Below are 144,179 nucleotides of genomic sequence, written 5' to 3'. Positions count from 1 at the left end.
TCAGCATCTTCCTCACAAAGAGTCGAAATGAAACCCTGAACAGCTGTCGCTGCGCTGCTATACTGTATGATTCACCATTATACTTCATACAAAATACTGCATAACTCATCTGAACACTTCAGAAACTGTTTCTGTTGTATGAAATACGGTAATCAATAACAGGAACTCTGAGATTCATCAGAACACCAAACCACATCTCACATCAAAATAAACTCAGAGAGAGAGAGAGAGAGAGAGAGAGAGAGAGAGAGAGAGAGAGAGAGAGAGAGAGGATTAGAAAGAGAGACAAAGGTAGATGGAGAAAAAAATGAAGATATGAGAAAGAGAGACAGAAAGAGCATAATAAAGAGACAGAGTGAGAGAAAGAAAAAGAAAGGAAAAAGAGAGATGAAGAAAAAAGAGAAAAAAGTGAGAGAGAAAAGAAAAGATAGATGGAGAAAAAAGAATGCATATATGAGAGAGACAGGAAGACGGCGATAAAGAGACTGATAGAGAGAGAGAAAGAAAAAAACAAAAAAGAGAAGAAAGAGGAAGTTGAGAGAAATAAAAAATTAACAAAGATGAGAGATAAATAGAAGAGACAGACAGAAAGAGAGAGAGAGAGAGACAGCAAAGAGAAAGAGAAGAGAAATAATATACTCTTTAATTTATGATATATTAAATAAATTAATGAGAGAAGAATTTGCAAGACAAAAAGAGGTAGATGGAGAAAATAAAAATGAAGATGTGAGAAAGAGAAAAAGACAGGAGGAGAGTGATAAAGAGACAGTGAGAGAAAGAGAGAGAGAGAGAGAGAGAGAGAGAAAAGGGAAAGAGAGATAAAAGGAAAAAGAAACAAGAAAGGTGGGAGGGAAACTGACAAAAAGATGAGGCAGAGTTAGAGATTGAGAGAGAGAGAGAGAGAGAGAGAGAGAGAGAGAGAAAGAGAGACAGAGAGAGAGAGAGGAAAGAAGAGAAAAATAATATACTCTCTCATTTATGATATATACAGAAAAAGTAAGAGAGACAAAAAGAGGTGGATGAGGAAGACAGCGATAAAAAGACAGGTTGAGGGAGAAAAAGAAAGAGGAAAAAGGGGGGAAGAAAGCAAAAGATGAGAGAGAAGCAAAAAAAGATGAAAGAGAGAGAGACAGAGAGAGAGAGAGAGAGAGAGAGTGCAGGGAGAAAGAGAGAAAACAGCGAGACACAAACTGAGAGACAAAAAGAGGCAGATAGACAAAAGAAAGATGAAGATTTAAGAAAGAGACAGAATGAAAGCGATAAAAAGACAGAGAGAGAGAGTTAAAAAGAAAGAGAAAAAGAAGAAGAAAGGAAAAGGTGAGAGGGAAACAAAAACTGACGAATAGATCAAGAGAGAGAGAGAGAGAGAGAGAAAAGTGAGAGAGAGACACAAAGTCAGAGACAAAAAAAAGGAAGATGGAAAAAAGAAAAAAATATAAGATATAAGAAAGACAGCATGAGAGCGATAAAGAGAGCGAGAGAGAGTTAAAAAGAAAGAAAAAAGAGAAGAAGAAAGAGGAAAAGGTGAGAGGGAAACAAAAAGATGAGAGAGCTAAAGAGAGAGAGAAAAGAAAAAAGAAGAAAATGACAAAAGAAAAATGAAGATATAAGAAAGAGACAGGATGAGAGCGATAAAGAGAGTGAGAGAGAGAGAGAGAGAGAGAGAAAGAGAGAGAGAGAGAGAGAGAAAGAAAGAAAGAAAGGAAAAAAGAAGAAGAAAGAAGAAAAGGTGAGAGGGAAACAAAAACTGACAAATAGAGAGAGAGAGAGAGAGAGAGAGAGAGAGAGAGAGAGAGAGAGAGAGAGAGAGAAAAGTGAGAGAGAGACACAAAGTCAGAGACAAAAAGAGGTAGACGGAGCAAAGAAAAATTAAGATAGGAGAAAGACAGGACAAGAGCGATAAAGAGAGGGAGGGACAGATAAAAAGAAAGAAAAAAAAGAGGAAAAGGTGGGAGGGAAACAAAAACTGACAAAAAGATGAGGCAGATTTAGAGAGAGAGAGCGAGAGATAGAGAGAGCGAGAGAGAGAGAGAGAGAGAGAGAGAGAGAGAGAGAGTATGTGTGTGTATGTGTTCCAGCTGTGTTTGAGTTTTGGGTTAAAGCCTCTCAGACACATTCCAGCGTCTCCATGGAAACAGGGAGGAATGAGTCATCACTGAAACACAGCTGGACTCTGCATTCCTGTGTGTGAGTGTTGTCTGACAGGTATTAAGGGTGTATTAACATTCCTGCGGTAGTGAACTCTGTTTATAACAGCTGCTTTATAAAGGCGCGTAACCCAGATCTCCTGCACAGCCCTGACTGCAGCACTGGGCTTAACCACACTGCTGTTCTGAGGCACTGAGGAATGCTGAATGCTGAATCTGTGGCAATGTAGGGGTCCAAGCACCTTCAGCCTTCCAGAAAAGGACCACCCAGATTGTTACCAGCATAAAGTTCCAAAGCCAGCATCTGTCATGGTGGGTGGGGGGGTGGGGTGTTGGTGGGTAACTTAAGCATCTGTGAAAGCACCAATAACACAAAGATATTTACATATTGTTTAGAAACATATCGCTGGTTTCGGGACAAAACCTTATTTCTCAATTTTTGTTGTTTTTCAGTTTTTGACATAATTTGAAAATGTCTATTGCCTTATACACTGTGTATATATTTCATGATAAATGGACCAAATGAATTGGTCCAAAATTACTTGGAAAAAAAGTCTGGTTCCATTGACTTACATTAAAAGTAAAGTATGTTTTTTCCTTCTCCTGTAAAGTTATCATTTTGGAAATGTGAGGTTTTGTTCCGACAACAGCGATATGCTGCCTTTTAGACACCGTCTTTTTCAGGGACATCCATGCTTATTTTAACATGACAACACCAATAAACATTCTGCAGGTGTCACAACAGCATGGCTGAAAATATTTAGTGCATTTTGAAGCACAAAATACAACAACGAAGGCTCTGTAGGGGTTGCACATAAAAGAACAATTACATAAAAGAAGAATGGTGAAAAATTCAGTTTCTAAACTGGATCAATTGGTTTGCAGTCCCTACACAACTGTTAAGTGTCAATGTACAACAAAACAATGTATAAACAATTGCTTATAAAGAATGTTTATAAAGTATCAAATTGAGTACTTAAAAGTATTTCTGTACTGTTTTCAATTTAATGCAGGTCAAACAGACTTCATTCTGTTTTTTATTAGTATTTCACACACTGTTCCAACTTTTTTGGAACTGAGGTTTATATAAATTTTGAAGTATGTGAATATTTTATAATATATTTAAATATTAAAAATGTGCTGATTTGAATATATTTAATCCCTAAACAAATATTTGCACATTTATTTTTCTCCCTTATAGGTTGCTGCATTATGATGCCACCATCTGAATTGTGTAAAATCAAAGCACCAGTGCGATGACCCAGGATCAGCTGTGTTTTGGCTGCTGGTTGATAGAAGCTCCTCTGGGTTTCTGTGTCTTTCAGCTGCGGTTCAGCAGCTCCTGCTTCTCCTGCCAAACCCAATCACTGTCAAACAGAGCAGAGTCTGCACGAAAACCACAGGAGAGAATAACACTGAGCCCACAGTGAACCCCCTAAACTCTGGCTTCCACATTTTAATTCCTCGCTCTCATAACATTTCGTTAGTTTCATAGTATAATAATGCAATAATGAATATAAGCAAGTTCTAAAATGAGTACCTAGGGTTTAAAGGATTCATCCACTCAGTGGTCTAGTGCATTGCACAGGAACGCTGCATTGCTTCCACTTACTGGCCACTTTATTAGAAACACCTACCTTGAACTTCCTTTCACTGTCCACTTTATTAGAAACACCTACCTTGTGCTTCCACTCACTGGCCACTTTGTTGGAAACCCCTACCTTGTACATTTACTAACAGACCACTTTATTAGAAACACCCACGTTGTGCTTCCACTCACTGGTCGCTTTATTAGAAACACCTACTTTGAACTTCCTTTCACTGGCCACTTTATTAGAAACACCTACCTTGTGCTTCCACTCACTGGCCACTTTATTGGAAACCCCTAACTTGTGTTTCTGCTCACTGGCCCCTTTTTAAATACAACTACCTTGTGTGTCCGCTTAGTGGCCACTTTATTTTAAGCCCCTACCCTGTGCTTCTGTTCTCTGGCCACTTTATTGTAAACATCTACTTTTTGTTTCCACTTACTGGCCACTTTATTGGAAACCCCTACCTTATGCTTCCACTCACTGGCCACTTTATTAGAAACCCCTACCTTGTACTTCCACTCACTGGCCACTTTATTAGAAACCCCTACCCTGTGCTTCTGCTCTCTGGCCACTTTATTGGAAACACCTACTTTTTGTTTCCGCTTACTTGCCACTTTGTTGGAGACCCCTACCTTATGCTTCCACTCACTGGGCACTTTATTGGAAACACCTACATCTACATTTGGGATACGGCCACAGTTGCGCAAAGCTGATTTTCTTTGAAGTATCACTTTAACAGTGTTGATACAAAGGCTGTGGATGACGGCGGTGGTGGAAAGGTCGTGGTTTAAAGCGTAGGAGCTCGCTGCTGAGAGAAAAGAGCGTGAGTCACTTTAACACAATGCAGCTTCTGTCAGCTGAATGATAACAGTCTATATAACACTCAAACACTCCTGCTCATAGAGAACAAACAGATCTTCATGCACAGACAGAGGAGGAGGAGTGGAGGGCAGTGAAAGGCACCCAGAGTGAAGGAACATGAAAGCTAAGTCAGTTAAAGGGCCCAAAACTTGGAAATCAAGATTTAAATCACACCGTTCACTCCTCAGTCCATACAGTCCATATGTGGAAAATAAAATGCAAAAACAGTCTGATGTAAATTCATTGCTTTTTTGATTTTATTAAGAGGTTAATGTAGCTAACAAGTAATATACCAACATGCGCCACCAATTAGCGTTAATGACTAAATCATTACTGTGTGTTGGTGTTCAGTATCTCTAATAGACTTGACTATGTGGTTTCAGACACTGTCTGACACACTGTTATCTATAAACATGGACTTTAGCTTGTTAGCTACATTAGCTCCAGTGCTAAAACTAAAGAAGCAAACTTGAGACATCAAACATGTCTTGGCTGGTCAATGTTGTATCACTGCTGTCGGCAGAAACCTTGTATTTCAAAATGGTAACTTTACAGGAGAAGGAAAAAACATGTAATTTTGGGCCGTACACTGATCAGGCATAACATTCTGACCACCTCCTTGTTTCTACGCTCATTGTCCATTTTATCAGCTCCACTTACTATATAGGTGCACTTTGTAGTTCTACAGTTACAGACTGTAGTCCATCTGTTTCTCTGCATACTTTGTTAGCCCCCTTTTACCCTGTTCTTCAGTGGTCAGGACCCCCAAGGACTATTTGGGTGGTGGGTCATTCTCAGCACTGCAGTAACACTGACATGGTGGTGGTGTGGGGGTTCCATGGGGGTCCTGACCACTGAAGATGAGCTGATAAAATGGACAATGAGCGTAGAAACAAGGAGGTGGTCATAATGTTATGCCTAATCAGTACATTATATATATATATATATACATATACATATATATATATATATATATATATATATATATATATATATATATATATATATACATATATATATATTGTATTTATACATAAAACAGTTGAGAAGCTTGGAATCACTTGCCATATTATTATTTTTTTGTTACGTTGCTTAAAATATAGAATAATAACTTTTACATGTGTATTTTAATTTTAATTTTAATTTAATTTTAATTTTATCACAACATTATTTTTTTAATGTTCTACAGCTTTCTTAGTCAGTTTAGAATCTTCTACAGCTCTGTTCATCATCACACATCTAACACTTACGCATTTTTATTTACAGCTTCATACTGATTATCTGAAAGCTGTGAAACTGTGGAGCACCAGCATCCTATTGGAATCATTTTATGAATTTATTTCATCTTTTATTATTATGCAGTTGGTTATTTTATTGAAGTGTTTCCAAACCTTTGAACAACAGTGTATAAATATAATTACTGAACGTTACATTAAGTTCTGGCCATCTGCACTTCCATTTTAAAATGAACCTTCTATGGTTCCCACAGTTGGATCCTCAGTCTGGACTGAACAGATCCAGCCATCTGCCCTGTTTCCTTACAGAGCCGCTCCTCCAGCACAAAACAGCAGCGCAGTACACACCCTGCCAGGACCACCATTTACAGCCCCGGTCCAAATTGTGGTTTGACTGAATAAATATGTTCTTCATAGTCTTTTTATCTAAAGGTTTATGCCTAAATGCATAAAGTGTCTGATTTCATTGTTCTGGTGTTCCCACTATTCTAAATTGAGGAAAATAGTAAAAACTATTAAGGCATTGATTAGTCATCATTGCACATTACAGTACAACAGAAAACATACACACTCTGAATAGGTGCCTGTAAAACTAACAGTCTAAATTTAAATTCAATTTAAAAGCATTTAAGGTATTTAGCTCTCACACTATGTCACTGCAAGCACAGCCGCCCATCACCTGCAGAACATGTGTAGATGATCAGCCACCTGTTAACAATCTGCTGCTCTCAGATTCACAGACAGCTGGTGTTTAAAATACTAATTAAATTTAAGTAACTATACTGTTTTTGTGGATCCATAGTCATCCTCATATTAGCATGCTAATATGTGATTAGCTCATTGTCTGTAAGATCAACATCAGACAAGACTAAGCAAGTTTTACCAGAGCCGGTTTATGAGGAGTCTGGCCTCTTCCTATTTCCCCCATTATATCAAAAACAGGACTGCTAAACAGCAGAGGGCGCCCACGAGGGAGTCCTCAATGAATGCGCGTGAAGGAAGCTAACCAGGTAAAAACGCAAAGTTAAAATAGTTTCTAATCACTAAACCAGAATTTTCCTTTAATTTTAGACAGTAGAAGGATGGATTTCACTACAAAAGTGAAGAAATCTCACCTGTATGTTTCCTTTTTTCTACAGCAAACGGGTTTTGGGCAGCAGGACGCTAACCTTACTGCTGCTGAGTGCCGATTGGTTGGCGAGCGGAGCAGCTCATTGGCTGTTCGCGCTCACTGACGTCATGAACGTACATGAGGGGCCGTTTTAAACTCCTATAACTCCAGTTTAAAAGCTCTTAAAAATATAAGAGCAGTGTTAAAATGTTTTATGCTGCTCTGTGTTCAGGAAATTATTGCATTCTTTTATATTAAAAATGTTTAAGCATTTATAAACTATGATTTTGCTCAAAAGCTCCATCTTAACCCATTCATTTTGGACTCGCTCGGGAGCGCCCTCTAGTGTTTGGGAAACCCGGAAGACATTACAGAGCGGGAATTCTCCTCTCTACAAGTTCTCTAGTTTTACTGGACTGCCATTGGTTGCAGGGCATTTGTGTCATACAAGTGTCTACTGTGGAGGCTATACTAGAGTTGGAACATCCTGTATCCTCTAAACAAGCATTTTAGCATCAATTAGCTGTAATACCACCCCACCTCCCCACCCCCCAAGCCTGGCCCTGCCTGCTGAAATCTCAGCAGCAGTTATACACAATCACAGCTGTACTGTGGAGTATGGCTCTGTTCGGGTCTGTAGCCTCCTCGCTAAGCTGACACTACATTAGCCAATCAGCCTAGAGATCAAAACACTACAGAACAGGATTAATGTTGCCTTCAAGTCCTGTGGGAAATATCATATTTACGAGATGGATGCAATGAACGCCACCACAACGTCATATTTACTAGTGGGAAACTCAATGAGTTTCAATCAGCCCTGAGTTTCCGAGTTGGGGGCGTCAACGAAAACAACGATAGCTGCTGATAAACTGGCTGCATTTCAGTTATTAATCAGCCACAATCTTAACCCTGAAGGCTGAAACCATCCACGCATGAAAAGACAGATATAACGTAAATACAGACTCTCTTTAATAACAGAAAAACAAAAGTAAACCAAAAATAAAAACTTCCAACCAAAACCACTTGAACACAAATCAAGCCCTACTAACGACCTCCAAAGTCTTCCAAGGAGGACCTGAAGGCAACATATGGTCGGCATCCTGACCCATCTGCTCTAGCCGCTCCACTTGTATTGCTGCCTCAGTTAGTCAGGATCAATTAGCCAGTCAGCCACTTAACTGGCGACCATGTAAGCAAAATAAAGTTGATTATTACCATTTTTTAAAATAATGCAAGACAAGACGGCACAAAAACAGCGTAAATGCTTTTATGTCACTTACTAGGCTTTTACGCTTCTGGTGGTATGAAACAAGTGGAACCCTGGGATATAAACCTGCTTCACATGCAGAGCACTAATAAAAATAATTATCCAAAGAAGAAGAGGAGGAATAGCCTATTAAAAGGTCAGATGTTTAGTAAAATTTTTCAAGTAAGCTTCAAGTAAATCAAGTTATCTTACATTTGAACAGTAGAATTACAGGGACTCTTATTGTGATAGCTGTAGCATCCAGCCTAATGCTGGTATTAAGGATGGGCCATATGGCAAAAATACAAAATCATGGTAATTGAAGACATTTTTGCGATACACAATATTTACGATGATACTTTTTTTTTTTTGTTTTAACAGACACAAGACACCCGTAATGTTGTGTTCAAATATTGCCAATAAAAATATGAATACAGTGATTTTTACTCACTAAATCGAATTACACAGGCCTCATTATGCTCGTTTTTATGAAATATGCAGTAGGTCTCAGCGTTTTTTAAATTATCCGCACTCTCTAAATGCCGACAATATCCACGATACGCTCAGAAATGTATATTGTAATGTAATTTATCACGATATCATTAAAATATCGTCCAGCCTTAGGTGGCATCCTGTTCCAGCAATGGAAAGCAGATAAATTCTCAGTGGGTCTGTTTGATAATTATATTCATTTTATAATTTTGACACACTGTATCGACTGCTATGTAGGGATGGGTGATAGGGCTAAAATGTAATATAAAGGTACATTATAAGACATTTTAACGATACACAATAAAAACGACGATTTTTATTTTAAGTTTCACTGCTCTGCACTGTACTAAATCCAATTAAACAGGATCAGTGATGCTCTCTTTGTGATGAAACATGCAGTTTAGTGTTTTTATGTATTGACAATATCCACAATAAACTCAGAAAAGCATTTTTTATCATGATAACAATAAAATATTGTCATTTTGCCCACCTCTATTTGGCGGGCCAGCAAAACATGAAAAATGATATCACCAATTTCAGTAAGTGTGCATTTAAATCCCTGACTAGAACTTAATGAAGCTGGGAAATTACCCACAGCGCACTTGAAATCAAACCAAATTTCCACCAGTTTAGCGAAATGAATAGTTGAGTGGTAATATTCCAGTGATGGACTCCCAAAGTGGCTTTAATCTCTTGAATGAAGGTTTGAAAATGAAACAAATCTGATCACACAGTGTAACAAAAACAGCAGAAGTCTCAACCTTTGTGAATAAGATGTATGTTTCGGGTGCAATCCATCCCCACCTGCCGTCAGTACTCAGTATTCAAAGAGCGACAAGCGATCTACAAACCCAGCTCCAAACAAGTTGGGACAGTAGGTAAAATGTAAATAAACACAGAAAGCAGTGATCTGTAAAAACTGCTTTTATACAGGTTTTTAATTGAAAACAGCACAAAGAGACACTTAATACACTAAATCCAAATCCATCTAAATTCAATGCCTGCAACACATTCCAAAGAGGGTGGGACAGGGACAGTGTAAGACTAGGAAGTCTGTGGAATGATCAAAAACACCTGTTTCAGAACTTTCCACAGGTAAACAGGTGACCAGGTAACAGGTGACTGTGGTTTAAGAAGAGCCCACTTTGCCAAAAAAATGCTCAAACAGTCCAACAGTTCAGGTGATGTAACACAGTGGTGAAGACATTCCTGTCCCAACCTTTTGGAATATGTTGCAGGCATCAAAATTAGAAAACACACACACACACACACACACACACACACACACACGCACACGCACACGCACACACACGCGCACGCGCACGCGCACGCGCACGCGCACACGCACACGCACACACACACGCACACGCACACGCACACGCACACGCACACACATATATACACTGATCAGGCATAACATTATGACCACCCCACAGCAGTGCTGCTGGAATTTTTAAACACCTCAGTGTCACTGCTGGACTGAGAATAGTCCACCAACCAAAAATATCCAGCCAAGACAAGGTAGGAGTGTCTAATAGAGTGGACAGTGAGTGGACACAGTGTTTAAAAACTCCAGCAGCACTGCTGTGTCTGATCCACTCGTGTCAGCACAACACACACTAACACACCACCACCACATCAGTGTTACTGCAGTGCTGAGAATGATCCACCACCCAAATAGTACCTGCTCTGTGAGGGTCCATGGGGGTCCTGACCACTGAAGAACACGGTAAAAGGGGGCTAACAAAGTATGCAGAGAAACAGATGGACTACAGTCTGTAACTGTAGAACTACAAAGTGCACCTATATAGTAAGTGGAGCTGATAAAATGGACAATGAGCGTAGAAACAAGGAGGTGGTCAGAATGTTATGCCTGATCAGTGTGTATGTATATATATATATATATATATATATATTCCATGTAATTTTGGGCCGTTTCTTTTGGTACTTTCATAATGAAATTTACACACAATGTAAAGAGCAACAGGTACTTTTAAATTATGTCAAAAACTGAAAAACAACAAGAATGGAGATATAAGGTTTTGCTCTGACAGCAGCAATTTTATATATGTATATATATATATATATATATATATATATGGTTTTACTACGTGAATTTATCTCACAATATTGGCAGATGATTGTTTTTTTTAAGAAATGCGCTTGAAACCAGCCAAATTCTCAAAATAAGAAATATTAGATATATCGACTAGATTTAAACGCATTTCACTTGACAAGATACTAGATACAGTTTATATAAGTTAGTTAGTTGAAACATTAAAGATCTTTCAACTGAATACACGCTGAAAACGATTTGCACATCATTGCAGTCTGTTTTTATTTCCATTTGTCCTGCTGTCCCAACTTTTTTGAAACTGGGTTTATACAAATGTCCTCTTTAGTCATAACTTACAGGGACGCGCAGTACAGTGTGAGGTTATAAGTGCATGTGCAGCTGTTTTTGCTGTGTTTCCAGTAAACAGTATCAGAAAAGAAGACCGAAAGGTGCAATAATAACGTTGTCCACCAAGTGTGAGTGCAAAATACAGCATGAAATCAGACGCCACTGGTGCTCAGGAGGAACTGAATGTGAATTCACATTGTTGCTATTGGCTCTGATACAACAGTTCAGTCACAGAACTCCCTGTTGAGCTCTGTCTCCAGTCATTTACAGCACTGTCTTCTCTGAGCGTTGCTTAATGTAGCTGCTCAGACTCTGGAAGGACAATATTTACTCCAGCTGTGACTCAGACAGCCCTGTATTTTACCACAGTAAACCAACAGTTTTAGACAATCGTCTTCGTTTCTAAAGTGAGGCGAAGGCTCAGATAGAAAAATAAAAGCTCTCGTCTTCTGTTCCAGCACGGACTCGCCTGAATGGATACGGGTTCTTTGCAAGTACCGATATAAAACTATGGTGGTGATGGAAACTGATGCAGTGGGTCAGTGACAACCTGCATCAATACATTTGTGGCAGTTGTTGTCATCACTCGGATGTAGGCGCTATAAAGGGTTCTTTGAGCGATGGCACAGAACCACTTTCGTTTCCCTAAAGAATCAACAACCATGTTTGAAAAAGAACCTTTTAAAGTCCTATACACCCTTCATAAAGGCATACAAGGGTTCTTTAGTAAAGGCAATCATTATTTACAGAACCGTGACAATGCTTTAAAAGTTCTCTGCGTGGTGTAATATGGTTCTTTAAAGAACTATATAAAATGGATCAGTACTAGTTAGGGTTCTGATGTTGTTACAAGTCATAGAAATCATTTTGGTATCCTGCAATTGGTACATTCCTAGCAAAAAGGGCTCCATGTGGTACCAGAAAAGGTTCTATGACTTGTAGCAATAGCAAAACCCTTACTGAGGCTTTACTGAGTAAGTGCTGTGATTCTTCTCTATGACAGAAAACCTTTTGTACATTTTGGTTAGAGAACTGTTCTATATATCGCCAGTAAGGGGTTTGCTATGGTTACAAGTCACAGAACCTAATTCTGGTACCATACAGAACCAATTTAGCTAAGAGTGTACCAATTAAATGATTCTTCCAGGAATCTTTACATTATTTGGAGGATTTTTAAACTACATAACTATACAAAAATTAAAAGGTTCTTTAGGGAACCGAAAGTGTTTATTATATGGCATCACTCACTGAACCTCTTTATTTTTAAGAGAGGTGTAAATAAGCTTAAAACCAATCAGTGAATATCTACATCATTAAGCCATCCCACCTGGATGGTTCTACTGCACCGAGCACGGTTTGTAAATGTTTGGTGCTGAACAATATCCAGGCAGATGTGTCAGTGCCTCATATCCTGTTTGACATGATCCTCGAATTCAACTTCTTGAAGAAGGATCGTATTTTGCAGAGCCTGCACTTTTTCCTCTTGCGGTTCCTCCCCCTCTTGTAATAGACGCCATTCCAGTTGCCCTCCTGCTCCTCGTCGCCCACCCAGGGTACCCAAGCTCCACCGTTCACATCAGGGTTGGCACGAGGGTCGTCTGGCGGGTAGCAGACGGGTATGGCTGTCCGGTTGTAGGACGCCAGGCGTGCCAGCAGTTTCCTGACCACGCCAGGCCTCTGGGCAGCCAGGTCATTCCTCTCACAGGGGTCAGCCGTGATGTTAAAGAGCCACACGGATTTCTTCCCTTCTCCAGTTCCTCGCTCCAGGTTCCACCAGCCACCGGGGAAACTGGTCAAAACCTGGGGAGGAACCCAGTCTCCGTGGCCTGGGTCACCTGTCAGAAGCTTCCAGTCTCCAACTCTGATAGCTGATTGCACAGCCGTGTCCCACAGACCTTGACCTGCTTGTTGGGATCCGAGTCCTCGCCGGTGGAGAGGGTCAATGTTGTGTAAAATCTCCATCCGGGGAGATTCTTTGTTCTCACTAAGCACAGGCCAGATATCGTACCCGTCAAGCCCTTGGTCCTGGGAGGTGTTGCCTCCAGCAAGCCGTACCAAGGTTGGGTACCAGTCAGTGATGTGGAGGAGAGCCTTGCTTACCCTCCGTTTGTGCCGTAATAAGGGGCTGTGGACGAATCCCACTGCCCGAATTCCCCCTTCCCAGTAGGTGCCTTTGCGCCCTCGCAGAGGCCAGTTGCTGCCCCCTGTAAACGGCTGGGCTCCATTATCAGTGGAGAAGATTATGATGCTGTTGCGGTAGTAGCCATACTTACGAAGGGCGTAGGTGATGTTATGCACGGCTTCGTCCACGATGGACACCATAGCGGCGTATTTCCTGCGAGGAACATTGCCCATGGATCTGTAAGGGTAGATGTAGGACTTGGGTGGTTTCAAAGGTGTGTGAACCGCCTGCAGAGATACGAAGATGAAGAGCGGCTGATGGTCCGGATGGTGTGTGGCCAGGATTTTACGCACCCTCTGGGTGTAGAGGTGAGTGGAGTATTTTCCCGCTCTTCCCCATGCTACCGATTCACCATCATGGAGGTCGAAACCACACAGGGACTTGCCATCACAGGAGCCATAGGTGTAGTAATCCACGCTTCCAGTTAAGGAGCCAAAGTAGGTGTGGAAACCTCGGCGCGTGGGTAGGCAGTCTTTCCGGTAGAAGCCCAGATGCCACTTGCCCACCATGTGGGTGGAGTAACCCACCTCCTGTAGCCGCTGTGGCAGAGTCACCAGGTTCCTGGGAAGACAGCTGGGTTGCCGAGGCCTGATGATGGAGTGCTGAAGACCAGTGTGGATCTGATACCTGCACAGACAAAGACAACTTAAATGCATCCAACCATTCAAACACACCTCAGGTCATTAGTGAAAGCCACTTATATCTAACAAATGTTTCATAAACTGGCAAGTTTATATATACCGATCAGGCATAACATTCTGACCACCTCCTTGTTTCTACGCTCATTGTCCATTTTATCAGCTCCACTTACTATATAGGTGCACTTTGTAGTTCTACAGTTACAGACTGTAGTCCATCTGTTTCTCTGATACTTTGTTAGCCCCCTTTTACCCTGTTCTTCAGTGGTCAGGACCCCCACAGGACCACCACAGAGCAGGTACTATTTGGGTGGTGGATCATTCTCAGCACTGCAGTAACACTGACGTGGTGGTGGTGTGTTAGTGTGTGTTGTGCTGGTCTGAGTGGATCAGACACAGCAGTGCTGCTGGAGTTTTTAAACACTGTGTCTACTCACTGTCCACTCTATTAGACACTCCTACCTTGTCAGTCCACCTTGTAGATGTAAAGTCAGAGACGATAGCTCATCTGCTGCTACACAGTTTGTGTTGGCCATCCTCTAGTCCTTCATCAGTGATCACAGGACGCTGCCCACAGGACGCTGTTGGCTGGATATTTTTGGTTGGTGGACTATTCTCAGTCCAGCAGTGACACTGAGGTGTTTAAAAAAAACTCCAGCAGCACTGCTGTGTCTGATCCACTCATACCAGCACAACACACACTAACACACCACCACCACATCAGTGTTACTGCAGTGCTGAGAATGATCCACCACCCAAATAGTACCTGCTCTGTGAGGGTCCATGGGGGTCCTGACCACTGAAGAACAGGGTAAAAGGGGGCTAACACAGTATCAGAGAAACAGATGCACTACAGTCTGTAACTGTAGAACTACAAAGTGCACCTATATAGTAAGTGGAGCTGATAAAATGGACAATGAGTGTAGAAACAAGGAGGTGGTCAGAATGTTATGCCTGATCGGTCTATGAGGCATTCTGGCTGTTAATTTTATTAGGACATTATTCTCAATGTTTTACAGTTTTCTCAGTCAGTTTCTGATACGTCTAACATTTCTGCATTTTTTTACAGCTTCATACTGATTATCATAAACGTCTTATGAATGGCATCATAAATTAACTTTTTTTTAGATATTTACCTGCAATAAGGTTTAGATTATTGGAAACCATGATTTCAAACTTCTGGCATATATTTTTGGTGGTATATAGAGTTTATGATTGTGTAAGTGAATTTCTTCATACTTAGTTTCCAAACTTCATTGCTGTTAAGACAACAAAAAACAACATTAACAGTAATATCAGTGATATTATACCCTCATCTCCACAGTTCCCTGGGCCTCTCTAGTGTTACAACTGAGGAAAGTGCAAGTCATTCAGAGAGGGTTGGTGTGAAATGGTTCAGATGTCTTTACAGTGGTGGTGATAGGAACCAGGTGTCGCCATGACTACAACACAAATATAGACATTTTATTTACTATCCAGAACCACCAGTGAACCTACACGAGTCTTCTGAGTTTATATGGAATGTTGATGATGGAAAATAGTGATAAATCTGTAAAAATAACTGCTTGGGGACTGTTTTACTATCTTATAACGTTCTGCAAGGGAGCTTTCAGAGGTAGACATCTGGTTCCTATCACCACCACTGGTAATAATTCTGCCTCCTGATTCTGATTCCCCTTTAAGATAATGGTAATTCTCATGCTTTGACTCACATCCCTGCTGGAAAAGCCAGCACAGACCAGCATTGCTGATCACCAGCAAAACCAGCATATGTTGTGTTTTAGACGATGGCATGCTGGTCAGCAGAAATGGAAGCTATTATGGTTACCATAACCAAAACCACCATATGTTGATTTTGGATGCTGGTATGGTGGTCAACCAGCATGCCCATGCTGGGTGACCAGCTGACCACCAAAAACAACCATATGTTGATTTTAGATGCTGGTATGGGCATGCTGGTTGACCAGCTTGCCACCAGAAAACCACCATATTTAGATTTTAGATGCTCGTATGGTGGTCAACCAGTATGACCATGCAGGGTGACCAGCTGACCAACACCGAAACCACCATATGTTGATTCTGGATGCTTGTATGGTGGTCAACCAGCATGACCATGCTGAGTGACCAACTGACCACCACTAAATGTTGATTTTGGATGCTTGTATGGTGGTCAACCGGTATGGCCATACTGGGTGACCAACTGACCACAACCAAAACCACCACATGTTGATTTTGGATGCTGGTAAGGTAGTCAACCAGCATGTCCACGCTGGGTGACCAGCTGACCACCAAAAACCACCATATGTTCATTTTGGATGCTGGTAAGGTGGTCAACATATGGTGGTCAGTTGGATGCTGACCAACTGACCACCACCAAAACCACCATATGTTGATTTTGGATGCTGGTAAGGTGGTCAACAGCATGACCATGCTGGGTGACCAACTGACCACCAAAAAACCACCATATGTTGATTCTGAATGCTGGTATGCTGCTCTAGACTAGGCTAGGTGTGGGCAATATGATGACATTTTATCAACATCATGATAAATTACACCACAATACACTTTTCTGAGCATATTATTGATATCGTCAGTACTTAATGAGCACTGACTAACGAGTATAATTACCTCTTTTATTGGATTTAGTGCAGCTGTTAGAAATTTGGCAAGAAGAGTCAGGAGACTGGAGCTTCAGCGTTGACTGGAGTTTATTTCCACATACAGAGTATGGGTACAGCGTGGTCGATCAGCAGTCAATCAGCAGGATCAGGAGTCTAGTCTTATTCACGTGCAGACAATCATGCACGGGCACAGCTTGGTCATCAGTGTGTCACCAGTCTGGTCTGGTCACCAGTCCAGTCTAGTCTGCAGTCCAGTCTAACAAGAATATTTTGGAAGGACCTTATATACTTTGAAAAACTAAAGAGGGGGAAGGGGGAACAAATGGACTTTGAGGAGGGGTAAGGAGGGGTTGTTGACGGGGGTATGAATAGAGATGTAGGGGCAGAGATAAGGGGGGGGGGATGATAGTATCACCTTAAGGTCATGAGACGAAGGGTCATTTAAATACAAACAAAGGAGGGAGGGGGCAAGGTGAGAGTGTGACAGTTATCACTACTTCTGCCATTTGCTCTCTACAGTGAAAATGGTTTAGACCTTAAGAAAATAACATAAGGGAAAATAACATATATTGAGAATATTTTCTCTCACAGCGCAGTTTGTAAGACGTTCAATAAAGATCACTAAAGTTGTAGGTTTATGACTATTATAGTATTTTTTATTTGTGACACTACAGGTTCTATTTTGTCTGTTTCAAATAAAACTACACTTTTAAAAAAGACGGTTCTTCAAGGGTTCTTTAGTAAAGAAAATGGTTCTATATAAAACCATGAACACTCAAAGAACCTTTTGCATGATTCAGTTTGATGGAGAATGTTCTACAGTTGAAAAATGGTTCTATATAGCACCCAAAAGTGTTCTTCTATTATTATGATGTCATGCTTATAACAAGAGAAGAACCATTTCAGGTGCTATATAGAACACTTTTCAAAAAGGTTCTATATAGAACTGTCTATAGCACATTCAATCTGAAGAGCCCTTTCATGATGCAAAGAACTAAAGGTTCTATGCATCATATAAGGGTTCTTCGCATCATGAAAGGGGTCTTCAGATTGATGGAGAATGTGCTGTAGGTGGTACTACATAGAACCTTTTTGTGGTACCATCTACAGAACATTCTCCATCAATACAGTGGTATCATCTACAGCACCAAAAAGGGTTCCTCTATTGTAAGAAGCTTAAAATTATAACAATAGAAGAACCCTTTTTGGTGCTATACAGAACCCTTTTCAAAATCGATATGTACAGCACATTCTCCATCAGTCTGAAGAACCCTTTCATGATGCGAAGAACTATTTAATCATGCAAAAGTTTCCTTGAGTGTTCATGGTTCTATGTTTAAGGATTTATAAATGATTTTGCTCAAATGCTCCATATTAACCCACTCTTTTTTGACTCGCTCAGGAGCGCCCTCTAGTGTTTGAGAAACCCAGAAGACATTACAGAGCGGTAATTCTCCTCTCTACAAGTTCTCTTGTCATTATTCTTGCCCATTTGCAAAAATCATAAGACAGCATGCAGAGTAGGAGGAGAAAGAGGCGGGGTTTGGAAACCAGGAGGTTTACAATTTGCATAAAAAATTAAAAATAAACTAAAAAAAGAAAAACTCTCATGATTCATATCATGTATCGTGAAAATGTCTTGAAATATTGTGATATATTGTTTTTTGCTGTATCGCCCAGCCCTGCACTAGCCCAACATAAACCAGTGTAGACCACCACAGACCACCCTTGCTGGTCTTTTCAGCAGGCATAGCATATTTTGAGAAGCAGTATATAGTAATGTATGTTACCTGCCCGTGATGAGCTGGCTCCTGGAGGGTGTACAGAGGGGCTGGACATAGTAGTTCTCCAGCCGGACCCCCTCTGCGGCCAGCCGGTCCAGTGTGGGGGTCCTGAGGTCAGTGCTGTGGTATCCTATATCATTAAATCCCTGGTCATCAGTGAGGATGAAGATGATGTGGGGGGGCTGTTTGGGCCTTTTGGGCTGACCTTCATCCACCTGGTTGGGCTTCAGCCACGGCCACGAGCCCAGAGTGAAGTCCAGTAGGCTGACCAGGCACAGCCCAGCGAGCACGGACATCCTCACTGACCACCGGTCCGGTTCTACCCAGTTGTGAACAGGCTACGAAGCGCTTCAGCTAAAGCAAAAACGCCCAGAACTTCCGTCGTAAACTTTTAGAGTAAACACTGCAGTGAGGAGTGAGACTCAGTGAAGACGACCGAGAAAAAAAAAACTGACCGGAAATAAAACAGAAAAGTATCAACTTAAACGGGTTTATGGATCTTTCCCTTCACTCTCTCAGCAGGACGATTACTACTGAAAACGTGTGTCTGTCTGTCTGTCTCTCTGTCTGTCTCTCTCTCTCTCTCTCTCTTCTCACGAAGCTTTAGTTGGCTCCCTATTCGCCAGCTCCTTGTTCGAATTTTCCGCTCCACCTTAAATGCTGCACCGTTTAAGGTGGAACGGAAAGGTCCGAAGAGAAGCTTCAGCTTCCTTCTTTTCTCAGCTCACTCCTGGATCTAGATGGTTCATTTGGTTCATTCCTCTAATGCTCCTCCCACTGAGCACAGTTAGCTGGTCATCTATGTGACACATACATTTGCAATGTTGCAGCACGTCCCCTAAAATAATCATTCAAACCATAAAAACAATCTGTGTTGAATGACTGAGTGGTTAAATATGTTTATGTATTGCTCCTGTGACAACGGCATAGAAGCGTCCCTGAACATTAACCCTCATTAATAATGCAGAGAGTTATGAATATGTATGATTATGCAAATTGTAAACCTCCTGGTTTCCAAACCCCGCCTCTTTCTCCTCCTACCCTGCATGCTGTCTTATGATTTTTGCAAATGGGCAAGAATAATGACCAGAGAACTTGTAGAGAGGAGAATTACCGCTCTGTAATGTCTTCTGGGTTTCTCAAACGCTAGAGGGCGCTCCCGAGCGAGTCCAAAATTTAATGCGTTAAGGTGGAGCATTTGAGCAAAATCATAGTTTATAAATCCTTAAACATTTTTAATGTACAAGAATACAATCATTTCCTGAACACAGAGCAGCATAAGACATTTTAACACTGCTGTTACCTTTTTAAGAGCTTTTAAACTCGAGTTATAGGAGTTTAAAACGGCCCCTCATGTACGTTCATGACGTCAGTGAGCGCGAACAGCCAATGAGCTGCTCCGCTCGCCAACCAATCAGCACTCAGCAGCAGTAACGTTAGCGTCCTGCTGTCCAAAACCCGTTTGCTGTAGGAAAAAGGAAACATACAGGTGAGATTTCTTCACTTTTGTAGTGAAATCCATCCTTCTACTGTCTAAAATTAAAGGAAAGTTCTGGGTGATTAGAAACTATTTTAACTTAACGTTTTTAGCCATTTAGCTCCATTTACTCCCATTCATTGAGGACTCGCTCAAGGGCGCCCTCTGCTGTTTAGCAGTCTTGTTTTTGATATAACGGGGGAAATAGGAAGTGGCCAGGCTCCTCATAAACCGGCTCTGTAATGACCACATGAGACAAAGCAAATAAGCTTATTAAACATTTATAATAAAAACAGACTAGAGAGATTCAGTTCATTACCCAAAATATGTTACTCCAAAACCACTCGACTTCGCCCAGATTTGATTCTTCATCCATTTAAACTGGCTCAGTGAGACAAACTTTACCCAGTTTTGTGCTGAGTGAAGCTGTTTTGGAATGGAGCTAAAAGACTAAAAATTAAAAATGAATTGTTCCTAGCGATTTATGAATGACCTCCCTTAAGTAGTATAATTTCATTGTTCTACAGCAATCAGGTTTTGTGCTGATTGGGTAGAATTACTGCTACCGAGTGCTGATTGGTCAGCATTACTGATACTGAGTGCTGATTGGTCGTCATTACTGCTACTGAGTGCTGATTGGTTAGCATTACTGCTACTGAGTGGTGATTGGTTAGAATTACTGCTACTGAGTGCTGATTGGTTAGCATTACTGCTACTGAGTGGTGATTGGTTAGAATTACTGCTACTGAGTGCTGATTGGTTGGCATTACTGCTACTGAGTGCTGATAGGCTAGAATTACTGCTAATGAGTGCTGATAGGCTAGAATTACTGCTACTGAGGGCAGATTGGTTAGCATTACTGCTACTGAGTGCTGATTGGTTAGCATTACTGCTACTGAGTGCTGAATGGTCAGCATTACTGCTAATGAGTGCTGATTGGTCATCATTACTGCTACTGAATGCTGATTGGTTAGCTTTACTGTGACTGAGTGCTGATTGGTTAGCATTACTGCTACTGAGTGCTGATTTGTTGGCATTACTGCTACTGAGTGCTGATTGGTTAGCATTACTGCTAATGAGTGCTGATTGATCAGCATTACTGCTAATGAGTGCTGATTGATCAGCATTACTGCTACTGCGTGCTGATTGGTCAGCATTACTGCTACTGAGTGCTGATGGGTCGGCATTACTGCTACTGAGTGCTGATTGGTTAGCATTACTATTAATGAGTGCTGATTGGTCAGCATTACTGCGACTGAGTGCTGATGGGTTGGCATTACTGCTACTGAGTGCTGATTGGTTAGCATTACTGCTAATGAGTGCTGATTGGTCAGCATTACTGCTACTGAGTGCTAAATGTACATAAGACTTTGCTATAAAGTCATATGTCTTTTTAGCTAGTGTTTAACTGCACAGTCCAAACATTTCAAATAACTAAGCCATGTTAGCTCACACGTTCTTGTTTCCTGTTGCCATGTCGTAATCCTCTCATCACTTTAACATATTTGACCATGACATGCAAAACTAAGCTGCTACACAGCACCAACTGAATTACTGTTTTCGGATAGACCCTTAAAGAGGAGTTAGTCATGTAAAAACCATGTTTTAAACCTTTGGAGGTGCCAATATTTTTTGATGTTTTTGGTAAAAAATAAGCTTTTTGTTCAGTCTCAACATTGTCATTGGTGACGGTAACGACACTTGAGTGTGTTTCGTTAAATTTATATGGTTAAAAAATTAGCTAGCTTTGGAAGGAAAGAGCGTAAATCTTCAGCTGAAGTGTTTAGCTTGTCAGTGAGAGTCAGTGAGAGTCCTGCAGTGAATATAAATGCTTTTTACAGCATCATTCCTGCTCCTCACCTGCCTAAACATGTCTTGTTTTGCTGCAGTAAAACCAAAGTGGTGAATAAATTAAACAGAAAGAGCAGCAGAGTGAACAACACCTACTTTTATTTACCTCAGTTTCTGCTTTCTCTTTAAAGCACTGTACCTGGACATTAGCATTATGCAAATTATATCACGCTAATTGGTGGCTACTATGTGTCCATTCACTGTTAGGCACTCTAGCATGTTTTGTAGAGCTATTCGTTTATCATCATCTTAATGAAAGAACACTGCTGTTACATTTTTAAGAGCTTTTAAACTGGAGTTATAGGAGTTTAAAACGGCCCCTCGTGTACGTTCATGACGTCAGTCAGCGCGAACAGCCAATGAGCTGCTCCGCTCGCCAACCAATCAGCACTCAGCAGCAGTAACGTTAGCGTCCTGCTGCCCAAAACCTGTTTGCTGTAGGAAAAAGGAAACATACAGGTGAGATTTCTTCACTTTTGTAGTGAAATCCATCCTTCTACTTTCTAAAATTAAAGGAAAGTTCTGGTTTAGTGATTAGAAACTATTTTAACTTAACGTTTTTAACTCCATTCACTCCCATTCATTGAGGACTCACTCAAGGGCGCCCTCTGCTGTTTAGCAGTCTTGTTTTTGATATAACGGGGGAAATAGGAAGTGGCCAGGCTCCTCAGACAGACAGATAGATAGATAGACAGACACACAAAGAGACAAACAGACAGACAGATAGATAGATAGAGAGATAGACAGATACACAAATAGACAGACACAGACAGATAGATAGACAGACAGGCAGTGAGACAGACAGATAGACAGAGACAGAAAAACAGACAGACAGATAGACAGATAGATAAACAGACACACAGACAGACAGTTAGATAGACAGATAGAATATCACACGAATAGACAGATACAGACACACAGATAGACACAAATAAATATATATGTCTGTATATGAAATGTTAATTTAGCTCTGAGCTCAAATCTGTAGAAACGTTTCAAATCGATCAGTCATTTGGTTAAAAACTGAGATTTAGTATTTGATCATTACATATTCAGTCTTTTGGTGAAACTATTGATTTTTATCAGAACAACAGAAGATCCTAATTTAATTGTGTATAAAAGTATGAAAAGTGCATTTAATTAAAAAATCTAATATGAACTGTTAGATGTTCATCCAGGAAATAACTATAAAATCTCAGCACTTTAGACCAATCAGCCGACGTTCTGTGGGGTTCTCCCTCCTCACACTGCCTGAGGTGTTGGAGATGAGGGGGTTAACCCTCAGTTCTGCGCAGGGGCTGTTCGTCTCAGTCGAGCGTGTTGCCCTATTTTTCTCCTGATCTGTTCCTTCTGTTTCTGCATCCAAACACAGAGCGAGCCAAATGCCTTCCAGCCTCAGAGCAGCTCCGCAGCTCCAGCCTGACTCCTGAAGAACTTCAGCTTTCGGATTTTGGGCTTTGATAGTCAGAATCTGTTCAGCGCTTGTTTTTATAAACAACTTTCGTCTTTACTTTAATGTCTCTGATTCTGCTGTGGTACAGAAACTTGGCTGAACATGACGTCTTTGAACTTTCCCGAAGAACATTTGTTTTGTTTTTGCAGCACCTTTAAAAAAAATCACTGGAAATGTTTCGAAATAGAAGAAAAAGAAGATGATTTATTTATAAAAAGCCGTCCAATTCACAGATAAACCCACTGAAAGCTGCTCTAAACTTACAGTACAGAGCAGAAAACTAATGATTTAACAGTCTGTCTGAATGTGAGCTGGAAGAGCAGATGTTTCCCTGAGAACCTCTTCATAAAGATCTTTATGACTTTTACAGAACATCCCAGCTAAAGTCTGCTGAGACATACCATCACAACCAGGGTCAGAATCAGAAAGAGGATCAGGACCAGGGTCGGAATCAGAAAGAGGATCAGGACCAGGGTCGGAATTTTCATAGAGTCTTAATAAAAATTGGAATTAGAATCAAAATCTGGATCAGAATCACAATCTTAATGAGAATCCAAATCAGAATCAGATAGACAGACAGACAGATAGACACAAATAGACAGCCAGACACAGACAGACAGATAGATAGATAGATAGATAGATAGATAGACAGACAGACAGATAGATAGATAGACAGATATATAGATAGATAGATAGATAGATAGAAATAGACAGACAGACAGGTCCAAGATAGAATTGGAATTAGAATCAAAATCTGGATCAGAATCACAATCTTAATGAGAATCCAAATCAGAATCAGACAGTCAGACAGCCAGACACACAGACAGATAGACACAAATAGACAGCCAGCCAGCCAGCCAGAGAGAGAGACAGAGACAGACAGACAGATAGATAGACACAAATAGCCAGCCAGCCAGCCAGAGAGACAGACAGACAGATAGACACAAATAGCCAGCCAGCCAGAGAGACAGACAGACAGATATATAGATAGACAGACAGACAGACAGACAGACAGAAAGATAGATAGACAGATAGACAGATAGATAGATAGATAGATAGATAGATAGATAGAGACAGACAGACAGGTCCAAGACGGAATTGGAATTAGAATCAAAATCTGGATCAGAATCACAATCTTAATGAGAATCCAAATCAGAATCAGACAGACAGACAGACAGACACACAGACACAAATAGCCAGCCAGAGAGACAGACACAGACAGACAGATAGATAAATAGACAGACAGAGAGACAGATAGATAGAAAACGTAACAATTTTCATAACGCTGCACTGTGTAAGATGAAGTGAGACGAATGTACTGAGTGAGGCGAATATAGACAGGCTAAAATATGGTGTGTCTGCTGCTGCGAGTCGCCCTGTAAAGCCTGAAATAATCCTTTAACAGTCAGAGGCGTCGAATTTTTCACACCACAACGTACGTCTTTACGTATTAACGTCACACGTACAGCCTCAAAAAGAAGGTCCGGCTCGATGTTTCGGCCTCAAATGATCTCAAAATCAACATTATATTGATAATGATATGATTACAATAGTAGATAATTCACTCACATCCTCAGAAGACGCTCCTTCACCAAGTTTAGACTGAGTTCTCTTTGAATTCTCTGTCAATCAGCAGAATCATCCGCTCAGGAAAGGGGGTCAAGGCACAGTGTGCAATTACACATTTCCACCAGAGAGGTCTCCAAATACCCAAAACTTACATAGTGCAGCTTTAGGGTAAAATCAAATCTGTACACTCTTAAAAAAGGTGGTTCTTCAAGGGTTTCTAGTAAAGAAATGGTTCTATGTAGAACAAGGAACACTCAAAGAACCTCTGCATGATTAAAGGGTTCTCGGTTAAGTCAAGTCAAAGTTTATTTATATCGCGCTTTTTACAACAGGTGTTGTCACAAAGCAGCTTTACAAAAAAATCCAGGTCCGAGCCCCCATGAGCGTCACCAATGGCGACAGTGGCAGGAAAAACTCCATAAGAAACCTTGAGAGGAACCAAGACTCAAAAGAGGAACCCATCCTCCTCTGGTCGACACCGGATAGGAAACAGCGTTAATATAAAATATTAAAATACAAAATGGGGAAAAACAGGCGGAGCAATGATTAATTAGATAGTTTAAGGTTTAGGCAGCAGCAGCAGGAGGGTCAGTTCATGCAGGTGAGGTTTGTCCAGCGTTATAAAGCGAGAAGGGTCAAACTGGTCAAGAAGACAGGCGAGCAGTGGGCACCCGATCAAGGAAGATGAAGCAACAGCATCAGACTCACAGGATGGGCAGCTGTTCAACTCGGCAATCGTGAAAAGGTTCTTCAGATTGATGGAGAATGTGCTGTAGATGGTTCCACTGTTGTTACAAGCCAAAGAACCCTTTTTTGGTACTATATAGAACCATTTTTGCTAAGAGTGTAGACTGAACTTGAAATGAATTAGTTAATTTACTTAGAAAAAGTAATTAAAAGTAGCCTCTCTGTTTGAAGTTTACAGTGCAAACTTCCCCACATAAACACTTCACTATGAACTATGTCGGGAGTTTAAAGCGCCCTCAGTCACTCAGCTGAAAACTCCTCTGGCTCCCGCTCGGCTCCTGCAGAGCTCTGATCTGGTTTCGGATAAAGGAGGTTTACAGCCATCATCTCTCACTGTAAGCTGAGAAGGTCCTGACGCAGCAGCAGAAAGGAGCTCCAGATAAAAAAGAACCCAGCAGAGCTCTTTAGCTCTGATCAGGAGTTCCTGGAACTGTGATTCTCACTGGACTTCTTCAAACTCGCTGCTGCTGCTCGACTGCGTCCAACACGTGGCTTCATTCCTGCATTATAATGGATCCGATGACTTGCAGCTATTAAACTTACACTGAAAGTTCAGCCAAAAACGTCAGTTCCCACTTCAGCCAAGGCATGTTTAGTGTCTGAAGTTTGCTTCTATAGTTTCAGCCAAGCTTACACCACCACCAATTAGCATGGCCCTAAGTATCAGTATCTCCAGTAGATTTGATTGTGTGGTTTCTTGACACTGTATGACTCACTGTTGTCTATAAACATGAACTAAAGGGCTAAATGCGGCCTGCAGACAGAGTTTAATTGGCCCCCGGCTTCTGTTTTACAGTGTATATTATGCGGCCCTCCAGCCAGTATGTTGCAGTTCTTCCTTTCATCTGATGGTGGCAGCTGACCAGATCTGCAGCTTCATTTACTGAACTACATTTAGTCAAGACTACATATACACACCGATCAGGCATAACATTCTGACCACCTCCTTGTTTCTACACTCATTGTCCATTTTATCAGCTCCACTTACTATATAGGTGCACTTTGTAGTTCTACAGTTACAGACTGTAGTCCATCTGTTTCTCTGATACTTTGTTAGCCCCCTTTTACCCTGTTCTTCAGTGGTCAGGACCCCCATGGACCCTCACAGAGCAGGTACTATTTGGGTGGTGGGTCATTCTCAGCACTGCATTAACACTGACGTGGTGGTGGTGTGTTAGTGTGTGTTGTGCTGGTCTGAGTGGATCAGACACAGCAGTGCTGCTGGAGTTTTTAAACACCTCAGTGTCACTGCTGGACTGAGAATAGTCCACCAACCAAAAATATCCAGCCAACAGTGTCCTGTGGGCAGCGTCCTGTGGGCAGCATCCTGTGGGCAGCATCCTGTGACCACTGATGAAGGACTAGAGGATGACCAACACAAACTGTGCAGCAGCAGATGAGCTATCGTCTCTGACTTTACATCTACAAGGTGGACTGACAAGGTAGGAGTGTCTAATAGAGTGGACAGTGAGTGGACACAGTGTTTAAAAACTCCAGCAGCCAAACCACCCAAATAGTACCTGCTCTGTGAGGGTCCATGGGGGTCCTGACCACTGAAGAACAGGGTAAAAGGGGGCTAACAAAGTATCAGAGAAACAGATGGACTACAGTCTGTAACTGTAGAACTACAAAGTGCACCTATATAGTAAGTGGAGCTGATAAAATGGACAATGAGCGTAGAAACAAGGAGGTGGTCAGAATGTTATTCCTGATCGGTGTAAAGCTCAAACTAAACACTGAGAACTGGCGATTTTGGCAAGATGGAAAACTTCTTATCAAAGGAAATTCAACCAGTAAACACAGAAATAGGAATATGTTTAAAACATCAGACGTTGTATTGTTACTCAATTTAATTATTGATTTTAAGCGCTTATTGATCCAAACTGTTCTAAACGAACACTCCAACAATAAAAGAAGCCTCATGCATCTTTTATGCAGTGACAGGAAACACAGCAGCTCACAGAAAGCTCAGTTTCTATGTGCTGATATTTTGAAAACGTAATATTTTAAATCATTTATGAATAATAGTTTGACACTCGGGTATTTCTACACAGTACAATCTGGCCCTCTTTGAAAAAAGTTTGGACACCCCTGGCATAGATATTAACAGTAGCAGCAAAGTTGAAAAATGAATTCTTGAAATTAATACTTTTGTCCATTTTTACAGATAACAGTATTACAGTCTTTCAAACTGTTTACATCCAAATGATCATGTTTCCTTTGTTGGTTTTCAGCATCTGATCATATTAAGGCATAATCAAGTTGATTTAGTGGAAAAAATATCAAACATGTAAAAACCTCTCACACTAAGTGTGCCTTATTTTTCATTATTTTCAGGATTTTGTCAAATAATCTCTATTCTTTTATATTCTACCTTATAATCACCAGCAGAGGGAGCGTTACCTGCAGAGCGAAGTCCCTATAATGACCAGCAGAGGGAGCCCCACCTTCAGAGTATAAAATTAACACCCAAAACAGTGCATATTATTATTTTTCATGGAATAATTTTTTGTCATTTCCAAAAATACTTGGAGAAATGAATAAACCACCTGAGAGCGAGTTTAGTAAGAGTTACTGTATATAACATACTAGGCTGAGAGTGGACTGTTCACCAGCCAAAAGTATCCCAAGAATGCCAAGAGCAGCTCTGTGGTCTGACCACTGATGAAGAGCCAGAGGACGGCCAACACAAACTGTGCATCAACAGATGTTCTAGAGACTCTAACTGCACACCAACAAGATAGGGGTTTCTGATAAAGTGGCCAGGCAGCGTCCAATCTGTTCAGTTGTTTCTGTAAACAAAGTTTGTACGTTATTGTGCAAGCCAGAAAAAAAAACAGAAATAAAAATGCTTCAATCTTCATGATGAGTAAAGTTAAAAATGCATAACCCAAGTTTGTAGTTTGAGGTTATCATTTATTTTAACACATATTTGCATATAATAATTACAATTTTACACAAACAAGAAGCAGGAAACACGTAGAAGAGGCTCATGGCTTTAAGTTGACGACTTTCTCGAGCTCTTTTGCCACCTGCTCTGCATTCATGTTGTCCAGCGCGACACTTCGCTCTTTACCAAACGCTGAAAAAAAGCAGGACAAGTCATCAGTGCATCATTTCTACACCCGTATACACCAAGACCACTGCAGATTCATACTGGATTAAAATCACTCCACAATTATTACTGTCAGACTGTAAAACTACACACACTGCAGATTCATACTGGATTAAAATCGCTCCACAATTATTACAGTCAGACTGTAAAACTACACACACTGCAGATTCATACTGGATTAAAATCGCTCCACAATTATTACTGTCAGACTGTAAAACTACACACACTGCAGATTCATACTGGATTAAAATCACTCCACAATTATTACCGTCAGACTGTAAAACTACACACACTGCAGATTCATACTGGATTAAAATCGCTCCACAATTATTACCGTCAGACTGTAAAACTACACACACTGCAGATTCATAATAATTATGATAATCCCTTAAATTAAAAAAACAAGGCAGTAAAATAAAGCAGCTCCAACAAAAACCTGATCCTTATTATGTTTTGGTCTTACCATATCGGGCCCACAGTTTGGGCTGAACTCCAGAGCACTCTCTGATCAGGATGGGGAATTCAGGGTTCGCCTTCTTCAGCGGCACATAGTACTGTTCAACAAACTGCCTGTTCAAAATCAAATCAAACATCATTTCATATGTTAGAATGAATGATTACGTGTCTCCAGCAGCCACAGCCAGTTTATAATCTACACTGATACTAGTTTTATATGGTCAGACTGTAAAAGATCAAGTCAGTCAGTACGTTGGTAGTTTTAAACAGTATGTATACTTATTGTTTTTCCCTTTATAGCACAAGAAAATATCTCTCATCTATGGAGCCCTGGAGGAGAAAAAGGTAAAAAAAATATAATAATTTGAGTCAATGTTCTGCAGTTCGTGCGCACATTTTCTTTTATTCGAGGTCACGATTTCTTAATTCATTCGCACAATTAAAAATGTTTTCTCTCGTTTTCTTTCAACTGTGAGCACATTTTATTTAACACAGGTACGTTCTTTTAATTTGTGACCACAATTTCTTAACACGTTCTCTCATTTTCTTTTAATTGTGCTCATGTTTTCTTTTTAATTGTGCGCACATTGTTTTTTTTTGTTTTTTTAGGTGTTTTTTTTTGTAATAAATGCCGTAGGTACAGGTCGTGTTATTTGTCCTGTGCAGAAGCAGCCAACAGCTCCCTGAGACTGTCTGATGTGTTTTGATGTGCTAGATTGATGAGATGATGGTCAGAGATGGTCATCTGGTCTGATTCTGATTTGGGGGGGTTTATGAAGACACTGCAGCTCCTCTTCACAACAAACGGCCCACAGATTCATCAGCGCAGCTGCAGTTTGGTGGTGAAATGAAGGAAGACAATGAACTACGACCACAGTCTTCACTAAACTGCACTTTCTTATGATTATATTTAACAGAGATACAGACGCAGCGCATCAAGCTGCGGTGTTAGAGACCATCACACAATTACAGGAAGAAATGAATCGAATGGCGAGAGTTTAATACATTTAAAGGACCATTAAAATCATTATCAAATGAATTACTTCACCGTTCACCACAATAAGTCTTGTAGTATATAGAGAAGAATATTTCTGAGTAGGTTTGACATCATGAGGTCTAACAATGAGAGAATTTAATAGATTCATTCTATTCAATTTTTAATATAAAATAAATGTTAAAAAATGAAATGAAAGAGAGAATAATATATAAATGTGTATTTCAAAGGTAATTTGACACCATGATGTCAAAGTTTAAATGAACATTATTATCTTCATTTAACTACACTTGTTGTAAAGAATAGAGTATTATGTAACTATATATAATAAAAACTGCAAATAAAACCATGAAAATTGGCTAAAATGAACAATGCGAGCTACAGGAATGATTCTGTGTGTTTAATGTTGACGCTGATCATTTCTTCCTGTAATTGTGTGATGGTCTCTAACACTGCAGCTTGATGCGCTGTGTCCGTATCTCTGTTATATATAATCATAAGAAAGTGCAGTTTAGTGAAGACTGTGGTTGTAGTTTATTGTCTTCCTTCATTTCACCACCAAACTGCAGCTGCGCTGATGAATCTGTGGGCCGTTTGCTGTGAAGAGGAGCTACGGTGTCTTCATAACCCCCCCCAAATCAAAATCAGACCTGATGAGCATCTCCATCCATCAGACAGTCTCAGGGAGCTGTTGGCTGCTTCTGCACAGGACAAATAACACGACCTGTATCTACGGCATTTAATTTGTTTGAACAAAAGCACACACAATTAAAAAGAAAACGAGAACGAATTAAGAAATTATGATCACGAATTAAAAGAAGGTACCTATAAATTAAAGAAAATGTACTCACGATTAAAAGAAAACGAGAGAAAGAACAGTTAATCATAGGATTAAAATCACTCCACAATTATTACCGTCAGACTGTAAAACTACACACACTGCAGATTCACAGTGGATTAAAATCGCTCCACAATTATTACCGTCAGACTGTAAAACTACACACACTGCAGATTCATACTGGATTAAAATCGCTCCACAATTATTACCGTCAGACTGTAAAACTACACACTGCAGATTCATACTGGATTAAAATCGCTCCACAATTATTACCGTCAGACTGTAAAACTACACACTGCAGATTCATACTGGATTAAAATCGCTCCACAATTATTACCGTCAGACTGTAAAACTACACACACTGCAGATTCATACTGGATTAAAATCACTCCACAATTATTACCGTCAGACTGTAAAACTACACACACTGCAGATTCATACTGGATTAAAATCGCTCCACAATTATTACCGTCAGACTGTAAAACTACACACACTGCAGATTCATACTGGATTAAAATCACTCCACAATTATTACCGTCAGACTGTAAAATTACACACTGCAGATTCATACTGGATTAAAATCGCTCCACAATTATTACCGTCAGACTGTAAAACTACACACACTGCAGATTCATACTGGATTAAAATCACTCTATAATCATTACTTTCATTGCAATTATTATCACTTGGAACTTTCCGTTCCACCTTAAATGGTGCAGCAGTTACATTCAGGCGCTGGACTAACCGCTGCACCATTTAAGGTGGAACGGAAAATTAGCGCTGAGGTGACAGCAGGTGGGACTAAAACCCGCCTTTCTGGCAGGTTAGGAGCTTTAAAACGGGTTAAGCCCGTGCTGTGTTTGTTGTTTACCTGGCTCCCTGGCTCGCAGGTGAGGTCTGGCAGAAATGGAGGCGGATTTCCCGCAGATTTTTAGCCAAATTAGAACCGATCGCCCTCGCCGCCGCCATCACTCTCACCTTCAGCGCTGCTTCGGCTGCAGCTCCACAGAGAGCGCCGAGCCGCGCTGCTGACACCTAGCGGACATACCGACTAGCTGCACCTACCAAATAACAGCTTTATACGGAGCCGTGCTGGCGACATCCCATATGAATAAAAATAACGCGTGGCCACGCCGTATTGACGCGTGGGAACGAGATCCTAAAGCGTAGCCACGACTTACTACGGCGTAGGAACAAGACAGTTAAGTAGTGGCAACGACTTAGTAAGGTGTGGGAATGAGATCTTACAGATCCCCTCTGGTGACATCCTGTATAAATAAAAATAATGCGTGGCCACTACTTAGTAGGGCGTGGGAACGAGATAATTAAGTTGTGTCCACGACTTAGCAGGACATGGGAAAAAGATCCTAATGCGTGGCCACAACTTAGTAAGGCATGATCTTATTCCCACGCCTTACTAAGTTGTGGCCACACATTATTTTTATTTATACAGGATGTCACCAGCGGGGCTCCGTACATTAGTGAGGTCAGGTACTGATACTAAAGGGCTTGACAAAAGCATTGCTATGTTATCCTATATGGATGCTAAGGTGCTGGTAGGCTGTTGCTATGATATCCCAGGGAGTTGCTAGGCTGTTGCTATGGTATAAAAGGTGGTTGTAAGGTGTTGCTAGGCTGTTATCCCTGGTAGTTGCTAATGTGTCAGATGAAATAAAAGAGCAGAGCCTGAAGAAGGTGGAAAGAGTGAAGGCCACTCACAGACCAAACTGATATCTAAACTCATTGTGCTTTTAGTTTAGCTCATCCCACTCAGTGCCTGCCATCATGTAAATACAACAACTGTCTCATATGCTGTGTAAATATGCAAATAGATATACTTTATTTCTATTCTTATACCTAACTTCTGTCTATTTTTATTTCTATTTTTTTATTTTTCTGCATAGTACATGTAAGTTTATGTGAAATTATATGTCTTGCTACTGAAACACTGCGATTCCCCTTCGGGATCAATAAAGTTCTATCTATCCATCTATCTATTTATCTATCTATCTATCTATCTATCTATCTATATATCTATATACAGATGTAATTAGAGCTGGGCAATGTGACAATATGTAGTGTTATCGTGATAAATCATAAAACATCACAATATTTCAGAGTGTGCTTTTCTGAGTACATCTTGGATAGAGTCAGTATTTAAAAACACTTCACAGCTGCATGTTTGATTATAATCAGAGTGTAATTAGTCCTTTAATTGGACTTCAAATTGGACTGGAGTTCTAACTCATCAGTTAGAACAGATGAAGTAATATAGTTTTTAATATTCGCCCACTTCTTGATGAGTGATTCGTCCTCCAGCGCTGTAGGGGGCAGCAGTACCAGCGGCTCTCTGCAGAAGCTGCGTACTGCATTGCATTGTTTAAAGGGGAACTCCACCAATTTTTTTAAAGTGTCTGCATAATGAAATGGTTAAGATGTAAACAGGGTCGTTCCGAGAGGTTTGGTGTGAAACGCTCTGTTCTAGAGAAACTTACCGAGTCAGAACTGTTTACAGTGGTGGTGATAGGAACCAGACGTCCACCTCTAAAAGCTCCCTCACAGGAAGTTACTACATGAAATGGATCCACCATGAAATGCTTCTATGTAAATGTTTATAATTTAAATCATCTATTACTTTAGAAAAATATTCACATTTTATACTTAATATGAATAAAAATAATGCGTGGCCACGCCTTATTAATGTGTGGGAACGAGATCCTAATGCGTGGCCGCAACTTAGTAAGCCGTGATCTCACGACTTAATCATCTCATTCCCACGCCTTACTCAGTCGTGGCCACGCATTATTTTCATTTATACAGGATGTCACCAGCGGGGCTCCGTACCTCACGTAACATATCACGTATCGTAAAAAACCTCCTAAAGTATCGTGATATTGCATTTTGCCGTATCGCCCACCTCTTGATGAGTGAGTCGTCCTCCAGCGCTGTAGGGGGCAGCAGTACCAGCGGCTCTCTGCAGAAGCTGCGAACGCATTTAGCTAGTCGTGTTGTTTTTGTCTCTCTTTCCGTTGAAAAACTGCGAAATAAGATATAAAATTCGGACTGCAGTGAGATTTCAGCCGCAGCAATGCCTGAACGGGAAAGTAAGTGGTGACAGAATCGCACTTATGTACTTTGAGTCGAGGCGTTTGTTTGCGTTGTTTACCGTAATGCTAAGCTAAAGACGCTAAGCTAACTAGCTAACCTACAGTATGAGGCTGAAGTTGGGCTTCATACTCCTAAAATACAGGATAAACAACCCTCTGAATGGCTGTAACATCGTATTAATGTTTAAAAGTGTCTTTAGTATTTGTGTAATTAGCAGTCTTTTGTTTAAAATCGAGTTATCTGGCTTCTAATGCGAATTTCTCGTTCCATCTTGGCTAAATTGCATTGTTTAAAGGGAAACTCCACCAGTTTTTCAAAATGTCTGCATAATTAAACGGTTCAGATGTAATCAGAGTCGTTCAGAGTGGTTTGGTGTGAAACGCTCCGTTCTAGATAAACTTACCGAGTCAGAACTGTTCACAGTGGTGGTGATAGGAACCAGACGTCCAGCTCTAAAAGCTCCCTCACAGAAAGTTACTACATGAAATGGTTATGAATTCACTGCCTGATGATTGAGACACTGTTTTAGGATAGTTTTGAGAAGATTCTGGCCTTAAAACCAAAATCTTTTGATTGTGGAGGGGCAAATTCAGAGCCTTCTAAGGCGAAATATTCCCAGATAGTTCCAGATTTTCCACAGTTTTTCCATTCCATATAAACTCAGAAGACTCGTGTAGGTTCACTGGTGGTTCTGGATAGTAAATAAAATGTCTGTATTTGTGTTGTAGTCATGGCGACCCCTGGTTCCTATCACCACCACTGTAAAGACATCTGAACCATTTCACACCAAACCACTCTGAATCTCTCTGTTTACCTCTCACACACTGAATTATGCAGAAACTTTGGAAAAAATGGTGGAATTCCCCTTTAAGGTGAAAAATTTGAATAAGCTACTTTAGCTTCAGCAATATGGTTCATGTAATTTATGTAAGAGAGAAGCGAAGAAAAGGAAATAACCAAAATACAGCATTAACGCAGAGCTTTTCCTTACTTATCCTTATTTAATACTCCATATTAACCTATTCATTTCCATCAGCTAAGTTTAGTGTGGTGCCACAGAACTTGCTTTTATTGGTCTAAAGCAGGGGTGTCCAGTCTTGTCCGCATAGGGCCGATGTGGCTGCAGGTTTTCGTTGCAACAAAGCAGGAGCACACAAGATCAGTTTGACTGAGACTGACTGATTAAACGAGTGCAGTGCTCTGCTTGTTTGGAACGAAAATCTGCACCCACACTGGTCCTTTGCGGACAAGAGTGGACACCCCTGGTCTAAAGTAATGACATGTATTGTTACTTATATTGTTATACACTGGAATCTTACATCTTAATCTTAACATCTTACAGTAAAATTAGATTTTATTTTTTGGATTACATTTTGATTTTGATACTTGTATTCACAGTCACTTTTTGATTAAAATTAAAAATATTAAAAGTTAGTCGTTCCATGAAGTTAATGATAAATTAAGCTCACTTTTTAGCCACGTAGTTAAGTCGATATGAAATATTTCTTCAAATTTGTATCATATGGACGCAACATATCGGATATAGGCATTAATAGGTTAGTTAGTGGTAGGTAAATGTTTAGCTGCACAGTGAGAGTTCAGGATTAGCATTATAGTATTTTGTAGTATCTTCAAATCTCTGCTAAAAACCTTCCTTTTTTCTTCTCTTTAGTCTTCTAGATTTTTTTTTTGATACTATGTAAAGCGTCCTTGGGTTTGTGAAAGGCGCTATATAAATTGAACTTCTTCTTCTCATTATTATTACTATTGTTATTATTATTATTTACCATGTAGTGTTGTCCTGCAGCCATTGTGGAGACATCAGTATTAGTTATCTCTCAGAAAGTGTCTGTCAGCATCATTACTGGATTTTCTGGCTGGTTCAGAGAGCAGGATGTCAGTCTGAAATAAAATCCCTTGCTTCTGTCTTTCTTCTCTCCTCCAGCTGAGCTGTACTCCAACCCTCTGGCCCCGGAAGGCCATGAAGTGGAGGATCATCGCTCATCGCTGCAGTGAGTTTAGCATTTACTGTACTGTCTGTATTTGGCATAACACCCAGATAACCCAGTGATCTGATATCTCCAGTGCTGTAGTTGCACTGTACAGGTTCACTGCAGTGATGCAGCTCCAGAATGACTTAATTGGAAATGATGTCACTCAGGTGCAGGTGAAGTGCAGGACACCACCTTAATCTGACGCCCATTTCACACCAGATGCGACGTGGCGTGCCTGTTAATCTGGAGCCGCTCCGCGACGCTTGTTACTTCACACCAGTCTCGACACACACGTCACAAAGCAAGAGCGGTTGCTGTTTGTGTTGCGTTTTCACATAATATAAATGTCTGTATTGTCTGTATATTACTCATATACACCAATCAGGCATGACATTCTGACCACCTCCTTGTTTCTACGCTCATTGTCCATTTTATCAGCTCCACTTACTATATAGGTGCACTTTGTAGTTCTACAGTTACAGACTGTAGTCCATCTGTTTCTCTGATACTTTGTTAGCCCCCTTTTACCCTGTTCTTCAGTGCTCAGGACCCCCATGGACCCTCTATATAGCAGGTACTACTCAGGTGGTGGATCATTCTCAGCACTGCAGTAACACTGACGTGGTGGTGGTGTGTTAGTGTGTGTTGTGCTGGTACGAGTGGATCAGACACAGCAGTGCTGCTGGAGTTTTTAAACACTGTGTCCACTTGCTGTCCACTCTTTTAGACACTCCTACCTTGTCAGTCCACCTTGTAGATGTAAAGTCAGAGACGATAGCTTATCTGCTGCTGCACAGTTTGTGTTGGTCATCCTCTAGTCCTTCATCAGTGGTCACAGGACGCTGCCCACAGGACGCTGTTGGCTGGATATTTTTGGTTGGTGGACTTTTCTCAGTCCAGCAGTGACCCTGAGGTGTTTAAAAACTCCAGCAGCACTGCTGTGTCTGATCCACTCAGACCAGCACAACACACAGTAACACACCACCACCACGTCAGTGTTACTGCAGTGCTGAGAATGATCCACCACCCAAATAGTACCTGCTCTGTGAGGGTCCATGGGGGTCCTGACCACTGAAGAACAGGGAAAGTATGCAGAGAAACAGATGGACTACAGTCTGTAACTGTAGAACTACAAAGTGCACCTATATAGTAAGTGGAGCTGATAAAATGGACAATGAGCGTAGAAACAAGGAGGTGGTCAGAATGTTATGCCTGATCAGTGTATATTGTATATTATGGCATAGACATTGCTTTTCTTTACTGTTTCTGCATAGAAACCGCTGGCATGCCGTGCATGGCCCACATCAGAAATAGACCCAAAGCATATTTTTGCCCTTCACACATGTTACTGCTGCGGTGCCACATGACGCACGCAGCCGGTGTAAAAGGCCACAATGATTAATATAGGAGCGTATTGCGTGTGGCAGTGCGCAGCTCTTTATGTGGTGCGGTTGCCACGTCTGGTGTGAAATGTGCTTTAAACAAACTAGTGGGCTCTGGTGGGCTGTACATTTTCAGGTTTGATAAGAATTTTAGGTCAAGTTTTTGACTTGATTTTTGATAGTTTGTGTTAAAAATGTCTTGATTATGCAGAATTCTAATTAAATTCCTCGCAGGTTGATTTGGCTCAGATAAATACACATTTTCATTTCAAAACGAAGGATTGCAACTTAGCATGTTTTTGTGCCAAATTGTGCAGTTGTGCAATGAACTATACAGGATGCATTCAGATGCCATAAGCCCCACCCCTTATCTACCTTTTTAGCCCCGATAGATGTGGAAATCCGTGCACTATCAACACTAAAGCACAGTCACTGTGGTGTAGCATCGCCACTGAATTCATTCTGTTGTGTTACAGGACTGAATCTTATGATCTGTTTGTCATATTTAGAGCCAAGCTGACCAATGAAGACTTCCGGAAGCTGCTGATGACCCCCCGTGCCGCCCCCTCCTCAGCTCCGCCCTCAAAATCCCGCCATCATGAGTAAGTACTGCACTTCCTGTAGAGTATTACAGTCTGTCAGAGTGACTGTGTGGATCATATGAACATTATAGAGCACTTTTTAAATGAAACAGTAGAAGCCATATCGCCCCCTACACTTCCTGTAGTGTATTACAGTCTGTCAGAGTGACTGTGTGGTTCATATGAACATTATAGAGGCTTTTTAAATGAAACAGTAGAAGCCATATCGCCCCCTACACTTCCTGTAGTGTATTACAGTCTGTCAGAGTGACTGTGTGGATCATATGAACATTATAGAGCACTTTTTAAATGAAACAGTAGAAGCCATATCGCCCCCTACACTTCCTGTAGTGTATTACAGTCTGTCAGAGTGACTGTGTGGATCATATGAACATTATAGAGCTTTTTAAATGAAACAATAGAAGCCGTATCGCCCCCTAGTGGATCATATCAACATTACAGAGTGATTTTGCTTTGAGGCAAATGACATGTTGATTATTTTTATAATTCATAATCATTGACTAATCAGAGTCATTGATTAGTCGTTTCACTCTGATTGATATTTAACCACTTCTGTACTTCCTCCGTTCCCAGAATGCCCCGGGAGTATAATGAAGATGAGGACCCTGCTGCTCGCAGAAGGAAGAAGAAAAGGTGAGTTTAATCCCAATATATGTTCTTTTTAAAGAGAATTATCAAGACTGTCTGGCTTTCCTCATCTGCTCTTTTTGTCTTGTTTAACAGTTACTACGCTAAGCTGCGGCAGCAGGAGCTGGAGAGAGAGCGGGAGTTGGCGGAGAAGTACAGAGACAGAGCTCGAGAGAGAAGAGATGGAGTTAATAAAGATTACGAGGAGACTGAACTCATCAGCACTACGGCAAACTACAGAGCAGTGGGACCAACCGCAGAGGCGTAAGAGACGCGTCACTGTTAGCTACAGTAAAGCAGCGAGTTAAAGAAGAGTGAGTGTGTTAAACTTACGTGCGCTCTCCTGATTTCACAGAGATAAATCAGCAGCAGAGAAAAGGCGTCAGCTGATCCAGGAGTCCAAGTTCTTGGGTGGTGACATGGAGCACACTCACTTGGTGAAGGGTTTGGATTTCGCCCTGCTGCAGAAGGCAAGTTAAAGCTTAACCTTCTTGAGACCACAGATGGTTTCAAAACGCAATTCGTCATAATCTTCATAACTTTCATATTTCATGAGCTACATTCAAAGGGTGGGGGTCATATGAGAGCTGTAACTGTCTTCTTTCCAGTCAAATAGATGGGTGATGTAATTTCAAACCCTTATAATAAAAGAAGCTGAGCTCACAATTTTTTTGTCTACTGAAAGTCGACCCATTTTTCCACAAATCTGAGCTATAAACTATAAACAGATGGCGTCTCTTCAGTGATCTGCTCTGTAAAAATTATTTTTATGAAATAATACAAAGAGCGTCTAAGATTTTTGGCTTTCAGCAGTAAATTGTAAGCATATAGCAATATGTGTGATCATAAAACACATGTTCTGTTAATTTGAGGGGAACTTTAAAAAAAAAAATGAATAAAATAAAAATTTACATTTATTCATGCAGTTACTGAATAATTAGCCTTATGATTTGGTCATGTAAATTCAGATGGAAAAACCAAAATATACCCTGGTCGATAAGACGTTAAAAATCACTTACTAAACACAAGATCAGAGCGGGGACTGCTGACTAGGGCCTAGTCAAACCTTGTTGCTCCAGTGCTAGAAACATCAGACAGTAAACATGTCTTGGTTGGTAAACGACATTTGGGGGAAAAGAGGGGGAAACTGGGGAATTTAGACTTTTCACTAAAATATACGTTTTTTCTGCTCTGTTCTGAAATATACTTTGCTGCTCTGTTCCATGGTGGGTGTCCTTATGCCTTGGCGCCCCACCAATTAAATTAAATTTTAAATTGATGTCTTGTTCCCCAGTTTGTTTCTAGTTGGACTAATAGACAACCATATAAATGTGTATAACTGTTCAGACAGAGTACTTATCACCTTAACTTAGTGTGAGAACATTATATGTATGATAGGCTGCAGCTAAACGTTGATGTTATTGACTTTCTCATAAAGCGTGCAAGTGTGGAAATTAACAAGACCACACTAATTACTTAAGTGTTTTTATTAAAAATGATCTTCTGTTTTTCAGGTGAGAGCTGAAATCACCAGTAAGGAGAGAGAGGAGGAGGACATGATAGAGAAAGTACAGAAAGAAGTGAAGTATGTCTGAAACCATGACAGAATACAGCACAGAGCAGCATTTCATCTTCAGCATTTCAAATCTGATCGTTATTCAGCCCTATTCACTGGCTTCGTGTTTTACAGGAAAGATGAAGATCCTGAGCAAAAGATCGAGTTCAAGACCCGTCTTGGTGAGTCTCTGGATATGAAAACGCACCATCTTTCTTAAATGATTCAAATTAATCAATTTCGGAATATTACAAGCCATTATTAGGGTTAATAATATTACTCAGTTAAGTCTGCATTAATTCATCTAAACTGAAATAAAAGGTCTCTTTTCAAATGTAAAAATAAAGATTTGTTTATATTGCACTACTGTGTAAATAGTTAATTCAGTTACATTTCTGTATTCACAAAGTGAGTTTTAAAAGTAATTAATTTTACCAACATAATTAAATTGTCACAAAATTTAAGATTTCTTGACGCACTGAATCATTTTCTGAAGAATTATAATCAAATCAGATCGTTCTGAGGACAGAGATTTACACGTGTTTAAGTTAACAGAAGGTGTGGCTTGTCTTATTTTAGATGTCCTCAGTGTGTGACGAGGAAAACTGCTAATTCTGTGTCTTTACAGGAAGGAACATTTACCGTATCCTGTTTAAAGGCCGTCAGATGGAGCGTAACGAGCTGTTTCTGCCGGGCCGCATGGCGTACGTGGTGGATCTGGAGGATGAATACGCAGACACAGATATCCCCACCACTGTGATCCGCAGCAAAGCAGACTGCCCAACCATGGAGGTACAAAACCCCACGATCGCTCAGCCTCGGACCCTCCGATCCACTCTAGTCAGGGTTGATGGGTCCTGGCAAAACATATTCAGCCTAAGTACTTCCCGAAAACCGTATAGGATGGTCTGAAAGTAGCTCTGGCAACCAGGAGCTTAGTTAATCTGGCCACAAGGGGGCGCCAGAGGACAAGGTGTCATTACCCTCTCTCCACTAATGGTCCTCCGGCTCCCTCTCGAAGGTCTACCTGCACACGTTGCCCAAAATGTGTTGGAGAGTTACATTATTGTTTAAAGGACCCATATCATGGAAAATTGGATTTTTGCAGTACGAGTTTGATGCCATTTGTAAACACTGTTAAAGTTTCAAAACATACCGTTCACTCCCTGGTGCATAGAGTCTGTGTATCGCTGTTGTCGGAAGAAAACCTCGTATCTCCATTTTTGTTGTTTTTTTTTTGTCCAGTTTTTTTACATAATTTGAAAATACCTCTTGTCCTTTACATTGTATGCAAATTTCATGATGAATGGACGTAAAGAAACAGCCAAAAATTACTTGGAAAAAAGTCTGGTTCCATTGACTTACATTAAAAGTAAAATCTGTTTTTTCCTTCTCCTGTAAAGTTACCATTTTGGAGATACGAGGTTCACAAAACGCTGCGCCTTTTAAAGTTCTTTAAAGATGGAGCCAGAAACTGATTTTAATTTTTTTTTTTCCCATTTATTAGAGCAGGAGATCCTTCACCGCCGGCAAGTAATGAGATTAGGTTTTTTAACATCTGTATATTTAGCTATTCGCCTCAGTTTAAACCCAACACTTACATTTAAAGTGACTCCTCGGCCGCCATTCGCTCCTCTGCTGACGCCGCCATGTTCTCAAATGCTCGTCAGCATGCAGTGAAGCTCGGGATATGTTGGCTAGCAAAGGATCCACCCGTTGGGACCATTGTTGCCATGGAAAAGAAGGACACAGACACAGCTATAGAGTGTCTATTCTGTGATGTCACGAGTGTTTCAGTATGATAACAAAGCTCATTAACATATCAGTCACAGTAACAGAAACATTGTTTAATTCTAATGAATAAAGAGAGATTGGAAAAATTGGAAAGAATGTTAAAATAATTTATGACCTATAAATGAAGAAAAATGTAGCATATGGGCCTTTTAAGTGTCCTAACTAAATTAAAAGGTTTTCAATGGCAAATGAATGTTGTTTTTGGGAGAACAGTATATCACAGTGTACATCACAATCACAGCAATCAAATTACTGACCTCTAGCCTTGCTTTCATTTCCAACATGCTGTCTTATTGAACTTTAGTAACACCATGTTTATGATTAAAAAAATACTGACATGCACAACTGCAGGACCCTTAAAGACCCTGAGTGCATGTGCATCTGCTCTTTACCTGCAATGTAGCCTATGATTGGAAATGGACATATGTTGCAACCGCAGTGTAAGACAAATAAACTTACGACATAGACAAGGTGTAGTACACAAGCTTTTGGGACATATCTTTATCTAAATAGATCTAATGTGTGTTTTCTCTCCCAGGCTCAGACCACACTGACCACCAATGACATCGTCATCAGCAAACTCACCCAGATCCTGTCGTATCTGAGGCAGGGCACTCGCAACAAGAAACTGAAGAAGAAGGACAAAGGTGAGCTGATAACGACCCTTCATATTTTTATCTAAATCACAAGTTGTATATGTAGTTTTTGGGTATTGATTCTGTTTGTTCTGCTTCCAGGAAAACTGGATGAGCGGAAAGCTGCAGAAGCCGACTTAAAGTGAGTACTGCTTATTTAATAATTTGTGTTGAAGAGCCCATCTCATGTAAACCTCAGTTTTTCTTGTTTTTTTTGATGGAAGAGTTCACTGTAGTTTCCAAACGTTGTTAAAGTTTCAAAACATACTGTTCACTTCATACGACACTGGACACTAAACTGCACAAAACGTACTGTTTTGAATCCACTGCTTCTTTCACAAAAACAACATATTTACTTATATTCACCTATTAAGCCTGCAGTGGTTTAGCCCCGCCCATTATTCCTGAAGTTATAAGGAGTGTTTCAGACTCCTTCAGGCTGATGCACAATACAGGTCAGCTGCAGGCAGTGATTTCTGAACAGTTTGTTTTCTGAAGTTTCTCCTATTGTAGGGATTGTAGGGAGTCAATAATGATAAACGATAATTAACATGTTTTTGTGGCAGATACTGATACCAGTATACATTCTTTTTTTCGCTATTTAAATCTGTTTCACACTAAAATCCATATATGAATTACAGCGAGCATACAACTGCTAGAGTTATCTGACTCATATTCTTCAGGGTATAAGGATGATGGATGAATGTTTCAATGATAAATTATGTCGGTGCTAATTATTTAATTAGTGAAATTCTTAAGCCCTATTGGAGCTGGATTAGTTTTCCCGGAGGAGGTCGGGTAATGTAATTTGTCAGTGATTCGGTGGGTCGATTCGTGCGGTGGAAAAAAGGATCTGTGTAATTTCCTCAAACGATCCCAAATAGCGCGGATCGAAACAGCAGCGCAGGGACGTTTACGTCATAATTATGCATCAGGTGTCGCACTTCCAGCAATAACGCTGCATTGTCGAGGACCGTCAATTTGGAACTGCCTACCACCTCATCTAAAACAGCTCTCATCAGTTTAAAAAAAAAAAAAGGGGAAAACACGTCGACTCACTCTGTTAGTATGTGTTTTGTGATTTTTATCTGTTTGTTTTTTATTAATCAAATTTAATCATATTTTTTTCCTTGATGGAAAGTACTTTGTCCAACCCCTTTCTGTTTTACTTTCCCTGCACACACTTTCCCTTTTTTGTTGTTGTTTTTTGTTTGTATTTACTGTACCTTCTGGTGCAAATAATAAATAAAATAAATAAATAAAAAAATTGTGCAGCTAAATGGCACATAGATTAGCATTAGGCTAGTAAAGTGGATTCATTCAACATACTAAATGCCGCCCAAAAGACAGAAAACCACTGTCTTTTTGTAATTCGGCCGTCTCCAAAAATGCTGTAGATTTCGGTAGTGTTGTGATGAACTAGAGGCTTGGGGTACTGGGTCAAATCAAGTTCAATTTTAGCTGTTAGCCTCGTCTTCAGGTCACAGAAAAGAAAAAAAAGGGCGGTGTCGTTTTCTGTTACTTGGTTTTATTACATTATTGTGATGTGGATTCGAGCAGGACTGCTGTTACTGAAGGAGCTCTGAGTTCAGGCAGTTATAGAAGGTAATTAAGTCCAGAATTATTTCTTAGCAGACTATAAAAACTGCAGACGTTGCAGATTCATACTGGATTAAAATCGTGGATCAAATTACAGCACCTCCCCAGATTAAACTAATCCAGCTCCTGTAGGGCCTTAGCCTGTTTTCCACTCACTGTGTCTCAGCTGAGTTTATATTCCCACCTGCAGTCCTGTTGTTTTGCCAAAACCTTAAACAACCTCCATGTTTTCATCATGACTTTTGATTTATGACTTTTGTTTCAATGTAAGGGTTGTTTGTAGCTGTAAATGACCCCCCAGCTGTTTGATCCTCTGTTTTCAGTATCTTTGATGATATCGGAGACTACATCCCATCCACTTCCAAACCTACACGGGAGAAAGAGAAGGAGCGTTACCGAGAGAGGGAGAGAGAGAGGGATCGGGAGAGGGAGAGAGAGAGAGAACGGGAGAGAGAAGAAGAGAAAAGGCAGCACAGTCACAGCTACTTCGAGAAACCTCGAGCTGATGATGAGGTGAGGATGATGATGATGGAAACACTGGAATCTCTGAAATAGTAACTTTATGAGAAAAGAAAAAAACATTCGTAACTGTGATGTAAAGAGATTTTGTTCTAGGTAGTTTGACCACTTATGCTCGTAGGTATATTTCGGTTTTCCCATCAGAATTTACATGCCCAAATCGTAAGGCAAATTATTTAGTAAATGTGTGTAATAAATGTAATTTTTTATTTATTTATTTATTTTTTTGTAAAAGCTCACCTCAAATGAACAGAAAATGTGTTTTATGGTCATGCACGTATTGCTATATGCTTACAATTTACTGCTGAAAGCCAAAAATCTTAGATGCTCTTTTTCTATAAAAGTAATTTTTATATAATTATATATTTTTTTATAAAAGTAATTTATACAGAGCAGATCACTGAAGAGACGCCATCTGTTTATAGTTTATAGCCCAGATTTGTGGAAAAATGGGTCGACTTTCAGTAGAACAAAAAAAGTTCAGCTTATTTTATTATAAGGGTTTTAATGACATCACCCATCTATTTGACTGGAAAGAAGACAGTTACAGCTCTGATACGACCCCCACCTTTAGAATGTAGCTTATAAAATATGAAAGTTATGAAGTAAAGAATATGACTAAGTGCGTTTTGGAACCCCCGGTGGTCCCAAGGAGTTAAAGAGCTTAAGATAATTTCTGTTGTTTTATTAAACATAAAGTGCAAAGAGCAGTGTGTTCAAATGCTGTAAAAGAGGTTTTCATATAACAGTGATTGCTTAAAACAGTTTGATATTGACTTTAGTGATACTGACTTTTAAAATACTGATCAGTCAGAATGCTGTGATTGTCCTGATCAATAACAGCTCCAGATAAGTATTATCACATATTCGGGCGAAAAATTCAACAGAATGTGGCTTGTGCAAAAGCTGTGGCACATTTTATATTTTGTTTTACTTTCTTACGCAGTATGTTGGGATTCAGCAAATAAAAAGAAAAGAGAATAATAAACTAAAACATGCAGACAAATGTCATTGAACAGTGAGTGCTCTACTTCGTATGAGCTCATCGTTTCTTCTTCTTTTCTACAGGTTGTTGACATTGATAAAGGTAAGTGTCTAAATAGTTCTTCTTTTAAGAGACTACATGTATGTTTAGTCATGTTTTCCTGATCAGTTTTTTGCTGCCAGTTTTTTTGTGATATTTAGTATTTTGAGTACATTTTGTTCTCTTTTTTTTATAGTATTTATTTCAAATTGTGCAAACATGCACAAGTTAGCAGCTCTTTTATATCTGCTGTTACTCCTGAGTAATAGCTGTGTAATAATAATTTGCTGGTGCTTGATTGGCCTTTCCTGTAGTCTAAATTGATAATCCAGCAATACAGATTTACTCATTTCCCCCCCCTTAAATGTAGTTGACCTGACCTGTTTGGTGTCTGAAGTTTGCTTCTTTAGTGTTAGCACTGGTAATACGAGGCTAATGTAGCTAACAAGTAATGAACCATTACAACCCTCTAGTTAGCATAGTGCTAACTGCATGGCTAAATCATCACATGCTTTCTTCAAACATATTAGTGAAATTAGCTTTCTGTTCACCAACTTCGTTTATTCATTTAACAGTTTATTGATGCCTTCTTATTATTAAGTTTTACTTTTATGATTTGTATTATTTAATTATTGCATTTGATTTATTTTTTTTAATGTACAACTTCTCAATCTCTGATTCCTGTATTACTCGGTAACATTGTAAATGAGGGTCTCCCTCAATGTATTCTGAGTTTAAATAAAGGTTGATTGGTTCTTATTCAGATTTTCTGTTCCGCCCTAAATGGTGCAGCAGTTTCAAGCTGGCGAATTGGAAGCCATCTTTGGCTATGTTCACATTATAAGCCTCGTTGCTCAAATTAGATTTTTTGCTCAAATCTGATCTATATGTGAAGATAATTAACTCTGATCAGCTCTCAGCTTCATTATTAGAGCGAGACGAAGGAGAAAAAGGTGAGATGAGCTGCTTTTCCACCATTTACAGGCTTTAACTTCTGTTCGGCGCTGCTGCCATGGTAACGCTGAATGATGGTCACGCGCAGTGGAAAAAAAGCACATGTAATGTGAACATAGTTTTAGAAATTCATCAAAAACATGGAATTTAGCTACGTTCACATTACAAGCCTCGTTGCTCAAATGCGATTTTTTTTTGCTCAAATCCGATCTCTCTGACACGATGGTTCACACTCGTTTAGGTAAGTGATTTAAATCGGTCATTGATGTGAACGAACCGGCGTCCTGAAATGACCCTCATGCTCACAACCTACTCAGTAACGTCACATTAATGAATCACGTTCATCATCAGCACAAACTAACGAGCAGAACGAGCTTCGCTGAGAAGATCATTAACTCTGATCAGCTCTCAGCTTCATTATTAGAGCGAGACGAAGGAGAAAAAGGTGAGATGAGCTGCTTTTCCACCGTTTACAGGCTTTAACTTCTGTTCGGCGCTGCTGCCATGGTAACGCTGAATGATGGCGCAGTGCAGCGGAAAAAAGCACATGAATTCTGATCTGAGCGCCACATTAAGGTCGCAAGGCCACGAATCAGATACTTATCCGATCTAGGACTACATATGAAAGTGGCACAGGTCGGTTTGAAAAGATCAGATTTGTGTCCACACAGCTCTGAAAACATCAGATCTGAGTCACATTAGGGCAGAAAATCGGATTTGTGCCACTTCAACCCGGTAATGTGAACGTAGCCTAAAGCTTCGTGCCTCAAAATGTGTGGAGTGTTGAGCACTGTACTAATAATCCTCATAATAAAGTCTGTTATGGAATGTGGAGCAACTCCACAGGGTTTGAGGCAGATTATGATGTAGACATGTATGTCTGATTTGGTTCTTCTGGGTTCTGTTGCCACTTTCTCTCCTCACTCCTTGCTGTCTGCACAGGTCCAGGATCAGTGAAGGATCAGATTAAACTCATCAATGAGAAGTTTGCAGGAGCTGCAGCGACACACTGGCAGGAAACATATCCTTTCCTTTTCTGTAAGCATGCAGCTTAATGTGAGTGGAGCGGAGAACAAAACGTTCTGTAATTACTCGGCTCCCACTCCGCTCAGGGTTTTAGATTTCCTGCTCATCTTGGCTTGAGCACCTCTTTCGCAGGAAATCCTGCTGCACATCCACTCTGTTCTAACTGATATTTATTTCATTTATTTTTTTGGCTGCCTAGAGGAGACGCTTACCACTTTTCTTCATAAATTATATATAACTTTCGGCCCATATTATGAAACAAAGTCTCACTTTTTTGAAATAAGAGTTTGATGTATGTGAACGTTTGTTAACAAGCCCATACTGTTTTAGAAACATACTGTTTACTCCTCAATTCATATGTGAGAAGATAACGGCAAAAACAGTGCTTTCTTAAAAGGGCAACAGATATCCACCCGTTCACCCTACAGCGGTTTAGCTCCGTCCATTCACTCTAAAGATAAAAGGAGTGTTTTAGTCTGGACTGTTTTTTTATTTATTTATTTATTTATTTATTTTTTTAATGAGCACAGCCAATTAGAATAAAGTTTACTGATGTATATTACAGCAATAAGCCACGAGAGGCTCTGGGTTACTGAGATTTTTTCACTGTGGAGGGTGTTTTTCGGCACGACGCGAAGCAGAGTAAAACTCCCTTCCCCGTGATAAAATCGCAGTAACTCACAGCCTCAAGTGGCTTATTACTTTTATAAAATGGTGGCCAACATAAAATATATTCAAATACAGGGTGTTTTGAATAATTATTTAAGTTATTATCAATAATAATCGAAATAAACAAGTATTCCGCCAAGAAATATAGTTTCTTTAGAGTACGGTGTCTTTGCTAAGCAGCCATTGACCGCTGAATGAGAAGAACATTCGGTCGCCCATCCTCTGTACTTTACTGCAGACATTTCATGATTTTCATGATTAACTTTTTTCGTGTAACAGTGAACATAGAATAACACAGCACTGTTTAAGGCAAATACTTTGTTTATAAGGACTTTTTGGTCACCAATTTACCACCGCGAGTCTTCTGTCAGACTGACGACGCCACTTTTCTCACACTGGGGCTGAATCTCAAACAGCTCCCTGCTCCCTACATAGTGCACTACGTAGAAATTTAAATACGGACTCCTGCAGCCCAACAGAGAAAAATATCGCTAAAAATGTCAATTGGGGTTCATCCACATTCATACTCGACAGGCGGTCACTATTTGACAGCAGAAGCTAGAATTTCTAAACTTAATGTTACACAGCTCACTATTTAGCTAGGGAGTACGGAGCCGTTTGGGTTCTCAGCCTGGGTTTGACACGATGTCTGACTGAAACGCGAACATTTGAAGCGTGTCAGACATTCAGGTGACATTCTTTAGACTTCTGTACTGCCGTTTTTCAGTGAATCTCATTGTGAGTACTTTAATTCAAGATGCAAAATGCTTGACCCGAGACTGACTGTGCTTAATGTCTGCAGACCTGAGTGACTGTCGGTGAGATTTTAAGGTTTCGTAGTACGGGCCCTCATTTTGCTTTGCGTCCCCAGACTTTTGGTGGACGGTGTAATCTGGACCCAGACAGTCTCTGTCTGCTCTGATAGGTCTGTAGTCTGCGTTTTCTGTTTGGTTTGTGTTTGTACATCTTTAACTGCTGAACACAGCTGGGACGAGGCGCGAGGAGAAGAAGCACTTGGGAGATTTCTTCGGCATGTCCAACAGCTACGCTGAGTGCTACCCTGCCACGTGAGTCAACCAGCAGCAAACCACAAGCTGCAAAAATAAAAGTTGCCTGTTTATTTTCTTTATCAAGAGAACACTTATTTTCCTTTGCTTTATGAGTGAAATAGGAGTTTGAGTTACTAAATACAGCCCATATATTTAAACCAGGCTGCCTAAACCCTTTTTAATTCATTATGCCTGTGATATCACAACCATGTACATAGTTACATATATCATATTTACAATTGGCCTTCTGCAGTTTAGCCCCGCCCATTTGCCCTCTTCAAAAGGAAGAGCATTCTTGCAGCATACAGTTTATAGCAGTTATTTGAACTTTTGAACAAACAATACAGGGAAGCCAATTTAGAACAGAGCTTGTTTACAGATAGTAATCTTAACAACACAGAGTTTGAATAATTATCATGGAAAAATGAATTATGACTGGTTTTGGTATATAAAACCACACAAACATTATACGTAGACCTCAGTGAGAAAAATTAAATGACGTAGAACATGGACCCTTTATAGTCACCATACTGTACCAGTTTTGCATTAGGATTTAAATGGTGCGTTATAAGATTGGTGAACTGTTTAGCTGATCATATAATGTACTTTAAAAAAGTACAGTATGCATATATTTATAGCAGAGATGATGAACCTGTTCAGTGTGATTTGTTGCTTGCAACTGTCAAAACAGAAGAACAGTTCAGCGATTTTTGAAGTGGAAACTGTACTGAGGAGGCGAGAGAATATTTTAAAAACGTCTTAAAATGTGTGTTTTATATGTAGAATGGATGATTTGGCTGTAGACAGTGATGAAGAGGTGGACTACAGTAAGATGGACCAGGTGAGCTGTTTTTATATCCCCATGTTTATACTTTGCATTATATTCCCGTAGTGTGTTACAGTCTGTCAGAGTGACTGTGTGGATCATATGAACATTATAGAGGCTTTTTAAATGAAACAGTAGAAGCCATATCACCCCCTACACTTCCTGTAGTGTATTACAGTCTGTCAGAATGACTGTGTGGATCATATGAACATTATAGAGGCTTTTTAAATGAAACAGTAGAAGCCATATCGCCCCCTACACTTCCTGTAGTCTATTACAGTCTGTCAGAGTGACTGTGTGGATCATATGAACATTATAGAGGCTTTTTAAATGAAACAGTAGAAGCCATATCGCCCCCTACACTTCCTGTAGTGTATTACAGTCTGTCAGAATGACTGTGTGGATCATATGAACATTATAGAGGCTTTTTAAATGAAACAGTAGAAGCCATATCGCCCCCTACACTTCCTGTAGTGTATTACAGTCTGTCAGTTACTGTGTGGATCATATGAACATTATAGAGAGCATTTGTTGAATTATGCGTCAACTATATAAATCCCTCTTAACAGTCAATGTTATTGACTAATAATGGACTAATGATGTTGACTAATCGTTGCAGCCCTCATCACTGGCTTTATGGCTGAGAGGTTACTTTTCTGTGATGCTGAAGATTTTCTTTGTTGTTTTTGTGCAGGGTAATAAGAAGGGGCCTCTGGGTCGCTGGGATTTTGACACTCAGGAGGAGTACAGCGACTACATGAACAATAAAGAGGCTCTACCAAAGTAGGCAACCAAACCTGCACACACACCTGCTCACGCTCTTGCTATAGAACAGCAGCGCTCTACTCTATTCAGACATCGACAGCAAAGCTTTCATTGCGTTTTTCCCCTCTAGGGCAGCTTTCCAGTACGGAATAAAGATGTCCGAGGGAAGGAAGACTCGCCGCTTCAAAGAAACCAACGAGAAGGCAGAGCTGGACAGGCAGTGGAAAAAAATCAGCGCTGTAAGTGTTCTGTAAATGCACCATATGCTCTATATCATTGCTGTCAGGACAAAATCTTGTATCTCTATTTTTGATGTTTTTCATTTGTTGATGTAATTTGAACTTTCTAGCTGCCCTTTACGTTGAGTCAAAGTTTCTTGTTGAATTTACCAGTAGAAATGATCCAAAATTATTTGAAATAAATTTTTTCTTCATTAACTTTCATTAAAACTTAAGAACATTTTTTTTTCCCTCTCCTGTAAAGTTACTGTTTTGGAGATATTATGTTTTGTTCTGACGGCGATGATATGCTCTGTACATTATATACATTTAGACTACAGTCTTTAATGATGAATCATTACAGTATTTTATGCTCTTTATATTATATGCATCATTACACTATATGCTCTTTACATTACGTTATTACACAACACTCTTAAAATTATATGCATTATAAACTGTCTTTGTTATCTGCATTATTAGACTATATGCTTCTATGCATTGTTACACTATGTTCTCTTTGTTATATTACATTATTCTCCCAAATTACACACATGTAATAAACCAACTTCAGGGGATAAATTAATGTAAGAAAATGTAAACTGAGTCCATTATCATTTTTATATTTATATATATATATATATATATATATATATATAATATACACACACTAGTTTGATTTATACATGTATAGTTACACAATGTATTTTGTTTTTGTCTCGTCCTCAGATCATCGAAAAGAGGAAGAAGATGGAGGCTGATGGGTCAGTATCTTTCTCAATTCTCCCTCTATCCAAAAGAAACGTCCTGCTTAATATGCGTTTAGATCACACATGTTGACTCTTAGTGACACTCTGCCTGTTCAGTGCCTCACCTGTTGAGAATAATTGTGTAGGTAGGGTTTCGGCAGAATGCGGCTCTTTTACTGCCCTGTTGTGGCTCCACAGCTGAATTAGATTTGTAGGTAAAAATAAAATAATCCTCCTTTACAGTAAAATAAAGCTCTGCTGATCGTTCAACACAGTTTAACAGTAAATGGTCTTAAACTCTGGAGTTAATGTAGAACTGGTAATTCACCCTTTAACCCTGAAGATCAGCACAGACTGCTGGTCACCATAGCAACACAGACAACAGTCTCGCCTAGCTAGTAGCTAACGAAACGGCAAAGAGAGAGATTTAAGATGAACATCGATAATTTGGAGATGAATGGACTTATTTGCATTTATAATCACTCCAGCTGGTTTCCGGATACGTTTATTCTGAACAAGAAACTCTCAAGTTGCAAAGTCAGTTTCTTCTTCGAATTTTCTCGTTTCACCTTAAAAGGTGCAGCAGTAACATTCTGCCGCCTCAGGCACCATTTAAGGTGGAACGGGAAAATTCAGACAAGAAGCTGGCGAATGAGACGCGACTTCAGCCTCGTAAAAATTTGAATGTTAAGAGACATTTTACAAGAAACTGTTCTACTTTTGTGGAAAAGTTTCCTGCCTGAGATGTGAGAACAGCGGCTATAGCTGAGCTAAAGCTTAAAGCAGAGCAAAGTAAGTCTGCGCTTTCGTTTATATTTTTAGCCTACACTAGTACATCAACACATAATGGACATATAATGTTGTGGCTCCCAAGGTGGTTTGATTTTGTTAAAAGGAATAAATTGCTCTTCTTAACATTTGGCATGCGACCCCTGGTGTAGGCTGAGGTTGAGAGAGGTTTTAACAGGCAGCAGTGAGGAGGACTGTAATATCCAATAACTTAAAACTGAAGATAAAAACAAACTGATAAACATGCTTTATTAATCCAAACCCGCTTCTCTCATTGTGATTAATGTGCCTTTAACATTTGTAATGTCTCTGTTTCAGGGTGGAGGTGAAGAGGCCCAGATATTAAACCTTTCTCTTCCTTCGTTTTGTTGTGCTCCATAGAGAAACCTGGTCGTAATGTGTTTATATGTGAGGTAAATGCTTATTTACAGTAGTGTGATCTTAGACAGCTGTGATTCAGTCTGCTGATTCAATGTTTCACAAATAAAAGAAAGATTACATCATTTGACAGTATGTAAATATACAGTTGATTGATTTACTATACAGTGTTTGCTTGTAAATGTAAGAAAGATCCACTTTCTCTTCCCTGATACCTGAAGAAATAATACTCATAATAAACGAGACATTACTGTAGCTATGTGTGCTTTTCACTTCCTTACTTTGCTCCACATTGTGATTTCACAGTAATTCTGTAACTGTAATAAACAATAAAGTCTACTTATGAAGTGGCTGCTTATATTTCAAACACTTCATACATCAAATATATAAATGTACAGTCTTTTAAAAACAGTTCTGAGTGCAGAACGTGTCCAGCCTCTCCAAGGATTAAAAAATAAGTGTAAAAGTGCTGCAGTGGCCGCCGGACGCACAGGAGGATGGTCAGTGCTCTGTTCTTCAGAATACGGTGATCATTTCTTCTTCATCTTGAACCTCTTCTTTACTCTGAACACAACGGAACACAAATGAATTACAGTTTCATCTTTATTTGGGTCTTTTTTCTGTTGGTCCATTCTTCATGGAATTTTCACACGTCGTAAAGGGCAGCTGGAGTTTTGTTTAAAACTGCCGTTTTCTAAAGGAACGACATTTCTTGGCGAAGTACTTATGTCGATTATTATTAATAATAAATTATTGGTAACACTTTCTATGAATGTCACATTTGTAAGCATCTATAAACACATTTATAAAATGTTATAATGCTTTCATACGACATTATAAACATGATTATAAACATTTATAAAAATGGATACACTGGATTACACTTTATAGCCATGTTTATTATACATTATGAATTGTTAATATAATGCATTATAAGCAGTGTTAATAACGTTATAATGTCAGTGCCAAAGAAGTCAGTCCCAGCTTGGAAAACGTAAAGACAAATACCAAGCTAACGGTGGTGAACATTACCTTTCCCACATTGGGTAAAACACTGATGGCAGCTCTAGTTTAAACTCTGACATTTGAAGCCTGTAATGTGCTTTACTGTGAATGTTTTAGTGTTTCAGTAAATCCTTCAGTAAATACTTCAACTTGAAGCCTCACTCTGAACACTGGAGGAGGCTTTAGTACAGTACGCTTCACTTTACTTAGAGCGGACAAATACGACTTATGAGCTCTTATAATTTATGATCAGTACTTATAATGTAATATGTCAACAATTCATAATGCATAATAAACATGGCTATAACATGTAATGCATTTTTATAAATATTTATAGCCATGTTTGATGCCTTATGAATGCATTATAACATGTTATGAATGTGTTTATAGATGCTTACAAAGGTGACATTCATAGAAAGTGTTACCAAATTATTTTCAGAACATTTTATCATATTTTATGTTGGCCGCTGTTTTATAAAAGCAATAAGCCACTTGAGGGGGTGCATTACTGTGATTTTACCACAGGAAAGGTGATAAAATCACAGTAATGCACCCCCTCAAGTGGCTTATTGCTTTAATACAACACCAGAATAAAGAGTAAATACACATAAATAAACATGAACAGTAAATTGTAACAAGAATTTCTTATTTATAAAAATGTGGTTGACAGTTAAAAAGCCCTTTGTATGTGTGCACTGTGCAAAAGTCAGAGGCCCCCAATATTTATTCATTTCATGATGAGTCTACAAATAGAAATGATCCAAAATTAGCTGCAATAAAAATTCTCTATTAAGAAAATGTTTTCCTTCTGTAAAGTTACTGTTTTAGAGATGCAGTGTTTTGTTTGTTTTGTTTAGCACTGCAGTAACACTGACGTGGTGGTGGTGTGTTAGTGTGTGTTGCGCTGGTCTGAGTGGATCAGACACAGCAGTGCTCCTGGAGTTTTTAAACACTGTGTCCACTCACTGTCCACTCTATTAGACACTCCTACCTTGTCAGTCCACCTTGTAGATGTAAAGTCAGAGACGATAGCTCATCTGCTGCTGCACAGTTTGTGTTGGTCATCCTCTAGTCCTTCATCAGTGGTCACAGGACGCTGCCCACAGGACGCTGTTGGCTGGATGTTTTTGGTTGGTGGACTATTCTCAGTCCAGCAGTGACACTGAGGTGTTTAAAAACTCCAGCAGCACTGCTGTGTCTGATCCACTCAGACCAGCGCAACACACACTAACACACCACCACCACGTCAGTGTTACTGCAGTGCTGAGAATGATCCACCACCCAAATAGTACCTGCTCTGTGGTGGTCCATGGGGGTCCTGACCACTGAAGAACAGGGTAAAAGGGGGCTAACAAAGTATCAGAGAAACAGATGGACTACAGTCTGTAACTGTAGAACTACAAAGTGCACCTATATAGTAAGTGGAGCTGATAAAATGGACAATGAGTGTAGAAACAAGGAGGTGGTCAGAATGTTATGCCTGATCGGTGTTTATAGTCTCATCAGAAATATCTGAAAAATAAATAACTTGTGGCCGTTTTGACTGGAAATCACATAAATGAAGAGGGATTGCTGAAGTGAGGAAGTCTGTGAAGGACAGAAACACAAGCTCTCACCAGGAAGACGAGCGTGTGATGGATGATGAGCTCCTTGGTGAGTCGGACCACGTCAGTGTTCATGGCGAGCTCCTGGAACAGCGTGGGAACGAAAACCACCGCCAGGTTATGAGCCGTCATGCGGTTCACCTGACTGTGCAGCTGCACTCTGAGCACAAACAGTACAGAACCAGCAGGAATCAAATACAGCATCTTATTTACAGCATTAAAGCTTTCATCAGTGCTATAATAACAATAATAACAATATTATAACAGTTTTTGATGTCTTACACATAGAGGTGACCACACAGAGCGGCCAGTGTGGCTCTGTTGTCGGGGTGAAGGCGCTTCACCAGACTGCGATACTGCGGAAGCCTCTGAGTCTCGTGAGCGTGACCTGGAAAATAATACAAAACATCCGTCATGTTTACATTTTCTGAGGTTAAGAATGAACAAAATACTCCAGCAAAGATGATCAATTAGAGAAATGATTATGATTATTGTGAATATAAACAGTTTAAAAAGAAACAGAGGACAAATCAAACGCTTGGACGTCTCAGTGAGTGTTTACATGCACTTAATTATCCGATAACTGCAGAAAATCAGATTTTGTCAGTAATCCGATCAACGCGTTTATATGCACTTGAGTAATCAGATAATGGGGAAACTCTGGGTCTACATGAGTCAGACAGTAATTTCACCATGTAAATGGTTCTTCTACTATTATGATAAGCTTGCAACAGTAGAAGAACCCTTTTGGTGCTATATAGAACACTTATCAAAAAGGTTCTGTATAGAACCATCTACAGCATCAACCTGAAGAACACTTTCACCTAGCAAAGGGTTCTATGTATCACCCAAAAGTGTTCTTCTACTGTTACGATGTTAAGCTTGTAACAGTAGAAGAACCCTTCTGTGTGCTATATAGAACCCGTTTCAAAAAGGTTCTGTATAGAACCATCTACAGCACATTCTCCATCAATCTGAAGAATCGTTCACCATGCAAAAGGTTCTATGTAGCACCCAAAAGGGTTCTTCTATTATTATGATGTTAGGCTTGTAACAGTAGAAGAACCTTTTTGGGTGCTATATAGAACCCATTTCAAAAAGGTTCTGTATAGAACCATCTACAGCACGTTCTCCATCAATCTGAAGAATCGTTCACCATACAAAAGGTTCTATGTAGCACCCAAAAGGGTTCTTCTATTATTATGTTAAGCTTGTAACAGTAGAAGAACCTTTTTGGTGCTATATAGAACCCGTTTCAAAAAGGTTCTGTATAGAACCATCTACAGCACATTCTCCATCAATCTGAAGAACCATTTCATGATGCAAAGAACCCTTTAATCCTGTAAAAGGTTCTTTGAGTGTTCATGGTTCTGCACAGTCATTTTCTTTACTAAAGAACCCCTGAAGAACCCTCTCTGTAAGAGCAGTGACTGATCCTGTAATGACTGTGTGGCAGTAAGCTGTGGTTTAGCTGTGTCAGAGTTCGTTACCTGCTGCCTTCACCCAGTCGCTCCTCTCTGATGACGGTATGATCTCCTGCATTTGTCTCAGAAACAGTTTGAGAGCTCCAGCCACGTCCACCACGTCCAGTTCATCTGTTCCCAGGACAGCGTTAGCTGGAGCCAAACGCAGCTGCTCCACCAGACGGGAGATTTTAGTGGCGGTTCCGCAGCGGCGGTACAGACCGTCCACCTTCAGCCCTGAAACATGACCACACGGCATCTTCACCACGGCTGAGACAGCAGCAGCTCTCAGCAGCAGCCGGATTCTCTCTCAAAGACTCTGAATCCATTCAAAAACCACGGACGTCCAGAGAGACCAGGAGCCGTTTCTGGATTGTTATCTTGAGATAACGAGTTAACTATCTTAAGATCTTAAGATAACAAGTTTTGTTATCTCAGGATAACAAGATATCCAACTCATTATTTCAAGATAAAAGATTTATCTTGAGAGAACTAGATAATTCACTCATTATCTCAAGATAACAACTTGTTATCTCAAGATAGCTTGAAATAACCTGTTATCTTGTTAACAACTTGGTTATCTAGAGATAACAAGATAATTAACTCATTATCTTAAGACAACAACTTAGTTATATTGAGATCACAAGATAATTAACTCATTATCTCCATATAACAACTTTTGTTATCACAAGATTACAAGATAACTAACTTCTTATTTCTTATCATTATATCTCCAGATAACAACTTTTGTTATCACAAGATAACTAACTCCTTATTTCACGATAACAACTTTTGTTATCACGAGATAACAGGATAACTAACTCATTATTTCAAGATAAAAGCTTTGTTATCTGGAGATAACAAGACAATGAACTCATCTCAAGATAACTTTTGTTATCTTGATATAGCAAGACAACTCGTTATTTCAAGATAACAACTTTGTTATCTGGAGATAACAAGATAATTATCTTGTTATCTCAAGATAACAATCCAGAAAATGATAACTACCTTATGGCCTCTCTGGACTTCCGTACAAAACAGCAGAATAGGATATTTGTGTAAGTTAAACACTTCAAAAAGAAAGTTCTTCAGAGTTCTTTAGTGAACGGTTCTGTATAGAGCCATTTAACGCTTTTGAGCATTTCTAAAGGTTCTTTGCATGTTGAATTGGTTCTTTAGATTGATGGAGAATGTGCTGTTTATGGTTCTATACAGCACGGTTTTGAAAAGCGTTCTCTATAGCACCAAACAGAGTTCATCTATTGTATACAAGGTTGACATCGCAACAATAGAAGAACGCATTCTCCATCTGAAGAACCACTGTCCCATGCAAATGATTCAAAATAGAACCATTGTCTTTACTAAAGAACCCTGAAGAACCTTTATTTAGCATTTTTGCTCCAAAACTTTGAAGTCCTTCGCACCAGAATCTCATCAAGAACTTTGTCATTTTAAAATGCAGCTTAAAACAGTTCAGCGTAGCATTGTTTTATTATTCTTTACTTTGACTTAAGTATTTATTTTTTTATTGCTGATTATTTTTTTCACTTCATATCATTTTTCATTCATTTTATATCATTTTTCACTCATTCCTTGTTCACAGTTTCATTTTAGTTATTTTCTGTTGCTCTTTTTTCTTCATATCAGAGTAAAGTGGGTATGAGGGCGGGGCTTAGACATCTGGATGCATCCTATTAAAGCTGGATGGGGCGGAGCTAATGCATCTGGATACATCCTATCAAAGTAGAGTCAGCTAAGGGGTGCGGCTTATGCGTCTAGATGCATCCTATCAAAGTAAAGTGCACTGAGGGGCGGGGCTTATGCATCTAGATGCATTCTATCAGGGTAAAGTTGGCTGAGGGGTGGGGCTTATGCACCAGGTTGCAGCCTATCAGAGTAAAGTGGGCTGAAGGGTGGGGCTTATGCATCTGGATGCATCCTATCAGACTAAAGCGGGCTGAGGGGTGGGGCTTACGCATCTAGATCAAAAAAGTTGGGTGAGGGGCGGGGCTTAGACATCTGGATGCATCCTATTAAAGCTGGCTGAGGGGCAGGGCTTATGCATCTGGATGCATCCTATCAGAGTAAAGCTGGCTGAGGGGCAGGGCTTATGCATCTGGATGCATCCTATCAGAGTAAAGTTGGCTGGGGGCGGGGCTTATGCACCAGGTTGCAGCCTATCAGAGTAAAGTGGGCTGAAGGGTGGGGCTTTTGCATCTGGATGAATCCTATCAGAGTGGGCAGGGATTATGCAGCACTGTACATCCAATCAGAGTGAAGTGGGAGGGGAGGGGCGGGGCTCATGCCATGAGGTCAGATAGAATAGATCTCATTATGTTCCATTTTTAACACGTAAAATATTGAAAACTGAATCAATTCCTGACCTCAGGTCAGTGTACCTTCTGTTCATCTGATTTTCATTTCAAAATCCAGTATCGAAAAACGAGAATATGGGTCAGTTCTCGTTTTTGATTCTGTTATTGTCAGTCGAAAAACAAGAAATAGCTTATTTAACAGTTTTGCAGACTAATCATAAAATCAAAAAACAAACAAACAGCAACTGAATGGACTGGCGACCTGTCCAGGGTGTATCCTGCCTTCCGCCCAATGACAGCTGGGATAGGCTCCAGCACCCCACCGCGAGACGTGCAGAGTGCACCCACGGTCGCAGGAGCTCAGAAATCAGGCTGTCGCGGTTAAACAATGACGAGGACAGTAAAGATCCAGCAGGGAGTGGAGGTGACCGTCTCTCCTGAGTCTCCTTCTTCACCAGAGGCTACAGTGCTGTCATTATGACTGAAAGACAGAACGTAATCTAGGGTTCGTAAGCCTGTATGAAGCGCGGTCACGCATAGGGGAGTTCGGCACAACACCAACAGAAAACTTCTTGAACTTGAGCACATCAGCAGCTGATCTGGGGGGGGCACGAAGCCTCCATCAAATGGGGGCAGTTCAGTTTCTTCCCTACATCGTCTCTTTCTCATCTAGTTTGTACAGGTCAAATACACAAACGCTTATACAAAAAGTAATATAGCCGACCAGATAACCCAGAACCACAGGCCTGATTTCTGTGATTCCTGAGCTTCCACACCTGCACTCTGCACGTTTATTTCCGCTTATGAGGGGAAATTCTAAATATGGATCATTAGAATACGACCCTTTGCTCCACTGCTGGTTGTTTGTTTTTTGATTTTATGATTAGTTTGTGAAACTGTAAAACAAAGCTATTTCTTGATTTTTCCACTGACAATAACAGAACCAGAAACGAGAATCGACCCATTTGCCGTTTTTCAATACTGGTTTTTAAAATGAAAATCAAATGAACGACGGTTCACGGACCACCTCAGAAGTCGCTCTGCTGCAACCCCAACAATCTTTATATTTCGGCCTACAATGTTTAGACTGTTCCTCAGCCTGTGACTGACCGTATAGAGTGATGTGTGAGAAGCAGCGCTCCAGTTCAGCAGGAACGCGCCCCCTCATCCCCGCCGGCAGCGTGTACACAGACCGCTGGAGGGTTTTCCTCTGAGATGAGGCGGCTTTGGGCAGCAGATTAAACCAGCTGCTGCAGCTCTGATCGCGCTCAAACTGCAGATACAGCGTCCTGCAAGGGACACAACAGAAATGAAGCAACAGTTCTGCCAAAAATTACATTTTTTACCTCCATCCTAAATTACTTACTTAATATTTCCATTACTTTTAGCTACATTAGCATCTTAGCTCCAGTGCTAAGACTAAAGAATCAAACTTCAGTCTTGGCTGATCCTGATGTTACTAAACGAAAGTAAAGTCACTCACTTTTCTGCTGCGGTGAGCTGAATGGTGTTCTCAGTGGAGTGCAGGCCTGCAAAATTACAGAATCCCATTAATACAATAACATCAAAAATCCAATTAATAATGTCAATTATCCTTCTTAAAATCAGCCATTATAACAGTCAACCGGAAATCTAAACTGATGTTTTCTACCTTGTTGGTTCCTGCTCCTGCTCATATTAAGCACTATTCATCATATCATCACCTAAAAGACTAAATTCTTGTTTTCCCATAATATTGCATGACAATGTAATGACTTTTGTCAGAAGGGAGGCAAAATAATATGAAGTAGAGCTGTGCAGTATGAAAATATTTACTGTTTTCGTGATAAATGAGTCACAGTATGTCACAATGTGTCTTTCTGAGCATTTTGAGGATATAGTCAGTTTTTAAAAACACTTCCCAGCTGGATGTTTGTTTACAAAGAGAGCATAATTCATCCTGTTTAAATGGATTTAGTTCAGTACAGTTTGTAAAGTGTTGAATGTGTCATTGGATTGGCAGTTAAATGTGGCACACTTTGCTGTGGACCATGAAAACGTTTTGAAGTATTGTGATATTACATCATGAAAATACAACCCCAAACCCAAAAAGTTGGGACGCTGTGTAAAATGTAGAGAAATGTAAATAAAAACAGAATGTAATTATTTGCAAATCTCATAGACCCATATTTTATTCACAATATAATATTGAACACATATCAGATGTTGAAAGTGAGACATTTCACCATTTCATGAAAAACATTAACTCATTTAGAACTTGATGGCAGCAACGCATCTCAGAAAAGTTGGGTCGGGGCAACAAAAGGCTGGAAAAGTAAGTGGTACTAATAAAAAACAGCTGGAGGAGCAATTTACAACTGACTCACATGACTGGATATAAAAAGAGCATTTTAGAGAGGCAGAGACTCGCAGAAGCAAAGATGGGCAGAGGTTCACCAATCTGTGAAAAACTGCGTCTAAAAATTGTGGAACAATTTCAGAAAAATGTTCCTCAATGTAAAATTATGAAGAATTGGGACATTCCACCATCTACTGTACATGACAGCATCAAAAGATTCAGAGAATCTGGAGAAATCCTTATACACAAGGGACAAGGCTGACGGTCAGTTTTGGATGCTCGTGATCGTCAGGCCCTTGGGCGGCACTGCAAACAGCATTATTCTGTACTGGAAATCACTGCATGGGCTCAGGAACACTTCCAGAAATCACTGTTTGTGAACACAGTTCGCCGTATAATCCACAAATGCAAGTTAAAGCTGTATCATGCAAAGAAGGAGCCATATGTCAACATGATCCAGAAACGCCGCCGTCTTCTCTGGGCCAAAGCTCCTTTAAATGGACTGAGGCAAAACGGAAAACTGTTCTGTGGTCAACTGAATCAAAATTCGACCTTTTTGGAAACCACGGTCGTCGTGTCCTGCAGACTCAAGAGGAGAGGGACCATCCAGCTTGTTATCAGAGCACAGTTCTAAAGCCTGCATCTCTGATGGTCTGGAGTTGCATTAGTGCTTATGGCGTGTGCAGCTTACACATCTGGAAAGGCTCTATCAATGCTGAACAGTATATAGAGGTTTTAGAACAACATGTGCTCCCATCCAGACAGCGTCTCTTTCAGGGAAGGCCTTCATATTTCAGCAAGACGATGCTAAACCACATACTGCGTCCATCACAACAGCACGGCTTCACAGAAGAAGAGTCCGGGTGCTGAACTGACCTGCCTGCAGTCCAGACCTTTCACCAATAGAAAACATTTGACACATCATGAAAAATCTGGCAAAGAAGACCCAGAAACTGTCGAGCAGCTAGAATCCTACATCGGACAAGAATGGGACAACATTCCTCTCCCAAAACTCCAGCAGTTGGTTTTCTCACTTCCCAGACGTTTACAGACTGCTGTTAAAAGAAGAGTGGATGCTACACAGTGGTAGACACGGCCCTGTCCCAATATTTTTGAGATGCGTTGCTGCCATCAGTTTCTAAATGAGTTAATATTTTTCATGAAATGGTAAAATGTCTCACTTTCAACGTCTGATATGTGTTCTATGTTCTACTGTGAATAAAATATGGGTCTATGAGATTTGCAAATCATTGCATTGTTTTTATTTACATTCATTTACATTTTACACAGCGTCCCAACTTTTTTGGAATTGGTGTTATATTAACCCACAATATTTCACCTCAGACTCAGGGTTTCAGGCACCGAAGAAACTTTTGTTTGGGAATTCAGTTTTGTGAGATACAGTGATTAGTCATAGTATCAGTACAGCTGTAGCATACACACTTAAAACTGATGGTTCTTCAGGGTTCTTTACACTCTTAAAAAATATGGTTCTTCAAGGGTTCTTTGGTAAAGAAAATGGTTCTTTGCATCATGAAAGGGTCTTTGGGTTGATGAAAAATGTACATAAATGTGCTATAGATGGTTCTATATAGAACCTTTTTGATAAGGTTTCTACATAGCACCCAAAAGGGTTCTTCTGTTGTTAAAGCTCAACAACGTAACAATAGAAGAACCCTTTTGGGTGCTATATAGAACCATTTTCAAAAAGGTTTTATATAGAACCATACACAGCACATTCCCCATCGATCTGAAGAACACTCTTATGATGCAAAGAACCCTTTAACCATGCAAAGGGTTCTTTGAGTGTTCATGGTTCTATTCAGAATCATTTTCTCTACTAAAAACCCTTGAAGCACCATCCTGTTTAAGAGTGTAGTAAAGAAAATGGTTCTATATAGAACCATAAACACTCAAAGAATCCTTTGCATGATTAAAGGGTTCTTTGTATGGTGAAAGGGTTCTTCATGTTGAGGGAGAATGTGCTGTAGATGGTTCTATATAACACCAAAAAGGGTTCTACTGTGGCAATGTCAAGCTTGTAATAATAAAAGAACCCTTTTTTGTGTTATACAGAATGTTTTTCAAAAAGGTTCTAGACAGAACCATCTACAGCACATTCTCAAATAATGTGGGGAACCATTTAATGATGAAAGAACCCTTTAATCATTCCAAGGGTTCTTTAAGTGGTTATGGATCCATATAGAACCATTTTCTTTACTATAGGACCCTTGAAGAACCACCTGTTTTAAGTGTGTACAGTCACTCTATTCATCAATCACATTCAGCTCCACTCACTGTGACATCACAGGTTTACAGCCAGGTTAGTTACTGAGTAATATGATTAATACATTAATAATAATTAAAGAGCTAAAGTAATGAAGCCATTATGTCACTGTAACTCTATTAGTGCTAAAGGTCAATATTTAATCTCAGTATCAAGTGCAATAAATGACCTTTCCACCTCTTTATGTACCGTCACTGTCGGATCAAAACCTCGTATCTCCAGAATCAGAACTTTACAGGAGAAGGAAAAACATTCTTATCTCTGAAGGGGAGTTAATGGAGCAGGACTTTCTCCCAGTAATTCTGGTCCATTTTCATGGGTCTGTTCATCAAGAAGCTTTAAGTCTACATTCACACCGGCAGCGACTTTTTGTCTCGTCGCCCAAACCGCCGATCGCTCATCACCTGTGGGCGTTTCTGAACTCGAGCAGACCATTGGTTGCCATGGTTTCACTGACGCCAAGCACAAATCAGATGCATTCCCGCACAAAATAAAAATCCTCGTCAGAATCGCTTGTATACAGAGCCCCTAAGGGGCCGTGCTTAAAAAAAAAAACCTGAAATGTTCTCGCAAATGTTTGCGTTCCCTCGCAAATAAAATGCATTCACTCGCAAATGTTTTGCATTCTCTCGCAAATGTTTTGCATTCCCTCGCAAATAAAATGCATTCCCTCACAAATATGTTGCGTTCCTTCGCAAATAAAATGCATTCCCTTGCAAATATTTTTTGCATTCCCTCGCAAATAAAATGCATTCCCTCGCAAATATTTTGTGTTCCTTCGCAAATAAAATGCATTCCCTCGCAAATATTTTGCGTTCCTTCGCAAATAAAATGCATTCCTCGCAAATGTTTTGCGTTCCTTCCCAAATAAAATGCATTCCCTCGCAAATATTTTGTGTTCCTTCGCAAATAAAATGCATTCCCTCGCAAATATTTTGTGTTCCTTCGCAAATAAAATGCATTCCCTCGCAAATATTTTGTGTTCCTTCGCAAATAAAATGCATTCCCTCGCAAATATTTTGCAACAATTGCTGAATAAACTCAGCACAGACTGGGCAAACTGGGAAAACAGCTTTTAACGGTAGCTATGCTAAAAACAAAGCTCTAATGTGGCCAATGTCGTTGGGCACCTACGTCTGCTTGCTGTCTGACGAGCATATATTTTGCGAGGGAATGCAAAACATCTGCGAGGGAACGCATTTTTTTTGTGAGGGAACGCAATGTCATTAACTTTTTAATTTTTAACCACAGCCCCTTAGCAGCTCCATACTTGTGGGCTTATTTTTATTTAATTCCCGTGTCTGTGCAGTCAGTATGTGAGGAAAACAGTATTTGGTCTTTCGATTACTGTCTATTTGCAGCGAAAGAGCGGCAGTTTCAGAAAGATACTGTCCAAAATTACACTATTTCAAGAATGTTGCTCTCAGAAAGTGAGATAGGATTATATAACGGAGGGAACACAGTGATCCACACTCATGTCTGTGTGATGTGTGTTGTCTGTGTGATGTTTGTGTAGATGTGGCCATGTGGTTAATGAAGCACAGAGAACCTGTTGATGTGATTGTTTTTCCTCTGGTTTTATATTAAGCTTATTTCATTTAATAGTCTATTCAGGGGATCTTAACTTCATGCAGTAGTTAGTTATTTACAGTGATGGTTAAAGCTTCGTAGCTGGGTAAGTTACAGCATTCCTTAATCCATGTAGATATTCATAATAGATTGTTAGCACCTTCTTACACAAAGCTGAAGTCAGCTTCTCATTCGCCAGCTTCTTGTTCGAATTTTCCCATTCCACCTTAAATGGTGCATCAGCCAACTTCTTGTTCGAATTTTCCCATTCCACCTTAAATGGTGCATCAGCCAGTATCTTCTTTGAATTTTCCTCATTCCACCTTAAATGGTGCAGCTTCAGGCACCAGAAAGTGACTGTGGCACCATTTAAGGTGGAACGGGAAAACTCGAGCAAGAAGCTGGCGAATTGGAAGCCAACTTCAGCTCCGTCCTTCTTTTGGGGGTTTACTTTGATTTTATGTGTATTAAGATGAGAAGTGATTCACACAGTGATGGATTTGCTGATGTGTCTGATTGTGTTTCTCGCGCTAAACTCGGTTTTTACTGTCAGGTGCAGACTGAATACTTTCCTGCTGGTCCGGACGGATAATTATCACGATCAGTTATTAAAGTAATAAAAGCTACCGAGAGCAGATCCGTGCAGCCCGGATTAATCTGTGTCTGAGGATTATAACAAAGCAAATTAGGTGAAAATCGGTTGAGTAATAAGGAAGTTGTGGCTGATTTAATCCTGAGACTCATCGTCTCTCAATACAATCCATGTCGCCTCAGATAGAGAACAACAGGCAACGCGGCATCTAGGTATGGATATCTATGGCTATGTGCATGAGAAGCTGTGACGTACTTCCACCTTGGGTTTTACCAGCACTTTTACTTCCTGCCTAGGTTTTCAGTGGCTAATTTAACGGCGTCTGTGAAGAGTTTAGCGAATATGAATATGAATATTAGTAAATGTTTTTTCTGGAGCGCACTGCTTCACAGCAACGCTCAGTTCCTACTGGTAATCGCCACATCGCTTTGCTCCTTATTTGCATAAAGTTAAACTCCACTCAACTTTGTCACGTCGCTGACTCCGCCCACTTCACGCCACCAAAGTTCGCACCGCGTCCTGTTGCCGGAAATCGCCAGCTCTCATTGAAAATGAATGACCTCCGGCCGCTTTGTCGCTTTGCAGGGTAACCCGATGTAAAGGGCAGCTGGTATTTACAGTTTATGTCAAAAAGTGAAAAACAACAAAACTGGAAACACAAGGTTTTGTCCCGACAGCGCTGATGTGAAGGTGTGTGTGTTTTACGCAGGCGAGGGTACTGACTGTAGTGCGTGTGCAGGTTCAGAGGGAACACGCTCCGCGGAGTGTGTGGCAGTGTGGGGTAAATCAGCATCTCCCCGGGTCTGAGTGAAGCCCAAACTTCAGCGTGCTGGAGTCCACTGCCCTCTCTCAGAGACAGCCTGGACACGGCCATGACCCCCTCCAGCTCCTCGTCCGCCAGCGGCCCCGGCATCACCACCTAAACACACAGAGAGCAGCGACCTTAACGCTTCAGCCTGTAACAGCGACAGTTTAGAGAGAAAAAAAAACAACGTACACACTTTTCTCCTCAACCCAAATCAACCAATAACGGCTGAATAAAGCAACATTATAGAGCAAAATGCTGTTTTAAAAGGTCAAACGATTAATATTTTAATATCAGTGCTGTACAGTATTGTGTGTACAACATTCATTAAATATTTAAATTACAATCAGTAAATTAGGATGAAGTTTGATATTTTATTATTTAATTTATAATTCTAATAGGATTCCAAAATGCACTGTTAATTTTATTAGAACTTCATTCTTGATTTAGATTTTATTAGAGCTTAATTCTGCATATTAATTTTACTGGAATTTCATTCTGGATATTAATTTTATTAGAACTTCATTCTGGATATTCATTTTACTAGAAATTCAATCTGAATGTTAATTTTATTAGAAATTCATTCTGGATATTAATTTTATTAGAAATTCATTCTGAATGTTGATTTTATTAGAAATTCAATTCTGGATATTAATTTTATTAGAACTTCAATTCTGGATATTAATTTGTTAATTTTAATAGAAATTCATTCTGGATATTAATTTTATTAGAAATTCATTCTGAATATTGATTTTATTCAAACTTCATTCTGGATGTTAATTTTATTCAAAATTCATCCTGGATACACATTTTATTAGAACTTCATTCTTGATTTTAATTTGTTAGAACTTCATTCTGGATGTTAATTTTATTAGAATGTCATTCTGGAGGTTAATTTATTAGAACTTCATTCTGGATAATAAATGTATTAGAACTTCATTCATCATATTACAATCATTTTGTACATGTATCTGTAAACAGACTGGTTTATGTGATTGAAGCAGTTTGAGTAGTGATCTGAGCAGTGGTGTCTGTGTAGAAGAGAATTATTATTATTAATAATATATTGTTATTGTAATAATAGATTAGTGACTGTACCCTGATAATATGCAGCATGTGGGACAGCAGAGAGCCCTGTCCATCCGCATTGCAGCTCAGACTGTCCGTCAGGGTCAACATCTCAAACTCGTGAGTCTGCCTGTAATACACATTCACACAGGTGTTGATTAATGCACAACAGGTGAGTAATACAAGCTTACATGCAGAATAAACATCAGTGGAAACGTGTATTGTTGTCTGATGAGTCACAAGTAAAAAAGGACCAATCAGACTGTTACCAGCATAAAGTTCAAAATCCAGCATCTGTCATGGTTTGGGGGTGGTATTAGTGGGTAATCTGCACATCTGTGAAAGCACCATTAACACTGAAAGATATAAAGACATTTTACTGTAATGTACGCTGCCTTCTAGATGCCGTCTTGTTTGGAGTTCCCTCAGAATTTTTTCTTTCAGTCATGTTGAGGGAATATAATATTTGGATGAAAATTAGAATGATTTACAAAACTTGAGCCGTATTTTCATCTTTGTAGGTGAGCTAGGCAGCATACAAGTGGTTTTATAGTGTTTAACCCTCTGGTGTCTGAGGGCGTTTCCCTCGATTTGTTCATCTCTTCTTAAACTGTCCTTTAAAGGCTCTTCATATAACATGATCCTCATATGTTTCATATCTAAATGCTCCGTTATCTTCATCACTACTTTCCAAAACCGCTGCAGCAGCTTCAGCAGCTGTAAACTCTCTGTACACCAATTCACGTGTCTCCGATGTGGACTGAATGAAGAATAAGGGGTTTCCAGCATGATGGTCAGTCCTCAGTAATTTCCTGAGTGTCCATTGGTCAGTTTCACACAGAAAGTAGACGGACACACAAATCCACCAGTTCCACACGGTGAGAGGCAGATGATATGTATCTCAGCCCCTCTTCATAGGCTCATAACTCCAAGCTCGAACCTTAGAGACTCAACTCAAACCTCAGAGACCCCAGACTCAACTCGGACTCTCATCTCAGAGACTCGAGACTCGACTCGGACTCTCACCTCAGAGACTCACAATGTGACTCAGACTCTCACCTAAGAGACTCCAGACTCAACTCGGACTCTCACCTCAGAGACCCGAGACTCAACTCGGACTCTCACCTCAGAGACTCCAGACTCAACTCGGACGTACACCTCAGAGACTCGACTCGGACTCTCACCTCAGTTTCACACAGAATGTAGACGGACATACAAATCCACCAGTTCCACATGGTGAGAGGCAGATGACGTGTATCTCAACCCCTCTTCATAGGCTCATAACTTGAACTGTATTTCTGCGCTGGATTATCACAGAGACTCAGAAACATCAAATTTGATGCACAGGCGAGTTTGTGGACCCCAGAGGGTTCAATGCTGCTTGTTTGTGTCAGTTGTACAGGGTGGTTTGATATGAGGAAAGCTTAGTTCGTGGAGAGGTGTGAGTTGTTTTCTTAGAGCTGGATTTTTAAAATATGAGTCAATTTCTGTTCAGCCGGTGGGACGGCCCCTAGAGGGCGCTGCAAAATGAACCTTAGTCCTTGTGCACACTTTCTGTACCGTGGTAACATTAACACAATATTAAAGCTGATTTTTCCAGGTTTTTGACATGTCGAGCTGTGTTACACAAACAAAATTAATGAATGCACCTCACAGATGAACGTTTTTACAGAAAATAATCACTTTGTACTTATGATTTACACAGATCAGGCATAACATTATGACCACCTCCTTGTTTCTACGCTCATTGTCCATTTTATCAGCTCCACTTACTATATAGGTGCACTTTGTAGTTCTACAGTTACAGACTGTAGTCCATCTGTTTCTCTGATACTTTGTTAGCCCCCTTTTACCCTGTTCTTCAGTGGTCAGGACCCCCATGGACCCTCACAGAGCAGGTACTATTTGGGTGGTGGACCAGCGCAAAATACACTAACACACCACCACCACATCAGCATTACTGTAGTACTGAGAATGATCCACCACCCAAATAGTACCTGCTCTGTGAGGGTCCATGGGGGTCCTGACCACTGAAGAACAGGGTAAAAGGGGGCTGACAAAGTATGCAGAGAAACAGATGGACTACAGTCTGTAACTGTAGAACTACAAAGTGCACCTATATAGTAAGTGGAGCTGATAAAATGGACAATGAATGTAGAAACAAGGAGGTGGTCATAATGGTATGATTGATTGATGTATATATGGTAGAATATAATATGTCCATTCTCATCCATTATTTACAGGGTAATCCATCAGCCAAGCGATTTTCAGTTTGGCCCTAATACACAGAGGCACTGTGCTCACCCTGAAGACTTGTTGAATATGGAGATAACCTCTCTGAGGTCCAGCACATCATAGGCTGCAGACTCGTTCTCCAGAGAGAATAGAAACCGCTCGTCCTCCAGCTTCCCATGGAGCTCCTCCAGACCTGAGTAGAGCATAATACAGCATGTTCAGAAGATTCACATGCAGAACTCACAGTTTTCACTCTGAATAAAAGAGGAACCAAGAACAACATGGGAAAAGATCCACAACAAAGAAGGTAGTTTAGAGAGGGTCACTTTCATATCCCTCTGATCCGTCTTCTCCTCTGGATCTTCACTTCTCTATTCCATTATAAGGCTTGCAGAAAAGCCTAACGGCTCACATCATTATTTTTGAAATACAAGTAATTGAGGTTTATTTAAACATCATTAAAGGGCTCGTTTCCTAAAATTTCCTCATATATTTTTCCATTAGGTCCCCTATTGACATCTGTGTGGTTTAATGCACGTCATTTCTACATGACATGCATTTTTCAACTTCTCTTTATCCCTTAGAATTAGACAGGATGTTTTTATTACTGTGCCTTTAAGATTGACATATGGAAATAAGCTCTGTTCTGATTCGCTACCCTGTGCCTCATTCAAAAAGCAGTCCGGGCTGAAACACTTCTTATATGTGCTGTAGGCTGAATGGGTGGGGTTAAACTGCGGTAGGCTGAATGGGTGGAGCTAAACTGCTGTAGACTGAATGGTGGAGCTAAACTGCTGTAGCTGAATGGTGGAGCTAAACTGCTGTAGCTGAATGGTGGAGCTAAACTGCTGTAGACTGAATGGTGGAGCTAAACTGCTGTAGCTGAATGGTGGAGCTAAACTGCTGTAGCTGAATGGTGGAGCTAAACTGCTGTAGGCTGAATGGTGGGGTTAAACTGCTGTAGCTGAATGGTGGAGCTAAACTGCTGTAGCTGAATGGGTGGAGCTAAACTGCTGTAGCTGAATGGTAGGGCTAAACTGCTGTAGCTGAATGGTGGGGCTAAACTGTTGTAGGCCGCTATTTATATGTGGCCATGCAAACAAGGCACAAAATAGGGTATCCAATCAGCCAAGGTCATTTACACATTTATCAGTCTTAAAGGCACGGTAAGAAAAACCTGTCTGTTTTCTGTGCATAAACTGCACAAATGAAGGACTTTTAAAGATCTCATATATGTAACTGCTGGTTTCCCATGTATCAATGGGACTTTAAATAAATGAGCATGTCAGTTTGTCTTACCGATCTGCTCCACTGTCTGCTTCTGCTGGTCAACGTTAGGCGCTTCTGTAAAACAGCACAGAACCAGAAAATCAGCCAAACCAGAAAACAAAACAGAGGAAACACTTTCAGATAATTTGTGGCCAATTAAGTCTTGACATTACTGTCATTCTGCAGTACATTCAATTTATATTACAGAATTACTAATTGGTAAAACCATAATTAATTACATATCAAGTTACACAGGTGAATTACATTTACATTATATTTACATAGGGACAGGTTCGAGTCTTGATGTCAAAAATGAAAAAACTGTGTAGTGTATAAAACAGATAGCAGTATGGTGTTTTCTCTTGATGTGGATTTTGCCATATCATACACAGTGATAAACACAGTGACTTGGAAAAATGTCTGGTTCCATTGACTTACATTAAAAGTAAAGTAGGTTTCTTCCTTCTCCTGTAAAGTTACCATTTTGGATATACAAGGTTTTTGTTCCGACAGCAGTGATATGAATTTACACATATGCAGGTAAAAAATCTTATCATCATTATTATTATTAATATTATTATTATTAGCACTACTACTACACGTGTTTAGTCAGAATATAATATCGTCAGTATACTACAAAATACCATGATATAAATTTGAGCTCATATCGCCCACCCCTAAGCAAATGAGACTTTACACACAGCATTAACTTTTCATAATAAAATATCTCCTCTTCTAATACGGTATGCACTGAAAGTTTACAATCTGCATTTTCCACACAATTTATGTGAGCTATGAGTGAGAAATAATTCATATAAAACTCCAGTAGTCTTTGTTAGTGATAAGGTTAACTGTATGTCTGAACTAAAACTGGCCCTGATGATAACGTGAGTGTGATTCTGACCGGTGTACTCGTTGTGTCTCAGTAGCTCAGTCTGCAGGGCCTGTCCGGCATTTTCAGCCAGGCTGATGGCTGAGAGACTCTGAGGGCCAACCTGGACCTTCGCTCCAGAACACAGCAGAGAGAGGGTCTCCTCCACATCCACACCACGGACCACCTCACAAAGACGCTACCCAAACAACAACAACACAAGACTTTCAATCCCTGAAACTACAGGCTAATCAATATATACTGCTAATTATACAGTATCTACTATGAATTTATACAGTAACCATTATGAATTATACAGTATCTACTATGAATTTATTCAGAATCTACCACTAATTATTCAGTATCTACAATAAAATGATCAGGAACTATGATGAAGTATTTACTATCAACTACAAATTATTCAGTATATACTACGCATTATTCAGTGTCTACTGCGAATTATTCAGTATCTACTATGAATTATTCAGTAACTACTATGAATTATTCAGTGTGTACTATGAATTATTCAGTATCTACTGTGAATTATTCAGTATCTATTATGAATTATTCAGTATCTACTATAAATTACTCAGTATCTACTATGAATTATTCAGTATCTATTATGAATTATTCAGTATCTACTATAAATTACTCAGTATCTACTATGAATTATTCAGAATCAATTACAATTTATTCAGTATATACTATGAATTATTCAGTGTCTACTGTGAATTATTCACTAATATGAATTACTTAGTATATGGTATAAATTGTGAATTATCTATTATGAATGATTCTACTGTGAATGGTTCAGAATCTACTATAAATTATTTAGTAACTACTATAAATGTATTCAGTAATTATCAGGGATGATGCTGTGTTAGCATTTAGTGGAGTCTAGAGAAGACCTAGTGATGTGCAGTCTCACCTGGTTGAGCAGCGTCTGGTTAGAGATCAGAGGGTGGGCTTTGCGGTAAAGACCCCTGCAGTATTTAGCTTTTATAAACTCCGCCCGCTCCTCCTGAGAAGCGTCAGGCAGGATCTGCTCTGCCGCCGGCACGTTGTGACCCCAAACATTGTTAGCAGCCTTGTTTCCATAAATAACAAACAGCTGTGGAAAACAAATTTACACTTCAAACCCTGCAACAAACAGCAGCTTCACATACATCTGCACACTGGTTCACACTTAATGACCCCCTAAACTTAATGACCCCTTAAACTTCAGATTTAAACCCAGATTTCAGGATTTTCGAACATCAACCGCTGAAAAGAACTTGAACGTGATAAAGACCTACACGTGCTTGTTTTAGAGTGCAGTTTGGATTCTTATGTTTTATTCATATATTATCAAAATCTACAGTAGCCTCACACTATTTGTTGGTCACTGTGGGAGCCTGATGCTGAAACACAACCAGACTGAGGTGCAAAGAGGGAAGTGCAGAGCTGAAGGCCACGTCTGAGCCCCAAGTCTGTTTTTATAATCACAGCCATCCATGGCCGGGAGTCCAAGAGAGCACAATTGGCCTCGCTCTCTGGGTGGGTAGCATGGCGGCACCCCACCCCCACCAGTGCTGCTGGAGTTTTTAATCACTCCACTCCCAGTCCACTCACTGTCCACTCTATTAGACACTCCTACCTTGTCAGTCCACCTTGTAGATGTAAAGTCAGAGACGATAGCTCATCTGCTGCTGCACAGTTTGTGTTGGTCATCCTCTAGTCCTTCATCAGTGGCCACAGGACGCTGCCCACAGGATGTTGTTGACTGGATATTTTTGGTTGGTGGACTATTCTCAGTCCAGCAGTGACACTGAGGTGTTTGAAAACTCCAGCAGCACTGCTGTGTCTGATCCACTCAGACCAGCGCAACACACACTCACACACCACCACCATGTCAGTGTTACTGCAGTGCTGAGAATGATCCACCACCCAAATAGTACCTGCTCTGTGGTGGTCCTGTGGGGGTCCTGACCACTGAAGAACAGGGTAAAAGGGGGCTAACAAAGTATGCAGAGAAACAGATGGACTACAGTCTGTAACTGTAGAACTACAAAGTGCACCTATATAGTAAGTGGAGCTGATAAAATGGACAATGAGTGTAGAAACAAGGAGGTGGTCATAATGTTATGCCTGATCGGTATATATATAAATATTTATACACACATATATATAAACAACGTCTTGCACTCTGAACGCATTCATTTTTATCAGCCGTTAGATCTCGGTGTGCGTTCCAGTGTTAAAAATCTCATTGCGTGACTTTGAGTGTGACACAATCAGTCACACATCAACAATCTGATTGGACGCCTTTCAACTTACTGGCATAAAGTTCATCCCAAAAGAGAGAGTAGAGAAATCAGGGTGTGCATCAGCGTTCTGACACGTCAGTTTGTGTATGTATTGTTATCTCGCGCCGCATTATAGCGCGTCATGACTCGTTCTGTTCGATATATCAAACGGAACATGTCAAAAGAGTTTAAATGAAAAAGGCAAATCATTTTGCATGATGTCACTATTCATGACTCATATATGCTGCTTAACTCCTTAAATGGCCAGGGCCCACCAGTGTTTTATTACACACTTCAAAAACCTGAGAATAGCTGAAATAATCTGTACTGAAGTCCCTGTATTTACTAAATAATAAGCATTAGTATTAAGTCTGGATTTTAAGGGGTTGAAATTTCAGCACCCTCAATTTAAAGCACCCTCCTGCATCCCTGGTGGCCACTGCTCTATAATATGGCTGATATTAAACATCCGTATTAGCAGAGTTGCTCCTGTAAAGTTAACTCACTTCAATCAACGGCTCTGTCCACACTTTACTGTCCATTTTCAGGCTGCGCACTTTGGACCTGCTGCTGCCCATCGATCGATGCACTCCTGAAAAGAGAAGCTCATTAGAAAGCTTGCAGTGATAACGCTCTGGCTGATTTCCCTACTGACTCAGAGATATCATATCTAATTCAGGGACATGGTCGTCCCCTTTAAAGGGGAATTCCACTGATTTTTCATAATTTCTGCATAATTAAGCAGTTAAAATTAAAACAAAGTCATTCAGAGTGGTTTGGTATGAAATGCTGTTTTGAAGAACCTTACAGAGTCAGAATTGTTCACAGTGGTGGTGATAGGAACCAGACATCCACCTCTAAAAGCTCCCTCACAGAAAGTTACTACATTAAATGGTTATGAATTCACTGCCTGATGACTGAGACACTGTTTTAGGATAGTTTTGAGAAGATTCATGGTGGAGGGGTATATGCGGGGCATGTTGAGGCAAAATAGTCCCCAAAGAAAACTTATTATTTCAGATTTTCCACTATTTTCCATCATCAACATTCCATATAAACTCAGAAGACTCGTGTAGGTTCATTGGTGGTTCTGGATAGTAAATAAAATGTCTATATTTGTGTTGTAGTCATGGCGACCCCTGGTTCCTATCACCACCACTGTAAAGACATCTGAACCATTTCACACCAAACCACTCTGAACCACACTGTTTACATGTCAACCACTGAATTATGCAGAATTTCTGAAAAATGGTGGAATTCCCCTTTAAGAACTCAACACGATCTGATGATTAAGCTATGCAGTTAGCACCATGCTAATTGGTGGGATGTAAGCTTATTACTTGTTATTACTTGTTAGCTACATTAGCCTTGAAGCTTCCATGGTAAGCAGTTCAGACAGCAAACATGTCTTGGCTGATCGACTATATTTGGGGGTGGGTCGTTCTCCATTTGGAGGCGAAACCATGTCACAAAGGCTGCAAGGCTTAAAAAGATGTTTAAAATATCAGGCACAGCTCCAAAAGTCAGCGTGTACATTTACACAGCTGACCTAAGATTAAATAACACATTTTCTTTTATGATTTTCTGATTTTTCTTTTTTATCCTGTTTAATAGTCGCTCTGCATCTGTAAAACAGCTCATCACAAAACCAGTTTTCAAACCATTTTTAATATAAAACAATATTTTTAAGAGGTTTAACTGAGGAATTTATTCAAACTGATTCATGAGTCAAGATCTTGGTCACTGGTGTTATCAGGACTCTTATTTTACATTTTAACACAGTATTTTCAGCTCTATTAAACTCCTTCTTTGGGTCGAGGCTATGAGAAGGCATGAGAAGGCGAGTCACACTCGCTCACTATATTTCACTAATTTATTAATAATTTTGTTTATCAGACAGCCCAGAACTTCTATGTGTCACCGGTGTTTTATGCTTTAATGGCTGGGTAATTAAAATAGTGTCAAGACAGTGTTGTAAATCATGTTTTATTACTGATTTTAAATAGCTGCACAAGGTCACCTGACAGCCAATGAGTCAGCCGATTTACAAAATCCTCAGTTTTAACCAGAATGTCACTGGAGTCACCGTCACTGGTGTTACGCCATGTTCATACAACACCAGTGACTAAAATATGTTTGGAATCTCCTTTCTGCATATATATTAATAGGAGCTGTTAATGGACATATTAAGATTATTTAGTTTTGGGATGAAATAAACTGATTATTTAAAAATGTATCCACCTGAATTCCCACTCCAAATGGAGAACGACCCGGGTAATGATTTTTGGCCAAACTATCGCTTTAAGTGTGCAACAGACTGACCTGCGCAGGCCTCACAGATGACCACCAGCAGGTTGATGGATGCCCACTCTGGGTTGGAGCTGCCACAGTCTGCACACACTTTGTTCCAAGGACTGGCCCACAGGCGCAGCGCCACCTCGCTGCAGGACAGGGCACTGCGGATCACCTCGTTCAGCTCGTTCAGCCACGCGTTCAGATCACGAGAAGAGTCCGTCGAGAAGCTGGAGCAGCACAGAGTCCATCATTCCCACAGGAATAAAATACAGCACATCAACACATTTATCACCAAACATAAACAAACAGAGACAATAACTCTGCTGGTGTAATCTTACTAGTACTGTTCTACACGTTTAAAGAACATGGTTCTTCAAGGGTTCTTTATTAAAAACAATAGTTATAAATAGAACCATGAACACAAAAACCATTTGAATGGTCCTTCAGACTGAGGGACAATGTGTATAGATCTATATAAACCCTTTTTGAAAACGTTTCTATATAATAAATAAAAAGGACTCTTCTATTGTTATTGCAACAACAGCAGAACCCTTTATGGTACAATACAGAACCATTTCCAAAAAGGTCCTATATCAATCTGAAGAACTATTTCACTATGCAAAGAAGCATTTAAGCATGCAAATGGTCATTTGAGTGTTCATGGTTCTATATCCCAGATGCAGAACTACTAAAAAAAAATCAGAGAACTTTTGACTAAACCAAGAAGTCCGGTAATTTAGTGACCTCACAGTGGATTAACTCAAGTGCAGCAGTGTAATCAGTTACTTTATAACACTAAATTGAGCTGACTTATTTTTAACAGTGCAGACAGGAACGAACAAGGCAATTAAGCGATAATCAACATTACGGAGAGGAAGTTCTTCAGTGTGATTTTCTGGGGAAAAATCAAACAAATTCATCAAAGTGCAGCAGAGAAATGCATAAAAAGGGAGGAAAGCGAAAAACTTTGTAGTTACTGACTGATTTAGGATGATATCACTTGCCAAGCTGTCACTGTTTGCAGTGTAGACGGTTTTGGAATGCATTGTTGGAAACCTTTTCGCTCACCTCACAGTGAGACAGCAGTGCTTTTAGAAAATGCCATTCATGTTTCCCACAGACAAAACACAGACCCAGAGTTGCTAAATCAGGCATGACGCTGATTTCACAATGACACACGATTTCAGGGGATTTTTGGCCCTTCAGCCTAATGTTTAAATTGATGTATCATTATGTTTTAGGGAAGTGGATTCTCCAGTTTCTAAATGTGGCAGTGTGTAGCAACAGCGGGAGATTATTTCCTCTTCAATCAGAAACATTTCAGGGAAGTTTAGAATTTCGTAGCACTTTTCACATCAATCATCATCATCACTTCACTCTAACAACAGACGTGTTTATATACTGTACAGAGAATTTTAGGATTAATCAGTGAATGTGTGGATGTCTCTCCAAACGTTTATACTGACCAGCTGTGCATAATTTCAAATGTAGGCTAGTTGTAATGTAAGTGTTTACTAAGTTCAGGTTTATGCATCACTAAATCAGAACAGGTTGCAACACAAACTAGTTTTAATGTTGAGTTCAGTAGTTAGTAATATTTACACCCCCCTCAGCAGGTGTAAGTTTTGGAGGAAACCATCTGAAACACACACAGAAACACAAAAAAAGACCAAAAACAGGACTTTTTTGTGTAACTAAGCTACAAATTCTAAACGCTATACACTGTAATTTTACTCACAGCTCTAATCATTGTGCTGGTTTAACTTAGAACATGAGGCTAAACACCCACAGCTCCAGCTCGGAATGAATCAGCAGCCCAGACGTAAACCGAGGCTGCTATTGTGTCAGTCAGCCAGAAACCACCATTTAAAAAGCTGCGGATTTATTTTTCTCAGGGAAATATTAAAGAGTAAACAGACATGTAGATCAACAGCTTCTAAACTGCACTTCTACATATACTATTATACAGTATCACACTCTAATGTTACTAAGGACTTAGTAAAGACTTTACACCAAAACTTAAGTATAAACTTAAGCAAACATGGTGCAACACAGTCCTGCTCATTAGTATCCAGTTACGTCTGATCTACACACTATCATAACAGTGATATTAAGTACACTTTCTTAGATTTTGTTACTTTATCAGAAAAAAATAGATCTGTTTTATCTGCATGTAAACAGTCACTAAAGTAGCCTTTTGTCATTTGAGAAATCTCACTAAAGTTCAGCCTTTTCTCTCTCAGAGCGACGCAGAGAAACTTGTTCATGCATTTGTTAAAAGCAAAGTTGATCACTGTAATGATCTTCTTACTGAACTTCCTAAGAAAACTATACATCCTTTACAACTTATACAAAAACGCTATACACTGTAATTTTACTCACAGCTCTAATCATTGTGCTAGTTTAACTTAGAACATGAAGATAAACACCCACAGCTCCAGCTCAGAATAAATCAGCAGCCCAGACGTAAACCGAGGCTGCTATTGTGTCGGTCAGCCAGAAACCACCATTTAAAAAGCTGCGGATTTATTTTTCTCAGGGAAATATTAAAGAGTAAACAGACATGTAGATCAACAGCTTCTAAACTGCACTTCTAAATATACTGGTATACAGTATCACACTCTAATGTTACTAAGGACTTAGTAAAGACTTTACACCAAAACTCAGTCCTAAGAAAACTACACATCCTTTACAACTCGTACAAAACACATCAGCATCCTAACAACAACAACACAGAGAGATCAGATCACTCCCGTTTTAAAAGAGCTGCACTGGCTGCCTGTATAATTCAGGATAGATTTTAAAGTTCTGCTACTAGTTTTTAAGACTCTAAATGACCTTAAAACACCACTTACATCCCTTCTACAAACAGCTTCAGTAAAATACAGAAAACGTGGAGAGACTCGTTCAGTTATTCTGCTTCTAATCTGTGGAGCTCAGTTCACCTTTTATTAGACAGTCAATCTCAGTGTTCACTTTTAATAAACATCTGAAAACGTATCTCTTTAACTCAGCGCTTCATTAAAACTCTACATCTCGTGGTGTTTATCTTCTAATTTGATCTGTCATTTTCTTATATGATTCTAAATTAATACTTAATATTTCTTGTATTACTGTTTAACTCCTGTCTGTGAAGCACTTTGAGCTGCCAACGGCATGAAAAGTTCTATATAAATAAGATTATTATTATTATTATCATTATTATTGATATTATTATTATTATTATTATTATTATTATTGTTATTATTATTAGATAAGACAGTGTCGGGGGAACATGTGTGGGGGGGAGTGGCACAGGCCATTAGCAACCTGAATTATGCCACTATAGTTTAAGGATAATACACCACTACTTGTGCGAAAGCTGTGTCTCTTTTCACAGCAGTGAACGCTACAGTGTTAATTTAAGGGAACTGTTTGTAGAAACTGGAAAATCTGAAGTGACTCACTTAAACGTTTTATACGGTGTAATGAGGCTGAAGTGGCGGCGTCCAGTCTCCTTCACGGAAGCAACGTTCATCGATACGAGGGTCATTCCCAGACCCAAATTAAAGTCCTGAAAAGCAAAATCAAAATATTATTGGGAATCCTGATCATAAAAATGCACCATTTTAACCAAATCCAGATCAGAAAACATCTCATACACAAAATATAATTAGAGCACTTTTTCGTGTTAAAAATCTGAACACAATGCCTGTTTTAACCAATCTAAAGGCAGGATTATTATTCAGTTATTAATTTTAAAGCTTATTACTCAGTATCTACTATGGAACTACTACAAATCGTTCAATATCTACTATGATTTAATCAGAAACAATGAATTATTCCGGAATTACTATTAATAATTCAGTATCTACTAAAAATTATTCAGTGTATAACACCACTATAAATCATTCAGGAACTACTATGAATTATTCAATGTGAATTACAAATTAATTAATTAATTTAAAAAATCATCTACTCTGAATTATTAAGTAACTACTAAAATTATTCAGTAAATAAAATGAATAATTCAGTATCTCCTATGAATTATTCAGTATCCACTATTAAATCCTGGAGGACCGCTCACCTCTTTGCTGTTGTATATCCACAGGTTGTGTCCGCAGATAGCAGCGTACACTTTGGTTCTGGGCTCTTTCATGGTCAGAGGACCGTGGTGCTGAGGCTGTGGTGGTGGTTCTCTCCCACGGGAGGTGTGAAGGGATGTAACCCATCCTTCCTGCATGGCTGCGGGCAGAGAATTCATGAAGAAAGTTAAAAAACAAAAGTGCCAAATACAGAACCTTGAGGAACGCCTAAACACTACGGTTCAAGAGTTTGGAATCTCTTCTTATTTCGTCATTGTTTCAATTTATTATGTTAATTATACAGTGCATAGTGACACATTGTAAATCAGTCTAAAATTTTAGTCAGAATTTTACAAGGAGAATTATTTTACAGAATTATTTAACAAGGATTTAATTTATTCATTATGGTTGATCGGATGCACAGTTTTCGTACAATCTTCGTTAAATTCTGATTTTTTCCCATAGGACGAATTCAATGTTGTTCTTACGTGCACTCATCTGTTTGTCGTTTCTTTCCCTCGTTTCTCCCATAGAGTCACATACATTGTCGCCACCACACAAACTCTATTACTTTGTTGCCTTAGAACCACCAATCTACATGTACTCATTAAGGGTAAGACCTCAAACTCTACTGCACAGCTATACTGACCCACACTCCTCTATGTATCGTTTTTTCATCCCTCATTCCTCCCATAGAGTCCCATTCATTTTTGCCCAAACCCCAGCCCTGATTTTCGTTTGCCCAACAGACACCAAAATGCATGTACTCACTCAGGGCAGGTCCCCAAGCTCTAATCCACAGTCATACTGACCCGCACTCCTCTATGTGTCGATTTTTTTTATCCCTCGTTCCTCACACAGACTCCCATTCATTTTCAACAACAGGCAGCTAACACTTGGCAACTTCTTACGAACAACTAAACGAACACCCCATACAGCATGACAACTGCCTAACAGCAGTTTAGCAACTGCATGGCATACCATAGCAACTGCCTAGCAACATCTTAGCAACCACCTGAGATACCATAGTAACCACCTAGCAACAACCTAGCAGGAAGTGGGAACCATTTAAACTGCGCAACTATTCTGTGCTTCCTTCAGGAAATGCATGTTTCTAGTTGAAAAATAACATACTGTAAATACCTACTGATAATTAGATAACACTGTTCTTCACTGTGGACACGTCTGAAGTTTCCTCATTTTTAAATAGTACTTTCCACTAATTATTTGAAACCTGTGAAGTTGTGTCTCAGAATTATTTTGTACATGCATCTGCATCACACCTGGTTTTGAGTTATTGAAAACAAAAACAGTGACAGGCGGCTCACCTTCACTGTGAGCCATGAACTCAAAGTGCTTTTTGCGGAAGTATATGGAGAAGCGCCCTTTATCCTGCTGTCGGACGTTGGTAATGTTCGACACATGGAACACGTACTCCGTAAACTTGTCCTGCAAGACAGATCAGAAGAAGAATATGATGCTTATTGATTGCAAGGAATCCAAAGCCTGTGTTACTGAACATAGTGGCGTTTTAAGTAGCTGTATAACTGTAAAAACTGGTTCACTTCCAGGCAGCAGCTCCACCTAGAATACTTCAGTTTAACCCTTTAAGACTCTTTAAACTCAAATGACTTCAAGTGGATAACCAAACTGGAGAAGCTGGTTTATGAACTGCAGCAAACAGCACTTTTACATACACAGATCAGGCATAACATCATGACCACCTCCTTGTTTCTACACTCATTGTCCATTTTATCAGCTCCACTTACTATATAGGTGCACTTTGTAGTTCTACAGTTACAGACTGTAGTCCATCTGTTTCTCTGATACTTTGTTAGCCCCCTTTTACCCTGTTCTTCAGTGGTCAGGACCCCCATGGACCCTCAAAGAGCAGGTACTATTTGGGTGGTGGATCATTCTCAGCACTGCAGTAACACTGACGTGGTGGTGGTGTGTTAGTGTGTGTTGTGCTAGTACGAGTGGATCAGACACAGCAGTGCTGCTGGAGTTTTTAAACACCTCAGTGTCACTGCTGGACTGAGAATAGTCCACCAAACAAAAATATCCAGCCAACAGCGTCCTGTGGGCAGCGTCCTGTGACCACTGATGAAGGACTAGAGGATGACCAACACAAACTGTGCAGCAGCAGATGAGCTATCGTCTCTGGCTGTACATCTACAAGGTGGACCAACAATGCAGATGCGTCTAATAGAGTGGACAGTGAGTGGACACAGTGTTTAAAAACTCCAGCAGCACTGCTGTGATCTTCTCGTACCGGCACAACACACACTAACACACCACCACCACGTCAGTGTTACTGCAGTGCTGACAATGATCCACCACCCAAATAGTACCTGCTCTGTGAGGGTCCATGGGGGTCCTGACCACTGAAGAACAGGGTAAAAGGGGGCTAACAAAGTATCAGAGAAACAGATGGACTACAGTCTGTAACTGTAGAACTACAAAGTGCACCTATATAGTAAGTGGAGCTGATAAAATGGACAATGAGTGTAGAAACAAGGAGGTGGTCAGAATGTTATGCCTGATCGGTAAATATATCTGTTTTCCCTTTATGCATTTTGAGTATCTTGGCTCAATCAGCAGTGAGAGACTGTTAGTGTTGTTTTTATGTTATGCATCAATTATCAATTACTATCTATCAGCCCCTTATTCAACATTATTAATTGATGACGTTTTGTAATATGAATAACTCACCGTGCGTTTTTTCCAAAGAGACATCAGCTGACCATCAAAGGTGGTCCACAGCACATTGTGTCTACAGTCATCAGGAAAAAGAAAATTAATATTATTATAATATTATATAACGTTATGCTTCTGAACTCAGCTCCTCTTTGGTAGACAGTCACGTTGTTGCACTTAAGAGGCAACTGAAAGTGCATTTTTTAATTTAGATTTAAAGTACTACCATACATTTTAAACAAATGGTTCTTCAAGGGTTCTTTAGTAGAACCATGAGTTCTATATAGAACTATTTCATGCTTAACAGGTTCTTTGCATGGTGTAATGGTGTTGTATTGTATTTGGTTCTATATAGCACTATATACTCTTTGGTTTTAAAGGGTTCTTAGTGATATATATAACCATTTTTAAAAGGTTCTATACAGAACCATCTTTAAAAAGTTTCTATATAGAACCATTTTTGAAAAGGTTCTGTATAGAACCATGTACAACACAACCCATCAATCTGAAGAACGAATTCACCATGCAAAGAACCATTTAAGCATGAAATGGTTCTATATAGAAACCATGGGTTTAAATAGAACCACCACCTTTACTAAAGAACCCTTGAAGAACCTTTTTTTAAACCCTTAAAATCCCAGGCTGATTACATACTAAGGCTTATTATTCAGTAACTACAGGGACTTCAATGCCAACTGGTTGAGCTATTCTTAGATTATAAAGTGTGTAATAAAACTTTATACAGGTTAAGTGTGTATCTTGTTTTTCACATTCATCTCTTTATTGCTTTTGTCTGATATTGTCTTTTATAAATTATTAAACTGTCTGTTCTCAACTTGACATTGGCTGTTTTAGGAATGATGCTTTAGAATAGTGCTGTAAATACAATGTCTGTCACTTTTCAATACAGTGTGATTTACATTACCAAACTTTACAAAACATCGCTAACACTTTACTTGAAGACTACCTACATAAGTCCTTCATGACACATACATAAGCACTGAATAACTGATTTATAAAGCAATACTTCACTACTCAAACAGCTTATATTAGTATTTGCAAGAGGGCATAAAACCCTTTATGTAGATGACACTGTATTGACATATTGGCCCTTAAACTAAAGTGCCAGATATTTCATTCATAAGATGGTTATGTAGCATCATTCCCAACTACTGGGACTAATGCTGAGATCTAGTGGAGAACCATACATTGGCCTCTTTTCCACTGTAGAGCCACATGGTTCTCAGAGCCATACTGTGCTGTTTTGTGCTGGTGTGGACTTGTAAGACCGGTTATGGTTTCTTTTTTCATCTGCTGTGCTGCAAAAATTACAACCAGGAAAAAAATGAAGAAAACTACACACAAGAGTGGCTCGGTAGAGCGTGAGTACCAAGCTTGTACTGCAGTGGATGGAGCCACAGCTCAAAACCCCGTAGAACAGCTTCGATTTTGATTTCTGTCAGAAGTTAGAATATAATTTGATCTTCTACACTTCCAGATAGAATCAAACCTGTGGTGTTTGGATCTGTAGGCCACTAAGGTAACTAGCATTGGCTTAGCAGATCTGGTATAATTTTGGCTTTCTGTCCCTCCTACACCAGCTGCTCGACCTCCCCTACTCACATTTGAGTCACAATCATCTAAACTTGCATCAGCAAAATGGTGTTGTTTTGTGGTGAGTAGAGCTGGTAGCATGCTAGCTAAGCTAAGGCTAACCAGCTCCCTCCTAGTTGGCAACACAGTTTAACATTTAGCAGTTGCTGCTGGACATTTGACATCTACTGAATGATGGATTTAAAATGATTCACTGTTTTCATTTATTTGAGCGAACTGAACTTATGTGATTGTTTTTTGGTTTTTGGAAAGATGCGGTGGCACAATACCGACATAACCATAGAACCAATCAGTGTATAGCTACATCATTGCGTCATCCCACATAACGGTTCTCCGGCCTGGAGCATGGTTAGGAGAAAGCCATGCTGAGCATGGGTTTTAAGCTTTCTGTGTAGAACCACGTCTATGTGGAAATGTCACTAGAATGGTTCTCTTTGTGCTCAGAACCGTTCAACTGCGGCATAAAAGAGGCCATACGGTATCATACTGTAAAAACAAACTGATCATAGAACCGACACAATATATGGTGTTTTAGAAATGTATAAATTCTTCAAATATATGTTATAAATGGGACGAATGTCACTTCAGTGTAACTTTATGTCAGTATACTGTCCTTTATTTCATAAAACTAGCGTCATCTTGTGAATAGTGACTCTTAAGATGTTCATAAATACTCAAGTATTGCTTTTTAAACATGTTATTCAATGCTTATGTGTGCATCTTAACATCCCAATGTCGATATGCAAGAGTTAACAAAAACTATATTATCATTTGTATTATTATTAAGGTATAATTTTCTTTTCAAAGTGGGGTGACAGGATGATTAGTTACTTGCGGCCCTTCCACACGTCCAGCCAGCTGGAGCGAGCCACGGCGCTCTCTCTGTGGTGGCTATCGCAGGGCTGGGTGCCCGATCCGGCTGAACCTGTAGACTGTTTCCTCCGGCTGACGCGAATGGTGGCGGCTCTGCGGGACCAGGGACAGTACAGAGAGTAAATAAACAGCAATGAAAACATTTGATATGTGACAGCACAGTGACATAATTAGACTTTCCTGTGATCAGCTGTTTTTAGGGACGCGTAACTGGAATCGGCAGATTTTAGTTCCAAAAGTGATCGTCAATCAGCCGGTTAATCGTTTTGTGCTTGATCTGTCCTGCAGTTTTATGAGGTAAATAAGGTGAGATGCACTGTATCAGGATGCTGTAGCACAGTGGGCTGTAACGTGCAGGACTGAACTGTAAGTATGGATAAGTAAATTACACACAGCAGGTGAAAGTGAGCCTCATTTACCAGCCTAAACAAATTTGTTTTTAATCTGGATTTAAAATCACCTGCTGAGCTTGCATTCCTCACATTCTCTGGAACGCTGCTGCAGGGATTAGGAGCTCTATAAGACAACCAGAGGAGTCCATTTCCTGAAGAAAATGCAGAGTGATTGCGCAGTTGCTAAGGTGTTGCTAGGTGGTTGCTATGATGTGTGGATTGTTTACTGAGTGTTTTTTGAGGGGTTGCCAAGTGGTAGCTAGGTGTTCTTGAAAATGAATGGGAGTCTATGAGAGGAATGAGGGATGAAAAAACAGCACATAGAGGAGTGCAGGTCTGAGATAGTATATGTGAAGTTCTGTGGATGGATGTGCAATTTTTTACCCCATTCATTCCCATAGGAAAAAATTCGTAATTTAATGAAGATTATACGAAAACTGTACGTCGGATCAAAAAGCTGTATACAAGCACAGCGTTCCCGATCAGACCGAACATCTCGAAAACTGTGGAACGAGTTGGCGAACAAAAATCCAGCAGAAAAAAAAATACTAACTAGAAACGTATTTCCTGCTAGGTTGCTAGGTGGTTGCTATGGTATTCAGGGTGTCTGCTAAGGTGTTGCTAGGTGGTTGCTACGTGGTTGCAATGGTGTCCCAGGTGGTTGCCATGGTATCCGAGGTGGTTGCTACGGTGTTGCTAGGCGGTTGCTATGGTATCCCAGATTGTTACTAGTGGAATGCTAGGTGGTTGTTATGGTATCCCAGGTGGTTGCTAAGGTGTTGCTAGGTGGTTGCCAAAGTAACACAGGTGGTTGCTATGGTGTTGCTAGGAGGTTGCCATGGCATCCGAGGTGGTTGCTACGGTGTTGCTAGGTGGTTGCTATGGTATCCCACGTGGTTGGTAGGGCACTGCTAGGTGGTTGCTGTGGTATCCCAGGTGGTTGGTAGGGGACTGCTAGGCATTTGCTATGGTATCCCAGGTGGTTGCTAAGATGTGGCTAGGCAGCTGTTATGGCATCCCATGTGGCTGCTAAATTGTTGCTAGGCAGTTGCCATGGTGTATGAGGTGTTTTTTAAGTTATTTATAGGGAGTTGCTAATTTGTTGCTATGTGCTGTTGAAAATGAATGGGAGTCTATGAGGAACGAGGGATGAAAAATTGACACACAGAGGAGTGCAGGTCAGTGTGGCTGAGCACTAGAGGTTGGGGACCTGCCGTGAGTGAGTATGTGCTGTTTGGTGGCTGTAATATGCGGTTGCTATGGTGTCCCAGGTGGTTGCTAAAGTGTTGCTAGGTGGTTGCTATGGTGTCCCAGGTGGTTGCCACAGGTATCACCATTACAGCTGGACAGCTAGAACGCCTCAGTTCAGAAAGGTGTGCTGAAGCTCGGCCTTTAAGAGCTTTAAATGACATAAACAAGACCTTGAAGTCGATGAAGACCTGAACAGAAGTTTAAACTGAATAAGAGCAACACACTCAAACTTTCTGTTCACGGCTGCTTTCTGAACCCGTTCATCAAGCAATGAAATGCAGATGTGACTCAAATCTAATATTTCCTTCTGAGCACACTGAGCAGATTTACAGCAGTAAAGATGTCACATAATCATCCATGATTGACAGGCGGCATATTTCACTCATCATAAATCCACAGCTGAGGTCTTTGAAGTTGTCAGCCAATCTCACCTCTCCTCTAATATCAGAGTCAAAAGCAAAACTGTAAGTGCTTCCAAGATCAGCCCCCTCAATGCCAGGCTTATTTTTCATTATTATTCATTCATTTTTTGCGATAACACGCGACCTCGAGTGTTCTATCGCTTTTATACAACAGTAAAAAAATAAAGTAATAAATTAATAAACTGGGCCGTGAACGCGGCGTTTAATATGTTTTAATGTTCGCAATTCCTTCACCAAATTATAGTTCCTTAACAAGCAGCTTGTTGCTACGTCAGAGTAACGAACTCTGCTCACTTGCTGCTCAGTCTGCTGTAAGCCTCACCTTTTAAGGTACGGACTGAGCCATAAAACTGCTGCAATATCAAGTTTAGCTCAGTTCTGTCAATTTTTGCCAGATCAATATTAATGTTGTTTTGTTCCAGCCAGTCTGTAATTCAGCCGGATTTGAGGAAACAATCGGATTTAAGAAACAAGGCTTGTAATGTGAACATAGTTTTAGAAAATCATCAAAAAACATGGAATTTAGCTACATTCACATTACAAGCCTCATTGCTCAAATCTGATTTTTTGCTCAAATCCAATCTCTCTGACAGGATGGTTCACACTCGTTTAGGTAAGTGATTCAAATCTGTCATTAATGTGACGAACCGGCGTCCTGAAATGACCCTCATGCTCACATCCTACTCAGTAACGTCACGTGAATGAATCACGAGCATCATCAGCACAAACTAACGAGCAGAACGAGCTTCGCTGAGAAGATCATTAACTCTGCTCAGCTCTCAGCTTCATTATTAGAGCGAGACGAAGGAGAAAAAGGTGAGATGAGCTGCTTTTCCACCGTTTACTGGCTTTAACTTCTGTTCGGCGCTGCTGCCATGGTAACGCTGAATGATGGTCAGGCACAGTGGAAAAAAAGCACATGAATTCCGATCTGAGCGTCACATTAAGGTCACATGGCCACAAATCGGATACGTATCTGATCTAGGACCACATATGAAAGTGACTCAGGTCGGATTTGAAAAGATCAGATTTGTGTCCACACAGCCCTGAAAACATCAGATCTGAGTCACATTAGGGCAAAAAATCAGATTTGTGCCTTTTCAGCCTGGTAATGTGAACTAAATGTGAACCTAAATTCCAGCTGTTAATGTAATTAATTACTTGAATAACTACATAGTTACGTTATTATATAATTACTTTAAAACAGTGCAGGAAAACAACAATGATCAAAGTCCTCTGCAGTTTTCTTACCGTGGTTTCTTGGTTTTAGCAGGTTTGGTCTGTATAGTGTTGTGCACTGGAGCGTTTGGCACTGGAGACACACTGAAAATAAATACAACAGTTAATCAGTCAACTTTAGACAGGATTTTTAAGCAATACTACAGCATTTCAACCTAATCATTTTACAAGCTGTCTGCTGTATCTATAGTGTACAGTCATTTACCACAGACAGTCAGTTCAGCATGAATCTAGAAAAGAACAGAAACCCTTCGGAATCTGTGCTCACTTATTATAATGGAAGTCAATGGGCAGATGCTGAATTCCGTCAGTAGATATTTACGTGAAAGTCTTCAGTTAAAGATGTTTGTAAATGAAGCTGTAAATTAGCAGAGGTTGAGATTCTTCCTCATGTGTGAGTTTTGCCATAACCGTTATATCATTACGCCACAAATAAGCACAGATAACAGTGTATAAACAGTGCAAACCACACTAACGTCATACCATTTAGCTGAGCGTCTGAGTCAGGGATGTTTCAGTCAAGTCTCTCATGAAAATGAAAATGCAGCAGACCCTCGATCATCTCCCACTGTCTAGTCCATTTCATCTGAAGTAGTCCACTTTGTTTTCGAGGCAGCGGACATAAAGGAACAGCTGGTCTTTTTGGGTTAGCATTAGCCTAGCATAGACACCAGCACAATGAAAACAAGCTGTGCACCAGCAGTGTGTGATGGTCAGGGGGTGAGTGTAAAGGAGACACGTATGAGACAAACTGCTTGAGAATCTGACAAAACTGAAATTGCCTTTAATTTCCAGTTCTACCTTAAATGGCGCAGCAGCTAATTTGAGGCATCTGTAAAGGTGCCAGAATGTAACTGCTACTCTATTTAAGGGGGAACAAAAAGCTGCCGAGTAATAAGCAAACCTTCAGCCTTGTAGAAATTCAGATGTGATACAACCAGAGCTGGTTTATGAGGAGTCTGGCCACTTCCTATTTCCCCCGTTATATTAAAAACATGACGTTTTTCCCTAAAAAAGCAAAGAAAACTTCCTTTTTTCTACAGCAAACGGGTTTTGGGCAGTACAATGCTAGGTTTACTGCTACTGAGTGCTGATTGGTTAGCATTCTTGCTACTGAGTGCTGATTGGTTGGCGAGCGCAGCAGCTCATTGGCTGTTTGTGCTCACAGACGTCATAGACGTACATGAGGTGCCATTTCAAACTACTATAACTCGAGTTTAAAAGCTCTTAAAAATATAACAGCAGTGTTAAAATGTTTTATGCTGCTCTGTGTTCAGGAAATGATTGTATTCTTTTACATTAAAAATGTTTAAGCATTTATAAACTATGATTTTGCTCAAATGCTCCAACTTAACCCATTCATTTTGGACTCGCTCTGGAGCGCCCTCTAGTGTTTGAGAAACCCAGAAGACATTACAGAGTGGAAATTCTCCTCTCTACAAGTTCTCTGATGCAACATTTAGCACAGCTTTTGCTGTGTTGGAAAGCAATACTGACAGATTTATCTATTCTTCAGTTATATTTTTACCATTTTGCACAACAAAAATATTTCCCATTTACTTTGGTCGTTAAAAATGTTTCTACTTAAAACATAAAGGGACATCCTAGAATCATAATCCATTTTTAACCCTCTGGGTTGTCAAACTGGATGTTTCTATCTCTGTATCTTTGTGATGATCCAGCACAGAAATCCGGTTCAAACACTTCCTGAATCTGTAGAGTCGCCCTTTCCATTCCATCTTATCACGAGATCATACAAGACTCACATCCAGAGTTATGAGCCTATGAAGAGGGGCTGAGATACACGTCATCTGCCTCTCACCGTGTGGAACTGGTGGATTCGCGTGTCCGTCTACATTCTGTGTGAAACTGACCAATGGACACTCGGGAAACCACTCAGGACTGACCATCACACCAGAAACCCTTCATTCTTCATTCAGTCCACATCGGAGACTCATGTGAAATGGCGTGCAGAACGTTTACAGCTGCTGAAGCTGCTGCAGCGGTTTTGGAAAGTAGTGATGAAGATAACAGAGCATTTAGATATGAAACATATGAGGATCATGTTATATGAAGAGCCTTTAAAGCAGAGTTTAAGAAGATATGCACAAATAGAGAGAATGACCTCAGAGCCCCGAGGGTCAAGCTAAGGAAATAGATTATTTTATTTGAAAACAAACATATACTGTACCAATAAACGTACGTTACATATTTTTGGCCACACTGCCCACTACTACTGTAAATGTGTAACTGGTTCTTTCAGGGATGGGACTAGTTTTCCAGCAGAAAGAGTTTATAGTGATTAGTTATCAGTGCAGTGATGTGGGTGGAGCCTCACAGAGGAAACTCCCAGTGAAAGCGAAAGTAAGCAGAGCTGCATTCTTCACTGAGCTGTTTCAGTGGTGTAAAGTTGTATAACCGCACTGTTAGAGTGGATCAGCTGGAGTCTCATATTTACAGTGTTCACTCATTCAGCATCTGCCCACCGACAGAGAACAGAGGAAAGGACCATCTTACTGTCTGTGGTAGTCAAGTACACACTGCAGAAACAGCTGAGACAGATGAGGTTAGACAGCACTGGAGTATTTCTTCAATCATTAGCCATGTTAACCCTTAAACGCACAGGCCTCTCTCCAATCACTCAAAACCTTTCTGACCTGTTACTCACAGCTGACTGTCAAAACATTTTATTGACAAAATGATCACAAAATATTATTATTATTAGTGCCTTTCTAAAATAATTTTAATGATAAACAAAATAATAACAAATAGGATACAAGCTGCCATGATAGTAAAACATTTTACTGAGAAAAAAATAAAATCTTATTTAATATTATTATTTTATTTATTTTATGTTTTATGTTTATGTTTTTTGAATAAAAAATACAAATTCTTTTTCTTCTTATTATTATGATTATTATTATGTGTAAATGATAAAATAATAGAAAAAATTTTTAAAAACTCATCTTTTTATTTTCATTACTATTATTATATGTTTAAAATTATAAAATTATAATAGAAAAACTATAATAAAATAATAAAAATAATTGCTCTCTTCTGTAATTTTACAAAATGGTGGTGGAGAGATGGGAGAGTGAGGTCACTCTCCCATCACGGGTCACTGTAGCAACCCAAAGTATGAATTTAAGGGTTATGAGTCATGTTATAAATACAGTTTACAGATGATGCATCATAAAAACTGCCTACACTGTAAATCAAACATAGTCTGTGGGTTTAAAGTGAGCTGAGCTGTAAATGATAAAGAATCAGAATGTATTGTTTCTGTTAGAGCTGCACTGAACTCTAACTGTGTTTTTGCGGTGTAGCTGTCTGAGAGAACCGAGCTGGACCCACTTGTTTTGCTGTTGGTCGCTGAGCTGGACGGGATGCTTTTCTGCTTGTGAAGAAACTGGAGCTGGGGGACTTTCATCACTCGAAGAATCTGAGTTCGACTCCTTCGTCCACTCCGACAGAGCCAATGTCTCTCCCTCTCCAGACGCCGAGGTGAAGAGGGGCGGCGGCCGGAAGAACTTTACTTCGCCCCCAACAGACGCTGTGGAGTCTTCATTACCGCCGTTCAGGCCGCTGTCGGCTTCTGCTGGGAAAAAAAGAACAACAGCATTCTTCTGTTTACCTGGAAGACACTGAGCTTTTCCTTTCACCCTGTTATCAGATCAGGCCTGAATACAGAACATTCCCTCAGCTATCCTCACGATAACATACCTCAAATACCTCCGGCCTACTGTCATTCCTGCACAGGCCACATCAGAGGCACACTCACTCAGGAGCTGCTACACCGCAGCAGTTATACTCTTAAAAAAGACGGTTCCTCATTGGTTCTTTAGTTAAGAAAATGGTTCTATATAGAACCATAAACACTGAAAGAACCTTTTGCATGATTAAATGGTTCTTTGCATGGTGAAATGGTTCTTCAGATTGATGGAGAATGTGCTGTAGATGGTTCTACATAACTTTTTATTGATTTAACTTTTTAAAGATTTATATATTTCCATATTTAACACACAATTAACATTCCACCAATAGAACAAAAGGAAAAAGGACCAGAGGGGGGCTAAAAAAAAGAATTTTATGTGTGTATATATATATATATATATAAAATGTATAGAAAAGTGTCCAACACAAGCAGGATGTCAGTCATCAGAGTCTTAACATAAAAGGAATCGTTGCTGCCTTGGCATCATAAAATCTGCCTGTCGCTCGCTCCAGAACACGAATGTCCAGAAAATATCCACACCATAACTGAGATAAAGAAAGTTTGTGTTCAGACCAACCTTTAGGACTGATTTCTCAGCCGCAGTTAAGGCTGCCATCATAACCTTTCTCTGTCAAACACTAAGCATCAAATTAGAGTCATCAAGAAGCAAAAGTAAAGCTGGGGACAGAGGAGTGTTGACAGATAAATAGCCAGACAAGATTTGTGTGACCTGCAGCCATAAAGCCACACAACTGAACATGACCAAAACATATGAACATAATTAAGCAGAGTGTGTTCGTGAAATAACATCACGGCTGTGATTTGGTCGCCGTAGATCATCACAGCCGTGATGTTACACTCCTCGAGTGTTCTACTGCTTTAATACAACAGTTAAATAAATAAAGTAATAAATTAATAAACTGGGCCGTGAACGCGGCGTTTAATATGTTTTAATGTTCGCAGTTCCTTCACCAAATTATAGTTCCTTAACAAGCAGCTTGTTGCTACGTCAGAGTAACGAGCTCCGCCCACTCGCTGCACAGCCGGCAGTTTGCTCTCCACCTCCTCACACTAAATTCCCAAACTGTCATCACCACTGAGCAGCTTTTTTGTTTTTATTGCGGCAGTTTTATGGCTCAGTCTGATTTGGTCAGACTCTGAAGATCAGACTACACGTTTGGAGAATGGTGTTGGGTTCATTTCTGGCTGATTCCAGGTTGTTTAGCTGTTCTTCTGTCACAGCTGCCGACTGAAAAGCTGCTCAGTGGTGATGACAGTTTGGGAATTTAGTGTCGTCTCATCTTCAGAGACTGACCAAATCGGCTGTCGGTCAAGTGTGATCTTGAAAGTGTCCATTTTCTGTTTGTGGCAAAGTAAGAAGTAAAAATGTTCAAATGTCTTGAGCGTCTCCTACAGCTGTCAAAGTCGTCGCTTAGCAACAGCGTCTCAGCGGAGTGATAGTGTTTGTGAAAAACGTTAGAACGCTTCTCAACCAATCAGCTTGCGTGGCCAGAACTGTTGTATAATCTCCAACTAAACCCAGCTGAGACCTGTCACAGTTTTTGTCACCCGAAAGCTTCATCAAAAAAGCACAGCAGGGAGTGACGAACATCCTGTGAGCTAATTTAAAGGGAATTAACCGATGAGACAAATTCTTAGAAGACACAGAAATGTTACGCCACACCACGTCCCAATTTGGGGACATCTTAAATGTGTGCCTCTGTTCCAGACCTCCACTGCACCCAAAGGAGAATTCTTAAACCGAGTAAACAGGTCATACAAATGTGAGACTAAGCCTCAGGAAGGTTCATGAGTACACAGATGATCCAGTAAGGAACGGTTCCTTAACCGAGCGTTCCAGGCATCCCCTTACGCACGTAGTGCAGAGCGAAAATTGGAGGTACCAGGAATAGAGAAGAGGGTACATAACTCTGGAAAGGAATAAAGTCCATGGGTGCCAAAGATCTCATCCAAAATAAAGATGTTGTTACTGAACCAGGTGGAAGAAACAAATGGCTTGTATATAGAACCGTTTTTTTAAAAAAGGGTTCTGTGCAGCACCAAAATGGGTTCTTTTATTGTAACAAGCTTAAAATGATAAGAACAGAAGAACCCTTTTTGGTGCCATATAGAAAGATTCTATCTAGAACAATCTACAGCACATTCTCCATCAATCTGAAGACCCCTTTCATGATGTGAAGAGCTCTTTTTAATCATACAAAGGGTTCTTAGAGTGTTCATGGTTCAGTGTAGAACCATTATCTTTACTAAAGAACCCTTGAAGAGCCATCTCATACAGGATTTCTAGGAGTATGGTAACGCTAAGCTAACGCTGGAGTACATGAACGTGTTTTGGCCGTTCTAGATCAAACACTGATATCTGAAGCCTTAAAAGACAATAACATATATTTGAGCTTGTATGAGTCAGTTTTACAGTGAGTGTGTTTACATGCACCAATTAAACAACTGTTATCAGAGTTCAGCAGTTTAATTATTCAAGTCATGTAAACAGAATAGTTCGATTTTAGATCGGATTAAGGCCGCTATCGGATTTCAAGACATCCAATAAAGAGGCTGGATTAGAGCTCAGTTATGGGGTTTCTCTGTACCCTCACTCTGATTTCTTTCATTTCTCTCAGACTGTGCATGTGTGAAAACAGAGTCCTGTCCCAGAAACAGCAGCGTTTAACACAGAACACTGTTAGAAATAAAGGTTCTGTTCAGGTACATTTTTCGTTCATCAAGGTACAAACAGTGTAAATGTTCCCTCAAAGGTTCAACAGTGGTTTTAAGGTCTGATTGTGAACCTTAAATAAGTTTTTCCAGGTGAAAAGTTTGTATTTGTACCTTTTCATAACCGAATGTTTTAAAACAGAACAGTAAAATAAAAGCCTGGAGACGAGACGGGGTGTGTGGAGTCAGTACAGCTTAGAACATATCATTTCAGTGGATTATGGTTCAGTTATGTTCCCTGACTAAAGGTATTGAGATGGAGCCTTGAGGGTTCCACCCCAGTGACAGGAGGGGAACTGCCCCAGTGACAGTTTAGTACCTTTTTTTTCCACACGACAACACTTTTGAAGCGACGAAACCAAATACATGCTTAATGAAATGAAGAATTTGAATATTCTTCATCGTCTAGAGCCCATGTGTCAAACACAAGGCCCGTGGGCCAAATCAGGCCCAGAGCAAAATCCTATCCAGCAAAATTATTTTAATGTTTCATTAATATTAGCTTGGTTCACCATGAGCTGCACTACAGTCCCCAGCATGCACTTCAAAGTAATATGCGCTGGATCAGAGGTTCTGCCACCAAAAGAAAAGATGCCGGGCGGCTGGTTCAAGCTAATAGGCAGGTTTAAAGGATGTATCTCCTGGGGACATTTAAAGAGGTTTAACGGTTATTTGTAGCTAATGTAATCTATTGTTTTATATAAAATGATTAGTTTTTATTTAAAATTATTTTTGAGTAGTTTAAGTAATCAGTGCCTGTTTTGCTGTCACAGTTTTGGCATATTTTGAATAAACAATGGCCAGTTCAGGTCACAGCAAAATAGTCTCATAAATGGAAAAACGATGTGAAATTGTAATAGGCGAGAGCATTCATTATTAAAAATAATTATTATGAATATTGTTATTTCTTGCCATCCGAACCAAAGTATATTTCAAATCTGTGGGAAACAGAATGTTTTTTGTTACATTATTTAATCATTTATTATATTGTATAAATATCTGTTATTAAAAACAGACAAAATATCTCTTCCAGGCATCATCGTCTAGATATCTTCTGCTAAATTGACTCAATGTGAGTTTATTCGCTGGTTGTAAAGCGGAAATCCAATCACTGCCTGACTCATGTAGAGTTTTCCATTATCTGATTACACAAGTGCCTGTGAACACACTTAATTACTTACAAAATGTGGTTTAAGTGCATGTAAACACACTTTCAGTACTCACTGAGTATGTTTAATGTAAGAGCTTAACACAGTATATGTAACTGACATTATTTCTACATAGCCTCATAAATGGAAAACCTGTATGAATTTGTAATAGTTGAGAGCAGTCATTATTAAAAATGAGCTATTATTAGTATAATATGTTCAAAATCTGTGGAAAACAGACTTTTATTATATTATTTAATAATTTATTATTAGATTGTATAAATATCTTATTAAAAACAGACCAAATCTCTCTTCTAGGCTGCCATTTGCGTTGCGACATCAAACGTTTGCTGGTCCACTGAGATAAATATGTAATTTTACTATTTATAATTCAGCTTTTCCATTCATCCACAGCGTGATGTCACCACATTACACAAGACTGAAACTTTTCTGATTGTCTCATTTTCCACCGGACTGAGTCCAGAGCAGCCACATGACATCATGACGTATCAGCAGAGGAATTTGACCTGTTTGTCTTACGTATTATAAACTAAACTTTTCCATTTAGTTTACACTTCATAAATTAATAGTATTATACACTGTTTTAAGCTGGTAACAGTCAGGGTTCCCTTTAAGCCTTCATTAGGACGCAGTGTATAATAACAGCACACGCCGCATGCCAGTCACCTCTGGAAAATCTGGAAAATCCTCATTCACAGAAACAGCGTGACGTGCTGCTGTTGAATGTAAACCGAATCCCTGTCATTACAGAAGCTGAAAATGTTGCGAACTTCCTTGTAATGTAAATATAGCCAGCGCTTTTGTTGGCTCAGAACAGTTGAGGCTGATCTGTGTGTAAACACTGCGAGTGGTTTTTCAGCTTCTCTTGACATTCCCTGAGCTTTTATTAGCCGTTTGCATGACGCCACTCAGCATGAGATCTGCTGTGTAAATCCACCGCAACAATTAAAACCTCAGACAAAAAAAAAAGACTGATGAAAAGAAAATTCCTCCTTTTACTCGTTTTTACACACTTAAAAACAATGGTTCTTCAAGGGTTCTTTAGTAAAAGCAGTGTCTATTTATAACCATGAGCTGTACACAGAATCAACAGTCTTTAAAGGGTTCTTTGCATGGTGAAATAGTTCTTCAGCTCGATGGAGAATGTGTTGTATATGGTTCTATACTGAACCTTTTTGAAAATGGTTCTCTACAGGATCAAAAAGCGTTCTCTATTGTCATGGTGTCAAGTTTGTAACAGTAGAACAACCCTTTTTGGTGCTATACAGAACCCTTTTCAAAAAGGTTCTACATAGAACCATCTACAACACATTCTCCATCAATCTGAACAACAATTTCACCATGCAAAAAACCGTTTAAGCATGAAATGGTTCTATATAGAACCTTTTTGAAAAGGGTTCTGTATAGCACCAAAAAGGGTTGTTCTACTGTTACAAACTTGACATCATAACAATAGTAGAAGAACCCTATTTGGTGCTATGTAGACCCCTTTTAGGCCCTCCGTAGGGTCTCCATCAATCTGAAGAGCCATTTCACCATGCAAAGAACCATAAGCATGAAATGGTTCTATATAGAACTGAAGGTTCTAAATAGAGCCATTTCCTTTGCCCCAAAACCCTTGAAGAACCATATCATATTTTTTAACCGTGGACAGGTAGAGGATCAGTCGAGACATGTTTGGTGTCTTAAGTTTCCTTCTTTAGTCTTAGCGCTGGAGGCTAGTCGCTAGTAATGGAGACTTACGGCCTATCAGTTAGCACAATGCTAACCGCAGGCCTAAATCATCACACACTCTCTAACAGACTGGATTCTGTGGTTTCTGACACTGTATGACTCACTGTTACCTATAAACATGTTGTAGATAGTATATATATATATATATATATATATATCATACTCAGTACTCAGTCATCACACACTTGCCCCAAACAGGAGTAAAGTACAGACAAAATAAAGTGTATATATATATATATATATATATATATATATATATATATATATATATATATATATATATATGTGTGTACAATTATTTTGTTGCAAAAAATAAATAAATAAAGTAAAACAATAAAAAAGCAAACAGCCTACATTAGAATAAAACAACCTTGTGTATCAAGCTGAATGCTAGCTAGCTACAGAATCATTTGCATCCTTAAAGGGTTCTTTGCATGGTGAAATGGTTCTTCAGATTGACGGAGAATGTGTTGTATATGGTTCTATATTGAACCTTTTTGAAAAGGGTTGTATATAGCATCAAAAAGTGTTCTACTACTGTCATGATGTCAAGCTTGTAACAGTAGAAGAACCTTATTTGGCACTACAGACAACCCTGTTCATCTACAACACATTCTCCATCAATGTGAAGAACAATTTCACCATGCAAAGGACCATTTAAGCATGAAATGGTTCTATATAGAACCATATACAGCACATTCTCTATCAATGTGAAGAACATTTTCACCATGCAAAGAACCATTTAAGCATGAAATGGTTCTATATAGAACCATATACAGCACATTCTCTATCAATGTGAAGAACATTTTCACCATGCAAAGAACCATTTAAGCATGAAATGTTTCTATATAGAACCATTTTGACAAGGGTTCTATATAGCACCAAACAGGATTCTTCTACTGTTACAAGCTTGACATCATGACAATAGTAGAATAACCCTTTTTGAAAATGGTTCTCTATAGGATCAAAAAGCGTTCTACTATTGTCATGATGACAAGTTTGTAACAGTAGAACAACCCTTTTTGGTGCTATACAGAACCCTTCTCAAAAAGGTTCTATATAGAACCATCTACAACACATTCTCCATCAATCTGAACAACAATTTCACCATGCAAAGAACTGTTTAAGCATGAAATGGTTCTATACAGAACCCATGGTTCTAAATAGAACCATTTCCTTCACTAAAAAACCCTTCAAACCTGCTGCTAGCTAACAAGCAGTAATCTTGGCTTTCAGAGTGAGATCTAGTTTGTGAAAGTTTGCGAAATTCATAGCATCTCATCTTTGGAAGTTATTGCTCGTTTGAGGCAGTTAGGAAGCAGATATTATATATTTGAGAGATTTCCTCAAACGTTCATTGATAGATTTTCCACATTGTTTGCAGCAGGTGTGTTTTTGTTGTGGCTGTCTGAAAATCGCCTGCCCCAAAAATCACATCAAAACACGTCTGTGACCAGTTTTCATGGGAATCATATTTTAGGCTAAATTTGGTTTCAGACAACACAAATCAATTGGTGAATTTATTATTTATTATTATTGTACCAGTTGAGTTTGTGGTTATGTAATGAGTAATTGGTTTGTTGATTACTCGTGATCGTTAGCATGCAGAAAACTAACGAGTTTGTACATAAGTATTAGTTACTTCTTAGCTACATTAGCCTCCAGTGCTAAAACTAAAGAATTAAACTTTAGACACCAAACATGTCTTAGCTGGTCAACTTCATTTGAGGGGAGGGACCTGTGGGAATTAGATTTTTGTCTAAATTTGATTTTAATTCTGATATTTATGCTTATTATTAAAATTGCTATTGATCACTTTAATGCTGTCTTTTATGTTATTTACGCAAACATTTGCCTTAGTTCTGTTATCATGGTGAACGAGTCTCATGACGTACCTTGACTGTTGACTTCAGGCTTTCTGCTGTTTATCTCTGATCCATCAAGTGAGACGTTACTACAGTGATGGCAGTGAAAAGGTACACATTTCAAATACATCGGAACAAAGAGTTTTACAGATGACTAATAACTGCATTGCTTGGAAAAGTAATGATGACGTGTTATTCCGGACGCTAGCTCACCTGTCAATGGAGGAATTTCGAAAGTTCTGCGGGTACCTGGCTCTGGGCTTTGGCACTGGGACAGCCATGCCAGTGCAGGCAGGTGAGGGCATCTAAAGAAACATGTTAGAAACATTTAGATCAACAAACAGAGTTTCACTGGGTTATATAGAGCTTAATCCTTTACACTGCAGGCCTATTATTCAGTTATAAAACTTGAGTCTTACTTATAAAGTCTCTTCTATGAATTATTTATCATAGTATCTACTATGATTTATTTTACTGACCATTATGGATTTTTCTGTGTCTACTGTGAATTATTGTCATTAGCCAGTATGATTTTTTCAGTGTCTGCTATGAATTATTGATATGAGCCAGTATGGATTTTTCTGTGTCTGCTATGAATTATTGATATGAGCCAGTATGGATTTTTCTGTGTCTGCTATGAATTATTGTTATTAGCCAGTATGGATTTTTCTGTGTCTGCTATGAATTATTGATATGAGCCAGTATGGATTTTTCAGTGTCTGCTATGAATTATTGATATGAGCCAGTATGGATTTTTCAGTGTCTGCTATGAATTATTGATATGAGCCAGTATGGATTTTTCTGTGTCTGCTATGAATTATTGATATGAGCCAGTATGGATTTTTCTGTGTCTGCTATGAATTATTGATATGAGCCAGTATGGATTTTTCTGTGTCTGCTACGAATTATTGATAAGAGCCAGTATGGATTTTTCTGTGTCTGCTATGAATTATTGATAAGAGCCAGTATGGATTTTTCAGTGTCTGCTACGAATTATTGATAAGAGCCAGTATGGATTTTTCTGTGTCTGCTATGAATTATTGATATGAGCCAGTATGGATTTTTCAGTGTCTGCTATGAATTATTGATATGAGCCAGTATGGATTTTTCTGTGTCTGCTACGAATTATTGATAAGAGCCAGTATGGATTTTTCTGTGTCTGCTATGAATTATTGTTATTAGCCAGTATGAATTTTTCATTGTCTACTATGAATTATTGTTATTAGCCAGTATGAATTTTTCTGTGTCTACTATGAATTATTGTTATTAGCCAATATGAATTTTTCTGTGTCTGCTACGAATTATTGTTATTAGCCAGTATGAATTTTTCATTGTCTACTATGAATTATTGTTATTAGCCAGTATGAATTTTTCCTTGTCTACTATGAATTATTGTTATTAGCCAGTATGAATTTTTCTGTGTCTACTATGAATTATTGTTATTAACCAGTATGAATTCCTCTGTCTACTCTGAACTGTCCAGTAACTTCTATGAACCTGAAGTTCTGTATTTTTGAGAGTGAACTCAGTTAAAAGGCTTAATATTTCCTCAAATTACACCATTTATACTAACTTGGCAACCCTAACAGCTCAACTGCATAAAACGTAAACAGAAAGGCTAACAGGGGAGAATCATTTGGAGGTTTAATGACAATGTAAACACAAAGTCGAGTCATGAAAATATCCCTGTAAACGGTCTGTACACTCCTTAAAGCTCGCTGGTCAAAGGTGAGCAGATTAGCCCTGATACGCGGCTTCCTACACAGAGGCAGAGCAGAGTTTCTGAGGAGCTGACTAACGAGGCTGAAACTGGCCTCTCACTCCAACTTTCCGTTCCACCTTAAATAGTGGCGCCAGAATGTAACAGCCGCACCATTTAAGGTGGAATGGAAAATTCGAAAATTGAGCTGACGTTTACGACGAATACACGTATATATATTGAGTTTCTGAGTAAAAATGAGAGAAAAATAAAAGGCTAAAGCTCTGAAGTGAGAGGTGTGAGTGACAGTGAGGCGGTTGAGGAGCTGAAACAACACAACTGAACGAAATTAAACCCCCAAGAAAGTAATTAGGAACTTAATCTTAATGACTAAAATGGAAATATTTCAAAGAAAGTATGTTCAAACTGTACTTCAGCACAAATAGGAGCTTCTTGTTGCTGCCAGCTTTATGGCACAGCAGTGTAAAACTAACATGACTGAAAAGTCAACCTGGTTAGTTTGAGATTTTAGCCATGAAAACAACAATAAAACACCTTTAGGTCTGTCTGACTGAGGAAAACGAGCGGCTGAGTAAAGAGGCAGGTGGTGTCTTACCTGAGGAGCAGGAATGGAGTGAGAGCTGAGGCTGTTGATGTCTGAGTGGAGAGCAGCTCCTCTTGACTGGTTTCTCCAGTCGGACTCGTTTTGCTGCTCTCGGATCTCAGAGGCACTGACAGATTTCACATTTTACACAAATACAGGAAGAGAGAATAAAGAAAGTCAAAATAGAAAGAACTACTCCGCCTGCGCACTGGCGCTCTCTCCCTGCCAGGCCTCCAGGTGGCGCCACTGAGGCCAACCAATGAATCACTGCACTTCCCAGGTGAGTTAATCGATCGCTCACACTCGATTTGTGCCTAGTTTTAGGTTTTAACTCAGTGTGTGAGATGTAAACAGAGTCATTCAGAGAGGTTTGGTGTGAAATGGTTCAGATGTCTTTCCAGTGGTGGTGATAGGAACCAGGGGACGCCATGACTACAACACAGATATAGACATTTTATTTACTATCCAGAACCACCAGTGAACCTACACGAGTCTTCTGAGTTTATATGGAATGTTGATGATGATAAAATAGTCATAAATATAAAAAATAACTTTTCTTTGGGGACTATTTTGTCTTCATGTATCCCTCCACCATGAAATAAATTGATTAAAATACATTTTTGACTAAAACTTCATTTAAAGACTACCATAAAACAGTGTCTCGGTCATCAGGCAGTGAATTCATAACCATTTCACGTAGTAACTTTCTGTGAGGAGCTTTTAGAGGTGGACGTCTGGTTCCTATCACCACCACTGTGAACAATTCTGACTCAGTACATTTATCTACAACAGAGCGTTTCACACCAAACCACTCTGAATGACCCTGTTTACATCTTAACCACTTATGTAGAAATTTTGAAGAATTGGTGGAGTTCCCCTTTCAGTCACGTTTGTTTTCAATATCATGGATACGAAGAAGTGCAAATTTCATAAATTCTGAAGTTTAGTATATAAAAATCTGATTCTAACGTCAAAATTCAGCTGTTATTTGTAGACCTTTTACTTAAGCATGTAAGAATTAAGTTCCTATAAGAATGAATGGCTTTTCCAAGTTTATATTTAATATTAAATTAATTTATAATGTGAATTGTTTCATGCAAAAAAATGCAGTTCTTACACGTGAAAAAATTCTTGCATGTAAGAAACAAAATTAGTCTTAGTGACATTTAATTTATAACAGTAACAATTAAAAATGTCAAATGTACATTTTTTAATTTAAACGTTACATTAAAATTGATATCAATTATTTATTAACTGAAATCTAACATGGTGAAAAATAATGCCTACTAGAAAAAATTTGATTTCAGTTTTTTAGATTTAAAATTTATGCTATATGCTGTATGAAACAGGCCCAAACTGTAGCCCATCGGCAGCTACATCAGCCCCCCGCCCCGCCCTGCCCTGTCCGTCAGTGAAAATAGACCACCGCTGACCAGGTGTTATTTGGATGGTGGACCAATCACAGCATAGCAGTGACACTGAATTACAAATAGTCTGTCAAATAGTACACTACCATTAGTGTTTCCTTAGTATAGTAGTACAGTATGTATAACATGGCATAGTATAGAATAATTAAGCAGTAGAACACGAAATAAATAAATTAAATAAATAAAGTAATAAATTAATAAACTGGGCCGTGAACGCGGCGTTTAATATGTTTTAATGCTGCAGTTCCTTCACCAAATTATAGTTCCTTAACAAGCAGCTTGTAGCTGCGTCAGAGTAACGAGCTCCGCCCACTCGCTGCACAGTCTGCTGTAAGCCTCGCCTTTTAATGTAACTGTTACGGACTGAGCCATAAAACTGCCACAATATCAAGTTCAGCTCAGTTTTGTCGATTTTTGCCAGATCAGTATTAATGTTGTTTTGTTCCAGCCAGTCTGTAAAGCATCTTACAGCCCATTTAGTTTGGCGAATGGTGTTGGGTTCATTTCTGGCTGATTCCAGGTTGTTCAGCTGTTCTTCTGTCACAGCTGCCGACGGAAATGCTGCTCAGTGGTGATGACAGTTTGGGAATTTAGTGTCGTCTCATCTTCAGAGTCTGACCAAATCGGCTGTCGGTCAAATGTGATCTTAAAAGTGTCCATTTTCTGTTTGTGGCAAAGTAAGAAGTAAAAACGTTCAAATGGCTTGAGCGTCTCCTACAGCTGTCAAAGTCTTAGCAACGGCGTCTCAGCGGAGTGATACAGTGTTTGTGAAAAAAACGTGAAATAACAGCACAGTTAGAGCGCTTCTCAACCAATCAGCTTGTGTGGCCGGAACTAACTGTTGTATAATATAGTATAGCACAGTACTATGTACAGTACAGGAAAGTATAGCATAGTACAGTACATATAGTATAGTATAGTGATATGGTACGCTATAGTTCTCAGCACAGCAGTGACACTAAACTGTAAAAACAGTACAATGCTATGATTAGTACATTCACTTTAGTACTGTATAATGTATTGTACTATAAAGCATAGTGCAGTATATGTAGCATGTATAGTACAGTACACTTATTACTGTATAGTACAGTACAGTACAGTATAATATAATACAGTATAGTGTAGTACAGTGTAGTTCTCAGTATAGCAATAGTCTGCCAAAAAGTACGCCACTATTAGTCGTACATTTCTTTCATTTAATATGGTATAGTACAATATTGTATGTATAATATGTCATAGCATAATACAGTATGTATAGTGCAGTGTTGTACCGTATAGTATATATTGCACAGTGTAGTATAGTATTTATAGTACAGAATAGTTCAGTACAGTATAGTATGCATAGTACACTATAGTACAGTATAGTATGTATAATACAGTATAGTATAGTTTGGTATAGTGTATGGTTTTGGATGGAGCCATTGGTAGTGGCATATACTGGCACCTCTGTGTATTTCTGCCCTCTAGTGGCCTGAATCTGCTATTACCACAACATGTACCATCACTAACTTTCCTTTTCCAGGTTCAGGAAGATGAGGACTGCTGGAAAATTACACCTCCACCCATTCAGCTACAGCAGTTTAGCCCCACCATTCAGCTACAGCAGTTTAGCCCCACCATTCAGCTACAGCAGTTTAGCTCCACCATTCAGCTACAGCAGTTTAGCCCCACCATTCAGCTACAGCAGTTTAGCCCCACCATTCAGCTACAGCAGTTTAGCTCCACCATTCAGCCTACAGCAGTTTAACTCCACCCATTCAGCTACAGCAGTTTAGCTCCACCATTCAGCCCTGAAGTTACAAGGAGTGTTTCAGCTCAGAATGAAGGACAGCCAGTCAGAGCAGAGCTCATTTCCATATATCAGTCTTAAAGGCACAGTAATAAAATCTGTTTAAGTCTAAGGCATAAAGAGAGGCTGGAAAATATTTAGGTAAAAGGAATTATAAATCTAAAAGATTAGGCAGGATATGGGCTCTTTTAAGTAGCTGAATTCACCCTTTAGAAAGGCTGTCTGGATACTTTTGGATACATGGTGTACATACTGATTGGGGAACATGCTGAGAGTTTACAAACTGTGGGCAGAAATGATCAATCAGTACATATAAATGTAATTAATAAGGTTTTTTTTTGAACATTTAAAAACTATTTTAACAGTTCAAATAACTGCTGCATGTAAATTACTGCTAAAATTTGCATAAACATCCAGTGAATATTTAATTTTACTCACAGTACAAATTTTAGTGCAAACACTTTAATGCTTCTTAGATGCTGCACTTTCAGTTTCGAAAAAGTAATATCACAATCCTAAAATTACAAGCTGTTTCGAGTCATTTTTACTTCACTGAAGTGAAGGTTGTGCTGCTTCTTTGACTCCTCTGTTATTTACATCTATAACATTTACAAAATACAGAACATTTAACATCTTAACAAGCGAAACTCTGGAAGTTAACATGAATCTAAATGTGATACGGTCTGATGTGGATATTGACACAGAATCAGATCGCAGTTTGGAATCCCTGTTTACAATAACGTACCCCAGCCTGGATGCAGATACATGTGTTTTATCACATTTCCAGAAAAAAATACAGGGAGAAAAATATCCCATATTTTTTTTCAAGTATGAACTTTGACTACATACCATATACACTTATTTATGGTCAATAATTATTAGTAATTCTTCTGTCATCACAAACCACATACTACTACTACTAATAAAAAGAGTATTTATTATTAAATGTTTTAGTGTTCAGTTAAATCAAATGCAATTACATTTAACAGTAGAATTATAAGGGACTCTTATTTTGATCACTCTTATTTTGCTATCACTGTAATTTAGTTGTGGATAAATTAGTCATGCTCAGTTTGATCAGTTCCTCTTGTGTGCAGCACGACTGTTATATTTAAGGTATATTTTTTTTATATTAGTATATTATTATTTAATTTCCTATAAATAATTAATATAAACATAATAATTTAACAATAATATAAATATCATTTAATAATGTCTCATAACCAAAAAATGTGTGATGTGCGATGAATAAAACATCTAAAAATACATTTTGGTGTCCAGTTTAAATCAGTCTACAAGTTCCAACTAATTACCAGACATGACTAATGTGTGATTCCGAACTTCTGACCAGTAGTGAATATAATTTTAGTTGGTGTTTGTGCTGAATTAAGTAAATGAAGGTTAATGGAGGCTCTTAGAATGCAGCCGGTTTTCCGTCTTCATGTTCTCCTCGAGTCTGTTCCACCACCTCCAACGCCACCATCTCGTTCTGTACCTGCTTCTTAAAACTCCGGGATTTATTTCCCCTGCAAACAAAAAAAACAGTACAGTCATCAACAATACATTTCAATAAAGAGGCCAGAGGTACAAGGTAGGTGTTTCCAATAAAGTGGCCAGATATACAAGGTTGGTGTTTACAATAAAGTGGACAGAGGTACAAGATAGGTATTTCCAATAAAGTGGCCAGAAGTACAAGGTAGGTGTTTCTAATAAAGTGACTAGACATACAAGGTTGGTGTTTCCAATAAAGTGGCCAGAGGTACAAGATAAGTGTTTCCAATAAAGTGGCCAGAGGTATTAGGTTGGTGTTTCCAATAAATTGGCCAGAAGTACAAGTTAGGTGTTTCCAATAAAGTGGACAGAGGTACATGATAGGTATTTCCAATAAAGTGGCCAGAAGTACAGGAAAGGCATTTCCAATAAATTGGCCAGAATCACAAAGTAGGTGTTTCCAATACATTGGCCAGAAGTACAAGATTGGTGTTTCCATTAAAATGGCCAGAAGTACAAGGTTGGTGTTTCCAATAAACTGGCCAGAGGTACGAGGTAGGTGTTTCCAATAAAGTGGCCAGACGTACAAGGTGGGTGTTTCCAATAAAGTGGCCAGAAGTACAAGGTAGGTGTTTCCATTAAAGTGGCCAGAAGTACAAGGTAGGTGTTTCCAATAAAGTGCTGCTAATAAAGTGGTTCTCAGGTGTAAAAGTGCAACACTCACTCTACCCACAGCAAAAGGGCAGCTAAGTGGTTAAAAACATGACATTTTGGCCTACAGGCAGGGCCTTCATCAGGCAAACGACACAAAAGGACACCACTGGCATATTCTTCAGTCTGATCCAGCTTCAGGGAAAACCTCTCAAATCACTCCATCTTTATCATTTCGGAGAGCTAGAAACATCAAAAATATGACTGTAAAATCAGACATCAGTCAGGTTTGTTATGGATCCCTTTATTGAACTATAAATGTGGGACTTGTTTTCAGTGTCGTTATACACAATGAATGAGAGGTTTCACACATTTTCAACTCCTAATGTGGTTTATGCTATTCGTTGCTCATGTCGTTTGCCATATGTGGGGGAAACACCTAGGGAGTTGCACAGTTGATTGAGTGAGCATAGTAGTGCCACTGTAACTTTGGGTGAGCAGGAGATGAAGCAGGATACAAGTGCAAGTTGGTTTTATCGAAGTCCATGGCAGAAACAGGAGCAATAGGCAGGAAACCAAGAACACGAGTAAAACAAACAACGTTCAAACACGTTCACCTTCAACGGCAAGCAAAGACAAGACTGAAACAAGGGGTTTATATTTATATACACACACTGAGGACATCAACAAGAAACACCTGGGAGTAATTACTGGGAGGGTCTAAACACAAGACACAGGTGAGGGGTGTGGCAGGGGCGGAGCTGGAAGGCAAAACAAACAAAGGCACAGTTGTAACCATAAGCACATGGCAGAGGAAAACAGAGAAAACAAGGCTAAATCGGAGAAAAACAAGGACAGAGCAAGACGGGACGTTACGGCCATACGCAGTGTTGATGTCCCCAATACTGTAGCACATTTTAAAAATGGGGGTCGTCCGATTTGTGAACTCTGTTTTGATATAGAACAAGCAGTTGTGTAACACTGAACACTGATAAACTACGTAAATCCAGGGAAACTTTTAGGATGTACCACTTAGATACATTCTCTCCAAAGGGACTCAACCTTGAAGCAGACTACACCATTCGCTTTTGAAAGGAACGTGTTGTCTCGTCTCATTCTTGTGAATGCAAGTGTTAAAATGTAACTTTTGAGTTTTTATCCTCTGTTGGTGCTTAGACCACTAGATGGGGCAGCTGAGGAGATGAGAGCGCTCCTCTAAGTAGGAGGCCACACCTCTTTTTAATAATAATAATAATAAGAAATAATAGCCATAGCCAAGAGAGCCCAGCAGCGCCTCTACTTCCTGCGGAGACTGAAGAAGGCTCATCTCCCCCCTCCCATCCTCACCATGTTCTACAAGGGGACTGTGGAGAGCATCCTGAGCAGCTGCATCACCGGCTGGTTTGGGAATTGCACCACCTCTGACCGCAAGACCCTACAGCGCATAGTGAGAACAGCTGAGAGGATCATCGGGGTCTCTCTCCCCTCCATCATGGACATCTACACCACACATTGTATCCGGAAAGCCACCAGCATCGTGAACGACCTCATCAATCCCTCACACGGACTTTTTTCACTGCTGCCGTCTGCCAGAAGGTACCGGAGCATCCGTGCCATCACTGCCAGACTCTGCAACAGCTTTGTTCCTCAAGCAATCAGGTTTATAAACTCACAAGGGCTGAACTAACACCCCCCCAACACCCCTCTTTTGATGCACTACTTGCACTGGAACATTACTGCTAATGCTGTGTTTATACTGTTTTACTACCTCAGTAACTGCTGTGCTCATGTATGTTATCTGACTGTGTAACTCACAGATCACAGCATGTTTAATACCTCTGCACCTTATTCCACAACCTCATGCTCAGAAATGAGTGCTGTGTCGGCGCTGCACCGTCGTGTCTGTTTACTGTGTCTAATGTCTGTTTAATTTATCGTATTTATTGTATTGTTTCTAGCTTAATTTTTTGTTTGCACACTGTCTGCACGTTCGCACTTTGTACTTTTTGTTCCATGTTGCACCGTGTTGTTCCTGGAGGAACGTGATTTCACTCCGCTGTGTACTTGTACATAGATGGAATGACAATAAAAGCCTCTTGACTCTTGACTTGACTAATAATAAGTTACATTAATAGCACCTTTCACAATCCAAAGAACACACACACAAGAAAAAAGAAGCTAAGACTAAGCAGTAAAGGAGGAAGAGAAATGCTCTGGAAAGAGAAAAGTCTTTAAATCAGATCTGAAAGTAGAAAAAGAAGAGCGGTCACGGAGGGATTGAGGAAGAGAGTTCTAGAGTTTGGGGGCTGTGGCACTGAAGTACAACCTCCCAAGGTGGAAGACCTGGTGCTGGGACAGGAAGTGGGTTATTACAAGAAGACCTGAGAGAGCGAGAGGGAGAGTAAGAGGTCAGGAGTTCTCTGAGGGAGAGATGAACAGGGTTACGCAGGGCTTTGAAAGTGAGAAGTAAAATTTTAAACTTCATACGGAACAGAGAGGCCGGCGAAGAGGGAGATACTACGACGGCATTTTAGGGCCACTGTTAATAAAAATAAAAATAGTAGAAAAAAGTCGTACTATTTGGAGGATAAAGTGGGCTAACTGTAGGGGGGCTAACTGTAGGGGGCTGCTATAACGTATTGTGGTCTCGGTTGCTATACTGGCAGTGCTGGAGGTGCTGCCTTCCCTTTGCAATGCCCTTGGGCACAATATTATGACTTCTTTCTCTAAATAGTACAACTTTTTTTTCTCTAAATAGTATGACTTTTTTTCTCGAAATAGTATGACTTTTTTCTCTAACTAGTACTTTTTTCTCTAAATAGTATGACTTTTTTTCTCGAAATAGTATGACTTTTTTCTCGAAATAGTATGACTTTTTTCTCGAAATAGTATGACTTTTTTCTCTAAATAGTATGACTTTTTTTCTCGAAATAGTATGACTTTTTTCTCGAAATAGTATGACTTTTTTCTCTAAATAGTATGACTTTTTTTCTCGAAATAGTATGACTTTTTTCTCGAAATAGTATGACTTTTTTCTCTAAATAGTATGACTTTTTTTCTCTAAATAGTATGACTTTTTTCCTCAAAATAGTATGACTTTTTTCTCTAAATAGTACTTTTTTCTCTAAATAGTATGACTTTTTTCTCTAAATAGTACTTTTTTCTCTAAATAGTATGACTTTTTTCTCTAAATAGTACTTTTTTCTCTAAATAGTACTTTTTTCTCTAAATAGTATGACTTTTTTCTCTAAATAGTACTTTTTTCTCTAAATAGTACTTTTTTCTCTAAATAGTACGACTTTTTTTCTCTAAATAGTACATTTCTCTAAATAAATACATTTATTTTTGTATGGTACATTTCTGTGTGTAATATTTCCCCATAAATTTTAAAATAAATGCATTTAAAAATATATTTGGTTAATATGGCAACATATTCTGAAATGCATTTTAGTGTTTGGAATGTATTTCAGCATGGACTGCAATGGATTTGAAATGTATTTCAAATACATAAAAATCATCATCATCATCGTTAACTGCTTAGTCCAGATAGGGTCGTGGTAACAGCACGGTGGCGCAGTGAGTAGCGCCGTTGCCTCACAGCAAGAATGGCCTGGGTTCGATTCCCGGCCGGGCGACCAGGGTCGTTTCTGTGTGGAGTTTGCCTGTTCTCCCCATGTCTGCGTGGGTTTCCTCCCACAGTCCAAAAACATGCAGTCAGGCTGATTGGACACGCTAAATTGCCCCTAGGTGTGACTGTGTGTGTGACTGTGTATGTCTGTCTGTTTGCCCTGTGATGGACTGGCGACCTGTCCAGGGTGTATCCTGCCTTCCGCCCAATGACAGCTGGGATAGGCTCCAGCACCCCACCGCGACCCAGAAGGATAAGCGGTGCATAAAAAAACATATCCATATATATTTTTTTCCATATGGGTAACAAGCACAGCATCAATATTAAGAGAAAAAGTTCATTTGTAATTGCAGAGGTTTTTTAAACGTGTTTAGGCCTTGTGTGTGGGCCTAAACACGTTTTTAACCAAATAAAGTCGCCCTGTTGCTGAGGACACACCTTTTCACCCTTTTTTGAATTTCACTAGCGGTTCACCTGTAGTTGGCGGACACACCTTTTTTCTTCATCTTGCTTCTAAAAGAGTCAGAGTGGTTTCGAGGTGTTTGTGAGGTCTTGTTTCTGCTCACCATTTCTCCTCCACGTCCTCTATGGTGTCCGGCAGAGGGACGCTGAGTGTCTCTGGAAGGAGGAAGGCAGTGATTCCAGCCACTACTGCAGACCCTCCATAAACTATACTGGGCAAAGCAGGTAACACTTCATCCAGGATGAGAACAGCTGGAGCAGCCATGGAGCCCACCCGGGCCATGGTGGAGACAAAGCCCATCCCAGTCTGCCTGCACACACACCATTTATTTAATTAGACAGAATGTCCTGATACTTTTGGACACATTTCACCAGGGTGAGACTGACCTGATGACCGTGGGGTAGAGCTCTCCGGTGTACAGGTAAACACAGGTAAAGGAAGCGGAGGTGAAACCCTTCCCCAGCACAGCCAGCGTCGTCCTTACGAGCTGCATTTCTGTGTGAAGAAGCAACATCAGAGAAATTAATGACGACTTCAGTCCACGTTGCCTATAATGTTTGAGTGGTTTGATGTTCTTCTCTGAAATGTTTAAATGGTCCACATGTTCTCTGAGCTCTGAGGGCCAATCTGAATACATTTTTTGGATTGATCGGTCCATCGGACCATATGACTAAAAAATTAGAAGTAAAATCTCACTTATGATTGTTTGCGAATGCAGACCACGCCTTGGTAAGTGAGATCATGAGAGGAGGGGAACTCTGAGGAAATTTTGGGCTGGAGTTCAGTACGGCTTCTGCGGATCACGAGAAGGCCAACCCCCCTATCAAAGATCACGTGCAGGTGTGGACAAGGTGGAGGAGAAGAGGAGGAGGAGGGGTGTGAAATTTTGTCACGAGTAAGAGGAGTGAAGGACTGGTATTTATAGGAAGCTGAAATTGGGAAGGAGGAGTTTAGGCGTGGTCTTTCCTCAAACTTCAGTTATGTCATAACTCCATATCATTCAGTCTTTTGGCCACTGATCTTTAATACGAAATCCAAATCGGATTTTTTAAAACAGTGATTTCCCCATCTTTGTTTGGTGTTATAACGGTAATAAGGTTCACCACGATATGTCAAAATTCTGCCTTTTTTTTAAATTATGGCTGTCAAACTTACATTCTTCTTAAAAAGATGATGCTTCAGTGGTTCTTTATTAAAGAAAATGGTTCTATATTGAACCATGATCACTTAAAGAACCTTTTGCATGATTAAAGTGTTCTTTGCATCATGAAAGTGTTCTTCAGATAGATGGAAAATGTGCATGAATGTGCTACAGACAGTTCTATACAGAACCTGTTTTGAAAAGTGTTCTTCTATTATGACGAGCCTGACGCCGTAACTATAGAAGAACGCTTTTGGGGCTTTGAAAACCTTTTCAAACAGCTTCTATATGGAACCATCTACAGCACATTCTCCATCAGTTTGAAGAACCCTTTCATGATGCAAAGAAGCATGCAATCATGCAAAGGGTTTTTGGAGCGTTCATGGTTCTAAATAGAACCATTTTCTTTACTAAAGAAACCTTAAATCACCATCTTTTTGAAGAGTGTACGTCTGAATGGCTAAATAAACACATTCCACTCATTTATATTATAGAGGGGTCGCTGATTGGGGGTGTGCGAGATCACCAATAGGTGGCGCTCATAGAAAGAGGGGGAAATCAGAGGCAGGAAAAATTGTAATAAAACTAAGCGTGATAGCAGCGAAGTGAAGAAGCTCCACTCAGCACAGAACACGCTCGATTTCGACATGTAAATGTGAAATATTCAAAGACGATTTTTCACAACAAGACAATAAATGTACACCAGACTTTGGAATTTCTCCTGCTCTCTATCTTTTTTTTTTTTTACCCCGATTTTCTCTCCGATTTAGTCGTCTCCAATTCCACCCCGCTAGTTAGGACTCAATGACCCAATCGTGGCCCAATCACACGATGCTATCAACGCTAGGAGGGTGAAGGCTAACACAGGCTTCCTCCGAGACCTGTGAAACCAGCCACCGCATCTTTTCGAACTGCCGATCACGCAACGTCACTGGACAGCTGAACGCGCTCGGAGGAAAGCGCCAACTGCCAGATCTGCGGCAGACGCCTGCGCTGACTAGCATTGCGCTTAGTGGGTGATGGGGGAGAGAAGGGCAGCCATCCCACCCACCCAGAGAGAGCGAGGCCAATTGTGCTCTCTTGGACTCCCTTGGACTCCCTTGGACTCCCGGCTACAGATGACTGTAGCATCACCAGGGATTGAACTCGCGATCTCCTGATGACAGGGCCAACGCTTAGACGGTTGCGCCACTCGGGAGCCCTCTTTATCTTGTTTGCACCACGAAAAAAAAACATCAGAAAAGGTGTTGATAATATCTCCTCTGTTTCTCAGGAAACCGGCAAACTAAAATCATTCAGAAGGCTTTTCTCTTTGGAGAAGTGGAAGGAGAACGGAGAGTTTCTCCGCCTCATTGAGGAGCTAAAACTTCAGTCTGGGCAGAGCTGTTATCATGCTAGCTAAGCTAATGCTAACCAGCTCCTCTCTCCTAGTTAGCAGCACTGTTTAACCTTTATCAGTCATTAGATAAATGGAATGATGCATTGAAAACTGTGCACTGTGTTCACTTATTGGGTGACCACGTAAGCGAACTATGTGGGGGGATACTGCCCAACCCTAGGTAGGGGTTCCCAATCCTGGAGACCACACTACCTGCATCAGGTGTGTTAGATTAGGGGTGTAGCTAAAGTCTGCAGGGTGGTAGGTCAGAGAATGTGTAGTGTGGAGAATTTCCACTCAGTAATGTCTTCAAACGCTAGAGGGCGCTCCGGAGCAAGTCCAAAATAAGTAGGCTCCTATGTAGCTTTTGTGAAAATCATGGTTTGTAATTGCCTAATAATTTTTATCTAAATACATGCACTAATTTACTGCACACCGAAAAGCATAAAACATTTTAAAACTGCTGTTATATCTTAAGTGCTTTTAAACTCCACTTACAGGACTCTATAACAGTGCATCATAGACATTCATGGCGTCATTGAGAGTGAACCATTTCACTCAGACAACAAGCTGATCACCACCCAATCAGCATTCAGTAGCAGTAATGTTAGCGTCCTATGACACAAAACCTGTTTGTTGTAGGAAAAAAGGAAATAAACCGATTTCTTCTTTTTTAGTGAAATACATCTGGCAGCTTTCCTAAATTAAAGGAAGATCCTGGACAAATGGTTAGAAACTAATTTAAATGAATTTTCTTGCTGTTTAGCTCCATTAACCCCCATTCATTGGGCGCCCTCTAGTGTTTTGCAGTCATGTTTTTGGTTTAATAATAGCAAGTCGCCTGGCTCCCCCTTAAACTGGCTCTGGGTATCTCCAGGTCCAGTGTGAAGCCCAATCCCCATCCTGATTTCACTTCCCGAGGACCCTCGGCCAGAGTTAGCCAGTTAGCATGTTTTCATTACGATGCCGAGTGGATCAGACACAGCAGTGCTGCTGGAGTTTTTAAACACTGTGTCCACTCACTGTCCACTCTATTAGACACTCCTACCTTGTCAGTCCGCCTTGTAGATGTAAAGTCAGAGACGATAGCTCATCTGCTGCTGCACAGTTTGTGTTGGTCATCCTCTAGTCCTTCATCAGTGGTCACAGGACATTGCCCACAGGACACTGTTGGCTGGATATTTTTGGTTGGTGGACTATTCTCAGTCCAGCAGTGACACTGAGGTGTTTAAAAACTCCAGCAGCACTGCTGTGTCTGATCCACTCAGACCAGCGCAACACACACTAACACACCACCACCACGTCAGTGTTACTGCAGTGCTGAGAATGATCCACCACCCAAATAGTACCTGCTCTGTGAGGGTCCTTGGGGGTCCTGACCACTGAAGAACAGGGTAAAAGGGGGCTAACAAAGTATCAGAGAAACAGATGGACTACAGTCTGTAACTGTAGAACTACAAAGTGCACCTATATAGTAAGTGGAGCTGATAAAATGGACAATGAGCACAGAAACAAGGAGGTGGTCATAATGTTATGCCTGATCAGTGTATATGATTCATCCAGTAACACTGCGAATACCATGACCAGAAACCAGGGGAAGTAAGATCAGGACGGGGATGTGATACTGGGCACCACACCAGATTTACAAAATTGTCTTAAGAAAGAAATCGGAGTCCATAGCAACACTTCAAAATAAAAGTCAAGCAGACTGTCTGTCTTTTTTTACCTTTAGGGACAAAGATGTTGGCGAATATGACGGACGCTGATGCCAGGAGACAGGTGGCCTGGGTCAGTCGCCGGCCGAGGAAGCTGAGCATGGCCAAAGCCACCAGTTTAGCGGGAAAATCCACCGCTCCGAATATGATCTGCATCAGATAAATATTCACACCGAACTTCTGCAGGTCCATCGCCAGACCATAATACGCAAAACTGGTGGAGAACCTGTTGGAAAGGATTGAAAGAATTATTTCTGTGTTTTTTTCTCTTATATGCCTAAAAAGCACATTTAGTTTGTGAAGTTTGCTTCTTTAGTTTCAGCTACTGGAGCTATGAGGCTCATATCGCTAACCAGTAGGTTATACTGTACCAATTAGCATGGTGGGAACAGCATGCCAATCATCCCTAGATCATAAATCAACTGTCAAATTGTCAATTGTCAAAGAAAACTGTAATGAAAATGAAAAATTACTAATAAAAATCTTAAGTTTAAGATAAATAAACAGTTTTTGAAAACTGTTCACTGCAACACAGACAAAAGTACTACAGTGTAAGTATTACAGTGAAAGTATTACAGTGAAAAAAAGGTTTATATTTTTAATGCATCTGGATTCTTTCAGACGTCTTTGAGTAAAACATGCAACCTGAGTTGTGCTAATTTATCATCGCTAAAACAGAAAAAAACTTGCCCTGCGAGAAACGATGCTGTGCATTCTGACAAAACATTCATCATTATGCTGAAACAAAAAGCTTAAAGTGAAACGATGTAATAACTAAATTAAAACTCTTCCTGTCTGGAAAACAAAAAAACAACCTAAAACTTTTAATGCATTCTTTAAGCCAAACTGAAACCTTGCAGTAACACTGATGTGGTGGTGGTGGGTTAGTGTGTGTTGTGCTGGTACGAGTGGATCAGACACAGCAGTGCTGCTGGAGTTTTTAACACCTCAGTGTCACTGCTGGACTGAGAATAGTCCACCAACCAAAAATATCCAGCCAACAGCGTCCTGTGGGCAGCGTCCTGTGACCACTGATGAAGGACTAGAGGATGACCAACACAAACTGTGCAGCAGCAGAAGAGCTATCGTCTCTGACTTTACATCTACAAGGTGGACCAACAAGGTAATAGAGTGGACAGTGAGTGGACACAGTATTTAAAAACTCCAGCAGCACTGCTGTGTCTGATCCACTCAGACCAGCACAACACACACTAACACACCACCACCACGTCAGTGTTACTGCAGTGCTGAGAATGATCCACCACCCAAATAGTACCTGCTCTGTGAGGGTCCATGGGGGTCCTGACCACTGAAGAACAGGGTAAAAGGGGGCTAACAAAGTATGCAGAGAAACAGATGGACTACAGTCTGTAACTGTAGAACTACAAAGTGCACCTATATAGTAAGTGGAGCTGATAAAATGGACAATGAGCGTAGAAACAAGGAGGTGGTCAGAATGTTATGCCTGATACAGCACCATAATCCTTCTCCTTAATTGTATCTGTACTAGGGGTGCGGGAAAAATCGATTCTTAGATGCATCGCGATGCGGACATGGACGATTCTGAATCGATTAAAAAATGTTAAAAATCGATTTTCTAAATATTTAATTTATAACGTAGCTAATGTTGATGCAACGCAAAAGGCAGAACCTGGAAGTGCGGAAGTGCAGCGCCCAGACAGTCTGTAACATAACAAAAACATAGTTGGACGAGTGAGAAATCCGACCGGCTCCTTCTGCATTAAAAGCCAGGTTAGGTCAGGAGTCACAACCTATATGTTAAGAAGAGCCATTTTGTCCTGTCAACAAAAATCAAACCACCTTGGGAGCCACAACATTTAATGTCCAGTATGTCTCAGTGTGTGCTGATGTCCTAGTATAGGCTAATCAATATGAACGAAAACACAGATTTACTTTCCTCTGCTTTAAGCTTTAGCTACAGCCGCTTTCCTCCCATCTCCACCAGAAAACTTTTCCTCGAAATTTTCCGTTCCACCTTAAATTCTGCCTGAAGCGCCAGAACGTAAACGCAGCACCATTTAAGGTGGAACGGGAGAATCCGAAAGAGAAGCTGACTCCTTTTTAGTGTTTGACAGTCTCTGGCTGCAGATTTAACGTACCAGGAAACCAACTGCAGTGCTTATAAATGCAAATAAGTCCATTATTCTCCAAACGTTCGTCTTAAATCTCTCTCAGTGACATCCCCTGAATCGTAATTGAATCGAATCGTGAGGTGCCTAGAGATTCCCACCCCTGATCTCCCATTGCACATCCTTTTACTTGCAGTTTGTTTGTACCCCATGTATTTTTTGTGTTTCTAGTTTATCCATCCATCCATCATCTAAACCGCTTATCCTTCTGGGTCGCGGTGAGGTGCTGGAGCCTATCCCAGCTGTCACTGGGCGGAAGGCAGGATACACCCTGGACAGGTCACCAGTCCATCGCAGGGCAGACAGACATACACATTCACACACACACTCACACCTAGGGGCAATTTAGCATGTCCAATCAGCCTGACTGCATGTCTTTGGACTGTGGGAGGAAACCGGAGTACCCGGAGGAAACCCACACAGACACGGGGAGAACAGGCAAACTCCACACAGAAATGACCCTGGTCACCCGGCCGGGAATCAAACCCAGGCCCTTCTTACTGGGAGGCGACAGCGCTACCCACTGCGCCACCGTGTCACCCTGTTTCTAGTTTATGTTTAGCTATAACAGATCGTTTTCTGTATCCATTTTATTGGATTTAATTTTATATTGACATCTGTACCTAGAGAAATTCCTTGTACACCTGGTACTAGACGGATAAAGATTTTGATTCTGATTCTGGTTCAGAAGCCACATAATCAAGTCTGTAGGACTAAACTTGACCACACTATCGCTTTAAGACTGGGAGGATTCTTACCAAACCACCACGAGGCACACGGAGATCTTCCTCATCACTGAAGTGCGCAGCAGGTCATACGCCGTGTACATCGTTTTACTGGACTGAACTTCTTTCTGCATGTGTGTCTGAAGAACCTAAACACAAACAAACAACTGATTCACCGACGCTGCTGCAGATTTACATCCTCCATACCATTTACAGCTTTCTTGGCACTGCTTTATCAGCTTTATCTAAACCACTGAAACTGTTATACACCCTAAAGGCTCTCACAAGTCTTCCAGATGAGTTTTGGGACGCCTCACTTTTTTCTGAAATCTGAATGTTCTTATTGTTTGCACAGTTAATGTTTTGGCAGTTTTCTTTTCCAAATTACTGGTAAAAGTATGTATTGAAACTGGTCAGTGTATTCTGTTCTAGAATTAAAAATCATGTTGAATTAAAAGTAATCGTCAGCAGTATGTGAAGGCATTGCGCTCCAAACCTCCAGGGTGATTTTCTCCGTCATCTCTGGTCGGCCGTTGATCCTGGCGACGCGGTGCAGCTGCTTTAGCGCTTCATCTGACCGACCGTTCAACACCAGCCAGCGGGCAGATTCAGAATACCACCTAAACACAACCTTAATACTTTAATCGTTCATAGCAGTTACTAAATAATTCATAGTAGATACTGAATAATTCATAGTAAATACTAAATTATTCATAGTAGATACTGAATCATTCTTAGCAGTTACTGAAAGATTCATAGAAGATACTGAATCATTCATAGTAGGTACTGAATCATTCACAGGAGATACTGAATCATTCATAGCAGTTACTAAATTATTCATAGCAGATACTGAATCATTCTTAGCAGTTACTAAATTATTCATAGTAGATACTGAATAATCCATAGTAAATACTAAATTATTCATAGTAGATACTGAATCATTCTTAGCAGTTACTAAATTATTCATAGAAGATACTGAATCATTCTTAGCAGTTACTAAATTATTCATAGTAGATACTGAATTATTCATAGCAGTTACTAAATTACTCATAGAAGACACTGAATCATTCTTAGCAGTTACTAAATTATTCATAGAAGATACTGAATCATTCATAGCAGTTACTAAATTATTCATAGCAGATACTGAATAATCCATAGTAAATACTAAATTATTCATAGTAGATACTGAATTATTCATAGCAGTTACTAAATTACTCATAGAAGACACTGAATCATTCTTAGCAGTTACTAAATTATTCATAGAAGATACTGAATCATTCATAGCAGTTACTAAATTATTCATAGCAGATACTGAATAATCCATAGTAAATACTAAATTATTCATAGTAGATACTGAATTATTCATAGCAGTTACTAAATTACTCATAGAAGACACTGAATCATTCTTAGCAGTTACTAAATTATTCATAGAAGATACTGAATCATTCTTAGCAGTTACTAAATTATTCATAGTAGATCCTGAATCATTCATAGGAGATACTGAATCATTCTTAGCAGTTACTAAATTATTCAAAGAAGATACTGAATCATTCTTAGCAGTTATTAAATTATTCATAGCAGATACTGAATAATCCATAGTAAATACTAAATAATTTATAGTAGATACTGAATCATTCATAGTAGATACTGAATCATTCATAGCAGTTACTAAATTATTTATAGTAGATAGTGAATAATCCATAGTAGATACTGAATCATTCATAGTAGATACTGAATCATTCATAGTAGATACTGACTCATTCATAGCAGTTACTAAATTATTTATAGTAGATAGTGAATAATCCATAGTAGATACTGAATCATTCATAGTAAATACTAAACTATTTGTAGTAGATAAGGAATAATTCATAATGGTTAGTGAACAATTCACAGTATATACTGAAAAATTAACATAGGTACTGAAAAAATCACAGCAGTTACTGCATAATTCATGGTACATTGTAAAATTCATACACTCTTACAAAAGATGGTTCTTCAAGAGTTCTTTAGTAAAGGGAATGGTTAGAACCATATGTGCTATTTAGAACCATTTCATGCTTAAATGTTTTTTTTGCATGGTGAAATTGTTCTTCAGATTGAAGGAGAATATAGAACCCTTTTGAAAATGGTTCTGTGTAGCACCAAAAAGTCTTCTGCTCTTATAATGTCAAGCTTGTATACAACAGAAGAACCTTTTTTGGTGCTATATAGAACCATTTCCAACACATTCTCCATCAATCTGAAGAACCATTTCACCATGCAAAGAACCACTTAAGCATAAAATAAGTCATGGTTCTAAATAGAACCATTCCATTTCCTAAAGAACTTTTGAAGAACCATCTTTTTAAGTTTTGAGTGCAGTAGTTGCTAAATAACCTACAGTAGATGCTAAATTATTTAACGTAGATACAGAATCATTCATAATGGTTAGAAAATAATTCATAGTAGTTACTGAATGTCAGTAATTGTTTTTACTAATAATTAGTAATATTTCACTGTTTTTTCATGAGCCTACAATTCTGTGCTGATGTAATTCTCGCGTTCTCACCAGCTGTAGATGAAGAAGACGAAGTGCGGAGCGCAGACGGCCACATGCAGCTTGCGCCAGTCCTTTAGACTGTAGGCCACTCCAGCCAGGATCATCTGTCCAAAGGTGAAGAAGAAGGAGGAGATGGTGCCCACCAGAGTCCGGGCTTTGGTGGGGATCCACTCAACCTCTGCAAACACACGACTCACTTACTGAAATTACCATTTAGGATAAACAGTTACAATGAGCAGTGGTGGACGAAGTACACAAACCATGTACTTGAGTTAAAGTAGAGATACAAGGTAAAATATTACTCCAGTAAAAGTAGAAGTTCCTCCCTTTAGACCTCCACTTGAGTAAAAGTACAAAAGTATTTGCCTTCAAATGTACTTAAGTATCGAAAGTGAAAGTACTAAAAGATTAATTATGACTCTGATGTTCTATTATCATTTTTGTAATAAGACTCGCTTCATTAACTCATTTTAGGTGAAAATACTCCAGTGTCTCTCTTGGTAAACCAGTCTTTTAATGGAATGTCATTAATTAGTGACGCTGATGTCTATTAAAATTATCATAAGCACAAAACACTGAAGGCAAACAGTTTCCATCAGGTAGAACTGACTGGCTCTGAAATCACTTTTTACAAACAAGCAAAGTTTCAGTTTAAGATTTATTTACAACTTAGTTACAAGTTTAAGATTAATAAAAACTTTAAACTCAGATTCACAAATGAGTTTCCTTTACTAAACTGCATCTGTAGGTCTCTGTTCATAAACACAAACTAGCCTAAACTAATTTATATACTACTATAAATTTACATATTACTATAAAATGAAATAATGTTTGTATAAATTCAGATAAAAGACACGTCAGTCACAACTGCATATGAGCACATATTTCTATATTGTGGTCTATTTACACAAAGTTGAGAGCAATATGTTATATCTGTTCGCTAATTCTTTGATGTGTGATTGTCAGGCAGTGTAACCCCGTCCTGCTTTACCTGCTAAAGTGACCTAAGTATAGTGTGGATATGCTTGCACTGGGTCGGTATGTCCAACAGGTCAAAACAAGCTCAAAACAAAAACCTGATTGGTGTTCTTGCTTTGCACTTCTTTCGTTTTAACGTGTTACATTTTTATGCGCACAAAAGCCAAAAGGAACGACAGATTTCTCATAATGTAGTGGAGTAAAAAGTGAGATATTTGACTTTGAAATGTAGTGGAGTGAAAGTAAAAAGTCGCCCAAAATGGAAAAACTTCAGTAAAGTACAGATACACGAAAAAACTACTAATTACATTTACTTTGTTACTGTCCACCACTGATAATGAGCTAAAAGTCCTGGTCCACTGTTGTTTCATGAGTAGCACGTTAGTCCTCGGCAAACATATTAGCATGTAGCTAGTGCTTTGACTCTGAGCTAACCTACAAGGTCATGCACGACTCCTGGGTCAGACTGGGTTACAGTAAAGCTGAGTTTATATTTAGGGTTTCTGTGCAGTTAAGAAAGCAGTTTGAATGGATCAGGCTAAACTTCACTGAGCCCTCCTGAAGTTTCAGGGCAGTGTTGGGGAAGCTGGACTAGCTTTGCTGGCTAAGTTACATTTGGGTGCAATTGAGGAGACCATCCTGAACGATGCAGAGCATATTTTGGTTATTTGGCTGAAAGAGGAAAAAGCTATATGGCCCATTCTACGGAATTAGTTCAAACTGTGTCCCACAGTAAAAAACTATTTAAAAAAACATGAAGTATTCAGAGCTTAGATATTTACAATGATTATGTCATTTATGTTATAATCTATTTAAACCCAAGGCATTAATAGATATACTAATAAGTTAAATATAGACAAAATCATCATTTATATTGTACTTTTTATTGAGAGGTGTCTGTTAGATGTATTATTAGATTAATTTCGAAATTAAAAAAAACTTCAAAGAATTCAAAAACAAAAAATGCTGTCCTATGTTTTCATGTCAGTAATGAAGCACAAAGAGTTTAGTCAGTGGGTGGAGCCTTATTTTAGCCAAGCAGAAAGTGTGGCTGCATCCCTGTCCCTCATGGCCACAGGGTGAGCAGTTAGATCCCATTGTATCTAAACTAAATCAGTGTGGAACATTAAGAATTGTCACAACCGAAACACACATTTTCTGCAATTAAGTAAACATTTTTGTGTTTTAATTAAAATATTATTCGAAGTGTTCAAAGCTGTGTTTGCTGGTCATGTACTGGCTGCGTTTTTGAGCTCAAAATGAGCTAAAATTGTCTCTACCGAAACAGTCACTACTGAAACATTTGGAGCATTGGTTGGTGTTATGATTGTGCTGGTAGTGACAAAATGGAATGTTGAATTATTTGCTTTAATAAAATAAACATAATTAAGGTACAGAGTCACTCAAAGCAAAAGGATTTTAGTTTAAAGTTCAAGATCAGTTTAAAGTCTGAAATATCTTTTTAACCCTCACTTTGGACCAGTTCAGAAGAATCAGTCATAAATATTTCACATAAAGTTGTTTTTAAGGTACAAATTTAATCAGTGGTCATATTATCAATATCAAAATATCTGCTGTTTCCATCAGACCGGCGGTCAGCAACATGCGGCTCTTTTACTGCCCTGTTGTGGCTCCACAGCTGAATCAGATTAGTAGGTAAAAATAAAATAATCCTCCTTTACAGTAAAATAAAGCTCTGCTGATCGTTCAACACAGTTTAACAATAAATGGTCTTAAACTCTGGAGTTAATGTAGAACTGCTGATTCACCCTTTAACCCTGAAGATCAGCTCAGACTGCTGGTGCTGCTGAATGGACTTATTTGCATTTATAATCACTCCAGCTGGTTCCTGATACGTTTAATCTGCAACAAGAAACTGACAAACACTAAAAGCTTGCGAAGATGAAGTCAGTTTCTTATTCAAATTTTCCTGTTCCACCTTAAATTGTGCCGCAGTTACATTCTGGCACCTCAGACACCATTTAAGGTGGAACGGGACAGTTTGAACGAGAAACTGACTTCATCTTCGCGACTTTGAATAAAAAGCTGGCGAATAAGAAGCAACTTCAGCTTTGCAAAAAGTTGAGCACTGAGAGACATTTTACAAGAAACTGTTCTACTTTTGCGGAAAGGTTTCCTGTCAGAGATGCGAGAAAAGCAGCTATAGCTGAGCTAAAGTTTGAAGCAGAGTAAAGTAAGTCTGCGTTTTCATTTATATTATATTTTTGTAACCTATACTAGGACATTATCACATACTGAGACATATTTATATGCTAAAAAGGACATAAAGTGTTGTGGCTCCCAAGGTGGTTTGATTTTTGTGAAAGGACAAAATGGCTCGTCTTAACATTTGGGTTGTGACCCCAGCATTAGACTAATACAGTTGATGGTATACAGTTGTGACAAAGAGGTCTAGTGAGATCATGAGAATAAACTGGGTGATACTCACTGAGCGAGACGGCGTTTAGGATGATCCCGGAGACGGACATGCCGGTCAGGAAGCGGAAGGTGCAGTAGGCCAGATAGGACGGAGACAGAGCCGTGAAGCAGCCCAACACGGCCAGCTGGAAATATGACCAGATCAGCAAAGCCTTCCGTCCAAATCTTCGGAAAGAGAAACACAGAGAACCATGGAACTTCTGGAAGGAGGTACAAACATTCTAATCCAAATGATGATGATTTCTTTGAGAGCGTTGTATAACAGGGATACATCGATACTGAAACTGGTATCAGGTATTGGACCTGTTCACTCTGTGTGAAATAAGCCTGGTGTTCGTTGCCAAGCTAATGAACAAAGGACTGAAGCTGGCAGTGAAGGAGGGTCTGCTTGCACAGAGAAGTGTTGCTGATGCCGTGGTAGTCACTGTTTTGTCCTACCATGTACGTTTCGATTCTAGTTGGGTTTCTCAGTGTTTTTGCTCAGTACTCGTGTGCAGTGTGAATGAAACAGCTTTATTTGAAACTGTCTGTAGACAGAGCTGTTGCAGAGGCTGCATGTTTCAGATGCAGCATTTTCGTACAGTGCGCGTATTTTCACCGATCAGGCATAACATTATGACCATCTCCATGTTTCTATGCTCATTGTTCATTTTATTATTTGGCATTTGTTTTCTTTATGTTATTTAATTCATATATTTCACAGTCATGTATAGATTATTGTAGTAAAAATTGCAGAAAAACATGTTTTTTCTTCAAAATATGGCCTCCACACATGACTGTGAGGACAAGCGCTTCTGTGGTGCTTGGAATTCTATATGATTGATTTAAAAACCAATATTGCTAAATTGAGGCTCAAGAAGGTGTAACTGTTAAAATAAGTTATTGTTTTATTTTAAAATATAAAAAATTTGTAACCCTAACATGTTTTTCAAATGTAATATATCTGCAAACGCTAGAGACACAAAAATGGACGTTTCTGTAGAATGACCCACTCTCCACAGAATTTTTTCAGGAAAATAAAAGAAATTTTCTGATTAATGGAGCATCTTAGTATATTATAGCTAATGTTTTTTGACAGTTGACATTTTTTAATAAATGATTCACCATCATTACTAATAAATGACATTTCCATCATTACTAATGACAAATAACATAATTAGATTATACAAAGTACATAGTATAAACAAGAAACAGATTCGTTACGTGATTACGTGAAAATGATGTGATTTTCTTTGTTTTCTCTGTGAATCATTCTCATTTTTCAATATTAAAGCTGCGCGTACTCAAGGCATACTAGCCATGTTAGCCAACTTTAGCTAGCTAACTGATTATCAGCCACTGTTAGGTTTAAGTTCAGCATGTAATATTTATATTTATATATATTTATGAGAATTAGAAGCACACACTGACACAAACTGAGTAAGTTGATATTAAATGAACTTCAAGACAAAATGTAAAAGCCAAAAAAAATCTTAAAATGCTAGATAACGTTATGCTAGCTTGTTATGTACATTTGAAAAAAGCTAACTTCAGCTAATGTTTCAGATTAATCAATGCTGTATTTATAAACATGTCTAATTTACAACCCCATTTCCAAAAAAGTTGTTTTCAGTTAAACCCTATGTTTAACTGAAAATAGTATAAAGACAACATATCAAATGTTGAAACTGAGAAATTTTATTGTTTTCTGATTGTTTCTTTGAATTTGATGTCAACAACATGTTCCAAAAAAGTTGGGACGGGGGCCTGTTTACCACTGTGATTCATCACCTCTTCTTTTATCAACACTCTGTAAGCGTTTGGGAACTGAGGAGACACTGCTGTAGTTTAGAAACTGAAATGTTTTACATTCTTGTTTGATACAGGATTTCAGCTGCTCAACAGTTCGGGGGCTTATTTGTCATATTTTTCATTTCATGATGCACCAAATGTTATCAGTGGTGACAGGTCTGGACTGCAGGCAGGTCAGTTTAGCACTCTTTTAATACGGAGACTTGCTGTCGTAATACATGCAGAATGTGGTTTGGCCTCGTCTTGCTGAGATAATCAAGGCCTGCCCTGAAAAAGATGTCGTCTGGATGGCAGCATATGTTGCCAAAACATGTATATATCATTCAGCATTAATGGTGCCTTCACAGATGTGCACGTCACCCATGCCATGTGCACTAATGCCCCCTTATACCAGCATGAATACTGGCTTTTGGAACTATGCACCGATAACAAGCTGAGTGGTCTTTAGCCTGGAGGACACAGTGTCCATGATTTCCAAAAAGAATTTCAAATGTTGATTCATCTGACCACAGGACACTTTTCCACTTCTCCTCCGTCCATTTTAAATGAGCTCAGGCCCAGAGAAGGTGGCAGCATTTCTGGATCCTGTTTATGTACAGTTTCTTCTTTGTGTTTTAGAGTTTTAATTTACATTTGTGGATGCAGCAACAAACTGTTTTCACAGACAGTGGTTTTCAGAAGTGTTTCTGAGCCCATGCAGTGATTTCCACTACAGAATCATGTCTGGTTTTAATGCAGTGCTGTCTGAGAGCCCAAAGATCACGGCCAGCAAATATTGGTTTTTGGCCTTGTTCCTTACATACAGAGATTTCTCCAGATTCTCTGAATCTTTTAATGTTATTATGTACCATAGATGATGAAAAGCAAAAGCTCTTTGCTGTTTTATGTTGAGAAACGTTATTCTTGAATTGCTGCACTATTTGCCCACACAGTCTTTCACAGAGTGGTGAACCCCTCCTCATCTTTGCTTCTGAAAGACTCCGCCTCTCTGAGATGCTCTTTTATACCCAATCATGTTACTCACCTGTTGCCAATCAACCACCAGGTGTTTTTTACCAGTTGCCCATCCCAACGTTTTTGGAACATGTTGTTGGCATCAAATTCAAAATGGGCAAATATTTTTCAAAAAAACAATACAATTTCTCAATTTCAACATTTGATATGTTGTCTTTGAAGAATTTTCAATGAAATATAGGGTTTAAATGATTTGCACATAATTGCATTTTGTTTTTATTTACATCACAACATCCCAACTTTTTTGGAAATGAGGTTGTAATATTGTACCAAACATTGTTATATACCTTACCCTATTAACATTTTAATTGATCAGAGTTAGCTAAGTACCCTCACTATGGTGTTTTCTCTTTTTCTCAATAGAATTACAGTGAATAAAATACAGTAGAATGCTGAAACAGGCCTTTTACAGTAGAATATCCCATTAAAATACAGATATGTTTATTAAACTATGGATATGTTTATTGTGTACGCTAACAAATTACTTGCAGGTGATTTTCCAGCTTCATGGGAAAGTAACAGCCAAGAAATCCCAAAATGCCCACCAATTTTTGAGTGGTACATCCTTCAAACACTGAGACATTCACAGACACATGCTGCCTTTCAGCCGTCCAGACTGAGATTGGCTTTTATAGCAGATGGAAGTATTAACTGTGGATCAGAATAAAGCCCAGCAGATCTAAAGCAGCTGCTATTCAGAAAATGTTAATCCATTCTGCACTGGTTAATCAGCACAAATAAAGAGAGAACCTGATCAAATTAAGAGAACCTGATAATAATGGTACGTATACAGTAAATAGAGGGATCCATGTTTGATTTAAAGACTTCTGTTTCTCCTCTTTCACCAAATAAACAATAATTCAAACTAATATCTCTGAATAATTCATATATGCAGGAATGGATGCAACTTATAGTAAAATATCTGAAAACATGCTGAACGTTTACAGTGTTCAGTAAAGAAAATGGTTCTATAAAGAACCACGAACACTCATGATTAAAGGGTTCCTCAGATTGATTGAGAATGTGCTGTAGACGGTTCTATATAGAACCTTTTTGAAAATGGTTCTATACAGAACCCAAAAAAGCTTTCCTACAGTTACGATGTCACTAGTACAGAAAATGGTTCTATATAGAACCATGAACATTAAAATAACCTTTTACATGATTAAAGGGTTCTTTGCGTCGTGAAATGGTTCTTCAGATTGAAGGAGAATGTGTTGTATATGGTTCTATACAGAACATTAGGACTGGCTTCAAAAAGGTTCTACACAGCACCAAAAAGTGTTCCTCTACTGTTACGATATCAAGCTTGTTACAATAGAAGAACCCTTTTTGGCCCTTTTCAAAAAGGTTCTGTTTAGAACCATCTAGAGCACATTCTGCACCATTCTGAAGAGCCCTTTCATGATGCAAAGAACCCTTTAATCATGCAAAGAGTTCTTTGAGTGCTCACGGTTCTATATATAACCACTTTCTTCACTAAAGAACCCTTGAAGAACCATATTTTTAAGAGTGTACTCTGTGATAGAACGTAGTGTAACTAGAGCTCTAAAAGAATTCTGTTGTTTATTTTTCCAGATTTTCAATGTGGTCTCAGACTTTTGGACAAACTTTACACTCTTAAAATAAGATGGTTCCTTAAGGGTTCTTTAAAGACCATGGTCCTATGTAGAACCGTGAAAACACTCAAAGAACCAATTTGCCTGCTAAAATGGTTCAATGCCTGGTGAAATGGTTCTTCAGAGTGAACCCGAAAAAGGGTTCTTCTATTGTTACAAGTTTGACATTGTCACAATAGAAGAACCCTTTCTGGTGCTATATAGAACCCTTTTTCAAAAAGATTCTATATAGAACCATATACAACACATGCTCCATCAATCTGAAGAACCATTTTATGTTGAAAAGAACCATTTAATCATGGATTCTTTGAATGTTCATGGTTCTACATAGAAACATTTTCTTTACTATAGAACCCCTGTAGAACCATCATTTTTAAGAGTGTAGCTACACTCCTTCATGTGACGTGCGGGATATGTTAAGGTACTCCTGTTTCGTAGTAATGTTGGCAGTAAAACAGTATACAGTACCCTCACTGGGTTATTGCTGTATAGAACCATATACAACACATTCTCCATCAATCTGAAGAACCATTTCATGACGCAAAGAACCCTTTAAGCATGCAATGGTTCTTTGAGTGTTCATAAAAAGGGAAACATTAGAGAACTTCTATGAGATCATATTTGACCTGCAGCTCGTTTGGTCAGATCAGAAGAGAGTGACCGCCAGTGGTGGACAGTAGCGAAGTAAATGTAATTCATTACTGTACTTTTTTCATGGTTTTTCCTGTATCTGTACTTTACTGAGGTTTTTCCATTTTGGGCGACTTTTTACTTTCACTCCACTACATTTCAAAGTCAAATATCTCACTTTTTACTCCGCTACATTATGAGAAATCTGTCGGTCCTTTTGGTTTCTGTGTGTATAAAAACGGAACATGTCAAAATGAAAGAAGCACAAAGCAACAACACCAATCAGGGCACAGCGGTCACTTTGTTTTGAGCTTGTTTTGACCTGTTGGTCATACCGACCCAGTGCAGCACACGGTTCAACATCAGTGCAGCAGTGTAAAATTTTGGGAGAGTCTATTCAACATAAATGATGAACTAACCTAACTTTGTGTAAATAGACCACAGTATAGAAATATGTACACATATGCAGTTGTGACGTTTCTTTTTTCTGAATTTATACAAACACATTTCATTTTATAGTAAATTTGTTTTTGCTAGTTTATGTTTATGAACAGAGACCTACAGATGCAGTTTAGTAAAGGAAACTCATTTGTGAATCTGAGTTTAAAGTTTTTATTAAACTTAAACTTGTAACTAAGTTCAAATAAATCTTAAACTTTGCTTGTTTGTAAAAAGTGATTTCAGAGCCACTCAGTTCTACCTGATGGAAACTGTTTGCCTTCAGTGTTTTGTGCTTATGATAATTTTAATAGACATCAGCGTCACTAATTAATGACTCTATTAAAAGACTGGTTTACCAAGAGTGACACTGGAGTATTTTCATTCAATTGACTAATTAGAGCCATAATTAATCTTTTAGTACTTTTACTTTCGATACTTAAGTCCATTTGAAGGCAAATACTTTAGTACTTTTACTCAAGTGGAGGTCTAAAGGGAGGAACTTCTACTTTTACTGGAGTGATATTTTACCTTGGGTATCTCTACTTTAACTCAAGTACATGGTTTGTGTACTTCGTCCACAACTGGTGACCACAGGACTACATCAGCCTCCAAACACATTAGATAACCTGTTGTTAATCCTAAGAGAGCTTTTTGGTCGGCAACTGAACAACTAAATAAACCAGAATCAGCCAGAAACCAACAGAAACCAATTCAGCAAACAAGATGAGCTGTGAAACGCTTTACAGACTGACTGGAACTAAACCACTTTCAGCTTCATCTGGAAGACACTGACAAAGCTGAGCTGAACCTGATATTCACACTGTTTTATGGCTCTGTGTCACAAAACAGAGACTCAAAGACTCTAACTTGTCCCTACAGAATGGAAACAAAATGTAAATGTAAATCCTTGGAGAGTTTCTTTGCTCACCTGTCTGAAAGCCCTCCAAATATAATGGCGCCCGTCAGCACTCCGCCCATGTAGATGGTTTGGCTCATCTGCTTCAGCGGCCGTAGTTTACACACCAAATCCCACTGATGGAGAGAAACAATATCAACACCAGCTTCAGTGTGCACTCTGTTACTCCAAATCTAGTCAGTGTCAGAAGTTGCTTCTTTAGAGCTACTTGTAGGCTAATGTAGCTAACAAGTAATGGAAGCTTATACTGATCAGGCGTAACATTCTGACCACCCCCTTGTTTCTACACTCATTGTCCATTTTACCAGCTCCACTTACTATATAGGTGCACTTTGTAGTTCTACAGTTATAGACTGTAGTCCATCTGTTTCTCTGATACTTTGTTAGCCCCCTTTTACCCTGTTCTTCAGTGGTCAGGACCCCCATGGACCCTCACAGAGCAGGTACTATTTGGGTGGTGGATCATTCTCAGCACTGCAGTAACACTGACGTGGTGGTGGTGTGTTAGTGTGTGTTGTGCTGGTCTGAGTGGATCAGACACAGCAGTGCTGCTGGAGTTTTTAAACACCTCAGTGTCACTGCTGGACTGAGAATAGTCCACCAACCAAAAATATCCAGCCAACAGCGTCCTGTGGGCAGCGTCCTGTGACCACTGATGAAGGACTAGAGGATGACCAACACAAACTGTGCAGCAGCAGATGAGCTATCGCCTCTGACTTTACATCTACAAGGTGGACTGACAAGGTAGGAGTGTCTAATAGAGTGGACAGTGAGTGGACACAGTGTTTAAAAACTCCAGCAGCACTGCTGTGTCTGATCCGCTCGTACCAGTGCAACACACACTAACACACCACCACCACGTCAGTGTTACTGCAGTGCTGAGAATGACCCACCACCCAAATAGTACCTGCTCTGTGAGGGTCCATGGGGGTCCTGACCACTGAAGAACAGGGTAAAAGGGGGCTAACAAAGTATCAGAGAAACAGATGGACTACAGTCTATAACTGTAGAACTACAAAGTGCACCTATATAGTAAGTGGAGCTGATAAAATGGACAATGAGTGTAGAAACAAGGAGGTGGTCATAATGTTATACCTGACCGGTGTATACCCCACCAATTAGCATTATGCCTAAATCATTACACATTTACCTTCAACGTGTTAGTGATGTTGGCTTCCTAGTGGAATTTTCCATTCCACCTTGAATGGTACAGTTAAGTTACTGGAGCTGTGGAGCCTCAGAGATTACAGAGACTGAAAGTAACTTTCTCCCTTTCTAGATAATAAAATCACAGCTATATTTCTTTTATTTCAGTTTATTTCTAACATTCAGCTGGTCTAAGCTGGTTTATACTGGTCAAGTGCTGATTTAGCAGGTCGCCCAGAATGGTCATGCTGGTTGACCAGCAAACCAGCATTCAAAACCACCATATCGCTGCTGTCAGAACAAAACCTTGAATCTCCAAAATGTAACTTTACAGGACAAGAAAAAATGTTCTTCATTTTTAATGGAAGTAAATGGAGAAATATTTTTTCCGAGTAATTTTGTACAATTTCTGCTGCTCCGTTCATCAGGAAATTTTGAGACAACATAAAGGGCAACTGCCTTTTTAAAATTATCACAAAAATGAAAAACAGCAAAAATGGCAATATGAGGTTTCGACCCATCAGCGATGATATGCTGGTTTTGCTGGTGACCAGACATGCTCGTCCACATTACCTACTTAGCTTAGCTACCTCATCTATTTTGATTTTTTATAACTGTTACAGGGTAAAGAAAACATCTCATCTTTAGCTGGTTAGCTAACTAACCTTTACTTCTGTGTTCCTTTAATATTTTCTTTTTGTTTTCTCTTTTTAGAACTAAGCTAACGTTCAGTGTAAGCTAATATTTAGCTAGCCTAGCCAAAAAAACGAAAACCCTTGGAGCTTTTTGAGCATTAGAGCTTCTAGAGCTTCTGTCTGTGAGGAGCAGAGCATTCTTTACTGCATTCAAGTGAGTTATGACTACAGTAGCATTAGCATCACCATAGCATAACAGGAAAAAGGGTGAAAGTAAGCTAACAGCTAAATGCTAACAGCTAGCAGTGAGCTGTCAGTCTCTTGGTTGTGAGGTGTAAAGAAAATAGCTGACGCTGTCAAAAGCTGATGAGAGATTCTCAGAGTGTCAGCTTCTCACCTGCAAATATTAAAAGATGATGCTGAAAAAATTAGACCCCTTACAGACATTAACCTCTCAGCTCCTGCTGAAAAACAGCACAGACCAGTGTGAAGTCCATTCTGTTCTGTGCTGGTTTAGCTGGTTGAAAAGCATACAAGCATCCAAAACAACATATTCTCTCCATCAGAACAAAATTTCATATCCCCAAAGTGCTTTAAAGGAGAAGTAAAAAACATTAAATGAAAGTTACTGGAATTAGATTTTAGATTAGAAGTATTTTTGGAGCTTTTCTATTGGTCCATTGATCATCTTATCAAGTAAAATGATCTTAAATATAGTCAATAAATCTAATATTTCTCCTGTTGAGACTGTTGTAAGCTTAATTGAAGATTATTTACCTGATTCCTAGATTCTCTACTTGCTTTAAGTCATTTTATTAAGTAAAATTATCTCACTATATTGGTAGATAATTGTGCTTGTTGTAAGAAATGAGCTTGAAACCAGCCAAATTATCTGCAGTAAATGTACAGGAAGATGGAACACCTGCTGGGCATTGCTGCAAGTCGCACCTCCTCCGGTGCCCACGGGTCAGCTGCAGGGTCATCAGCCAGGAACCACCATTCATTAACGTTTCACTCCCTTAATCCTGGAACGTGTCCTGGTGGCGGAGCAGTGACAGGGACGTCTCCCTGTCACCCCCTGCAGCTGATAGGTGTTACCCTCCGCGGCCGTTGGCTGGGTTAGTTGTTCTTTCCCCAGCACTTGTCTCTCCTTCTCAGCCAGAGCCAAAAGCTCTCCCCCTCAGCCACCTCCACTAGCTCTTTGGTTGCCTTCTTTAGGTTCCCTCCAGTCACTCCTGCATCCCTCAAAAGGCGTATGGTTGACAGCTCCACACAGCCTCGGCATCCAACCTCCACTGGATAGATGGTAGTCTTCCAGCCAGCCTCCCGGCACTCAGCAGCCAGTTCTGAGTACTTGGCCTTCTTGCGTTCATAGGCAGCCTCCATCCCAGGTATTGTGAGCTCAATGAGGAGCACGGATTTTGCCTTGATGGACCGTACCACTATGTCAGGGCGGAGAGATGTGGCAGTGATCTCGACCGGGAAACGGAGCTGCCCGTCGAGGTCGACTTTCACGTTCCACTCCTGATCAGGGGAAAACGGCCTAGACGCCAGTATAGTGAGATCGTTTTACTTTACTTTAGTTACCTAAAACAAAAAAAAAATATCTAGAAATGAGCTAGGTAATCTTATAATAAGAGCACAACCATCTCAAAATGGGAAATATTGGATAGATTAACTAGATTTAAGATCATTTCACTTGACAAGATACCATTTTTTGCAGTGGTGAAATTTTAGCATGCTGTAAAGGGCAGCTGGCTTTTTCAAATTCGGTAAAAAAGTACAAAACAGCAAGAATGGAGATGCGAGGTTTTGTTCCGACAGCAGTGATACACTGCTTTTGCTGCTGACCAGCATAACAGCATCAAAACACAACACATCGCTGCTGTCAGAACAAAACCTCGTGTCTCCATTTTTGTCATTTTCTATTTTTTGACATAATTTGAATACGCCTGTTGGCCTTTACATTGGCCATACATATTTTATGATGAATGGACCAAAAGAAACAACGTAGAATTACTTGAAAAAAAATCTGGTTCCATTGACTTACATTCAAAGTAAAGTAGGTTTTTTCCTTCTCCTGTAAAGTTACTATTTTGGAGATACGAGGTTTTGTTCCGTCAACAGCGATATGATGGTTTCGCTGGTCACCAGCCATGCTGGACTCAACGTTTGCATCTAGCACCTCAAATGGCCAGTGAGGGTACTGTATACTGTTTTACCACTAACATTACTACGAAACAGGAGTACCTTAACATATCACATACACGACACATGAAGGAGTGTGGCTACACTGCTAAAAATGATGGCTCTTTAAGGGTTCTTTAGTAAAGATAGCGGTTCTATGTAGTACCATGAACACTCAAAGAAGCTTTTGGAAGATTACAGCGGGTTCTTCAGATTGATGGCGAATGTGCTGTTCTACACAGAGCCTTATTGAAAAGAGTTCTATATAGCACCCAAAAGGGTTCTTCTATTGTTACGATGTCAAGCTTGTAACAATAGAAGAACCCTCTTGGGTGCTATATAGAACCCTTTTCAAAAAGGTTCTATATAGAACCATCACATTTTTCCATCAGTCTGAAGAATGCTTTCATGATGCAAAGAACCCTGTAATCCTGCTAAAGGTTTGAGTGCTCATGGTCCTATATAGAACCATTTTCTTTGCTAAAGAACCCATAAGGAACCATCTTTTTTAGGAGTGTAGGCTAACCGTGATAGACGAAGTTAGAGAAGTGGACAACTGCCTCGTTCTATATAGCAACAAAACGGGTTCTGCTACTGTTTTGATGTCAAGCTTGTAACAACAAAAGAACCCTTTTTGGTGCTATATAGCACCCTTTTCAAAAGGGTTCTTCAGATAGATGGGGAATGTGCTGTAGCTGGTTCTAAATAGAATCTTTCTGAAAAGGGTTCTGCTAGTGTTTTGATGTCAAGTTTGTAACAACAGAAGAACGCTTTTTGGTTCTATATAGAACTCTTTTCTAAAAGGTTCTATATAGAACCGTCTTCAGCACATTCTCTATCATTCTGAAGAACTGTTTCATGATGCAAAGAACCCTTTAATCATGCAAAGGATTCTTTGAGAGTTCATGATTCTATATAGAACCATTTTCTTTGCTAAAGAACCCTTGAAGAACCATCTTTTTAAGTGAGTACTCTTGGAGAAAGAGATAAATTTTATTTTATTTATCTCTATTTTATTTTTTTATTATTATTATTTGTTTTTTTTACAGAACTATGACTTTAAAGGAGAATTTTCTTTGTTTTATCAGGACAGCTGTCTCAGTGGGGATGTGCACTTTGAGCACAGGAGGCTGATTATCTAGGTTGGAGGTCCACGGTGGGCAGAACACAGGGCTCCGGTTACAGTATTCTAGATCACTGTTCTGAACTGCAGCACCAAACTACATGTACTCCTCTCTCCTTTATTCTCCAAACTTTTTTTAATCCTTCTTTACTCTAAGACTGTGAAGTTACAGCCACCAGTCGTGGCATAAAGATGCAGCATTAGCAGCCAACTGTCTTCTTCAGAGTAGCCCCTGTATTCCCTAAGGCAGCGGTACACAGTCTCAGCGTTCTCCCAGTCAGCTCCATGAGGAACCACCTGAGATACTTCTCCAAGATCATACACATCAGAGCACGTGAGAAAGGTCCACCACCCAAGCAACATCTGGTCAGTAGTGGTCATGTTAAGTTGATGACTATGTACGAATTTATTTACAAAATCAATGGAAAGAGAATAACATACACTGCAAAGAATGGTATATTGTCAAGTGAAATGATCTTAAATCTAGGTAATGTATTAATATTTAAATGCTGAAATTGTTGTAAGATTATTGTACGATTGTTTAACTTATTTCTAGATGTTTTTGGCTGGTTAAGTGATTTCAGTAAGTCAGAATATCTCACTGTATTAGCAGATAATGTTTCTTAAAACATGCAAAATTAAATATAAATAATCTTTGGAAGAAGTTCAATAATCTTTTAATAAGCTGACAGCAATCTCGAAAGGATAAACATTAGACCTACTGACTAGATTTAAGATCATTTAATATGCCAATATACCATTTTTACACTGTATGCTGTTCTCTTTCCATTGTTTTTGTAAATAAATTCATACATAGTCGTCAACTTTACTACTCAACTTAACACATTCTATGCATTCAAACATTTAAGATCAAAAAGTCTTTAAGATTATAGAAACACATTTAGTCTGGAGGGTCCAAACTTTTCTAATTCAAATTTTGAGGCCTACACTCTTAAAAACATGGTTCTTCAGAACCATGAACATTCAAGGAACCCTTTGCCTGATGAAAGATTTCTTTGCATGGTGAAATGGTTCTATTGGTGCTATGTAGAACCCTTTTCAAAAAGGTTCTATATAGAACCATCTACTGCACATTCTCCATCAGTCTGAAGAACCATTTCTCACAGCAGAGAACACTTTAATCATGCAAAGGGTTCAATGAATGTTCATGGTTCTATATAGAACTATTTTTATCACTAAAGAACCCTTGAAGAACCACTTTTTTAAGTATGTAGAACATTCTGTGCTGTACAGACTGAACTCAGATTACACAGCAAAAAGTAAAGTACACTGTGTGTCCGAAAGTATCCAGACGGCTCTTCTAATGAGTGACTTCAGCTACTTCAAGGTGACTCATTGCTGATACCGGCGTTTATTTAGCTTGTATTGTCTCTATAGTGAAGCACTGACCAATAGAACGGGACTTCCTGTTACTCAAGGAAAGAGTAACAGGAAGAGAATTAACAAACAAGGTAATTACCTTATTAATTACTTAACACAGTTATACAACCCCATTTCCCCAAAAAGTTGGGACGCTGTGCAAAATGTAAATAAAAACAAATGCAATGATGTGCAAATCATTTAAACACTATATTTCATTGAAAATAGTCCAAAGACAACATATCAAATGTTGAAACTGAAAAATGTTATTGTTTTTTGAAAAATATTTGCCCATTTAGAATTTGATGCCAACAACATGTTTCCAAAAAGTTGGGACGGGGGCAACAAAAGGCTGGTAAAGTTGTGTAATGCTAAAAAAAACACCTGGTGGTTGATTGACAACAGGTCAGTAACATGACTGGTTATAAAAGAGCATCTCAAAGAGGCTGAGTCTTTCAGAAGTAAAGATGAGGAGGAGTTCACCACTCTGTGAAAGACTGCACCATCAAATGGTGCAACAATTCAAGAATAATGTTTCTCAACATAAAATAGCAAAGAACTTTTGCTTTTCATCATCTACGGTACATAATAACATTATAAGATTCAGAGAATCTGGAGAAATCTCTGTATGTAAGGGACGAGGCCAAAAACCAGAAGTTGCTGGTCGTGATATTTGGGCCCTCAGACAGCACTGCATTAAAAACAGACATGATTCTGTAGTGGAAATCACTGCATGGGCTCAGAAACACTTCTGAAATCACTGTCTGTGAAAACAGCTTGTTACTGCATCCACAAATGTAAGTTAAAACTCTAAAACTTAAAGAAGAAACCAAATATAAACAGGATCCAGAACTGCTGCCACCTTCTCTGGGCCTGAGCTCATTTAAAATGGACTGAGGGGAAGTGGAAAAGTGTCCTGTGTTCGGACGAATCAACATTTGAAATTCTTTTTGGAAACCATGGACACTGTGTCCTCCGGGCTAAAGACCACTCAGCTTGTTATCGGTGTACAGTTCAAAAGCCAGTGTTCATGATGGTAAAGGGGGGCATTAGTGCACATGGTATGGGTGACGTGCACATCTGTGAAGGCACCATTAATGCTGAATAATATATACATTTTTTGTTAACATATGCTGCCATGCAGACGACGTCTTTTACAGGGAAGGCCTTGATTATTTCAGCAAGACAATGTAAAACCACATTCTGCATGTATTAAAACAGCATTGCTATGTATTAAAAGAGTCCGGGTGCTAAACTGGCCTGCCTGCAGTCCAGACCTGTCACCACTGATAACATATCATTGCATCCTATTTTTATTTACATTCTACACAGCGTCCCAACTCTTTGGGAAATGGGGTTGTATACACACACACATATATATATATATATATATATATATATACACGTATACTAAGATAAAAAATTAACTCTATCCTTCACATAAACTCTATTAAAAAAAACAATATAAACATTATAAATAGAAAAGCAAAAATCTGTGAACATTTTTAGTAGTGACAAAATGGAATGTTTAATAATGTGTTTTAATAAAATAAACATAGTGAAGGTATAGAGTTACTCAAAGCAAAGGGATTTTTTTCCTTTCAGACTTCAGAAACACCAGCTTACAGAAATGCTCTGAAATTACTTTGGAAAAAATCTTATTCCATGAATTTTCATTTAGCGTAGAGCACTTTTAACCTCCTCCTGTAAAGTTACCATTTAGGAAATGGAAGGTTTTGTGTGCGACTTCTGTATCATCACTGAACAAAAAACCTAAATGTGTCTCGTTACTTTGGGTCAGTTTTATATACTTCCTTATCGCTGTTGTCAGGACAAAACCTCGTATCCTCCAAATGGTAACTTTACAGGAGAAGGAAAAAACATACTTTATTTTTAATGTAAGTCGACGGAACCAGAATTTTTTCAGTCATTTTGGGCCGTTTGTCATGAAGGCATTTTCATATTATGTCAAAAACTGAAAAATGACAAAAATGGAGATACAAGGTTTTGTTCTACAGCATCGATATGTTGCTAAGAGAAATTCCTCATACAGCTGTACTGGGGAATATGTAATGTAGTGTAGCATCAGTCTGACTTTGTCAAGAGCATGAATGTTTCTACATTTGAGACGAATATAAATCAAATCAAAGCCAAACTGTCTCACCTCAGACACTATAGTGGAGACAAACTCATTTTTCTCATAGCTCCAGCCGTCCAGGCAGGTCTCAGTCTCATTACTGCTGACTTCATAGTGGCTAGAGTTTTCGCTGAGGAGATGCCACTGAGCCTGGGCGTATCTGCTGCATTTGGACAGTTTCGAGTCCTCCAGAGGGATGAAGGCTCTCAGCAGATCAGCTCTGCTCAGCTCAGAGAGGTTCCGAGCCTCAGCCAGAGACGTGATGTTTGGTATTTTGCAGAAATGTCCAGGAATGCCTGCAGTGAAGTTGTTAAGCAAGTTCTGGCTGGCCATCAGAAGGCCCGGAATGGACAGCAGAGTGACATGGATTAACTGGAACCGTCCAAATCCTCCGATCTCATTCAGAAGATCAGCAAACCCCATCTCAGATTCTCCTGCAGCTCAGTTCTACAGAGATTCCTTTCCTCCGGTGCTTCGGTGGTGTGGAAGAAGATCAGCCCCTTTCAGAGCTCCTCACTCTGTCACAACAGCGGTCAAATACAAATAAACCAGCCAGACCCCTGCAATCATTAATTTGGGGGTTAATAGTTGTCAAATGGCCGGTCACATTCCGCTCCCCACGAGAGAAACATCTGCTACATCTTTCAAAAAAAAAAAAAGTGAGTCTGCAAGTGGCCGGAGTGTCCAGTTAGGGTCAGAAACAGACTTATCTAAAGAAACTTGCAGAAAGAAACTTACAGAATGTTCAGAGGTGTAAATCGGAGCAGGACGCATTGTCCACCAACGTCCAGGCTGTAACTGTTCTCCATGTTTCACTCGCAGGCTGGTTTAAGTCTAAAATCCCTCGCAGTGGAATTTGAGTAAAGAGCTTGTGCAGAACAAACTCAGTGACACTCTAATCCAGAAAAAACAAAAACAAACAAAAAAAAAAAGGGCAGCAGCCTGGACAGAGCAAACAGTGCAGCAATATGTAAAAGGTTCCACCTAATAAAACAAAAGAACAACAATAATATTGTTATATATATATATATATATATATATATATATATATATATATATATATATATATTAAACAAAAGTCCCAAGAATCTTCTTTTTCCTGCTCAGTTAAGAAGTGGTGCAGGTTAATATGGTTGCAAAATGGGAGTTGCTTAGGGTTTGGAAACAGTACTGACCTAATAATAATAATAATAATAATAATAATATTTATAATAATAATGATAATAATAATACCTCTACCATAAGCTCTAGACCCAAGTTAGAATACTGACTACAAGCCAACCTGCTAGTCATGATACAGTACAACATACTCTGAATCAATTCAACATGATATGCTGTGATAATATTCCATACGATATGATACAGTGCAATACCGAATGATACACTGTGATACAATTCAATATAATGTAATATTCTAGCGACCTGCTCCTGGCTGGCACTGGCCTCTGGACACGCGTGAGGCCAGGAGGCTCATGGGAGGCGTGCACTCTTCACAAAAGGTATTAAATGTTGTCTACGTTGTTGTTTGTCAGATAAAGGTATGTGGTCTGTGTTTGTTGTGTTGTTCTGTGTTGTGTAGTGGGTTTGGTTAGTGTGGGTTGGTGGTCACAGTGAAGGTGAAGTGTATGGCTAGTGGGGACCTCCACTGTGAGGTCAGGGCTTTTTAAGCGCCTTTCTGCCCTGGTGTTTAATGAAGATTCTTGTGGTAGAATCATGATGTACCCTGTGTCTTACTGTATGATGATGCTACTATATGATACACTGTGATACAACTCAGTGATGTGATACAGTGCAATGCACTGCGATACAGTATGATACAATATGATATGTTGTGAAACAATTTGACACAATACAATATGTTGTGATATATTTCAGTACAATTTGATTCAATGTGATATGTTGTGATACAATTTGATATAATACGATACGTTGTGCTACAATTTGATACATTGTGACACAATACAATGCAATTTGATATATGATACGTTGTGACACAATTTGATGCAATTTGATACAATATGATATGTTGTGATATAATTTGATACAATTTGATACAATACAATATGTCGTGACACAATATGATACAATTTGATACAATATGATATGTCGTGACACAATATGATACAATTTGATACAATATGATATGTCGTGACACAATTTGATACAATTTGATACAATATGATATGCCGTGGCACAATTTGATACAATTTGATATGTTGTGACACAATATGATACAATTTGATACAATATGATATGTCGTGGCACAATATGATACAATATGATATGTTGTGACACAATATGATACAATTTGATACAATATGATATGTCGTGACACAATTTGATACAATTTGATACAATATGATATGCCGTGGCACAATTTGATACAATTTGATACAATATGATATGTCGTGGCACAATTTGATACAATATGATATGTTGTGACACAATATGATACAATTTGATACAATATGATATGTCGTGACACAATATGATACAATTTGATACAATATGATATGCCATGGCACAATTTGATACAATTTGATACAATATGATATGTCGTGGCACAATTTGATACAATATGATATGTTGTGACACAATATGATACAATTTGATACAATATGATATGTCGTGACACAATATGATACAATTTGATACAATATGATATGTCGTGACACAATTTGATACAATTTGATACAATATGATATGTCGTGACACAATTTGATACAATATGATATGTTGTGATACAGTATGAAACCGGGCGGGGCATTTCTAGTCTTTGTAAACTCACTGTTGAAGCGCCTGTTCAATAAAAATGATTTGCCCATAGGTGCAATGTTTTCCGCATCTTCTGCACTGACGATTCAGTGTGATGCGCTGTGATACAATTCGAATCAATGCTGCGTTACACTTCTGTGCAATATATGTTAATCATGCTGATTTCTCCAATATTCAAGAAAAAAAATCTGCTCTCCAACACTGAATGAATCAGTGAATCACTAACTGGGTGAAGAATGATTCACTTCAGAAAACACAGACTTTAACATCAGGATCCAAAGATTATGTGCTATTATCAGCTCCTTGAACCCAAAGCCCATTTTGCAGGCAACGTGCATAGCAGTCTTCTAGCCTTCATAACCTCAGTACAGTTTAAGATACAGACATGATACAGACATCCCAACCCTCCGCAGACCCGGCTCTCACTAGCCAGCGTGACATCACTGAGCCGTGACATCAGCATCGGTTAGTAATTCGGCTCAAAAAAACAAAAAACTTCTGCTTTTAGCCTTCATATTCCAACAAAGAGTTAAATGATTCACACATCGAAATAGTGTTAGACATAGCGTATTGTATACCGTTTCAGTATATACTCAACAGTGCATACTGCCCCTTATCATCTAGTGTACTGTACAGTATTCAGTATGCAACACAAGCTGTGTGCTGTACTACAGGACTAGCCTGCCAACTTCAGGCCCTGAGCCAATCAGACTATCACGAC

At 39.4% G+C, this 144,179-nt stretch overlaps 5 protein-coding genes across 6 annotated transcripts; 1 reads left to right on the top strand and 4 right to left on the bottom strand.

The window, feature by feature from the left end:
- Positions 1-10,822: 10,822 nt before the first annotated feature.
- arsib (arylsulfatase family, member Ib) lies at positions 10,823-19,370 on the bottom strand. The gene is made up of 2 exons (XM_036589040.1): positions 18,320-19,370; positions 10,823-13,897 (listed from the first exon to the last, which is right to left on the bottom strand). Exons 1-2 carry the CDS (start codon positions 18,607-18,609, stop codon positions 12,493-12,495), a joined length of 1,695 nt encoding a protein of 564 aa, XP_036444933.1. The 5' UTR covers positions 18,610-19,370; the 3' UTR covers positions 10,823-12,492.
- Positions 19,371-28,305: 8,935 nt separating this feature from the next.
- On the bottom strand, positions 28,306-31,820 carry ndufa2 (NADH:ubiquinone oxidoreductase subunit A2). Its single transcript, XM_036588248.1, has 3 exons — positions 31,685-31,820; positions 28,989-29,095; positions 28,306-28,492 (listed from the first exon to the last, which is right to left on the bottom strand). Exons 1-3 carry the CDS (start codon positions 31,780-31,782, stop codon positions 28,401-28,403), a joined length of 297 nt encoding a protein of 98 aa, XP_036444141.1. The 5' UTR covers positions 31,783-31,820; the 3' UTR covers positions 28,306-28,400.
- A 1,958-nt stretch (positions 31,821-33,778) lies between these two features.
- On the top strand, positions 33,779-53,330 carry ik (IK cytokine). Its single transcript, XM_036587964.1, has 20 exons — positions 33,779-33,917; positions 35,867-35,933; positions 37,807-37,899; positions 38,473-38,532; positions 38,623-38,790; positions 38,882-38,996; positions 40,041-40,111; positions 40,217-40,263; positions 40,710-40,873; positions 42,414-42,522; positions 42,613-42,652; positions 44,433-44,622; positions 45,697-45,715; positions 47,549-47,627; positions 49,285-49,368; positions 50,134-50,191; positions 50,871-50,959; positions 51,072-51,180; positions 51,889-51,923; positions 53,016-53,330. The coding sequence occupies exons 1-20, from the start codon at positions 33,902-33,904 to the stop codon at positions 53,041-53,043; spliced, it is 1,641 nt and encodes a 546-aa protein (XP_036443857.1). The 5' UTR covers positions 33,779-33,901; the 3' UTR covers positions 53,044-53,330.
- LOC118819943 (arf-GAP with Rho-GAP domain, ANK repeat and PH domain-containing protein 1) lies at positions 52,924-103,491 on the bottom strand. 2 transcript variants are annotated; one of them, XM_036587962.1, is made up of 24 exons: positions 103,163-103,491; positions 101,061-101,152; positions 100,878-100,936; positions 92,986-93,229; positions 89,644-89,715; positions 86,286-86,420; positions 83,856-83,916; positions 82,469-82,589; positions 81,143-81,300; positions 80,523-80,629; positions 77,104-77,303; positions 75,288-75,373; positions 73,425-73,607; positions 72,530-72,695; positions 71,656-71,700; positions 70,426-70,549; positions 68,152-68,251; positions 66,972-67,167; positions 60,946-60,991; positions 60,573-60,751; positions 57,175-57,384; positions 55,967-56,072; positions 55,697-55,844; positions 52,924-53,639 (listed from the first exon to the last, which is right to left on the bottom strand). In XM_036587962.1, the coding sequence occupies exons 2-24, from the start codon at positions 101,150-101,152 to the stop codon at positions 53,592-53,594; spliced, it is 2,886 nt and encodes a 961-aa protein (XP_036443855.1). In that variant the 5' UTR covers positions 103,163-103,491; the 3' UTR covers positions 52,924-53,591. The 2 variants fall into 2 exon arrangements, with proteins under 2 accessions (XP_036443855.1, XP_036443856.1); XM_036587963.1 differs by having other exon boundaries at positions 92,986-93,226; positions 103,163-103,489.
- Positions 103,492-107,283: 3,792 nt separating this feature from the next.
- Positions 107,284-141,565, bottom strand: oatx (organic anion transporter X). The gene is made up of 11 exons (XM_036588572.1): positions 141,422-141,565; positions 140,711-141,324; positions 132,088-132,191; positions 125,675-125,829; positions 122,257-122,425; positions 120,205-120,328; positions 119,742-119,857; positions 116,845-117,059; positions 112,986-113,094; positions 112,703-112,909; positions 107,284-107,892 (listed from the first exon to the last, which is right to left on the bottom strand). The coding sequence occupies exons 2-11, from the start codon at positions 141,104-141,106 to the stop codon at positions 107,781-107,783; spliced, it is 1,707 nt and encodes a 568-aa protein (XP_036444465.1). The 5' UTR covers positions 141,107-141,324; positions 141,422-141,565; the 3' UTR covers positions 107,284-107,780.
- Positions 141,566-144,179: the final 2,614 nt, after the last annotated feature.

The sequence above is a fragment of the Colossoma macropomum genome, unplaced genomic scaffold, assembly GCF_904425465.1.
Source record: "Colossoma macropomum unplaced genomic scaffold, Colossoma_macropomum, whole genome shotgun sequence".
Lineage (NCBI taxonomy): Eukaryota > Metazoa > Chordata > Actinopteri > Characiformes > Serrasalmidae > Colossoma > Colossoma macropomum.
This window is presented reverse-complemented; position numbering and strand designations above follow the sequence as displayed.

Bases quoted from the DNA above. Each gene is read 5' to 3' on its own strand.
- arsib (XM_036589040.1), bottom strand. From the start codon at position 18,609: ATGTCCGTGCTCGCTGGGCTGTGCCTGGTCAGCCTACTGGACTTCACT. The intron at 13,898-18,319 runs GTAACATACATT...TTGTCTGTGCAG, and splicing joins AGCCAGCTCATCACGGGCAG to GTATCAGATCCACACTGGTC.
- ndufa2 (XM_036588248.1), bottom strand. From the start codon at position 31,782: ATGGCGGCGGCGAGGGCGATCGGTTCTAATTTGGCTAAAAATCTGCGG. The intron at 29,096-31,684 runs GTAAACAACAAA...GATTTTGAACAG, and splicing joins CCTGCGAGCCAGGGAGCCAG to GCAGTTTGTTGAACAGTACT. The intron at 28,493-28,988 runs GTAAGACCAAAA...GCTTTTTTTCAG, and splicing joins CAAACTGTGGGCCCGATATG to CGTTTGGTAAAGAGCGAAGT.
- ik (XM_036587964.1), top strand. The intron at 42,653-44,432 runs GTGAGTACTGCT...CTCTGTTTTCAG, and splicing joins GCTGCAGAAGCCGACTTAAA to TATCTTTGATGATATCGGAG. The intron at 51,181-51,888 runs GTAAGTGTTCTG...TCTCGTCCTCAG, and splicing joins AGTGGAAAAAAATCAGCGCT to ATCATCGAAAAGAGGAAGAA.
- LOC118819943 (XM_036587962.1), bottom strand. From the start codon at position 101,152: ATGCCCTCACCTGCCTGCACTGGCATGGCTGTCCCAGTGCCAAAGCCC. The intron at 77,304-80,522 runs GTGAGTCACTTC...GTGCTGCTCCAG, and splicing joins ACACCGTATAAAACGTTTAA to CTTCTCGACGGACTCTTCTC. The intron at 53,640-55,696 runs GTGAGAGCTTGT...CGTTGTGTTCAG, and splicing joins ATCACACGCTCGTCTTCCTG to AGTAAAGAAGAGGTTCAAGA.
- oatx (XM_036588572.1), bottom strand. From the start codon at position 141,106: ATGGGGTTTGCTGATCTTCTGAATGAGATCGGAGGATTTGGACGGTTC. The intron at 120,329-122,256 runs GTGAGAACGCGA...GGTTGTGTTTAG, and splicing joins GTCTTCTTCATCTACAGCTG to GTGGTATTCTGAATCTGCCC. The intron at 107,893-112,702 runs GTGAGCAGAAAC...TTTTGTTTGCAG, and splicing joins GAGGACGTGGAGGAGAAATG to GGGAAATAAATCCCGGAGTT.